The 129,992-nt window shown below is 33.2% G+C and overlaps 6 protein-coding genes, 1 long non-coding RNA gene and 1 pseudogene across 13 annotated transcripts; 1 reads left to right on the forward strand and 7 right to left on the reverse strand.

Annotated features, from left to right (window-relative positions):
* Positions 1–49,156: 49,156 nt before the first annotated feature.
* LOC18613146 (transcription factor MYB14) lies at positions 49,157–50,860 on the reverse strand. The gene is made up of 3 exons (XM_007050242.3): positions 50,622–50,860; positions 50,334–50,463; positions 49,157–49,737 (listed from the first exon to the last, which is right to left on the reverse strand). The coding sequence occupies exons 1-3, from the start codon at positions 50,752–50,754 to the stop codon at positions 49,194–49,196; spliced, it is 807 nt and encodes a 268-aa protein (XP_007050304.2). The 5' UTR covers positions 50,755–50,860; the 3' UTR covers positions 49,157–49,193.
* Positions 50,861–64,436: 13,576 nt separating this feature from the next.
* RUS2 (root UVB sensitive protein (Protein of unknown function, DUF647)) lies at positions 64,437–67,245 on the reverse strand. 2 transcript variants are annotated; one of them, XM_018127121.2, is made up of 10 exons: positions 67,097–67,245; positions 66,876–67,007; positions 66,630–66,718; positions 66,456–66,540; positions 66,194–66,253; positions 66,012–66,105; positions 65,810–65,907; positions 65,462–65,641; positions 65,153–65,275; positions 64,437–65,068 (listed from the first exon to the last, which is right to left on the reverse strand). In XM_018127121.2, the coding sequence occupies exons 1-10, from the start codon at positions 67,106–67,108 to the stop codon at positions 64,643–64,645; spliced, it is 1,299 nt and encodes a 432-aa protein (XP_017982610.2). In that variant the 5' UTR covers positions 67,109–67,245; the 3' UTR covers positions 64,437–64,642. The 2 variants fall into 2 exon arrangements, with proteins under 2 accessions (XP_017982610.2, XP_088664528.1); XM_088808402.1 differs by having other exon boundaries at positions 64,437–65,275.
* A 538-nt stretch (positions 67,246–67,783) lies between these two features.
* Positions 67,784–70,352, reverse strand: LOC108663400 (uncharacterized). Of its 2 annotated transcripts, none has more exons than XM_018127127.2 (7): positions 70,196–70,352; positions 70,015–70,109; positions 69,832–69,932; positions 69,433–69,502; positions 68,485–68,512; positions 68,345–68,405; positions 67,784–68,182 (listed from the first exon to the last, which is right to left on the reverse strand). In XM_018127127.2, the coding sequence occupies exons 1-7, from the start codon at positions 70,206–70,208 to the stop codon at positions 68,083–68,085; spliced, it is 468 nt and encodes a 155-aa protein (XP_017982616.1). In that variant the 5' UTR covers positions 70,209–70,352; the 3' UTR covers positions 67,784–68,082. The 2 variants fall into 2 exon arrangements, with proteins under 2 accessions (XP_017982616.1, XP_017982614.1); XM_018127125.2 differs by having other exon boundaries at positions 68,345–68,408.
* Positions 70,353–71,356: 1,004 nt separating this feature from the next.
* Positions 71,357–73,761, forward strand: ADF6 (actin depolymerizing factor 6). 3 transcript variants are annotated; one of them, XM_018127133.2, is made up of 3 exons: positions 71,357–71,496; positions 72,240–72,505; positions 73,321–73,761. In XM_018127133.2, the coding sequence occupies exons 2-3, from the start codon at positions 72,258–72,260 to the stop codon at positions 73,469–73,471; spliced, it is 399 nt and encodes a 132-aa protein (XP_017982622.1). In that variant the 5' UTR covers positions 71,357–71,496; positions 72,240–72,257; the 3' UTR covers positions 73,472–73,761. The 3 variants fall into 3 exon arrangements, with proteins under 3 accessions (XP_017982622.1, XP_017982621.1, XP_007050307.1); XM_018127132.2 differs by having other exon boundaries at positions 71,438–71,635; positions 72,020–72,505; XM_007050245.3 differs by having other exon boundaries at positions 71,439–71,635.
* Positions 73,762–77,570: 3,809 nt separating this feature from the next.
* On the reverse strand, positions 77,571–81,299 carry LOC18613151 (inorganic phosphate transporter 1-4). Of its 3 annotated transcripts, none has more exons than XM_088808399.1 (2): positions 81,281–81,299; positions 77,571–79,411 (listed from the first exon to the last, which is right to left on the reverse strand). In XM_088808399.1, exon 2 carries the CDS (start codon positions 79,361–79,363, stop codon positions 77,744–77,746), a length of 1,620 nt encoding a protein of 539 aa, XP_088664525.1. In that variant the 5' UTR covers positions 79,364–79,411; positions 81,281–81,299; the 3' UTR covers positions 77,571–77,743. The 3 variants fall into 3 exon arrangements, with proteins under 3 accessions (XP_088664525.1, XP_017977305.2, XP_088664518.1); XM_018121816.2 differs by lacking the exon at positions 81,281–81,299 and adding an exon at positions 81,021–81,231; XM_088808392.1 differs by lacking the exon at positions 81,281–81,299 and adding an exon at positions 81,107–81,212.
* Positions 81,300–89,663: 8,364 nt separating this feature from the next.
* LOC18613152 (ethylene-response factor C3 pseudogene) lies at positions 89,664–90,887 on the reverse strand (annotated as a pseudogene).
* A 4,378-nt stretch (positions 90,888–95,265) lies between these two features.
* On the reverse strand, positions 95,266–97,149 carry LOC148764743 (uncharacterized). The gene is made up of 3 exons (XR_016024255.1): positions 97,043–97,149; positions 96,328–96,407; positions 95,266–95,457 (listed from the first exon to the last, which is right to left on the reverse strand). It is a non-coding gene; the product is annotated as an uncharacterized LOC148764743 (long non-coding RNA).
* Positions 97,150–103,029: 5,880 nt separating this feature from the next.
* LOC18613155 (ethylene-response factor C3-like) lies at positions 103,030–104,051 on the reverse strand. The gene has a single exon (XM_018115406.2). The coding sequence runs from the start codon at positions 103,955–103,957 to the stop codon at positions 103,265–103,267; it is 693 nt and encodes a 230-aa protein (XP_017970895.2). The 5' UTR covers positions 103,958–104,051; the 3' UTR covers positions 103,030–103,264.
* Between the last annotated feature and the right edge of the window lie 25,941 nt (positions 104,052–129,992).

Consider the following 129,992-nt stretch of genomic DNA (forward strand, 5'->3'; position numbering starts at 1 on the left):
AGTAAGGAAACTTAACATTTACTAGTCTTTAAGAATTGTCAATGCTTTATCTTGACAATACAATGACTAGGAACAATTTTAGGAGCATGGTTTTGATGCATAGTGATATCATAATTGTAACAACTTTACAATTCTCTTACAAGGCCTTTATGTTCCATGGGATTCATCCAATTAGTACTTAATAACTCCTTATTATTGCACTAACATGAAGGAAAGATTCTATCACATATAATTATGTGATTAAGTATACAATAAATGATAATATATATTTCTTGACCAATCCAATTGGCTCGAGGGCATATACCAATAATCTCCCACTTGCACTTGAGTCAATTGCTAACGTATCCAATATCAAACTCTTTCGCTTAGCGATTGTGTCTCTATTAGAACAACTCACATTGAAATATTTGGGAATATGTTAATTTATATGTTTGACAATCTCCATGGTCATAATTGAAATGCTAATTTAAATCATAACGAGACCTTAATTTCATTATTATGGCCCTTATTGTTACTTTAACAACTTGAAATCATTTATTGATTTATTATACCAATGATCCAAATATCTCTCCTTTTGTAGTCTAAACAAAAGGATTTGTATCCGATTGTAGATATAATTGTGTTGCTAGTCTTTGTTTTGGAGCCATTCTAATATAACTGCTCAATCGTAACTTTTGTCAATTTAGCATTTAGGATTCTCTCTATGTTAAACTTCTTTAATGTGTCATCTTAAAATCTTTTGTTGAAATCCCTTTTAGGCTTTAACTCTTTAGTCTTATTTTATTTTTGTTAGATTGGTAAATGCATCTTATACATTTTTAATGAGTAACTTATCTTACTCCTACTAACCTTATGATGTGTACAAATATGTTTAACTTATTCAATGTATTCAACTACTTTGAATTTATTCCATTGAATAAAGATTATTAACCAATCATTCATGTTGGATCATTTAGTAGACTCATCTTATATGATTAGTGCATCAATATGTATCCTACTAATCGTTTGTATTTAACGGATGAATCATATATGCATATTTATGCATCCAATTAAATCAATCTTTGTCAATAGATCTTATCTATTGAATTTCATAATTTCATGACCTTTGACCTTTAAAGTGTCATTAGCTCCCAATATTTCTATCATGCATAGAAACCTTGCCAAGTTAATTTATTTACTGTCCTTTGAGGTGTTATATCTATAACTTTTATGTATACTTATATAAAATAAGTCATTTGTCATTGGTTATTGAATGTAATCCTCTCAAAGGTTAATTCATGTGATTAACTGGGTTTGGAATGCTTTGTGATTAATGTTTTATGAATTACATATGATAATCAATTGTTATTTAGTTCTAAGCAATCTTAATTTACATTTTTTATCTCAATAAGAATGCTCCTTAATTACATGTGTTTATAATCGTATTACAAATTCATTGCGTTAGGACTCAATTTTATCTAAGTCATCTCATTAATTTCCTTTTGATTCATAATAAAAGAAAAAAAAAGATCTTACAATGACGTTATGACTTAGCATTGAATATTATGTATGCAAGGCTATACTTAAAGATAAATAATTTAGAACAATTTCAAAATAAAATGAGATGTAATGTAAATATAAACATATAAGCTAAGCATCTCGTGCTAGCAACATATAAATTTATGTTTCTCAAACATAAAATAAAATATTCGGCCATAGGTCCAAAACCAGAATATCTCATCTTGGCAATCATATCCTGAAAACATTCAATGTTATAAAATTATTTATTGTTCCACAATTTAATCTAAGCCGACAAGCTTGATCACCATCAACTAAGGTTGTCGCCTTCATGGTCTTGTTCTTCATTGTTCCTTGTTATTAGTTCCTTCAATATGTCCTACATATAAGAACAAAAATTTTTCCAACAAAATCTATGGTTGGAAAAGATCAAAATTTTCTCAAAGTTTACTTAAGCCGATAATGTCTTTTATCGAAAAAAAAACTTCCATCGATAATGATTAAACAATTATGGACAAAAAAATTTGTTGGTAATACTCAACAACTCCGTTGATAATAATTTTTAATTCTATTAAATTTCATAAAATTAATTGTTAATTTTCATAAAAAATACATTGATGGTTAGTGAAAGTCATTACTAAAAATAGTCTTTATTGATGGAATATTCCATCGATAATTCTTGAAAGTCCATTGGTAAAATAGTCAGGGAAGTCGTTGTTAGTAATGCTATTTCGTCGGTACTATATTGACGATATATTCTGTTGACAATGATATTCCTTTGTTGGTAAAGATTTTGTAGGCAAATTTTCAACGGATTTGTCGACGAAACACCAATCAAAAGGCGACAAAGTAGGCATTTTTAAATTTTATGCAATTCGTCGATAAATGAGACAAATTTTGTTGATAATTTATTTCGCAAAAAATATTGATGAGTTTGTCATTATTGAGATTCAATTTCGTCCATAATGAAGTAAAAAATCATCGATATTGATTTCAATCTCGTCTGTGAATTTCGTCGAAAATACGAAGATATTTTTTTAAAAAATGAAATTGATTGATATTTTGGTCCGTTATTGTAATTTCAATTAAGTTAGGAGTCATTGGTAAGATAAAATAAAAAATAAAAAGTTTTGATTTAATAAAAACATATTCTAATATCATATAAAAGATACAAATATATTATAAATAAATAATACAAATAGTTTATAACTTTCTAAAATGATTGTATATATTGTGTGAATCCTAAAAGCTAAACGTGCCATCATTGTTCGATGCAAAATTTTCGGTATTAGATGGACCTGTTTGCTTTGATGATTAACTGAAGGTGTTTCCTTTGACGTATTACAACAACTATGCAATAGTGATGCAGCTGGCATCTCGCTTGTGCCAAATTCGTAGAATGGAGGTCTTGACTGTAGTGACACCTCGCTTCAGCGTCTCTACGTCCTTATTAGTGTCTGGCTAGCCCGCAAACTCGGACGTTGGAGCACCCATGCTAACTGCATCAAGTAATGATGCAGCTCGCACTCCTGCGCCAAATTCGTAAACATGGGTGCGGGTGGTCTGCACCCCTCCAAAGGCTTGAGACAATGCTTGCAGATCAAAGTCCAGTTGAGGCAAGGAGCATTCACCATGCTTCTTGATAACGTAGAAGCATAGATTTCCTTAAAAAAATTGGAATTAATTAACTTCATCAGTTTTTGAAATAAAATAAATATCGATATGAAATAATAATTGAATTGAATAAAATATAAATATTTAAAATAGATAAGAACGAACTTTTTACTTACATTTATAATCTTTGACATGTTATCTACAAAATCACTACAGCCCGCTAGTTGCTTGTAGGTGTGGTTGAAAAAATCGAAGAATGTCACCAGTCAGTCTATTGCCTCTGACTGCAACAATTGAAATAACATCATCATCAAATGAAATACACAGAACCAGTCACAATAATAATATCAGCATCATCAAGCCACAATCGTAAAAACCAAAGCATCAAAACAAATACACGATAAATAAACAATAATAATATCAACATCATCAAACCATAATTGTAAAAACTGAATCATAAAAATAAATACACAATAACGATCACTATTCAATGCCATTGTAAGGAAAGAATAACACTTTCTGTTTGCATGTATAAGAAAAGGTTCAAAACCTTATGTGAGTTCTATAATGCTTCCTTCCTTCTCTATCAAATGGTTCACCTTGGGCTTCTACGATCGATTCCATCAATTCTCAGTGGCCCACACATTATCAAAAAAGTCATTCAAACTTCAGTCGTGATCCATGGTCTAAACTTCCCTTTCATTGGAGGGTGTTATTTACATCGACTTGGTCCATAGTTATTCTGTGCTCACCCCATAACAAATCTTTCAAGTGGTCTTTATAAATTTTTTCCCAATTTTTTAGACCATTGAAGCATTTGTATAGGCCCACGTAAAAATATCCTTCAAGAACACATTATGTATTAAAGTAAATAAAGTATAATAAATCGATATGGTCATTACAATTAATACTTTGAATAAGTTCCTTCACATCGTTTGGAACTTGCCTCCGAGTAGGCGGCGGACCACTAAAGTGACTCTTTAATATTGTTGTTATTGTCGTAGTCACTCCAATCTTTGCACAAGTATTGTAACATAATGAATTGAATCATGAGATAGTACAAAGTATAAATAATTAATATTTGTAATTGTTGGATGACTGTAAAATTACTTCTCTCTAAAACGAGTCAAGGATAATCGATGCTCTACATTGGTTAGAGTCAGTACTCCAACAATAGGCCCTTTAACCCTCAACCTCATTACTAAATAAGATGCATCGTCTCCTTTATTGACGGTTGAAGATTTACCGACGATAGAATCGTAACAACGTAATTGGCACTTCAATTGGTGGATTAATAGAAGATGCACATTTGTACTCAATTGATGTACCAGAGCCACCTGTAGACATTTATCCCCCAAATAAAAAAAAATATATTAATAAAAAATAAATAAAAAAATAAAATAATATGATATAAATTAAAAAAAAAACAGAGAAGGGAAAAGATTGAATGTTTGCTCCGCCTCCCTCCCCAGTCAACTCCTTTCAGGCTTGATCACCCTATGGCTTTCTAATTATCACCACCTGCAACAGTCATTTAATACCCCTTGGAGCAGTCGGATTTGGGGGAAAGAGGTCACCTCCGGCTGCCACCCCAAAGTCTCCTTTTGCCAGGAGTCTTGTGATTTTACTTCTGGGATTGTCCAAAAATTTGGAGAACCCGGCTTTATAAAACTATTAAAACTCATACATAAAGAGGGGCCGAAGGGATTGCAAAAAAAGGGGATCCAAGAACAAAAAATCCTATTTTTCAATCCAAAAAACAACAGCAACCAAAAGCCCTATTTACTATCAGCAGAATACCCTAGCCACAATGAGAAACTAAATCAAGAAATCACAAAAAAAAAAAAAAGAAAGAGAGAAACAAAAATATGAAAAATGCAATATGGGTTGGCGGTAGGGAAAGTGTCGATTTCCTTCTAGGTTAGGGTAGTTTAAGGGTTGGCTTTTGGGCTTTGAGAGGGAGAGGGGTAGGTGAGTTTTCGAAGAAGGCAACCGACTCTCAACCGGTCGATGTTCGGAGGAAACGGAAGACAGGGCTTTGGGTGTGATAGGCCGGCGGTGGTGTTTTGCTCGGTAAAGAGAAGTTTGAGGGAGAAAGGGGAAAGTCGAAAAAGAAAGAGAGAGAGACGGAAGGAAGAATCACTTGCTAAGGAAGAAAGAGAGAGAGAGAGAGAGAGAGAGAGAGAGAGAGAGAGAAAGGAGAGTTGTCGAAAAGAGATAGAGAGAGAGAGAGAAATGAGAGTTGTCGAAAAGAAAGAGAGGAGGAGGGAAGAAACGTAGACTGATGGGAGAGAAACAGTCGACTAGAGAGAGAAAGGAAAGGTGAAAATGACAGAAGGAGAAGTAAAAAAGGGTTTTTATACCTAGAGTTAAGACTTAAAAAATGGCGTCGTTTTGGGTAAAAGGGGGATTGGTCGAAGCAGTGTGTTTTGGAGGATTTCAGGTTGCCAAACAAGCACCCCGATCGGTGCATTTTTGGCGCACCATTTTGAATAAAAATTTTGATAAAATTTTGTTTATCAAATCATACTGCTAATGGGATATCCATTCGGAACCGAGAAGTCACAATTCTGAATAAATTTCCCTAGGTTAGAGATTTTGATTAAGACCTCACCAGTACGATGAAAGGGTCTTAATTTTAAATTTCGATGTTTTTAATTTTAAATAAATAAAAATTATATATACTTGATTACCAATTAGTCAAAATATAAAAACAAAAAAAATAAGGAAATGATGATAGCCATAAATATGGTAATAGTAATAATAAATACAAAAAAAGGATGGATAAAATATACACATGAAGATATAAAAGAATATAGGATTATATAAGACAATGAGATTCATGATGATAAATAACTAACAAAAAATCAAAATTCAAAAAATAATAATAAATTCACCATAGTGGTGAATATGGCTAAAATATAAAGGCAACTACATATAATCATAAAAAAAAATTTATAAGAAGATAAAAGAAAACCATGGTTAGTCAAAAAGAAAATAGGTTAGGTTAATAAAGAATGAGAAAGAAGTTTGGTAAAAAAATATATGCAACAAAATATTTGGTTTAAGAATATGATTTTTGGGGAAGTTTATGTAGTAAGATAAATAAGTGTTCACATAGCAAAATACATAACGAAATAAATATGGTTATATAGGAACAATAAGTAAATATAAAATATTCGTTAATGGTATATATGCATACAGGAGGAAATAATAAAATTTTTAAAGATAAGAAACAAATATTAGAATTTATGAGTGCATCACGCATCATTGTTGTATTGTTAAATGTCATAGTATATAGACAAATTCTATATATGAGTATAAGCCTCAATGATGGGACTTTCCGAGGGAGTTTGCGAAGGCGAGTTTTTTTGAAAAATTTTCTAAGTGAAAAGATACTTCCGAATCCCACCAGTATGATGAGAGGGTTCGGAGAATATCTTTAATAAAAGGCCTCTGCTCACAATAGGCTTGCATTCATGAAAAACATTATTTTTACTTGCTAACGACTACCCCGATAATAGAATTTACTCGTTAAACTTGCAAGAGAGAGTTTCCAAGTATTGCCTTAGGTGAGAGAATATCCCCGGATCCCACCAATATGATGGGCGGATTCAGGAGGTATGCTCAATAAAAGGTTTTGTTTGGTATTACTCAAATTCTTTGCCATGCATTTCATAATCACATCATGAGCACGTCATACTTGTAAAACCAAATGGAATATTTTAATTTGTTAATAAAATAAAGATAAATAAAATAAATAATAATTAAGGGAACATAAGAATAAAATTAATGGGTAAGGATAATATATGATTAAATATTATCCTTTGTGGAACGGGTTTTATAAGGATGCTAATCCTTCCCTGTGCGTAACTGTACTCCCGAACCCAACTCTAAATAAAATACTTAGACTAGTTTGTTGTTCTTTAGATGGACCTAAAGTCGATTTAGAACTCCGTCGAATAGAACTGTCACGACCCGGTACTCCCCTCAAGCCCGTGACCACCACCGCAGTGTCCTGATCGACACTCATTACCCGAAATGTCAATCGGAACCCCGCAAGGCTTTAATATCAGTTTCTCATTTCCACTGTGAGTAACCGTTGCCAAATATCATGTTCTAAAAGATTTTAAGCTATTTCCAACTTAAATCAATAAAAAAAATAATTTCTATCTTACAGGGGCATTTTGGTCTTTTTTTCAAAAATCTCGAAACCAGCTAAAAATGTAGTATGCAAGTGAAAAACACATATTTAATAATAAAAAATAAGTTTAGATATCTAAAACATTCATTTAAAGTGAAATTATAACTATTTAAATATAATAAAATATTCAATAAAATATTCTATTTTCTTATAAAACAATATTTATAGAGTTGCCGGTAAATAATTTTTGTAGCGTAAAAGCTAAATAAATTCATACATACTGTAATACAGATAACCAAAGTATAAAATTTAATTTACAGGGACACTTGGGCCCACGAACGACCAAAAGTATCAAAAGTGGTAAACCTACAGTTTTTGAGGATGCAAGTCCAACTGTAGCCCTCAACAAAGTGAGCTATCTACCGACTATTCTGAGTCTGAAATGGATGGAAAGGAAGGTGGTGAGATTATATAATCCTAGTGAGTAAACAAATATCATCTAAAATATCTAAAACTGAGTAAATGGAGAGAAATAAAATAGATTAGCATAAAAATGATTCTCAGCATTTCGAACTCATTTTAATAAGATAAAATAATTAATTTCACCAAAATAAACAACGAGGCTTATGATTTCCTGAAAAGTTTGGCTCGTGCCAAAATCATTCTCATACTCAGTTATCAAGGATACCTTGGCCGAGGGCTATCCCAACCGAGTCTGCCAAGGCTGTTAAAAAGTTATGTACGAATAAATCATGTTTTTATTTTGAAAACATAGCCGTTCCTTGGTGTTGACTGAGTTCACCCTCACGTGGTGGTTTGGCGTGAAGTGAACTCTAAAGTTTTAATCTCAGGAGTTATCCAACCGTGCCTCTCATATTGAGGTATGAATATAATAGGGTTACCGTGCCCCTCTAATAGGTTGGTCCACAGAACCCATCTACTGCAGCGACCAATTTATAACCCACCAATTCAATAAAATTCAACAGCATGACATGGCAATTATTTTATTTTACAGCCTCTTAAGGTAAATCAACATTTCATACTTTTTCAGCACATTTACTAAATCCAGCCACTCATGCCCACATTATCATAAGTCATTCCATTCAACCATAATTTACAACACAACAATTAGTCTCCAATTACTCCATTTTCAAAACCATCATTCAATTTCAAGACAATTTTATAAAATCATTTCATTTAATCACATTTTGCTTATAAAACATAAAGATTTACCATTTAAACTCATTTTCCATAAAATCACAAAAACGAATTAAAATTGACTTCAAATAATCAAAATGATAGTAAGGTTACTCACTGTAATGGAAATCGAGTTCCGAGTACTCCGATTCTTGATCCTCAGGTACTATCTCTTTTCTTTTGCGAGAATGCTCACCACCTAGACTTAATGCACAATAAGCCATTTACTACATTTGTACTAAATTGTTATAAAACCAATTCAGGCTTTATACTAATGCATGAAATGGGATGTAAATTGTTCGAATTATCGTCCAAACACGGTGGTCTACACAAATTCAATTGTGTACCTAAATAAAATGGTATTGGCCTAATTCGATCTATCACTTAATTAATTGGCCAATATGTCCAATTCAACTCCAATAATTCCATTTTTCTCCCAATACTTCAAATCACCAAACACAAATTAAATAATTTGAAATATGGCAAAATCATCCTCACATTTTCTCTTGGAAAATTCGGCCATGGTGGGTGCATCAATACTATGATTTTTCCTACCTGATTTTCTCACCGTAAGTCATCATTTCCTAACCAATTCACTTGAAATAAAATCAAATCCACCATCCACACTCTACATGGAAAATTCAACCAATGATGGGTGATGGGAGAAAATGAATTTTTCTTGTTTGTTTTTCATGCTACACATCACTAACTAACTAAAAACGCTAGAATATATTGAAATCTAACCAAATCAAGCATCAAAACTCCTCCCCCCATGTCCGGCCAGCAAGGGTATCCTCATGCAAACTTGATTCTAAACCATGGAAAATGAAAAAAAAATGCATAGGAAAGGTAGATCACAAGCTAGAATTGAAAAATCTTACCTTTTGTCACTTGATTCTTTGAATTTTCACACTTTTCTCTTGAATTTTTCCACCTATGGTTTTGTTCTTCTTCTTTTCTTCCCTTTTCTTCCTTTGGCTGGCCAAGAGAAATGAGTTGGGAGGGTTATGGGCTAATTTTTAAAGCCAAATAATAAATGGATGAAAATTTGACACATGTCAACATTCCATTGGCCCATGTGTCATACTTACCCATTAAGCAATCTCTCTCCACCATTTAAATTTTCTCAATTATCCATAATAATAATGGGTGAAATTCATGTGCTGGACAAGTGTTGGGTGGTGTAAAATTACAATTTTACCCTTAGGGTGGCAAAATGACTATTTTGCCCTTATGCTCAAAAAATGCCGGAATTAAAATTTTTCACTTCTCCAAATGATCAATCTTAGTCAAAAATTTTATCCAACACTCACATCTTAACCTCGGGTAGCAAAATGATCATTTTGCCCCTAGGTCATGAAAATTCTTAAAATCTCTATTTGGACTAGTTCGAGGCTTTATTCAACTTAATTATACCATTTGGTACATTACTGTCCTTTAACGATTTTCGAAGTACCCAAGTAAGCAAACATGCATTCTTATGTAGGAATGGCATAATAAACATATTGTAGAGCTGGGCTTGACAAGAACAATTTAATAAGTGGCCAATCGCACCTAGGCAAAAAAGATTGGTGGCGACTCCTTAAACCATCCACGTCTAGTGGTTGGGTTCCCGGACTCGCGTGTCACGACACCACCAACGGTCTAGTGGATGTCAACATCGAAGATGGTGGAATTGGATGTTGATTCGTAGAGTTGGATGAAATAGTAGATTGGCCTCGAACCTGGGAATGCTTACCTCTAACCATATTTGTTGAACTGAAAAAAAAAATATAAATATACGTATGTCAAAAGCAGTGTTCAGTATGCGATACATAATTTTAAACTATAGATAGAAAACATAATGCATAATCATCAAAATAATATATTAAATGAAATTCGTAAAAACATCATGATCACGTTAAAATTTAACAAAGACCATTACATTAATAATCATTAAACAATATAAATATCACAACTATATAACATACATTAAATTTACCATCATTCATCATTGAACAAAATAATTCTACTTATACTTTACATTTGTAAAAACATCAATTGTCTTCCATCATCATTTTAAACAACAAACACATTTTCTTCAATCTCATATTCATCATCATCACTTTCATTTTCATTGTTTTTATATTCATCTTGCTCTGTCTCTTCGTCTTCTTCTTAAACTCCTTTTTCATCTTTTTCATCATCTATATCATTTTCTTCTTCCTAAAAAAAAGTATTAACCTTTTCATAATCACCACTAACAAGTATTGTATTATTATAAAGAATTTTCGAAGGAGTAACATTTCTTGTAAGATACATTTCATCTTCTTGATACATCCCTTTTATCAAATTGATTGTCATGTTTCCATCTCCATGACTAGTAGGAATGATAAATCCACTTCTTACCTTTTAGCAAAAACAAATGGTTCATTATTAGCAAGAATTAAGTTGTGCTTGATTTCAATTACCTCAAGAATGAAATCAGTTTTAACACTTTTTTTCAACGTTAAACTAATGACATTTGAACAAACAACCTTGTTGTTAAAACCATATTATTCCAACTCAATGATATCGCAACAACCTGTAAAAGTCATAACTGTAATTGTTATAACAACTTCCTTTGATGTAGACTCCACTATTCATTGTTTTACGATATGCTTCCTAGTCAAATGTATGAAACTTGAATCTGGTGACAAAGTAACCTTTGTAACACCTCACGATATGCGTAAGACTGTAAAACATCTTGACGATACGAGAACCAAGTTCATCCTAATGTTCGGTGACCTACGAAAGTGTCATGCAAAAATCATTTGAATCGTTGATTAAGAATATTCAAAATTGACTTGTTTAAAACCTTAACTTACATATTTTCTAAACCAACGAGGAAATGTTGTGTCGAATACTTTCTCCAATTCCTCATTGGATATATTAAATATATCACTTTTCACAACTTCATCAAAGATCCTATCCTTGGTGTAACAAGTTAGATGCGTACTATATGCAATTTTTATTTACAACTTAGAATAATACTTACTCAATGCATGGTAATATCTCATCGCAATTCATTAATAAATATAGTTTCGAATCATAGTACTCATCCTCCTCTAAAAATCGAGATTTATCTTGTTGACCTACAAGTCGGTCAAGATGGGTTAAAATCGAAAGACGATTCATTGCTTCCATGTCTCCCCCATCATTATTTCATGGCACCTAGTTTAATCTTGTTGGCAAAGGGGATTTGAAATACATCAAGGCAAATGATGAAATTTCCATGATTATATATGCTTTGCATATGAATCTTTCAACAGATGCTCAATTTTTTACTTTCTTCTTAAGATAATGCAAAAACCTAAATAACAAAATGGAATTAATAATATACTAATGGAAATGAATTATTTTTTTGTTAAACATTTTAAATTTAAAAGATCTTGAAGCACAATACCTTTCAAAGACATACATTTATCGATTTCAATAAGTCCACCAACCTTAGTCTTGTAAGTGAATAAAAAATGCTCTATAGAGTAAAAAATCTAAGAGGAAATATTTTTTTAAAGTTTGTATGTAGTTTCCACATTGTTTCCTTCCAATGCCTTTATATAATCAACATGTAATTTGGTTGAACACAAATTTCGAAAGAAATGAGAAACCTCAAAAATTACGAAGAAATAAAGTTACAAATCATGTTGTATAAAGAAATTAGAAGCAATTGTTATATTATAATATGGTAGTCATGACTTCTCATCCCATAACATTTGCAATCGCCCTCATTAACACATTGAGCTATGTTAAAGGCGAAACCATCATGAAGTCTTAACTATTTCTCCCATGCACACATTTTTTTTTTTTTTTGCTCTTAACTCAAAAGGTAAAGGGTTTTCAGTTTATATATTTTTTCATTATTCACAATCAAATGTAATTCTGGTTGTTTGTAATACACATTCAAATCTTGTCGAGCCTTGATATTGTATTTCATCTTTCCCTTAGCATACATTATCATGTTGAATATATATTCAAGTACATTACTCTCAATATGCATCACATCCAAATTGTGACGAATGAAATTTGTATACCATAAAGGTAACTCCCAAAATATGTTATTTCTCACCTAATTATGATTTTGATTAAAACTAGCAAGCTTGTATCCGTTAACTTTTGTGCCACACGTGATTTTAGGAGTTAAATCCAATTGTTTCAAAATCTCTTCACTAGATAACACTACAAAAAAATAAGCCATTATTGACAAAAAACTTTCATCGGTATGTTATATTATCGATGAACAAATTGACTGATATTTCCATTAGTATTCAATAAAAAATATTACGATCGATAATGACCAATTCATTGGTGATGAAATATTCCATTGGTAAGTTACCAACCAAATACTTCGTTTGTAAGTTGCCAATCGAATATTCTATCGATAATTTCATCGACAAAGGTTCCAATTTGTCAATTAGTTCCTCGTCAGTAATGGGAGAATTTTGTTAGTAATTTCCATTTGTAATAGTACTGACAAATTAAGATCTGTTGGTAATTATCGACGTCATTATTCTATTGATAATTTTATTGGTAAATACCGATGGATAGTCAACGAAGTCTACTTTCAAGTCCACTGGCAGTATCTATGGGCAATGGCTTCAAATTAGTTAGTATTTCGTCAGTATTGTGAATGAACTTTGTTAATAAAGAATGAATTTCATTAGTAATTTTGTTAGTAATTGATGAATTTTGTCAATAATGGATGAATTTCATCAGTAATAACTACAGAATTGATTTTTTTTAGATATTAAATTGTCTTATTCATAATGAAAGTATTATATGATGCTGTTATTGATAATAGAAAACCTATATGCATATAAAAAAAATATGAAAATGTAATACAAATCATAATTAAAAAAAATATCCAATGTAAACATTTGATAATAATATAAATAAGTATCTAATACAAAGCTCACTCAAGGGATGGAGGTGGTTGCTGTTATGTTGGATGCAGCGAACTTGATTGTTGTGATGAGGATGACTTAGAGGTGTCTAAAGGTAGTAACCTTGCTACAATGGCCTTCAATAAGTTATTAATTTTGCCCATCGACATCATCAAGGTATAGATGTTATTAACTAATTGTTAATGTTGTTACTAACTAATTGTCGATATCTTTTGGGCTTAGTTGCAGGAGGCAGAGGAAGTCGTGCAGTGTCAAGACCATAAGCAAACTCAGACATTGCAATTGGAGCTAAAAGTCTCGAATCGAGGACTTTGGTGCAAAATTTGTAGACGTGGCTTCGAGTATTGTTGGGCCCTCCAATGACCTCAGTCATGCCTTAGGATCAAACTTCAACTAAGTCGATAACTCCTCACCGTGCTTGTGCGATAAAGCCAAAGTGTGTGATTTTTACAAATAGAGAAGCAATTAAAATTATTGAGTTATTTAATCGGTAAGCAACATATATATAAAATATATATAAACACACATATTACTACTTAGTATCCTTCTGTTGCTTATAAGTGCGTTCAAAGAGCTCGAAGAATGTCACTTGGCATTACTTTTTGCTCGAATTGTAATCATAAAAGGAGAATAAGAATAAGAAAACACATTTTTTCATAGTATTAAAATTATTAACAACATAAAGAATTATATTATTAAAGTGAATGATTTTTGTAGTATTAAAATAAAACCACGTACCATCTTCTTCTAATGTCGAGTAAAAAGTAAGGAACAGCTTGTATGTTTTGCAATGTTGCCATCTTTCTTTGTTAGGCGGTTCTACTTGGCCTTACGTGAGTGTGATTGCCACTCAGGCGTGGACCATATGTTATCAACTAGCTAGTGTGAAACCCTGTACCTAGATAAAAGTTAAAATTGTAACCTAACTTTGTGAACTGGTGATTTAAAGTTTCTAAACGTGTTATAGTAGCATTTTAACTTGGAAATTCGTATTTTTATTAACCATATAAGTATATTTTGGAGTTATAGTCTTTTTGGATTAAAAAGGATTAATTTTGGACTTAAAACAAGCATTTTGGAGTGTATTTATCGATACATGTTCATTATATATTGATAGATCAACTTAAAAAACCCAAAAATTTCAAACTAATGAAAATCTATTAATAGATGTTCCTATCTGTCAATAGATTGTCAAATCTATTAGTAGATAAGCCCGATCTATCAATAGATGACGTTCAAACTGAAAAAAATGGGTATTTTGGTCTTTTCAACCTTATTTTAAAAGCCTTAAAATGTTCAACTTTTCCTCATTTGGTAAAAATGAGGTTTTTAGCTAGAAACATAGCTACCCCTTTACTTTTATGCTCTCAACTTCATTTTCTTATATCAAAGGATTTTGAAGAGTTTAAGTCATCCTCAAGATTGGTTTTCCATCCTAAGTGCTTTGGAAGGTAAATAATCATTTTTTAACGAATTAATTTCAAGTTTAGATTTTTAGAAATTTTATAAAGTTGCTAAAATTCATTTTAATCTTGAAATTTAGGTTTTTAACTTGGTTTTAAGGTTTTTAAGCTCACCAGGGTAAAGTTGCTTTAACTCTAGCTTATATTTGATTTAAATCCTTTAGTTAGAAGTTAGATTAGATGCTAGATTTTGGATTAATCATTGTCAAAAAATTTTGAGTAATTATTTGATGACTATTAGCTTAGAAGAATCCAAGTATTAATGTTGGAAAGTTCATGATATGTGTTGTTGACAAAGTTCAAGTTGTTGGAAGGCCAAATGTTTGACGAAAATCCTTGAAAGGCAAGGCATTCTTCACTGAGGTAGGTGGACATGACATTTTTAATTATTTTGATATAATTAAGCATGTCTATCCTTTTCCTTGAATATAAATGAGTTTTGATTACATTTGTGTGGTGAACAATGTTTTCAAGGATGTTTTTGAAAACTATAAATTAGCTATATGAAGTCTACTATATAGTATTTGAAAATGGGGAACAAGCCTTTTAATGTGTTTATATCTCAACATCTCATTTGTGAATAATTAATGTGTGATGGATGAATTTTAAAGGATGCACGAGAAATGTTTTCTCTTTATTGATGGCATGGTATTTTTTGGTCAATTATTATGAATGTTGTCATGATTGTTTGACTAAGGACTGTAATGTTTAAACTATGTTTATTGATTATTTGATTTATTTCTTTGGATATTATTCACAATATGTTGAATTTTGTATTGTGATTGTTGGAGCTTGTTGGTATGAAGACTTGTAGCTAGTGGCAGGGAATAGTAGCCATTGTGCACAATGAGAGGCAACTTGAGCCAGTTGAGAATTTCTCAAGACTCGCTGGATTTGGTAGCTAACGAAGTATTACCTTTTTTATTGAATAGTTATCGGTCATAGAATAACAGACTATTCGATTCTAGTGTGATGACACTAAGTGGTGTAGTTGTGCTTGGTTGAGCTCCATTTTGATTGAATGAATGTATAATGTGGTGATTGAGACCAAGTTAATATCGAATAAATGTCGAATGTGGTGATTTAGAGTAAATTGTTATTGAATTCATGATTAGATTGATGGATTACGTCATAACCATTGTTTACATGTTGAGTACTTGTTAGTTATTTGTCCATAGAGGAATTATAGACTTGTTTGAGGTCCTAAGGATGAGTTTTAGGCTGAATTTTTGCTCGTTGTAGCTTACCTATCGATACTTGTTCATGATGAATCAATTGATGCAACACAAAACCTTCAGAATTGCATTCAATTTTCTATTTATTGATAGATGCAGTAAATCTATTAGTAGATGAAGCTATCTATCAATAGAGAAGCATAATCTATCGATAGATTGGGTTTATTTTTGAACCAAAATGGTTTCAAAAGCTTTTCTAAATAGAAATGTGTTTATATTTCAACTAAATCTTTGATAACCTTAAATTTTGTTTCAATCACTTTTGAAATGATGTTTAATCAGACTTTTGATGTGATTTCCAACTTTTAAATATTCTTTTAAAATTTTATGAATTGTTTTACCAATAATGCTTTATAAAAGGAAAAAATATACCATCCGTGTACCGTATGAAATTTATTAATTTTGGGAAAAGGTATGCATTTCTTGATGTCGTTTGAAAGATAATGGAATCAAAAATGAAGGAATTGGTCGGGCATCAACCAAGTGATTGTTGACACGTTTGGTAAGCAGGATTGTCAAGAAAAGACATTGGACAAGCAAGAGTCGGTTTGTATTAATGCATGAAAAGGTGGGCTTTGCAGATATTGATTTATCATCTATTTGCATATTTTCTACAAGTGTATTGTTTTAAATAATTTTCCCCATTGGTTGTTCCCTTTGCCTGTATCTGCTTACAAAGTCTTTGTGACTCACGTTATTACCCCTTATATTTCTTTTCAGATCATAGAGTAAATAGCTTGGCTTGTTGTCCATTTGGGAGGAGCAATTTTTTACTGTTGGTCTAATAAGTGATCGTCATGGCATCCAGTAGACATTAGCCCTTTCATTTGTGTCGTACTCCGCTGATCGAGTTTTTCTTTATATTTTAGACCATTATGGATTTATGACTTCGTTATTTCATGTAATAATTATACTTTGAATGTTTTGCCACAAGATGGCTTGTGGGTTGTATTCACCACAGGATGACTAACGCCCAAACGTAAGTTTATTTGATTATGCAATGTAAGCTTGTGAGTGTGTTGGATGATTAGTATATCGATATATAATTAATCATGGTTACGTTGCAATGCATGTGCATGTATGGTTTTATTTATTGTTTAGGCTTGCATAGGTAAATAGGGTAATTCCCATCAATACCTTTGCGTTGATCATGAACCTGGAAATAGTGGTGACAGCCGATCCCATGCCTTAGTAGTAATCCAGGGTTGTGCCTTACCCTTCATCAATAAGAGATCCATGAGCATGCCGTCTGCGTCCATCTTGGCCTTGTTACATTCATTCGCTAATGGATCCTTGAGGCGGTCGTTGCAAATCTTCTCCCACATGGATTGAACCTCCATTAAATCTGCAGTAGCCCATTTATAATATGTTACCTCAAATTTACAATAAATATACACTAATATTATATCCTTATGTTATCTCAAATTTACACCACATATTATACTTCTGAGGAATATGCCTCCATGTCGAATAAGGTTCACTGAGGTTACTCTTGATAATCTACCTAATCGTCGGAGTAATGCTAATGTCACGACCCGGAACCTCCCTCAAGCGTATGACAATCGCCGCGACGTCCCGATTGACACTTATTATCTGGAATGCCAACCGAAACCCTGCAAGGCTTACATATCAGTTTCTTTCCTTTTCTGTGAGCAATTGTTGTTAAATATCAAGTTTTTAGAGAATATACACTATTTTAGATAAAAAACAATCAAAATAAAATTTTCGCCACACAAGGATATTTTGGTCATTTTTTCTCAAAAATTTCGAAACTAGCTAAAACATAATATACAAGTACAAAACACATAATTCATATTCAAAATGAGTTTAAAAGTCTAAAATCTTCATTTAAAACGAAATTACGGATATTTGAATATAATAAGAAAACAAAAGAAATATTAAGAGAAATATTCTATTTTCTTATAAAACAATATTTATAGAGTTATACGTGAATAATTTTTATAGCGTAAAAGCTAAATAAATTTATACATACTGAAATACAGTAAGCCAAAATATTTAATTTAATTTACAATAACAAGAGGGCCCCCGAATAAACAAAAGTAAAGAGGACTGTGAACCTACGGTTTGGAAAATGCAGATCCAATGGTAGTCCTCGATGAGATCAGCTATCTACAGTCTATACTGAACCTGAAATGGGTGGAAAGGAGGGTGGTGAGATTATAAAATCCCAATGAGTAAACAGACATTATCATAAATATCTAAAGGCGAGTAAAATGGAGGCAAGTTTAAACAACAAATTTCAACCAATTTCATAATGTTTTCAATTTATTTCTTAAACCATAAAATATTTGTAATTTACCAAAACAGTTGTTAAGGCTTATGTCTTTTATTAAAACAAGGCTCAAGCCAAAACTAATCCTCGGGGATACCTTGGCCGAGGCATCTAACCGAGTTCGCCAAGGTTGTTATAACATTTACATGTGAAACACATTTTTATTTTTAAAACGAGCCGATCCTTGACGTTGGCCGAGTTACACATTCACGTGGGGGTTCGACGTGAAGTGAGCTCTAATACTACCTCGGGAGTTACCCTCCTCGCTTCTACAACTGGAGTAACTATATAACCAGATTTACCGTGCCCCTCTAATAGGCAGTCCACGGAAACCCGTCACTGCAGTGACTAACCCACCAATTTTAATAAAATTTTGACAGTATAACGTAGCTTTTATTTATTTATCCAGCCTGCATAGTAAAAACAGCTTACATAAATTTCCCAATGCACTTACAAAATATAGCCACATATACTTATCTCATAAGCCATTCATAGGAAAATATATAATTTTCAAGACAATTAACAGCCTTCAATTACTCAATTTCATAATCAACTCAATATATCTTTATTTGTCACATTTATTTGTAAAACATCAAAAATCTCGTTTTAATCTCGTTTTTATTTCATAAAATACATAAAGAGCATTTCAAAATAAACTCTAGATAATTTACAATAATAATAAGTTTACTCATAGTTTGTACAAACTAAAAGCTTTCTAAGCGCCTCGATCACTACTCGCCGGGTACGACTTCTTTGCCTTTTCCGGAAGGCTCTCCTCCTAGACACATTGCAAAAATTTACACAATTCATCACATTAATGCTAAATCACTATATATTTGACTTAAATCCTATACTAATGCATGGTATGAAATGCAATAGCCAAAAATGGCTTAAATGCGGTATTAACCTATTTTTGGTACTTTACCCGATAAATTGCTAACGCGCTCCATTTTAGCTCTAAATTGTCCCATTTTCTCTCCAACATTTCTAACCATTAATTATCAGCCAATATCCCTCTAAAATCACCAAAATCAGCTCACTTTCTTTCTTGGAAAATTCGGCCAAAAATGAGATATTAACTCGGTTAATTTTCTACTTTGTTTTTTATCACATTTAACCAATTTTCATAATTTTCTCCTCATTTCTCTTAGAATAAAAATCAGATCATCATCATTGTACCTCATTGCAGATTCAGCCAAGGGTGCGTATTGTGAAAATTTAATGCCTTCTTGCCCAATTTAATTTCTAAACACATTTAACTAACTAAAACTATCAATTTAACTAAAAATCAAAACCTAAAAATTTCAATTTCTCTCCCCTAGAATTTCGTCCAGCCCTTGATATCACTTTTTGATCTCTCTCCTCAAGCATGCTAAATGGAAATAAAGGCATAGAAAAGGTAGAAATCAAGCTAAAATCGAAAAATCTTACCGTTAGACGCGTAAACGGGCGAAAAATTCGAATTCCCCTTTGAATTTTCTTGTTTCTCTTTGGTTTTTCTTTTTTTCTTCCTTTCCTCTCTATTTCCTCTCTTGTTCTTCCTTATGGCCGGCCAACACTTAAAATGGGGTTTAAATGGGCTGACTTTTCATTGAAATAATATTATTTTATTAAAAAATACCACGTGTCACTTTCCCAAATTTTCACCATACACTTGTCCCACATATCCATAGCTTAGATAAAATTCTCAGACTTATCCAAAGTCTCGGTGGAGTAATTTTTGAAATTTACACTTTTACCCCCGTAAAAGTAAAATATTACATTTTTGCCTAAAAAATTGAAAAATTGCCCATAGACATATTTTTCATCCCTTATACTCATAACATTCTCCAATTTGTCAAATTTGATCGAAATTCTCTCAAAATGTCAAATTTTGTCTGTAGGTTGTAAAATTACGATTTTGCCCCTACACTCCAGAAATCACCAGAATTAAACTTTTTCACTTCCTATCATTAAATTATACTCCAAATAGTTAATCTTGGTCAAAAACTTCACTCCATGATCAAATTATTATCTTAGGTGGCAAAATGACGATTTTGCCCCTAAACATCCAAATTTTCAATTTTACCCCAAATGAACCCTCAAACTCCGAACAATCATTTTTTTTAGTCATTCCTGGACTATGAAATATTATATTTCATCATACAATTTCTATTTGAACTAGTTCGAGGTTATATCAACTCAAGTGTACCGTTAGGTACGATACCGGGTTTTGTCTTTTCTTAGGTGCTTTCCTAGCATAATAACATGCTACTCAGTGCATGTATGTCATGACATGTGTTTATAGGGTCAGGTTTTATAGCTAATCTCCTCAAAAGTACTACAAAATAGACTTATTGTTAGTAAAACGCATAAATTAATTAACTAAATTGACTACATATAATTAATGATATAAATTGAAGTAAGGGAAATTACTTTCTTTTGAGAGGATGCAAAAGCATTCGTTAGTCCGAATAAGTCGAAGTTGGCAAATCAAGACTGAACCCTCGACCTCTATCCTACGACATGTTGTTGGATACAATATTAGCATCTAGAGTGGGGATTTCGATTGGAGTAGTCGGAATCAGCGTCTGTACCTTGGGTTGTACCTGAGTATCTATCGCTGGAGTGAAACTCGGTAGTTTTGGGCAAAGAAGTGGCATAGGAGGTTAAGCAACCGAAGGGTAGCACTACTGGCTTGTCCTTTATAGCCATCATGCATTTTCTTTTTCAGCTTAACCATGTCTATCCAATAAGAAGAAAAATTGTACAACTGTTAGTATAAACATAAAAAAAATATACATATAAACATTAATTTAACTGTGAATAAATAAATATATGACATGATAAATATAATGAATGACCTTCATACAGTTTTAATGTTAAAGTGCAAAAAATACATTCATACATTTTTTTTTACAAAACAAAAAAATTCATCAATCATCATCTGAAGAAGCAAACTCATTTTCTTCATTCTCATCTTCGTCATCATCAATTTCATTTTCATCTTCTTTGTTTGATTCTTCCTCTTTCTCATTGTATTTTCCTTTAGCTTCATCATCTTTTTCATCATGTTCAACATCCATAAACAATATTAACCTCTTCATATTCACCACTGGTAAGAATTTGATTATTGTCCATGTCGATTAAAGTATGATCAAATCGTAAATTGAAAGAAACTTCATCTTTTTGATACACCCCTTCGTTAAGGTCAATCATTTTCTTATCACTTTGCTTATTATTCATAATGGGAAATTGACTTTGAGCCTTTGCTTTGAACATTGTCCACCAATCACGATGATTTCTTTTGATTGGCAATTACTCCATTTATTCAAAAAAATCAAGGGGGGGGGGGGGGGGGGATCTTTTTGAATTTACAAATGGTTTCTACGATTTTTCCTCCCCATACATTTATGTTCGGTTGCATATAAAGCATCAAAGAAATGTGAGATCTCAACAATTGCACCCCAAATAGCATGAGGAACCATATCAAGCAAGGCAATTGGGAGCAAACATTGCAGGAAAACATGAAAATCATAACTTTTCATGCCATAAAATTTGCATTCCTACTCATTCACACACTTTGCTACTTTAGAGGTGAAACCATCTAGTAGTAGTAACTATTTCGTCCAAGCACACACAACTTTCCGTTGCTCCAAAGTCAAAGTGTATGAGACATTTAGTTTAAAAAGTTTACCAGTATTTGCAATTAAGTGCTATTCTAACCACTTGCAACATACCTCTAAATCACGACGAGCATTGATATTGTCTTTCGTTTTTCCCAAAACATCCATCATCATGTTGAATATATTGTTAAATACATTACACTCAATATGCATCACATCCAAGTTCTCATCAGCCAATACAATAACTCACAAAATATGCTTTTTTAGCCCAATTATGGGTTTGATCGAAGCTTGGTAGCTTTTGGTCATCCACATTCATCCAACACATGATATCGAAATTGACTCTAATCATTCCAAGATCTCAACATTAGATAACCGAGGAATTAGAGGGTCCTGTTCAACATGTTTCTTAAATTTATCTTTTTGGTGACGAAAGTATGATTTTTCAGCAAGAATTGCGGATGACAATAAAAAAACAAAGCTTCCTCTTGTACTCAAAAAAGAAACTCTTTCCATGTTCCATGTAATATGGACATGATAAACATCCATGAATGCTTCACTTAGACAACATACCATATGCAGGGAAGTCATTACTGGTTCATAGGAGTGCTGCTCGTAGAATAAAATTTTGGCAAGTAAAGGCATCATATGTGACCACCCCTTCGTCTCATAAAACTTTTAACTCATCTATCAGAGGCCGAAGGAACACATCAATGTTTTGTCTGGGACTTATCTTCCCTAGGATGACCATACTAAGAAAGATGTATGATTATTTCATACACATCCATGGAGGTCTAATGGACTGAAACCATTTGAACATAAATCGAGCTTGATGCTGTGAGGCTCAAAGACAAAAGATTGATGGGTGAGATTAAAATGTTGCCAAGCCTCACCATCAACAAGATGCTTAAGCACTTCATAATTAGATTGGTGTGTGGCATGTCATGTCATGTGTTTTGTGATTTGGCCTGATATATATAGCATCTAAAATCTCGATGTTAAAGGAAAGTATCGCAAAATCTTATAAGGAAATTATTCTCCTTTTCTTCTCTTGATTTATTCGATTTGTACCAACGATAACCACAACATGGGCAGTAAGACAACTCAAAATATTTGTTATAAAACATGCAATTATTCTTACATGCATGAATTTTCTGATAGTCGAGCCCAAGTTCTTTCAGCTGTGTCTTCATTCTACAGAAGTTTTTTAGTAATGATTCATCCGATGGCAACATCTCCTTCACTAGATGCATTAGACAATTAAATCATATGCCTTACTCATGTAAAACTTTGACTTCACATTCAGTAATTGCGACAAAACTGATAATTTCGTGTGCTTATTGCTTCTGATCCATAAAGTTGCATTAACATCATTTAACAACGAAAAAAAATATGCAGCGTTTAGATTTGGATCTTTAGGAAAACCGATTCCTCTCGGGTCTTATTGTTGAACTGAAACTCCGATCATAAAGCATCTATAACCATTTCAGCATATAGATTTTCTACTATGACTTCATTAACAACTTTATTCTGCTTACCAACAAAATGTGTCAACTTGATTAGGCGACATGGAATGATTCACCTTATGCATCCCATATTGTGTACGCACCGATAAACCTTTCACAAAATAAGTTGTCCTTAACCTTTTTGGCAACAAAGAACTTGTTATTCATACACTGAGGGTAATGACATCTGATCTTATTCTCAATCACATATCTTAGTTAATTGAACGTAAATGAAATAAATTCATCTACGCCATTCACAAATTTTGTTCTAAGAAATCTACTTGAATTCACTTGGGAATACATCCAACTCTTATCTCTTTCTATTCTGAGAAAAATATTATAATGAACAAATGATGTTGTCTGTTAGCAAATGTTAACACAAACATTAATCGAAAACAAAATCAAACATAAATACAAGAATTAATTGATTCTATAATATAATTAATTACTTAAACTAAATAAGATATTATATACTATTATGAATTTAATTAATTGCTTAATTACTTATAACACATTACATTACTAAATTAATTAAATTATTTAGTCAACTTATAATCCTAAACCTTAATAATTAATTTAAATATTTTTTAAACTAAAGAATGTTACTAATTTAATTAATTGCTTAATAACTAAAACATTTTTCAATTCAAGTAATCATATTATTTAAATAATTTATTGAATGCCAAATTAATTGAAATAATTAAATAATTTTATTAAATTTATTAATTTAATTAATTGTCTAATTACTAATACATGATTTTTTAATTATTTAAATTGTGTAATTAATTCCATTAAACCTTAATTAATTTAAAAATACTAACATATTATATTCTATTGTTAATTTAATTAATTGCTTAATTAGTAATAGATGATTCTTTTTAATTAGTAAATTTATGTAAGTAATTCCCTCATACCTTAATTATTTAAAATAAATAAATATTATATGTTATTATTAATTTAATTAATTGTTTAATTACTTATAACACATTACATTACTAAATTAACTAAATTATTTATTTAACTCATTACTAGCACCTTAATAATCAATTTAAATATTTTTTAAATTAGACAATATTACTAATTTAATTAATTGCTTAATAGCTAAAACATTTATTCAATTCAAGTAGTCCAATTATTTAATTAATTTAATGAAACCTTAATTAATTTAAATATTTTTAAAATTAAAAAATATTACTAATTTAATTAATTGCTTAATAACTAAAATAGTTTTTCAAGTCAAGTAGTTAAAATTTTTTATTAATTTAATAAAATCTTAATTAATTTAAATATTTCTTCAATTTTACTAATTTAACTAATTTAACTAATTGCTTATTTAACTAAATTATTTAGTTAACTCATTAACACCTTCACTAATTTAAATATTTTTTAATGTTAATAATTTTACTAAAATACCTAATTGCTTAATTACTAAAACAGTGTTTGCGTATGATAATTAGTTAAATTATTTCATTAATTTATTAAAATCTTAATTAATTTAAATAATTACTAATTTTATTATATATACTAAATTAATTAAACTTTCAAAATACTATTGTGAAAGCTGAAGAAAGCACATACAATACCAACAAATTACACACATAATACTAACAAATTACATACAAAATATCAATTGCTAAGGAAAAATCCTATTGTCAACAAAATACATCTCAATAACAAATTAAACACATTACCATGAAGTGATATTTCCATCACAATTAATGAAAATATGAATATCTGATTACAACAACAACATTTTCATCGCAATCAAGATATAAGAAATCTGAAATCAAAATGCTAAATGTAAAAATCCCATGGCAGAAATGAAGCTTACCTTCTAGGCTTCAAAACTACCACCAGTTGGAGTAAAATTGTCATGACCCGGTACTCCCCTCAAGCCCGTGACAACCGTTGCGACATCCCAATCGACACTCATTACCCAGAATGTCAACCGAAACCCCGCAAGGCTTTAATATCAGCTTATCATTTTTCCTGTGAGTAACTGTTGCCAAATACCACGTTCTAAAAGATTTTAAACTGTTTCCAACTTAAAACAAACAAAATAATAATTTTCGTCTCACAAGAGTATTTTGGTCATTTTTCTTTGAAAATTTTGAAACCAGCTGAATTGTAATATACAAGTATAAAACATATAATTCGAAATCAAAAATACATTTGGATGTCTAAAACATTTATTTAAAATGAAACTATGACTATTAAAAGAAAATAAAAATATAGAATAAAATATTCAATTTTCTAATAAAACAATATTTTTAGAACACTGTGTAAATAATTTTTACAGCGTAAAAGCAAAATAAATTCAAAAATGCTGTAATACAGATAACCAAACTATAAAATTTAATTTACAGTGAAACGTGGGCCCACGAATGACTAAAAGTATTTAAAGAAATGAACCTACAGTTTTTGGATGTGGCAAGTCCAACTATAGTCTTCGCCGATATCAATTATCTATAATCTATTTTGAGCCTGAAATGGGTGGAAAAGAGGGTGGTGAGATTATAAAATCTCAGTGAGTAAACAAATACCATTTAAAATATCTAAAGACGAGTAAAATGAGACTATTAAAACATTTCATCAAACTGTAATTTATCACCTTTCAACTTATTTCAACCAAATGAAATCAATTTATTTAAATCAAGTAATCAATATGGCTTATGAGTTTCTTAAAAGCTTGGCTCATGCCAAAAATTATTATCGTACTCGGTTATCAGGGATACCTTAGCCGAGGGCTATCCGAAACCGACTCCGCCAAGGCTATTAAAAGTTATGTACGCATAAAACATGTTTTCATTTTGAAAATATAGTCGTTCCTTGACGTTGGCCGAGTTCCCCCTCATGTGGTGGTTTAGCGTGAAGTGAACTCTAAAGTCATACCTCGAGAGTTACCCTACTCACCTCTCCAACCGAGGTAAAATATAACAAGATTCTGTGCCCCTCTAATAGTCTAGTCCACAGAACCCAGCCCACTGCAGCAGGTCAAACCCACCATAGAATAAAATTTTGACAGCATGACAGGGCTAATATATTACTACCCAACCTGCAAGGGTAAAATAAAGCAATTCATACAATTCATAAAATACAGCCTAGCCAGTCATGCCAACACAATAATAATATAACGTAAGCCATCAATTTCCAATCATAAATTTACAACATACTGATGGTCTCCAATTACTCTATCTTCAAAATCGTTATTTCGTTTCAAGACAATTTATAAAATCTTTTCATTTAAACACATTTTTGTTTATAAAACCTAAAATTTGCCATTTAACTCATTTTCATAAAATTTCACCAAAACCGAGTTAAAACATACTTTAGATACTTAAAATGATGATAAGGTTACTCACAGTACTAGGAGTTCGATATACTCCTATTCTCGATCTTCGAGCACAATCTCTTTACCCTTGTTAATGGGCTTACCACCTATTCATCATATGTGACACGAATTTCAATAAATTCTGTCAATTTATCATAAACTATTTCAGGCTCTCTAAATCTAAATGAATGCATGCGATGGGATGCAAAATGTCTTATTAATCACTTAAATATGATATTCGACCTAAGTCACACTATACTCGGCCTAATCGGCTAAAATCTCCAATTTAACTCCAAATCAATTCTTCTCACTTTCTACACTCCAATTATACCTAAATTACCTTAGTGACTGTGAATGAGATTCAATTTATCAGTCTCGGGTCAATAATCACACATGTCTATACATTGAGCAAAAATTCAGATTTTCACATCAAAATTTCCCATTGAATTTCTAGCCTCACCAAACATCAAATATCACCAAAATATCATGAAATATCATCAATTTCAGCCTCAATATTCTCCCTAGAAAATTCGGCCTCTTATGGGTAATGGGAGAAAATGAATTTTTTTCTTGTTGTTTTGTTTCTAAATATGTTAAACTAACTAAAAACACTAACATAACTTAGAATCAAATCAATCTAACTTCATTCTCTCTTCATACCCATTTGGTCAGCCATGAATTCACCATGAAAACATGAAATTTAATCATGGAAAATAAGGAGAAATGCATGGGAAAGGTAGATCACAAGTCAAAATCAAGAAATTTTACCTTTGATTGCTTGATTCCTTGAAATCTCACACTTTTTCTTCAATTTTTCCACCTAGGTTTTGTGTTTTTCCTTTCCTCTCTTTGTTCTTACTATGGCCAGCCACATGAAGAGAAAATGGGATAAATATGGGCTGATTTTTATGGAAAATAATAAAATATCGTTACTTGACACATGTCACATGCTTATTAGTCCATTTTTCTTTTTTTTTTATACTTTAATAATTATGCTTTTATTCTCCACGACATGATTAGTCAAAGGTCAAAATGAGGATAAGGGAAGACCATGTGCAGGAAAAGTGTCCTGGTGGTGAAAAATTACAATTTTGCCCTTGGGACGGTAAAATTACCATTTTACCCTTATGCTCTAAAAAATACCGAGATCACCATTTTTCACTTCTCAACCTCAAATCATACTCCAATAAGTCAAATATGATCAAAATCTTTAAAAAAATTTTCATTTTGTCCTCGAGTGGCAAAATTACCATTTTACCCCTAGATAGTGAAATTTTCGGTTTGACTCCAAATTGATTCTCGAACCCCGAATCACCATTCTAAGTCATTCTGAGACTTTAAAATTTTCAATTTCACCATAAAATCTCTATTTGATCTAGTTCGAGGCTTAAATCAACTTTGTTGTACCTCTAAGTACAATATCGACTTTTGTAAATTTTTCGAGACTCTTCTAGCATGCAAACATGTTATCCATCACATGTATGTCTTGACAAGTATTTTATAAGGTCGGGCTTTACAAAAATGGGCACCAAAACTAGTGAAATCTAATGATTGGAGCTTCAACAGAAATGAACGATAGCAGCTCTGCAAGGAAAAGGAAATCGATTAACAGCCCAAGGTTAAGCAACAAGAGGAAAGGCGGAGGGGCTGGGTTAGATAGGTGAATGGCCAGAAGGGTGAAAGGGTGGATGAGGGGTGGTGCAGTAAGGCGGCAAGCACAAGGAAGGGAAGGAGAGAGATGAGAGAGAGGAAAAGAGAATTGAGAGAAATAGGGAGAAAGATGGGCGCCCTGATAATTTTAATTAAACTCACTGACAGATTACTTATAGAATTTTTTGTTAGTAAATTTTTTTAAAATACAGACTGAAATTCTATCGGTAAATTCATCGATAAACTTTCTACCTTTTTAAATTGATTTACTAATGAAATTGTTGTCGATAATTTAGTCGATAAACTTACCACCTTTTAAAACTAGAATACTGATAAAATTTTCTTCGGTAATTCAGTCAGCACTTTGACAACATTACCTATAAGGTATTCCATCAGTACGTTGGTCGGTGAATTCTGTTGGGGAAGCCATTACTGATGGGTTTGTTCTGTTTGTAAACTTCGTGCCATTTGCTAAAGTTTCGCACCATCATTTTTACTAACAGAATATTGACAAAATTTATTCGATCAGTAAGTATGGTAGTCTAATTTTGTTAGTAATTTGTCATTAATTACCGATGAATTTCACTGACAGAATCAATTTCATCGATAATAGTCAATTTTTTTGTAGTGTAAGCATGCAATTGGAGAGTCTTGTTCAACACATTTTTTAAATTTATCTCTTTGTTGACAAAAAGGATGATTTATTTGCAAAAATTGACAGTGACAATAAAAAAGCAAGGATTCTTCCTGTGCTCCCATATGAAAGACTATACATGTTCCATGCAATAAGGATATGATAAATGTTTATTAGTGTTCAAGCAAGACAACATATCATATTTAAAAAAATCATTAATTTCCCATTAAAGTGCTACTCATAAAATAAAATTGCTAAAAACATCATAAGTCACAACATGATTGTCCTACAATACTTTCAACTCATTTATTAAAGGTCTTAAAAAAAAACAACAATGTTTAGTCACAAACTTGTTTTTCCTAGGATGACCATATTAAGAAAGATATATGGCTGCTTCATGCACATTTGTGGAGGTAAGTTGTACACAGTGAATATTACTGACCATACAAAATAAGGTTTAGTAATAGATCCAAAAAGACTGAATCTCACATTGTGAGTTTCTATAACAAAGTACTGATGAGTGGCATGCCATGCCATTTCATGTGTTTTGTGATTTTTACTGACACACAAAGCCTTTGTAATCTTGGTATGAATGGAAGGTAACATAGAATCTTATACGAAATTTTCTTTTTCATTCCTCCATTTTATTTATTTGATTTATGTTGAAGATGACCATGAACTAAACAATAAGACAACTCAGTACTTTCTTTATGAAATAACATGAAATTGAATGTAACAAAGATAATTTAAAAAATACCAATAAAGTAGAAACTAAGGAAAATATAAGTACATATGAAATCAAGGATTATTGATTAAGGTTGAAATAGGCTAAAACACAATTAATTGGTACTGTTCTTTGAACAAATGTCTCGAAGGTGCTAATACCTTCCCCATAAGTAATCGTACTCTCAAACCTAATTCAGTTTGTAGATTGAAACCTATCATTTTTAATGAATTTAAGTCAAGTATAGGATCTCATTAGAAATGAGAGTTTTAACTAGTTGGCCAATCACACATAGACAAAAAAGATTGGTGACGACTTCCACATTTACATCAAGTGGTAAGGATCTCAAATTTGCACGTTACGATAGAGAGAATTTATCAAATGAAAATCACTAAACTAAAACAATGAATTTGGAGGTTAAAGATGAAATGTAGACAAGAAACTCGACCGACTCTTGGTTTGGTGTGTGCGGCTCAATCTAGTGTTTAATTGTAGCATTTACCACTTTAATTGACTTCTCACATCAAGGCCAATATATTAGCATTGAAAAAGTACAAAAAAAAAGGTCACTGACAATGTGGTGTGCGGAATGCATGTGTTGCCTTAAGTAAATTTTACTTTTTAGATGGAAAATATGTTCTAATTGAAAAATATAAGCTCAATTGTGCTTAGGCAACATGTGGGAGCACGTAAAAATGATTTACATGCATCTTTGAATATTTTTAGAATTTTTTAAAAAATTAAAATGGTTTGAAAATGAAAAATCAAACTTCAGGGACTCACTTGCACGTGTGCATTGGTTTTCAAACTGATGGGAGTCTGTGCCACACTTTTGAGAAAGTATCACCTTCCATGATCCAAAGCAATATAATCTTCTCTAAAACTAGTTGTTGGGTCTTAAGCTACCAGTGGCGGATCTAAGATTTTGTATGAGAGGTGTGTTGACTCCATATGTTTTTTATGATAACAAAACATTTCTCATTCATTATTGTCTAACTTCATTATTTAAGTGTACAAGATAAAGTTAATTACCTCAATAAAACTAGTGTTTAAAGGCAAGATCATATAATAGATAGGTTAATCAGTTAGAATGAGAAAAATGAAAGGAGTTAATGAAGATAGAGCTTTTGTAACTGATTAACAAGAAGGTGTAATCAGTTAAGGCATGACTGGGCTACAAGTTTAAGCAAAATAGAAAAATCTTAATCAGTTAGCACTAGGCTTAATTGATTAAAAAGGTGTTGGACAAAGGAAAATAGAGGCATGCTAATTGGTTAAGAAATGGGGTTAATCTGTTAGAGCACAAGACTTGGAAAACCTCCAAGCGTAAAAATTCAAATTTGAAATAAGTCTAACCGTTAAATAGAGCCAAAATAGAGAAATTCAAATTCAAAAATTTTATAACTGATTAGGGCTTGTGTTAATTGGTTAAGGCTGAAGAAAGTGGAGCTCCAATTAGTTAAGAAGAGAGTTATCCAATTCAAAGAAGTCTATAGAAATAGAAAAGCCTAAAGACAGAGATCTCTTAATTGGTTAGAGTTTTCTGTAATCGATTAACACAAAGTACATAGTAGCAAGACAGAGAAGTTGTAATTGGTTAGAGGTGCTTGTAACTAGTTAACCGATCTCTATCTGTCCATTTGAATTTAAAAGACAAAATGACAACTAAAATGATATCGGAGTTGTCTCTAACGGCTAGAATCTGTCCTCAACAGAAAAATCTGACTTCTTAAGTATAAATTGAAGCTTCAACGATCAAAGAAGGTAGATTTAAAAGAAAAAAGAGCTATTTTGAGCAAAAAGCCAAATATCCTTCAACAAAAACACTTGTTTCTCACTCTTATTCCAAAAAAAGTGTTTGATCTTGCTTGTAATCTTTCCAGATTTGTAAAAATCTCTAGTTGTACTTCTTTTTCTTGTTTTTCTTGAGTGTTTAGAGCGTGGGAATCACTCGAAAAAGTCATTGTAAGGGATTAGAGCTTGGGTTAGAAGCTCACCTTACAAAAGCTTGGTAGAAGATGTTAATTCCACTGATATAACGAAGTTGGGTTGAAAATCCTTGATTGGGAGATCAAAGTAATGAATGTAGGTCAAGGGGACCGAACCATTATAAATAGTCTTGTATTGTCCATTTCTCTTTATCCTTCCTTAGTTGTTGTCTTTTAATTTTAGCAAGTTCTAGACCTTTTTTCTTTTAGCTGATTAAGAGCTTTGCAAGCTTTAAAAGGTGATCAGAAAATTTTAAGTGCTATTGACCCCCTATAGCACTCCAACGGGACCAATAAGGTGACTAAAGAGTAATCATACAAGATCATGGATTGGTTCAATGATTCGATTCGGAGCAAAAAATTAATCACTTTTGAAATAAAATTAAATTATAACATAAATTTTCATTAACAATTTAAATATAAGTTTTTAGATTCGCCAATATAAACAGACATAAAGCAAAAAGAAAAATTAACATTAAATTTTCATATCAGGCATCATAAGTTGTGTTCAACGTGCTTTCAAGCTTTCAAATTTATCGATAACTAAATCCATGTCAATAGTTCTAGCAATCTCTTTCTTAATGTAAATGATGAGTGTACTAATATTAAAATTGTAAAAACTAAAGCAAATGTGATTACTAATATAAAGCAAATGTAAAAATTAAAATTAAATTGGGACTGGGGAACTAAAGAAATATTACTTGTGAATTATGATAAATTCATTCTAAATGTTAGGGATTTTAAAATTTGTGTGAGTTAAAAGGTTTTAGTATATTTATTTGGTTTGGAGAGAAAAAAATTGTTTGATTGATTTACAAAAAACAAAGAAATAGGAGAAAGGGATTTCAAATTTGTATGAGTTAAAAGGAAAAAATTGTTTGATTGATTCATGCAAAAAAAAAAAAAAGAATAAGAGAAAGGGTGAAAATTGTGTGCAAAGGGAAAACAAGAAAAAAAAAGGAGATGAAGCAACCCAAGAAAATAAAAGAGATGAAGGTTTAAAAAAAAACTGAAAGGTTTCTATAAAAAAAAAAAAGAAAAAGGGAGCAAAAAGGAAAGAAAGGTTTAAAAAAAACTAAAGGGTTTTATATCAGGGAAAAAAAGAAAGAGAAAAAGGAAAACAAGGAAAAACAAAATGAAAAATAATTTTAAAATTTGGAAAAACCAAGTGCAAAACAAAAAAACTACAAAAAAAAAAAGAGATGAAGCGTTTAAAAAAACCCAAAAATATGAAAGGTTAAAAAAACTGAAGGATATCTATTAGAAGAAAAATAAGGAGAAAATAGAAAAAAATAATTTTAAAATTTGGGCTTTGAAAGGATTGAACTGGGCTTTAAAATTTTGGTTTAGATGACTTACCACTAGTTTTAAAAATTTTATTTAATTTGTTTGGGGTGACAAAACTATTTGTTTTAAATTTTATACACATAAAAACAAAAAAATTTAAAACTGAGGGATGGTGGCCACCACCCCTCTCTTGTCGCCGCTACAAGCAACAAATAACATAATATCATAATTTCCACTCTTAACAAACAATACAATTCAAGCCAACAATAATTATAAGATAATAAATTCAAGCCAATAAATCAAAAGTAAATATAAATTGACAAATATAGCAAATATCAATGAAAAAATAAAAAAACACCAAATATATGTGAAAAGCCTTCCGATGTAGAAAAAGGTCATGGAAAAACCGATAAAATTAACTATACAAGAAATAAGCAAATTTAAAAAGTTCAATATTTTAAACTTGTTATCAAAAACTTAAGATTAACAACAATTGAGATAATACAATGAAATTAACTTTTTAGAGACCACCAAATCTACCCCTAAAGAAATCCAATTAAATGAGATTATCTCTCCCTTGCTGTCTCCATGGAGCAACATAATCTCTTTTTTTTCTTCACCTAGTTACACGCAACTCTCACATGAAGCTTTTTGCTATATTCAGCTACAAAAAATGAGAAGAAAAAACCTTTACAGCAAGTTTGATATGGGGAATGGCTATGCTATTCTAGCTATTCCCCATTTATTCCTAGCTATTAGTTATAACTTTGTTTGGTTAGTAGTTCAACAAGTAATAACAATTCTTGAGTAATACTTATTCTTTAAAATCGGTAGAGACTTCTCTTTAACTAAACTTGACCCTCCCCCTAGTATTATCGATTCCATGTCTCATGGAATAGTTGTTAAAATTGTTATGACTAAATTACCCCTCTTAGATTTAGAACCTATCCATATGAAATATATTTTTCTCTCTCTCTTCCTCTTTTCCCTCTTTCTTTCAATTGCATGGTTCTCTTCCACGGTTTCTAGCTCCGCTAGTAGCACTGCCTCTCTCATCCACCTTTCTAGCTACATTATACTCTTTCATAGTCCAGGGGCTTGCTTATTGTGCTCTTGTTTTTTATTGAAAGTGGAAATAACCCAAGTGTTGAATTATTTTATATTTGAAGTGATTTGATTCTAACTTGTGTATTTCTTAATTTTTTGTTTGTGGGTCAAGTTTGTTCTCCTTTATTTCTTTCATTCATTGTCAATATTATAGATTATGCTTAGTGGCTGTGATTTGGGTAAATTTTTTTTACTCTTAGATTAATAAAAAATTAGATATAAAATGAAAATTAAAGAGATAAGTAAAAGAAGAAGAAGTAGGCAAACTTAAATCTTAGTTTCTTTTTTCTATTATGTTTTTCCTCTAAGATTTTTTTTTTTTTAGTTTTGTTTTGTAGGGGTTTGTGTATTTGAAAGAGAGAAGGGAGAGAACGTTTCTTTGTTAGAAGAAGGCTTATTGATTTGGGTTAGTTTTGTAATTCTTTAAGCTAGAAGTTGTTTTAGTAATGCTAAAGGTAATAGTAATGGTATCTAAGTGTAGCTAGAGAAGCATGAGCTGCCCAATACTTGTATCTGCACACTTCTACCTCTTTTGTTGTTGCTTAATAGAAAAATCAGTCACTTCAAGAAACACATTCTTCGTATCCTTCTTATTCATTGGAAAGGATAGATTATATGTTAAGTTAGTTTGTTATGGTTCATGAAAGCTTGAGGTGGGATGATGGAAGGTCTTGTTGTGCTTGACAAAAGTTTAGAGGAGCTGTTGGGTAGTAGTTTATTGCTTTCTTTTTGCATCCCAAAAAGGAAGAAATGGAAACGATTTTGTCTTCATAATTACAAGACATAGGCATCAACTCTAATGCCGGAGATTACCATACTTATTGATTTGGGTTAGTTTTGGTGTATATTTAGTACTGATATACTCAACAAGTGAGAAATTTTTTCTTATAATGCTAGGTTAAAATGAACCGTTATTTTTCTTTTCATTATCGTTGTATTTGGAATCATGCTTATAAATGCATGAATAATAGTGAATGTATATACATTTTCATTAATGGAAGAAAGTAAGTGGTAACTTTTGACTTATGCAATTTTTTGCTATATGCATGAATTTCCTTTGCTTCTGTTAGCAGGAACATAAATACATGAATTATTTCCTTTTCTCTGCCTATCTCTCTAACTTAGACGCACCACCTTTCACAATTAAAAACAATTATGATTAAGAAAAAAAAATAGATACATGAATTCCCTTTAACAAACTTAGGCAAAGTATGTTGGAGGTTTATTTTTTAGTGGCTTTTCCTGGGCAGGTTGTCAACATGATTTTGAGATGATAGGCTGATAATGGCATAGCATCTTAAAATCATGTGCTTTTTTTGTATCCAGGGAACTTATCCCTGTTTTCTATGAATGAAATTGTCAAACCCTGTTTTATAAAATAATTACGACGTCATTTACATGCTCAATAGAATGTTTGCATGTTTAGGAAGTTCGAAGAATAGTTAAAAGACGATATTGCCCCTAATGGTACCATTAAGTCGATTAAGCCTCGAATTAGTTTAAATAGGAATTCAGAGGTGAAATGTGTTTGTGTGTGTGACTATTAGAGTGGTATCAGAGCATGTTTTAAAGATCAAAGATTTTGATTTTAAAGCTTTGGATTTTAAAGTTTTTGGTTTTAAAGTTATTTTAAGAAATCCACACTGACACTGCGTGGCCCAAGTTAAGTTAAGTTAAGTCAGGTTAGGTAGAATAGAATACATGCATCTGTATATAAAATTTGGAGTTGTTTAGACTTGTTTTGGTTTTTCTTATAGATCTTATGGGAGCTATAGGAACTCCTATTCCCAGTAATTCACTTCCTTGTTAATGTCATGCAAAGGTCATAAGTAGGGCCGTTGTTCGGGTTTAAGATGCCACCCGTGCCACGAGCCAGTGTTGGAAAGATCTTAAAACGAATGCTCCTAATGAAAGATTAATGAAATGATATATCCCTTCGATTATGGATGGAGAAATTTGGAATTGGACAAATAGGCCGTGATAATTTATTCATTTGGTGGAGTGTACAAATTAAGCATTGAGGTAAGAGTAAATTCATACATATGTGCATGAAGATAAGAACACTATGTTAATTAAGCGTGTTATGCCCATATAAAAGTGGTGTTGATTTCAATTAAGCGATTGTGAGATTTTAAAAATTGATTGGATTATTATAGTTCATAGATATAAGCACGTGAACTAACTCGAGAGTGAGTACTAATGATTACTATAATTGATATGTGGTCATGAAGTAAGAAGTTAGTAAACAAATCTGCTCTAAGGATAAGCTTGAAGTTTGTTATGTATAGTAAGGAGGAGCCAAGGGACTAAAGGACTAGATGTGGAATTGACAGCTTGAGGTTAAATGACTTGGAAATGTCGAATCTAGTCTAAGTGCCATATGAAGTTTTATAATTGAGATTGATATACGAATTACTTTAAAGATCAATTTAAAAGTTTATTTGGTTCAAAGTGTGGCCTATAATACGAATGATCAGTCTTAAAGGTGATCTCCCTCGAGTAAGGAATTTAGAAAATGTTGATGTTTGGATATACTCTAAGAGAGAGAACTTCTGCATCTTAAGTTTAGAACAACTTTGATCTTATGATTGCAAAGGCAAGGTGTAATAACTAAGTAAATTATTCACTTAATAAATGTGATTGATTATTGATGAATAAAATCAAGATCTTGATGTTTAGTGGTATACAATTTGATAATTATGTATTTAAGGGTTATTTGGAGACAATTTCTTCATCAAATTTGCACTAAATGCTATGGTACAGGCATATCAATGTTAATATGAAAATGTATCCAGGAATAATCTTAACATATCACCAAAGGAGAATTAAACATGTTGAAGTTAATGTTCTAATAGTGTGCATATGATAGAAAGCTAGTTTGTAAGTTGTAGTTTTCATGAAATATATAAGGATTATCAATATATGGACATACACTTGGAGTTGTAATTTACAAGTTTGGAGTATTTAAGATATGATTAAATGGAATTAGCATTAGTTAAGGTACGTGAATCTTCTAATTAAATTTTGTGGAGTATACATGATGGTAGAATAGAGGAACAGAGTGTCATGATACTATATGGTGAAGTTACTATACAATATGGAAAAAGTATTCTAAAGTGGGATTTATTGACTGATGATAAGTGATGTGCAATCTGAGATACATGTAGCTATGAATAACTTTGGAGATCTTTGCTTAAGCAAACTCGCACTAAATGTTATGGTAAAGATATATGAATGTTAGTGGCAAAATAAAGACATTAAATCAATGTTCTGATCGCGTACTTGTGATAGAAAGTTAGTATTGCTAATTGTGGTATAGACTCAAAGGGAAGCCACACGATTGTGAATAATTGAGGTAATAGCTTTAAAGGTAAAAGAGTTGCTGGGATAAAGTGAAATCAAATAGTTGCAATGCCACAGTACTGACTCTCAAACGTTGTAGCGTTAAGAACCCCTAATGGCTAGCAAGCATTAGTAAATTGAGAGTGGCATGAAGATGAAACTTACGAGTTGAGGAATGGTCATTGGTTTTTATGCTAAGCTTTGTTGTTTGGAATCTTAAATGCATTGGGGAGGTATTAAGATAAAGATGATGAGTGAAATTGTAAAGTTTCTTTATTGCCTTGTATATTGGCATGTAAGAGAAAGAAAAGTTAGAGAGTTTTTGAGATGGTTACATAAAACTAAATTAACATGGGGAGTGTTAAGATGAATAATATGATGACTGAAGTCAAATCTTAAGAAATAAGGAAAATAAGAGATTAAGTCTTGTTAAAGACTAATGAGGAAGCGAACGAAAGGTTAGATGAATGTATGAGATACTGATAAGAGATGTCAATACCAAGTGAGAAAAAATGTAAATAAAGATTTCAATAATGATATAGCAAATGAGTTGAAAGGCTGTGTTGTCAAGGTGGCGAATCCTCTGGCAAGGGCAAAGAAATCGCACCCAAGGAGTAATAGTTGGAGTACCCGAATTTAGTTTTCGGAAACTGTGAGTAAACTTATTATCGTCTTAATTATCTAGAGTAGTTTTATACAATTGTGTGATTTTATGGAAAATGGGTTTAAATGGTAAATTACTATGTTTTAAGAGAAATTGTGATTTTATAAAATAATTTTATAAATTTTCTAGAAAATCGAATACTGGTTTTGAAAATAGAGTAATTGGAGATTGCCTGCTTGTGTTGTAAATTTATGGTTTTAAATTGAATGGCTTATGACAATAAATGAGCATGAATGGCTAAACTGATTTTGGTGTTAGAATTATTTATACTGTGTATTTAGCCTTGAGAGGCTAGGTTGCGATAAATTGCTATGTCATGCAGAAAAAGATTTTATAAATCAGGTCGTAGATAAAAGATTAGCTACTGCAGTGGTGGGGGGTTCCGTGGGCTAGCCTATTAGAGGGGCACGGTAAACTCCTTTATATTCTCACCTCGGTCGTAGAGGCGTGTAAGGTATCTCCTGAGGTGGGCTTTTTGAGTGCACTTCACGTGGACCATCGCATGAGAGTGAGACTCAGCCAACGCCAAAGAACGGCTATGCTTCAAAATAAAAATATGATTTATGCGAAATATGAATTTTTAACAACCTTGCAGGCTCGGTTGGATACCCCTGGTCCAAGTGTCACTGAGTACAGGATTTGGCATGAGCCAAGTTTTGAGTAATTCACAAGCCATATTGATTATTTGGTTGAAATGAATATTCGTGATGTGAAAAATTTGCTGAAGTTAATTATTTTTTAATTGTCTCCATTTACTCGCCTTTAGATAGTTTAGATGGTGTCTGTTTACTCACTGAGATTTTATAATCTCACCATCCTCAATTCTCCACATTTCAGGTTCTGGATAGCCGGTAGATAGCTTATTGCATCAACGACTTCAGTTAGCCTTGCATTGTCAAAATTATAGGTTCACAGACTCACATCTTATTGGTTAGTTGAGGGCCCACGTGTCATTGTAAAAATAATTTTATACTTTAGTTATCTGATTTAAAATATGTATGAACATATTTAGCTTTTACACCATGTTTTTGGCGAGTTTCGGTATTATCGAGAAAAATAACGAAAATGCCCCTGTGAGCCAAAAAATAATATTTTATTATTTTGATTTGGAAACGACTTATGATTTCTTGAAATGCAAGATTTAATAACTGTCGCTCACTAGGGAGATGCAAAAGCTGATGCTAAGCCTTGCGGGGTTTCGAACAGCATTCAGGGTAATGAGTGCCTATCGGGACGTCGCGACGGTTGTCACTAGCCCAATGGGAGTTCCGGGTCGGGACAGAAATCCATTAACTTAAAAAAAAAAACTTAAGCAAAGTAATTAGTCAGTTACAAAGAGAAATAAAAATATATGAAAGATACTATACTCTATTTATGCCTTCTAATTATATGCTTATGGGGCTGAAATGTGCTCCTGAGGTCACTTACCCATACCCAAGTCCATTTTTTGACTGAGGTTGTTGTTGTTGAGCAGTCAATGATCTAAAATATCAGTTATATTTTCAAAGCTTAAACACTGATTTTGCTGTGAAGGTTCAAGGACAGAAAGCTAATAGGAAAAACAAAGTTTCAACTTAATCTTCAATTGATCTTAATCTTCAATATCTTGAACCCATGCCAAATCTTTGGGTATAAGAGTTTCAACTTTCAAAATATTAGTTTACAAGAAAAAGTCTTTAGAATGTTAAATCTCATAAAAACACTTTTAGCTAGTTAAATTGTCTTTATAAATGCTAGAAAAAAGTTCAATTTTTTTTAAAAAAATTTTATTAAAGAGGGATCAAGGTATAATCATTACTCATAATTATTGTGCAACCTTATAACTATAATATAAAATTTTTAAAAAAATACTAACTGTGCGTACGTGCTTATTGGCACGAGTTAAGGTGATATTTAAATATATTATGATAAAAATCAAGTGAGGTTGATTATACAAATTAATAGAATAATTAAATTAATGAATGCAATAATCAACATATATATTAACTCTAAAAGACCCACCCAAGCCATAATTTATTCTTATCCCTACACTTGTCCTTCATCCCAACCAGCTTACATCCAACATGCTCAATAAAGCATATTGCTCACCTCATTTAAAAAGATATTTGTTAAAAACTCTTTGTTCACCTGATTCACACTCATTTTGTAGATTTCATAGATTTCAACCTCTTAATTGAATTTTAATTTAATTTAGAGCTTGTAACGTTGTAATTGAAATTGTCATAATCCTTGAATTATACTATAAATACAAATTGAATAAGGAAAAAATTTAGGGTAAAGGGTTTTCAAAATAAGATTTCAATTAAGGAAGGTAAAGGGCTTTTGGGAAAGTTAGTTGAAATTAAATCTATTATTTTAGGGTGTTGATGCAAAGATACATACAACATGGTCATAAATTAATAATGTTTATTTATTTATTTTGTTTTATTTTCTTACTTTTTATATGCCATATGGCTTTAATATTTTTTGTACGTAATAAAATAGATTAGAATATTATTTTTTGCAGTCATGGTTCGTTTGTGTTTGAGAAAAGATGTTGAACGATGAAAAAGGCTACTAGCTATGTTTAAATTTTATACAGTGATTTGTTGTGTTGTTGGTCTGTTCTTGGACTTTATTGTCTGCAACATCGACTTTATGTACTTATACGCCAAGAGTAAGATCTTATACATTAGATTTTATTGCAAATCGAGACTATGTGAAGTGGCTTGTGTATGATAATGATGTTTCATGTATTTCACAAATTAGGATGAATAGACAAGCCTTTTTTAAATTATGTGAAATGTTAGAAAGTATTGGAGGGTTGAAGTCAACAAAGAACATGGTTGTAAATGAGCAAGTAGCAATATTCCTACATATTATTGCTCATCATGTTAAGAATCGAGTAATTAGTTTAAATTTTAAAAGGCTGGGTGAGACAATTAATCGACACTTTCATAATGTTTTAAATGCAGTGCTGAAATTGCAAGAACATTTGTTTAGAAAACTTGAGCCCATTCCAACAAACTCAATAGACAATTGGTGGGAGTGGTTTAAGGTAGATTATTGATCTAATTAGCTTTGTAACTATATATACAAGACATTAATAGGTTTACTTATAAGTAATTCATTACATTGGATTTGTAGAATTGTTTAGGTGCTTCAGATGGGACATACATAAGGGTTAAGGTGCCAAGTGTAGATAAACCTAAATATCACACTCGTAAAGGGGATATTGCAACAAATATGTTAGGTGTATGTACACCTGACATGCAATTTGTCTTTATTCTTCCTGGTTGTGAAGGGTCTATAGCTGATGGTAGAGTTTTTCTAGATGCACTAAGGAGAAGGAATGGACTTAAAGTGCCTCATGGTAAGCTTTCCTATGATAATAAGAAGGTATTTCAAATTATGTACTATATGATTATTCTAATTAAATAAATAAATAACTTATTTAGTTTGTTTTATATAGGTTGTTACTACCTAGTTGATGCAAGCTATACAAATTGTGAGGGCTTTCTTACACCTTTTAAGGGTTAATGATATCATTTGAATGAATGACGTCAAGGCCATGAACCAACCAATTCTGAAGAATTTTTTAATATGAAATATGTAGCTGCTCGCAATGTTATAGAGAGGTGTTTTTGGTTGTTGAAAATGAGGTTGGGTATCCTTAGGAGTCCATCATTTTATCCGATTAGGATACATAATCAGATTATTATAGCTTATTGTTGGCTTCATAATTTTATTAAAAGAGAGATGATTTTTTATCTTATTGAAGTTGATTTAAGGGAATATATTGAAACCAACACAATAGTTGAGGAGGATTTTATAAGTATTATTGATCCTATTGATATTTGGAGCAATTTGATAATAGAATTAGCAAATTAAATGTTTAATGAATGGCAAGCATCTAGGCAAAATGATGATTAACATTTGTTAGGCATATTGTTAATTGAAGAATTGTTTTAGTGTTTCTTTTCTTTGTCAGTACAAGTTGTGCTTTTTCTAATTTGTTCTTAATGTCTTAATGTTTTGTCAATTATTGTTGTTAATTATTGTTTATATTGTACTTTTTATCCTGTAAATAAAGTTTGACAAGTTTTAATATCTTATTGAATATATCTCTTTATCTTTTATTTTTTTAACATTATAATTAATTTTTTATAATAAAATATTTAGTGTATGGTAAAAAACGATATCTGCATCTTCAGCCCTGGCTTCTTAAAGTTCAAAGGAAACCAAAAGAAAAATGGAATTATGATGAAGATGTTGCACTTATTTCATCTTTGACTGATTTGCACAATATAGGAATATACAATGCTGACACTGGTTTTAGAGGGGGTTATTTAATAAAACTTGAAAATATGGTTGTAACAAAATTACCAAATGCAAACTTGAAGGTGAAGCCCCATATAGAGTCTAGAATAAAGACTTTGAAAAAAGAATGGACTATTATATATGATATGCTGTAAGGGACACATACTAGTGGATTTGGGTGGGATGATCAAAAGAACATGGTTGTTACTGATGATCCTGTATGGGAATCTTACATACAGGTAAGTTTTTGGTTTGAACTTATTTAAGTATTTTCATGTTAGTTTTTTAATAATAATATAACTAATTGTCATCTTTTTTTTTTTTTGTTATTAAAGTCACAAGGAGGTTGCCTTTTTTAGAAAAAAGAGTTTTCCTTTCTTCGATGAGCTTAGTCTTATTTATGTAAGAGATCGTGCAACAGGAAAATATGCACAAACTGCAGCAGATATCCTCGAAGAAATGCAAGAATGTAATGATACAATAAATGAGGAAACAAAAGGTGAAAATCTAGTTGGATATAGTTTCGACGATGAGGATTTCTCCAATATTCAACCTCAAACATCAGCTCCTATAAGTGAAACTACTTCAGCAAGGAAGAGGAAAAGGCCAAATGAGACAGGTGATCCCATTACATCCGAATCAATTATTACTACTACCACGATATTGGGTGAAAACATAAAAGAGGCTAGAATTGAGTTCAACAAGAGTGTTGGGCCACAGGTGAACATCCAACAAAAGGCTTAAGAGTTAGATGGGATTTTAAGTCAAGTAGAGGGATTGACAATGAGGGAAAGGGTTCTTGCTTCAATTAAACTTCCTGAATCTCCAACTCTTATGTTTGTGTTTTTCAGTATTGCTCCTGATTGAAGACTTGAATGGCTGAGGACATTTCTTGCTGACCATTGAGCTTGGATGGCGTTAAAAATTTTTGTGAAGGTAAGTTCCTGATATTGTAACTTTTTGCCATTTGTGGTTGATGTTGATACTAATTATGAAGTTTATTAACAAGTTTGAACCTTTTTGAGTTGACCGTTGTATTGCTGGTTGCATAATGATGATGTTATTGTAGCTACTTTATTGGTTTTATGCATGTAGTAGGTTAGTGTGATGAATATTCATCCATTACTTTCAAGGTCAGTGTATTTTTGTAAACTAGACCTTGGCTTTTGATTATATGTATTAATATTGATAACTCTATAATATAGAGTTATTTGGACTTAATTTTGATAGTAATTTAGTTTAGTTCTTGTAGTAATGAATAAAAATTAGTAGATTTTATTTAATTATTTTAAATTAGTTAATTTAGGTGAGTCAATCTAATCATAGTTAATTTTGTGCTTAATTTGGTGTCAATATGGTTAAGATAGGTTGTTATTGATTTATTTGTGCTTTGGTGGGTATTGATGAAAAAAGAATTTTAGTGAAAGAAGAAAAGCAATTTCAAGGTGCACACTTGCACTGCACATGTTTTGATATATTGGCCATAACTTTCTTTACAGAGTTCCAAATAAAGCGATTCTTGAACCATTGGAAAGATAGAAAAAAAGCTACAACTTTCATGTTTATACGTTACTCAGTTCAGCTTGGAAGATGGTTAAAAATCTTGTCGAAGTTGATGCATTGCAGCAGTCTTAGAGCAATTACGATTTCTGTTAATTAATTAAGCAAAGTTGCGACCCACATAGTCTGATGAGAAAATCCCAACTGGAATTGATTTCTTTCTTCACCCAACTTGGTCTAACTTCAAAGCCTATAAAAATAATTTTTTTGGGGACTTAAAAAGAGAATAAGAGAACAAAACACTAGATTGAAAGCTGAGAGTCTAGCCTAAAGTCATTAAAGCTGAGAAGATTTTGAAGGATTCAAGAAAAGTTGGAAGATTAAGATTATAATTCTTGAGTTTTATCTTTTTTATTATTCTTTTATTTTCTTAGTTTGTTTTTATTGTTTAAACTTTATTTGATGATGATGTGTGACTTTATTGGGAACTAATTCATTAATCTAATATTATGATTGAACTCAATATGTAGTCTGAATTATTTATCTCTCTTTTGATTATGCTTGGTAGATTTAAGTCGTTTATTTTATTTGGTTCTTAATGCTTCTAATTGCCTGATCACCAATTAGATTGAATTGGAAACCTATGTTAAACCTTGACGAAGGAGATTTAGGTAGACCTTGAATAAAATAACGTATAATCGAATACACTTAGTTTATTAGATGATTTGATTTGCACATAGGGTAGACGTACACCTATAAGCCATATGTAGCCAAAATTAAAGCACAAACTTAATGAATCTTTCTTCAATTTAATTTGCATAGACATATAGTAAATTAATAGGGAGAGGTATTTTTATAAGAAACTCGATAGAAACTTGTAAATAATTTAGGACTCTATGTTAGCAACTTAATCCATTAAACTAAGTTGAGAGAGAGAGATAATAATCAGATGAAGTATTATGAGACATCATAATCTTAGGTTTGGTAGTTAAGTGAGTTTTATTTACTATTTAATTTTAGTTTTAGTTTATTAGTTTTAATTTTTTTTTATTTTAATTGTTTGGATAAAATTAGTGTGTTATAATTTTAGTAATTAACAGTAAGAATTAAAACAATTCTCTGTGGAAAAGATACTCTGTTCATTACTATATTACTTGTTAATGATATGTGTACTTGCGTGAGAAATCAACGACAAATATTCTCATCTAAAAGGTATTTATAGTATGACAAAGCTCTTTCATTCTCTATTTCTTTCCATGCTAATATGCAATAGTTATGCTTGTAAATTGTCATTTTATTGCCAAAGATGGAATGCTTATCTAAATCGAAAGACACATTATTTCTTTCTTTGGCATTTATGTTTCCTCAGCACTACATGCTTAGTTCAAAGAAATGATTTTCTTTTTTTTTTTAAAGGTAATATGATTTTCTATTTAATATATCACAAGACATAACTTCTTTTCTTTTAGAAAAAAATGGAAGACCATCTTTCTAATTTCAAAGATATGATTTTCTATTTAATATAAAAAAACATGATTTTCTATTTCCACTAGTTTTTTCATTTTTTTCCCAAATATTTATTCTCCAATATTTTGTCTAAACAATATTTTAAAAATGATTCATAATATGTGAAGAATTGACTAAAAATAAACATCTATACACAAAATTTAATTGATTATGATGGATAAATATAATGCAATTAAATTATATTTTAGAATAATTATCCATTTATAAAAATATGTGAGTAAATTATAATTATTTTTAGCATTTGGAATAAAATATAAATATGTGATAAAATATAATTATGATGAATAATTGTCTTTTGAGATAAATATGTATTTAAATTATAATAAAGATAATTTTGTTTTTTTTATGAAAATAAATGTTAATATAATAAAGATTATTTTTGTCTTTTTATAACTATTCCTTTCTTATTTCAATTTTATTTTTACTAACCAAATACTGCAATAAGTTATAATAGTATTTCTTGCTCTATTCTATTTATTATACCAAATAAAATAATAACTATTCTATTATATTTTTATTTTATTTTATTCTAACAAAATAATTATTTTATTCTATTTTTATTTATTTCGCAAACCAAACTTCTTATTAATATCTTGCAAAATCATAGCCATTGGATGTGGCTATGTCTCGTAATCATTGGCCATTTAAAATCACGAAACCAAGTCTCTTCACGTGAGCCAATTAAAATGCATGGAGTTGAAGCCATACAGCCACATGCCCATCACAAACACCAATAAGACAAGTAAAGCATATGTCATACTACAATGATTTTTTATATTTTTCCAACATAAAATTTGTGTACTAAAAAATTATTTTATTATACGTCATTGTAGGATGGAACCCATTTAAGTACTATTATGGGGAAAAGTAGCAGAAACCAAAAGTCATTTACTTGAAGACATGAAAGAAATTAAGGTCAATTGTTGCAATTTCAAAATGTTAGAGGAAATACTCATCAAGATGCTTAATCTATTTTTTTTAACTTTTCTTTGATCTGGATCCAAACTTACTCAAATTTTGATAATATATATTTCTCTTTCTTCATATCTCTCTTTTTTAAAAAATAAATAAAGAAATTACTATATTAGTATCAGTAATTTATTTCATATTGCAGGTGCTTATCTACTAATTAAACACATTAATATTTTCATCCACTATAATATTTAATGCCACATAGGTGAAAAAACAATTTTAACATTTAATGCTATTTAATCATTATTTTTTGAATACTAATAAAAAATAATATGTTTAATTTTGTAGGTCAGGTTGTGTTACATGTTTGAAATATTATTATTAAAAATAAATAAAAAACTGATTGATTTACACGTCCTATTCACTATGCAAGAAATAGTTGTAATCTTTTATATTATATGTATAATCTAGACATTAGAAACATAAAAAATCTGGCACTCTGCACATTCAACACTCAACAGAAACCGGTTTATGAGCTGTCAATTATACTGTCTTATTCTCATTAATGAGAAGCATGTGAATCTTACAGAGCTAATAACTTGTTATGTTCTTATTTCGAGTGAGGGTTTGTAAATTGTACCCCCAGAAATTATCTTGTTAAGCCCAAAAGACAAAAGGGAAAACCTCTTGCAAAAATACAGTGAATAATATCTCAATCATGGGGTTGGTTTTTTTTTTTTTGGAATTTTATATTCACTTACATTACCAAAATGCGGCCCATTTCAGTGATGTTGAATCCACAACAGATCAGGCATGGGCGTTCAGCCGTTTACTCAACTAATTTAGCAAGCTAAAGGCATCTTATCTTTCAGTATTCCTCCAATATCAACCAATCAGGATAAGCTGATAAAATGTAGGTAGTGTCTCGTTTTCATCAGTTCTTTGATTGATTATAGAGATTTTCACATGTATCGTGCTCAAAACGCTTTGTAAAACAGTTGGGCCCATGTGGTTTCTGACCCTAGAAAGATAAGGAGTGTTGAAGTTCTTTATAACCAATTCATCATATGATTACTGAGTATCTCAATTCTCAAGGTTTCTGGAGGACTTGCAACAGTTTAGCCACCTTTAGCGACAACATTGATGGAAACCGCCCAGCCCCGAGTTGAATTGTTCATTTCTTTTTCTCTGAATCCTCTTATTCAATTTGATATGAGTGAATCTTTTCCCCTTAATTGCCACATATCATTTTCATTACCAATTCATTCACTTAGGAATACCAACCAGTTGATGTCATGAATTTGGCTTCACTTTATGTGATAGATGCGTCTCTCATTTTGGACTTGTCTGCTTCATCGCTTTGGAAAAGGTTGTGTTCTTACAAGTAAATAGCATGGGCTGCTCACATCACATGTATCACGTTTAAATGGTCTGTCTGCGAGAAGTGAAGTACTTTACGTACCTTCGGGGGTTTTTTATTTGCTTATCTTTTATAACACGAGAAAAATATTACTACCATCATTAAAATTCAATTTATCAAATTCCTTGAGAATCTAAGCTTAGCATAGACTTCAATTGGACGATTTCTCATTTAGAGTTTAAAACAAAAATGAAAGTGCAGGGTTAAATTTGAAAAGTGTTTTGTGTGTCAAAAGGCTTAATTATATCTGCTTTTTATATGGTTTATTTCGGCTTAATTATATATATCTGCACGCCTGAATAGATGGAATATGTATTGAATATTTTCTATAATTTACTCAAACTTAAACTCTATAATAATGACCATTATAAAATTTAAAGCATTGGTACTGCCTGTTTCTACATGTTGCTCTCTCTCTCCCATACCCCAATCGAGTGTTTGAGTAAATAATCTCTGTAGGAAAACCAGTATACAATGATTACGTTGAGAAAAGTTTTCTTTAATCTGTTTTTATAATATATTTTGAAGACTCCAAATCTGATACGAAATCCGTTGCCTGCTAATGAACGATTTGGTGGAGCCTGTTGATAAATATAAAAATCATTTATTATTTGTGTGTGTGTGAGAGAAGAGATCATTAACTAGCCAGCCGTTTTCAAATTGATGTCTAGTGGCCATTTTAAAAATGCCTGTTGCTCTTTCTTGTTTGGTGGCAACATCATACTTTGCTGAAATCTTTGGCGATATAAATCTTACTAACCAGCAAGAAAATCAATATTGAGTACAAGTTGTGAATTAATTTGTTTTTTAAGAGAATAATTCAGTGTTGTAATCTTGCATGTTTTCCAGGTTGCAAGATGAGCTTTTCGGCCTGCAATTATTACCCATAATTTAAGGAATGTAATCATGCAAAATTTTATTCCATCTTGAAAGCTTTCATGGAAGCAAGCATTTTAATGAACTCAAGTATTGGACTTCACAGCTGATCAAGACACTTCTTTTTCGGGTATGAAAGTATGAAAAGATTACAAAAGTATTGCCAGCCAGTCTTGACAAATACACACATTGACATTGTAGTTTTTTCTCATTTACAAGCATGCAAATTGGTTATCAATGCTGCCAAAATTATTTTGCTTGCAAGACTAATTTTCATGTTTTGACAGTTTCAAGATCGTTGAACAATACTGCTTTCATTTATACTGGTCAACAGGCTGCAAAATTATTATTTATTTTTGTTTTTATCTTCATTTCCTATCTGAAAAATGAGGTTAAAATTTGAACAAAAAAAGAAAAAAGTTACAACTAAAGTGATGGATAAATTGATTATTACTACTCAAATTTCTGGTTGTTCTGGTAAATCCCCAGCTCTAGTGAAGAGATTATACCAAAAATCCATGTTAGTATCACTAACATACAGATTTGAACCATAGTCATTGACTGGTTCAAATGTTGCAAGTGGGGAGATTGGAAGGTACTGAGGTTGAAGGTCAGAACCAACCACTTGAAAATCGCTGGCCATGCTTGAATTATCAGCCGACAATACCTCTGACCAGAAGTTCTCATCGATTTCAGAGAAATCTTGATGCGTTTCAATCTTCATGCACATGTTACTATTGTTTTCGCTTGTCGTTACTGTGGAAACCTCGCTGCTCGATTCTGGTGGGGAAACTGGCCTGCATCCGGGGCTATCAGTTACAGGGCTTAGAAAATTCACGGGTTCTTGTTCTTTTTTGATGTCTTTGGATGAATCAATGCCTTGTCGCTTGTTGTCATTGGAGCCATGGTTCTGCTTCAGTCTCTTCTTCAAGTGGGTGTGCCATACGTTTTTAATTTCATTGTCTGTTCGTCCCGGTAATCTCGCCGCGATTGCCGACCATCTGAAAAAGCAAACAAAAACAGAAGGAGAATCAGAATCTGCTTAGCCTATGCAGTAAACAATGTGGTGGTCTTGCTTTGCACAGTAATTTTTAAATGAATAAATGATGAAATGACTTTGTCTTTCAGCGGCACAAGGAGAAAAGTTACGTGCACTAACCAAAGTGCTAATCTTGTTTGATATTAGTGTTATTATTAATTTTTTTTTTTAATGTTTGAAACGTGTTCATAATAAGCATAGCGACAATTCACAGCAAGGAATCTTCTCAGTCCCACATGTTTCTATGATTATATTTATAACCTAGTTGAAATTAAAAATGGTTATCAAACCAATGTGCTCTAATAGTAAACAGCATATTCCAATATCTAAATCAAACTAATGAAAAGAACTAGAAACTATTGGAAAGGATCAATGGATATCTGATTTCACTGCTCCATACCATACCTTAATTGATCTTTCATATATCAGAATGAGTTGAATCGATCCCTACTACATATTTTGGTTTTGGCTTATGCTTTGTTTAATTATGCTAATTAAGCCGAAGGCTGAGAGAGAAATATAAGTTTCTGGGAACAGAGAAATTCAATCAATACGCACCTATTACCAAGCATTTCATGTAAGTTGATTATGGTATCCTCTTCCTCCCTGGTGAAATTCCCTCGTTTGATGTCTGGCCTCAAGTAGTTTGTCCAACGAAGTCTGCAACTCTTTCCACACCTCAATAAACCTGGAAAAAGGAAGAAGAACAGAGAAGAGCAAAAGATCAACACCAGTGCTACTAAATTACACGCATTTCTAAGATTTGATCATAAGCTCGCTCGATGCACATCTTGAAACAAATCAAGATTCTTAAAATTTGATGCAATTTTATTAACAAGTAATTACCAGCTTGTTTTGGGAGTGCTCGCCAGTTGCCATGACCGTAGAGTTTAATGTAATTGATGAGAATCTGATCTTCTTCAGGGGTCCAAGGACCTTTCTTCAACCCCATTTTCTCACAGCATGGAGCTCTCACCATCGTTCTCTCTCTCAAAGCTGAACAAACTCGGCTGCCTTTGTTAGCTCTGTTTGGAGATGCGAAGAACTGATAAGCTCAAAATACTAATAGTATTTATAGGGTTTTATAAATATTTACAGCATCGAGAGTTGAGACAAAAACTCCAAAGCAAAAGTTGGGCTGTACAATAATTTTATTTCACATTTATCAACATTAAAGGCATTTAGGAGCCCACAGGTTCTAGGAAGTCTCCTTCTCGTTCATCTCACTCCCTTATCCAAGTGTATGGTGATGGTGATGGTGATGGTCGAGTGGTCAAATGAAACGTGGGGGATATAATTTGTTTGAATGGAATGATTTATGTTCACAAGTGCATGTTCATGCATTTCAGCTCAACTCCAATTATTCAACTTTGAATTGAGTATAGGAGTGCCTATACATTTTGCTAGCAACTGTTTTCATTTTGTGACGTCACAAGTTTATTAGCACGCAAGTAGATTTTGGTGTTTGACTTGGTCAAAACTGAACCACTCAAACCCAGTTCAGTACAGCACATCTCCTATTTAAAAATAGGAGGAGGCAAATTAAAGGCAACTACATATCTCCATCTTTTCCCCTAATTCCTCTGCCTAAGCTTTAATTGACCTTATCTCTTCTGTTTTGCTGTGGAGCTATATATTGTTATTGTTTTACCATTAAGAAAAAATAATCAAGAAACATAGTTGTTGAAGATAGTAATCCCAAAATGTTTATTTGTTACTTACAATTAGTATTATCATTTCCTAGTTCATATGAGAGTCCCGTCAGATCGGTTAGGGCTATGCATGATGATAGTCATAAACGTTATTATTATGCTTGAGGGGGTACTCTAATGGTTGGAGTTTCAACTTTCAATTTGAAAATTCGAGGTTTGAATTTTGAAAAAGAGAACCCAAATTTTGTCCGAAAACCAATAAGTTTTCACATGTATAAAATGAAAAAAGAAACAAAAACAAAAATAAAACCTTAATCTTCTTCCCCAAAATCCGAACAAGAAATCTTTAAATTGAAGCTCCACGCTTTAACCATCAACTTTCCATTTAATATATTTTATCATCTTTTATATATATATATATTCAAATGCCTTTCTTGAATGTATGGTATCATAAGTAGATTTATTCTTCTTGTTTTTACATATAGATGATTCATATGTCTGGTTACAGATTAATGCTAAACCTTTATTTTCAAAGGTGTTACATATAGATGATTATGAGCTGTCATATATGGTGTTTAGAGAATAATTTTTGGGCTTTCACATGGTGGACAAGTATCTCTTCCATTCCTGTAATTACAAGCTCCGTCTAATTTAAAACTTAATAAATTTCAAAAATGAAATACTAGATCTAATTTTTACATGATCGTTGATTTATTATTTTTAACTGTCACATATAACCAATGCCTAAGAAATTTACTGAACTTTATTTTTTTTTTCCCAAACGAATATTCAAGAGAGGAAAATGTTTTCTTTCTTTGCGATGCTTAATTAGAATCTATATATCTTAAATAAGGGATATTTCAGATATTTAAATATAATAAGAGTTTCTCCATCTGTTGCCAATTGGATTTAAGTTGGATGCTCATCTTAAAATTTAGGATAAAATACATTGACCCTCTCAAATTTTAGCTATAATTACATATGAATCTAATAGTTTTCAAAATAAACACTTCGTCCCAAACGTACAAACGGCATTAATACCTAAATATGAAATGTCTAAAACATCTTTATTCTTTTTTCACTCTTTTCCTTTCTTTCAGATCTGCCGGTGATACTTGCTGACCTCGACCAGCCACCCTAAGGAAGCACCAGATCGATACTCCCTATTGCTCTCCTAGGGGAGCAATATGATGGATATTCCTAGGGAGCACCAGATCGGTGCCCCTTAAGGGAGCGCAATCTAGTCAGATTTAACGCTCTCCGACTAGATCTAACTGCAAGGTGGTCGATTGGTAAGAGGTAGGGTAGAGTTGTTTTTTTTTTTTTTTTGAAAAATTATAGTTTGGTAATTTTTAAAATTAATGAAAGGTCAAATTATTTTTTAATATTGTCATGCTATCAAATTAACGAAAATATTAATGGTTGACTAATGGCTGGACTTATGTATCCAACGGAAGATATTCTTTTGAGGCAAACTGTGCATTTTGAAACTAACAAAATTACGTGGAATTATGACTCAAACTTAAGGGTGTTACTATATTTTACCTTAAAATTTAACATGCTATCAAACTAGCAACTACCTATTCATTGGTTCTTTTGTTGATTCATACCATGTGATAGGTAAATTGATTATATCTTGAACATATAAATATAACAAAAGTCTCTCCACTTATCATCAATTGATTTTAGGTTGGATATTGATTTTAAAAATTCAACAAAATGTATTTTGTTTGGATGAATTTGGTGTATATAAACAATAAAGAACACTTGAGTACTTAACTAATTAGTTGATGCATAATTTTCCTATCTAAAGAACAAAATTTGAATCTTCCTTCTCTCGATTAAAAAAAACCACAAAAATAATTGGTTTATGCGAAAACTTGAGGGGTCAAGAAAAGCAGCTAGTGCTGTTCTCATGCCTGGGACAAACACGTTACTTTACAAATGTTTTTTACAGCTAATCAAAATTCTTTCTGAAATCGTATGAGATAATAAAAATAAGTCAAAAGCAAAAGACTTGCGTCATATAATACAGTTTAGCAGTTGACTACTCTTACCCTACATCAATTAAGTGTAACAAAATGTAATTTAATCTGTAAAGCTGACATTTAACATAGCCAAATGTCACATTAAGTCACTTAATTGGAAAATTGCTTTATTTGATTAAGAGGTAAAATATCCATCTCAGTCAAAATTTTTAAACAAAAAATCCGTAAACAAAGTTATCAAAATAAATTAAGACTCTTGGGTGATATTTTTTGCTATTTGTTATATTCTTTCTTTTTTAAATAATAAATAGAAAGTAAAATGCAAGAAGTAAAAAAATTAATGAATAGAAAACAAACCAATCAACCGGAACTTAAATTAGGGTATGTTTGATAATTCAATTTTAAAAATTACTTCACGGAAGATATTCAATGAAAAAGTGTTAAAAATTAATCTTAAGTAGTTAACAGTTAATTAATGTATTAACTCAATTTTATTTAAAGAAAAAGTTATTATTTAATTACATTAATCTTATATTCTTTTTTTTCCTTTTGCACAAAAGTTTAATAAAATATCTAGTCAATATTTAACTTTTAATAGCGTACCTTACATTTTATATCATAAATTCAATACTTAAAATTTTCAGAAAAATTCAGACCTTAATTTTTCTGCGTTGAATTTTTAAGTTTATCAAACAACACTTTAGTTTTATTTCGGATATGTTCTAATTAATTATGTAAAGAATTTAAAAAATTACCACAAACTATGTGACATTTAGATTTAGTAACATGAACTTTATGCAGTGTTCCAAGGTATTGCAAAATGTAATACACACTTCGGCTGCAAAATGTAGTTTGTAACACCTATTGTAGTATAACTTTCAAAAAAAAAACACCTATTGTAGTATAAGATCTTTTATGATGCAAAAAGTGATTGCAATTTTATGTTTACTATTGTTATTGCTGGGACATTAATGTGGTTTCTAATATCCTATTGCACCATAATATCATAATTATGTGCTGTGAAAGAGATAAACTTTGCGATCTAATAAAACTTGCTCCAAAAAGATAAATTTCTTGTAGTGAAAGCAACAGCATATTACGGGAATTTAGTGCATCATTAGCCAAGAAAGTCAAATACAAGTTGGATAGAAAGGCAAACGGAGAAAGTAGCTTTGGCTTCTATATTTATACAATTCTCTACCTAGTTCAGATTTGTTATCATGAGTAGATTTTAAAAGAAGTTGGAGAATTTTCCAACTTTTATATATATATATATATATATATATTTGTGACAAACTCTTTTGTGTTAGTTCAATGCCTTTAGCATAATTTGAGAATTACCTAAATTCTTAATTATGATTCCAGCTGTTATGTTTGAGTAAAAAAAGTCTGCTATTGAGAATTTTCTGTCAAAAGGAATGAGAAAGTGCTAATTAATTTATAGGTCAGTCTACTTAAATAATTATTATTAAAAAGAAGATAATTAAAAGCGTCCAAATTTTCTTCAATTGATGTCACTAATTAATTAGGTAAAAAGTCGCTTATTTTTGTCTCTCGAATTCCCACTCTGGATAGTAAAGCCAAACTTGACCAACTTTCGAACTTTCAACTTTCAACTCCATAGAATCTACGCTAGCCTCCTTTTGCGGAACTATTCTTTAATTGATAATTGAAGAGGTAAATTAAGGTATATATATTATTTTCTTTTTCCATGGAATTACATAAGCAATATTGTTGTATACACTGTTGAATTCAAGTTTTCTGTACTATAAAATTAAGCATAAAGTTGGTGTTAAAATTTGTAATAATCCTTGCATGCAAAGAAAAAAAGACCCTGCTAATTTAAATGCATTTCTGTTGGGAATTATCCATATTAAAATGCTTCGAAAATCGTGGAATCAAAAATCAAATCTATTTTATACAATTCAAATGCTGACTTGAATGGAGCAAAATTTCAAGGATTGCAAACGTGGGCAGTGCTAAATCACTAATATGTAGTAATATTGAAAACCAAACCACAGATATGTATTAATTTTCTATGCATGAGGTTGCACATTAGAATTCAATAAACATGCAAGAGACAAAAATTTTCCAATCTTTTCTTGAGAGAGAATGTCACACAAAAATTAAGGCAGAATGGTCATAAAGGAAACTTTTGCTTGACTCACAAGGGAAATAATTAGTAGATCAAGTCCCCAGCTTTTTATCTTCATCGTGGAGGAGTATATATTTTATTTGGGTAACCTTTACCCGATTGAATGTATTAAGACATAAAACTGACTGATTTTGTTTAGCCCGCCATAATCGAAACATTGACAAGATCATCACCTTCTTTACCGTGGGGTAAAGCATGCTTCAATTTTTTATATCAAACCTTTTTGAAGGGGACTGATCCAGCCCTACAAGTTCCTAACCTGATTGAACACTTTTTCATGGGTCAAGAAAAAGCAAAGTCGATCTGTAATATTTGAGGTTACCGACACTATCTCGCTAGATACGGTTTCTATGAAGATCTCGACATGCATGCTTCAAACAATATGGCATTTCCATTTTCAAGTGTTTGCTTTACTCGTCTCCCTTTTTATATGGTCAAACTCCACAGTACATTGCTAGCTCAATCTTTGTACTTTCATCCAAAACCCTCTTTACGCATGCATGCGCTAGTTTTATATATAATGGAATCCATGATGACAATGGATACTACAGTATACCAGAATTTCTTCTTTTTTAAAGACAAGGAGTATTATTGTAGCAATAAGGTCTCATTATGGTGACTTATAGTTGGCATAGCCATAAAGAGGCTTGCAGAGCATAAGAATCCTAGAGAGCTGGAGTCAGCAGAAGCATCAGTAATGGGGAGACCTGATGAGGTTGATGGACTCCATACAAGCGCATACAACTTTGTATCCCTAGCTTGCCTTATACAAGCCAGAGACATTACAACCCAATACTCAGCATCAAATTCAGCACAAAGTGCTAAAAAACAAAAATAGTGGGAACACTGTATAATAGAACATTGCATAGGACAGCTTTAATAAAAGTCAGCCCCATTATTGTCTTCAAAGTAGGCTTTGCAATTAGAAGCTCAGGACGCCTGCTTTTGCTAGACCATTCGTCATTGTGTTCGCCTCATGCAAGATATGGTTGAAGGATATCCTTGTGATGCTATGCATAAACCTCAGTTGCATTAGAAATATTTTTCATACTCCATGGGACCTTTAGGTGATCATTTGCCCATTGAATAGAATTAGAGGAATCACTCTTTATCTTCAAGTGATGTGTTGTGGCCCACAAGGAGGATAGAAAGAAACTGACGCCTTCCAGAATGGCATGAAATTCTGCATAATTTGAATCTTCAATGCCAATGTGATTGGAGAAGGTACCTCTTATGTAGGCAAGATGATCTCTAAGCACTCCCACAATGTCGTAGGGGCCATGCTTCCCTTTGGAAGCTCTATCAATGTTTAGTTTGAGGGAGCCTTGGGGTGGAGAAAAAAGTGACAGGGGCATCCTTGTTGGAGCCCCCTCTGAGTCGAGAATTGAGTAGTAGGTGTATGGTTGATCAACACTGAGATACAGGCAATTGCAATGTATTATTGTATCCACCCTTTCCATTTGGAGCTAAATCCTATGAGTTGCATGGTATAGTTCAAGTAGCTCCAATCTATGCTGCCGAATGCTTTTTCAAAATCAACTTTAAATAGGAGGCTACACTCTTTATTCTTTTTTAGAGAGTTGATTAATTCGTTTTCAATCAATGTGCTGTCTAAGATTTGTCTTCCTTTTATAAAGAAAAACTGGTTTTCTCCTACAACAAAGTTGATGATTGTCTTGAGTCTTCTATCAAGGACTTTCGCTAAGATTTTGTAGGCACTACTTATAAGGTTAACAGGTCTAAAGCGGGTTAGTGGTGTAGGTTCACTTATTTTTGGGATCAACATGATAAAGGATGTGTTGATGTTTTGTTGAACTTCCTCAAATTATAAAAATTCCTCATAAAGGATAAGATCTCATTCTTAAAGATAGGCTATAGTTTCTTATGAATTTTCATGTTGAAACCATCAATATTAGCGACTTTGTTTTTGTCACACTGTTGAATAGCATTCCTGTTAAAATGAGCCTTGCAAGCAATTGGATTGGTGAAGGCTTAGATTCAATCATGCAATCATATCATTCATGCTGAATAATTAAAAGTTTTCATGCATCAATAAGACAATGATTATAAGTTTATTAGATGAAGTCCATGAGATTAATATATCTTGCAAGAAAATTGTAAAGTATTACAATTATGAGATCCCTATGAATTAAAGTATAATTTCTAAATGTTTTTGGTTGATGTATCATTGAGACTGGACATCAATGATGCTTAGAGACTAGTACATTCTATATTCCTTACTTGAGAAGTAAGTAACCGATCTCATAGATTGAAGTATAGAGATACTTGAAACTAGAATGTGGATGCTTGTGTTTGGAACAAGTTCATTGAATATGACCCGCCATTAGTAATATATTTGGTATCTCACTCTAATGTCTATAAAATACTTCTCATGTATTAATCGTATAAGTACTCCTTAGACTTGAGATACCATATAAGAAGTTGTGTAAGTACTCTTTAGACTTGAGACACCATGTTGTCTTATATGTGGAGTGTTATACTTTGATTTTGTCTCTACAAATCCTACCAAGGATGTCAAGACAGGATGTTGTTGGTTGTAACATGAAACATGTGAAGGCAAATAAATGGTCAATATATGAATTATCACCCCAAGTGATTCAGGAGACATATCTTAATTGTTCTTGGTTGATATTAGCTTATTAAAGTATTTGACCAAAGTGACTTAGAGTTTATGAAAGGAGTTTCATAAGTTTCTGTAAAGCTAATAATCTAATTGCAAGAACGAATAAGGAGATCAATTAAAGTAGACATTGCATCATGCTCTTGTCATCTCTACGATATATGATAAGAGAATGAATTATAATGAAAGGCCGATCACTGAAAGATTGAGTCAAATCATTTTGACTCTTCTAATATTTGAGTGGCCATGACGGATTACTAGATCCTATTCTTGGTTTATGAATTTTAGATAGTTAATTTGATTAATGATAAATTTAAAGAGTTTAAATTTATCTAATCTTAAATTTAACTTAAGGATTATATCTTAAGTTTATTGCCAACATGTTAGAAGCCTGATAGGTCATGCACCTAAAAAGAATATTGAAAATAAAATGGGAGAAAGTGATTAAGTAGTACTTAATCAAATTAAAAAGTATAAGCTTCTTAAAGACTTAATTAAATAGTTTAATTAAGTTATAGGATTAATTGGAAATTACTTAAAGGTTATGTAATTGACCTAATTAGGGTTAAATTAATCCAAGGTATAAATACCTTGCTATAACCTCCCAACATAAGAGAAGCCTACAAACTTGAAAAACACTCTTGCCTTATGTGAAATTCCACCTTAAGTAAGAGGATAAATTAAGAAATCCTTAAATGAGCATATAAATTATATATTTTGAGTATTAAACTTAACTTTAACCTTCAAAAGAATTCATTAACACTTTAACTTGTTTGTTGTTTTGAAGCAAAAAACTTTCTAAGTCTGAAAGAAGTCAAAATATGTAATTTTTATATAATAATCTTTTGAAAAAAAATAGCAATAATGATTCTCTTGATTTTTGGATAACAAAAAATAATTTTTTCATAATTTTGAAGTACATTTGTTACAGTAAATGAGAGTCGCAAATTTAATTACTTGGTTACAAGCTATCACAACAATTACTGGTAGGTAAATAGTAATTACTTGGTTAATTAACCCTAAAAACAAGTGGTTAACCACAATTACTTGGCTAACTAATCAACGGTTATACTAACTATCCTAACTAGTGTTTGTATTAATTTATACTAACTCTTAATAAATTTATCCTTAATACATAACAAAACATCTATGATATAAGGAGCAACCAACTAATGGGAAAAAAAAACTTCATTAATGCCGGTTTATTTAAACTCCAGTTTGGCTATTTACTTTACCCATTTGATTTTTCATTTACTTTTTTTTACTTCTTAAAAAATTATTAAAAATGAAGGAATGATTAAGATACAATACATATTCAAATATAATTATTTAATACAAAGTAAAATCATACACTTTATTAGTCTTAATTAAAAGTTAAAATCTTACAACTTTAACTTTTTCAAAATATTACTATTACTTTTATATAATTATAATATTTTGGAAAAATAACAAAATCGAATCTTAATCACTGTATTTTAAATTATTGTATAGCTTCAAAAAAAAAAGAATTATTTTGTTTAATCATGGAGTACGTCTGCCTTCGTGTCATTTGTTCTTTTTCTTCTTTCCAAGTGCAAAGTTTGTCGCTTTTTATAGACACAAGCGTGCGACTTTTATTTTGTAAGTGAGAAAGGTGATATATGCACGTGGATAAACATAGCCTCCCCGAATAATTCTTAAATGACATTTGCTTTAAAAACCTTTCGCCACCTCTTCTTTTGTGAATACAACAAAATAAATTTAGGACATGATATAGTGGTCCAAGTTGAAAGCCAAGGGGGGCAGGAGGGGGGAATAGATAGAAAAGCCTAAAAAGTTTAAAGTTAATACGCTAATTACCCAAATTAATGGTGAAATACTTACTATATTCTAATTAATTGCAAACCATTTAGAACAAAATGAGTGCTAAATTTGGCTGCATTTAATGTTTAAAATAGTTGTTAAATTATTTAAAATTTTGTAAACAAATTTTTATTTTTTTGTTATCTTTAATCAAATTTTTATATTTTTATTTTAAGTTAAATAAATATTTGTAACTACAATTGATTAGTTGTTATTAATTAAAATATCATTTGTTATTTTACATTCACGTGACATTGACGTAAAGAGTGAAAATAATATAATTATATTATCATATCACATCAACATGTCATATTATCATTATTATAATATATGAATATATCACATCAGTACCACACGACATAAAATGATAAATATTATTTTGATTAGTAATAATTACTCAACTATTAGTCATTAAAATTTATTATGTGCGTGTGAATCTTTTTAACTTTTTGTATATTGACCACAACTATTGCACAACTGATATGACAAACAAAGAACTTTAAATACATTAAGTGAAATTATGCACACAAATGCAGCTTGACAAGTGTGTTCAAAAGATATTTGAATTGCACCTTTTTGTCTTGAAGGCAAAAGGTTTTCCAATACTCTTAATTAAGTTGTATTTAATAGTTACTTTAATTACTTTCTTGTTTCCAAAGTTAAAAGTTGTAATAATTAAAGAAAAATCCGTTTGAAAATCATTAATATGTATATAGAACCCTAAAAGGATTCAAGTTAGAAGGATGTGCAGGTGATCATCAGCTGCATCCCACAGGATATTATTCTCTTTAACGGTCAAAATGATGACCTATGAGATTTTGAGAAAGAAGAAACAAAATAGTATTCTAAAGAATGGGACAGCCAAGGTCGCAAATGTACACCTAAAAGCTAATGGCCGGTGTTTTACTTATTTGTCATTTTCCATCTATTCCACTTTTAACACACTTAACGGCACGTCTGGTTCACATAATAAATAAAAATAAAATAAAATAATTATTTTTTAAAAATAAATTTAAATATCCAATAATACTAATAGAAATTAATAAAGAATGGCATTATAAGGAGTTTTCTTTCAAAATATTTTTGGTTTCTAATTAGGCCACTTTGCTGATGTCATATCTAATTTTAAAAAAATTTTATTTAGATTTTAAATATTTTTATAAGCACGTAGATATTGTCACATAACAGAATAATTGACATGAATATATATCATTTGATTAAAGATATAGTAACATGAAACATCAAGTCAAGGGTCCATCATCTTTCAATGATTGAATAATTAAAAGAATAACATGAGATCAAAAATATTATTTTTTCAAAATTAGATTATCAAAATAAAAATTATTAAAAATTAAGTGATCTAAAACTCAATTAACATTTTAATTAAACAGCTTTGATGCCAAATCAGACTAAAATAGCGTTCTTGTCTTACCAGAGCCGCCCGCCAAGTATCTCTCTTTTCTTGTTCTCTATTTTTAATTATTTTTCAATAAAATTAGACATTTCTTAAATCTTAGGACGTACACGATTCAATAATATCTTAGCAAGTCTCGGTCTCGTCCTCGTCTGAAAGTTGTGATTTAGGAGCGCTTGGTTTTTTGTTATGGGGATGGGCATTTCCCAACTAAGTAATTAATTCAGATAACCTTGCATACAAAACACCCAATGACGTAATTGAGTAATACAGAAAGGATGAAGCCCTTCCCTTTTATTTGAAATTTGTGTCTCTCAATTGAATATGCTTGAACTTTGCATCTCCAAGTTGTAGATAGAAACCCTTCACATTTTAATTATCATGGAAGAGAACGGATTGATAGACATCCCATAAAATGAATTAATGGCAGTTGCCTTTTTGAAATAGTTGAGGTCGGCGCTGAATAAAGTTGAACCAGCCGCTATTGCTACAGTCTTTTTCGGGTATAATTTCATTGTATTAAAACAAGGTTATATTTGCAGCATGAGGGAATGTCTGGGAGGGTACTATGATAGGAAGGAAATAAATAATATGAAAAAGTTCAAGTGTCTGGAAATGGTCGTGGTTACCACCAGGCAATGTTAGTGGAAGCCCTCCATTGAGGGCTTTCTTGGGTCACATCCTTTTGGGCGCAAGATATGGCTGTCCAATTTCTGTCCCTTTGAGAATTCGGTATTCATATATACCATAGAAATTAGAGCAGAAATATATGTTTGGCCTTGTTTTTATAGGAGTAGCTAAATCTGATTATCCAATCATTTTGTCTATGAGGTTTATCGATGATACATCAATTTCGTACATGAAAAAGATGTAAATTAAATTTTAGATATTCAAAATTGTTGAAGGACAGTGAATGGTGTTGGGAAATGAGTTGTTTTATCAGTTTGAACTTTGATGGATGCGCTTGTGGTAGGCTTTGGTGAGGAGAGGATAAGTCGAAGGTCAAGGGTTAAGAGTGTGACTTTTGTGCTCGTGATTGTTACGAGCACTTGGAATAGTGACATTGGCACAGCAGAAACAGGGAATATATGAAAAGAAAACTTGGGATAATCAAGTTAAACGTGAGGCAGGCAGGCATATATGAAAGAGACTCGGTCTTTCATTCTCCCACTACCTCAGCTCGGCTGCAATTTTCAAAGTGGCCCACGGATTATATACGTTGACTCCAATCCAATAATTTTCAACTCACTCTTGAAAGTTTTATAGCAGATATTAATGAGATTGGAAATTAAGACCTTAGCCTTCTATGAGGGGACAATATTTATACATCATTTTTCCTTTTGTAGTGGTACATTTAACAAGTTAGAGTTACACACTACATGATTCAATTCTTTCTGTCTCCTCTTTAAAGTTTTCCAACCATCACAACACGAAACGTATATCATTAATTGATAGCAAAGAAAGATATTGAATTTCTAAATTCAATTTGTACTAAGGTTTCTTATAGTTGCTTCGTGTTCCCTTATGGTTTGCTTTGAATTAGGGCCAAACTTCAACAGTTTTGATGTCATTACATATGCAGATTAGATTATCCGAGTTCTGTTCCTTTATAGCTTTGTATGTCGACAGCTAGCTAGCTAATCAGGCGACCTCCTTATTCTCTGTTCAACACCTTAATTTCTGCAAGAAAGTTGCACAGGCTTGATGCAGGGATGATTTTTTCTGGACACAGTCTCACAAATTAAAAGAAGAAAAAAAACAAAGAACAATTCTATCTGTGGGCAAAGTTTTCTTCGTTTGTCCGATTCTTTTGTATCCCATCAGAACTTTTAAATGGCAGATTATTCTTCTGATCCTGATGAAACCTGTAAATCTTGCATTTAACGAAAGCTGACGAACGAGGAAACAAACAAAAAACAAAGAAATTTGGATCACTGGGTGTGGGTTGGCTACATGTTGTAGCAGTCAGGGGAAGAGGCTGCTGCATTGATGCATGCATGGTATGACTTTCCAGGAAAATTCTGTGCAGAAAGTAACACTTAAATCAAGCAGGGAATTCAAGTTGTAATAGAAGATTGCTACTTAAAAAGTTCATTTTATTTGACAGAATGAGATTTGAATACGATGGTAACAACGAAATCGTGCCAGCCGTCAGAAATTTATATAAAAGAAAAAAAAAAAAGGCAAAAGGCATGCCGATTTTCTGTAGGAGGATGGCTGCTGTCTTTGATAAATAAATCAATACTAGCAGTCTTTTAATTCCTCCTTTTGTTTGCTTTGTTGGATGGCCTTGAGCCCTAGATGAATCTTGTGTGTGTGTTGTTTTTTTGTTTTGGCAAAATAATTGTCTACGTTTCTGTTTAATAATGAACAGAAAAGAAAAGTCAAACACAATAAGATGAACTATGCCGATTTTTTTTTTTTAAAGGTAAATACACTAATTTCATTATTCACATAAATTTTACAAAAATCTACTCTTGTGTGGTAGAAGAAACCAAGACATACAGGACCCACAGCTTCCTGTCCAAGCCAAGGCCGCATGAACCACCATGAAAACATGAAAAACAAAAATCAGGCTGCCCAGTGGATGAGACCACCTTCATGGGTATCTACAAGCTCCCTGTTAAAACCAAAAAGATCCAGAGACCACCATAGCGTCATCACACAGCCACCCAACTCCATTTGCCTGTAGGTTGTCATTTTGTTTCGGAAACTGAGTACTATGCCGAATACTACATAGCAGCCATCACATGAACCGATTTCAGACAGTATGTTTTAGAAAAGCAATAAAAAGGCCAAGTACTGAAATTCAGCTAACTTTGTTGCAATCATATGTTGCAAATCTTAATGACTTTAGATTGCACTATACACCACCCCCACCACCATGTTTCTCCTCAAGCAGTTAGTTCATGTTGTTAAAGTACCATCCGTATGGGGCCAAAATATATTACTAATGGAGGTAGATCCGATTAACATTCAAAAAGTAATAGTGATCATTTTCCCTGTATGTTTCATTCAACAATTCTAATCCAATCTACACGCAACTTACAAGTACATCACTACCTCATTAAAACAAATGCAATCCTCTTTCTAAAATACAAAAAAAAAATGGCCTTGACCTCTTTTCTTGTTCAATTTCAATAATGAATATCTCGTGTTTTGATGCGTTTCACTATTAAAATACAAAACGGCTTCCTGTTCCATCAAGAAAACGATCAGTATGCCAACCTTTAGCCTGCAGCTCAGACAAAAACGGAGTGAACATAGTATTCATCCTGTCATAAGCATCTTGCAAGACACTACCAATTGGCTCATTTAGGGACTTCTCCATGCGTGCAGCAAATGCAGCAACTAGCCACCCTCTTAGTGCATCTTCCGCAGTAGCATTATGCTCTAACAACATGTCACACCATTTATTTCCATGACTCAAAACAAACTTCTCTTCAGGGAACATTTCTTTCCATTCATTAAGTTTTGAAGGCTTGACGACCTTGTGCAATGCCCTTCCTACTTTCACATTCCCGGCATCTTCAATTAGTCTCCCTGGAAATAGGAGATCTTCGCGATATCTGAGATCAGCAGGACCAGATACCTTTCCGGTCTGAGTTGCATTCAATTGAAAAATCAGACAGATGAAAAACCAAGCAGGCATGAAAGTATTTAGCTCAAACCATATAAAACAAACCTTTAGAAAATCTGCGACAATCATGGCAGTCCTTTGAGGATTCAATGTATTAACCGGAGCAGCTCTCATTTCTTCAACGACACTATACACATGTATGATGGAAAGAAGAGGTCCAACAACCAACTGCAATTTTTATGATTTCAGCAATTCGAAATTGCCAGGAATACTAATGTAATGTAAAAGCTCTTTGAAGGATAAAGAGTAGAAAGGATTAGCAAGCACATCCCAATGTTGTTATAGCCTTCTCTTGCACCAATACCATTATTAAAATAAATGACTGAAATCAGAAAGTTATTAGAGTCTTAATACCTTCCCTTGCATCGATGAACAAAGAGTAGCTGCCAACTGAATCCCAACTCCTATTCCAACAACATTGAAAAGTGTTGATATGGCCTCTCCTTTAGCAAATAGGTCACTAAGATTCCCTTCTTTGGCAAATGAAGAATATATTGGTAATCTAGTCGCCCTTGCAGCAACCACTGCCATTCCCTTGACATAGAGAAGTGAAATTCAACAAAGGAGCACTGATTGGGGAAAGGGTAGTATTTAGCATGTAATGGTGATGCTTTTAAACAAAACCAGAAAGGCAAAATTTTGAAGTAAATGCAAACGATGTGGGTCAAGAGAAAAGCAAATTAACCAGGAAAATGATTATACCTTTGCAAAATTACCCAGTCCTGCTACTTCAAGAAAAAGATGAGGACACAAAGGTGAAAGAACTTCCAACCCAGTACCCAAATCATAGAGCACATCAGCTGCAACATTAAAAGCTTCTTCCTTTAGAAGATTCGATACGCTATGGGTAGCATGAAGTGAAGGTTAGTTGACATTCAGCAAAAAGTAAAATAAGAATACAAACCCAAAATTCTCCAACGTTTTGGCTCTGAGTCCATCCTTGCACCCAAATTACTACATATGAGCTTTCCCATATGCTGCATTCCGTCTTTCAATATCTGCTCATCAACAAAACAAACTACTTCTTACCAAAGTAGCCTTGGACCCCATATTCAGAATGGATTCTTCAAAAAAGTAAAAGCTTACCCAACTAACTGCAGTTGCCTGTGCGGGGGTAGGCCGCAAACCTGCAGCAAATAACAGTGACTGCAAAGGAGTGAGAATGTATGGAAATGACCTCATATATTACGCTAATTGTCACATTAAAAAATATTCACATTTATGAATACACAACTCTTCCCCTTCCCCTGTTTTTTTCTTCTATTTTTTCTTAAAAGATATAATTTAGGCAATGTATATAAACTACCGTTACTACAATTTGCAGAATCTGTAGGGATCAGAAGGAGACCTGAGTTGACAAAACGGATAATGCTGCACTGGACAAGTGTTGTAATGCCCGAAATTGAGTGTATCTAAGGTAACCCTCGTTCACACTGTACAAACCAAACACCAACAGTAATTATAAGTTCTCAGGCTAGTTCCAATCTCATATATTTAACGACTAGGAATATAGAACTTTTACCTATATGGATACCCTGAGGGGAAAAACTTATTCAGGAAAGATTCAACCACTCTATGGTATACTGGTCTTGAATCATTAACCACCTTCACCTATACCAAAAGAAAAGAAATTTACGAAAAAGCCCAAAAGAAGCATCTGCAAGCAACGCCATTGATTTCCAGTGATAACACAAAAGAGAGTAAAATTCGCAGACCAAGTAAATGTAAAATTGTCTGAATGGAAATTGAAATTTTAAGATATACTCACAGAGAGGTAGCCGTCGGGTTCAAATTCGTAACGACGAGTGACGGAATCGGAGGTTTCGAGCCAGTGAACTGGGACTTCGACTTTGGGTGCTTTACCTTCATCTGGCTCCTTCTTTTGCATCTTCAGCTTCTCCTGTTTTATTGTTTTCCAAACCCAAAAGCCAAAGTAATTAAAAGGAAATACACATTTCTTTTTGGAGAAGAGAAGTTTGAAATGATTACCAGTATGTTCATTCGGAACGAAATGAGAATTCCTTTAACTAGAGCGGGAGCGGCGGGAGGAAGGGGATAAGAGAGATATTCACGGCGCGAGAGTCGGGGAAAGTCAGAGCAGAGAAATCGGAAGAGGGAGGGAGCTACCTAGGACGAACTCAGTTTTTTTTAATCTGTGGCTTACTGTTTGAGAACGACGCCGTTTCATTTTCATGGGCTTTTGATTTAGCCCATGCCTTGAACCCACATGCCTCTTTTAACTAGACCCGACCCAAATGTCTAATTGGCGGTGGGCCATGTCAAGCAGAGTGGATTTTCGAGCCCATTGAACTCTCATTACGGTTAAGCTGAAATTCTGTGATTCAAGGAATTATGATCAAAACCCACCATTCTTTTCCAAACCAGTCTAGATTGAAAATTTTGGTTCATTTGGCACTTTATTTCTACTCCAATGTCAGCTTCCAAACACAATTCCTTACTCACCCTGAACTGTTTTAACCTTCAAGTTTAGGTTAAGTACACAATTCATTTAGATAAAATCATTTATAATTTGGAAAAGGGACAATATAGATATTATGTAGAGGAACAGAAGGTCTTGTTCACTTCGGAAAATCATTCCTTGATTTGTGCCCCATCCCCTTCTCCTCAAAACAAAAAAAAAAAGGTAAAAAATGATGTATAAATCCAAAGAAAATACTAGAATCTTTGCTAAATATGCTGATTAATATCAAAAAGAGAAAACTTGTTGCCTGAACCTGCCCAGAAGCTTCAACTGTAAAGGTTCATGTACACTGCCATTGAACATTTTGACCATAGGTACTCCTGATTCAGTTTTAGCATATATGAGATATGATAAACCATTTTTTGTTTGGTAAAGTACAAAATCCTGTATATAACCTCTTCCATCACCAGTTGTTTTGAGACAAAAACAATCTAAGAGCAGACAGTAAAGCTCGTAGGAAGGCCAAGAACTATTTCATTAGATACAAGTGGCTTCACAATGTCACATCAGGATCATCATCATAGTCAAAATCTGGTTCACTAGAATGTCTCATTCTCTTCGCCTCTCTAGCTCTTCCCTTCTTTGGTTTTCCTCTGTAAACAATTCACACATAAGTTATATATTGTTAGTGTTTTAGAGTTTTAAAGAATTTGCAGGACTATATCATCCTTAGTTGTTGTTTTCAAGCATTTTAGATCTAGGTGATGTTTGCAAAATAATAATTAACAATGAGGAAAATAAGTTAATGCCCTTACTGTCCATTAGCAAAATAACCTCCACCCTTGGGCCGACCAGGACCATAATCTGATTTCCCATCTGCTAAACACAAAGGAATAACAAACAATAAAAATCAAGAAAGGAAAACTGTCGATGCATCTGCATACTATAGGCTCACCATCTCGACCAGCTGCAATCTCTTCAGCCTGACCAAATAAACAACAGCAGAAGAAAAATCAGTTGGAAAAACCTCCAAGTGAGAAAAATGAAGTTGTGAGACAATTCTTTTTTCTCCATCCAATTACTTTGAAGTTAATGAACATTAGCTGCAGTGAAGATAAAACAATTATTTTACTGAAGGTTTCATCTTTTATTAAGTCCATGAAAAGTATTCCCATATATGGGTAGTGCTGATATCGTTAGATCTCCATCACTATTAAATAAAGAGGCACTATGCTTAGGAAGTGCAACAGGAGCTGTATTTTGATGATGGCCTAAAGATCACATCCTTTTGAAGTTCCATTTTGGAAACACTTATAAGGATGAAGAATGGCCAGCAATGCTTTAATTTTGAAGAGTATGGTTGAGGAGCACGACAAAAGGCTTTGGCCTATAAGGGCATGTTAAATTTGATACTTTTATTTGCAGCAATAGCAACACAATTCTCCATAAAGTTACATTTAGTTCATGAGCTTCTGTGTAGATACTAGAATGGTTGTCATGCAATCTCTCTCCGAGTATGCAATTGAATGCAAAACAATATAAGTCCCTGGTGAAATGAGTATAAGAAAAAGAAAAGGAAAACACACTCCTTCCCCAAAAAGAGAACAACGGAAAAAATGTGATAGAATAAGGAGCAAACTAATCTCATCCATGTTCTAACATCTTCATGGTTGCACGTGCTTCATTATTCACATGCAACACTACCTAAAAGAATCATGATTAAACATTGCCTATACTTCAGTTGTAGCAAGACACATCGTCAAGTGGGTATTGGCTTTGTGCAAGCATTTGAAGAAACCAATCTCATACTTCACTTCATTGCACATGGACAAGAGGTAGATATACAGCAAACAAGAAAAGAAGAAGGGGAAAACAGAGGGAAATTTAATTTAAGAATACGCACTGCAGGTGAAGTGACCGAAGATAATGAGAATAGCCTATCTTCAGGCTGGAACTTCCTGGACCGCTTCAAGCTGCAAGATAAGTTCAATATATATGCTCATATACAATAATTAATTGCATAAGACAAGTTTGCAGATCTGGAACTAGTTAATGCATGTACAGAATATTTTTCCCTCCGTTTAGAATTGAATTATTCTAGAGGAATGTCAGACTATGACTTAAGGCTCTTATCAACCCTCTTGGATTTACTTGTTATTTATTTAAGCGAAGAACTCATCTAATGTAATGAGAAACTACTATAACATTACATAGGCAGAAGAATAAACAATAAAATCAATAAGCGAAAAACCCAAAAAAAAAAAAAAAGGAAGGGAAACGTATTAAAACAGGCACTTCGTACAGTGCAGTGTTCTTAGATGAAGAGAGGAACCCCTCAAAACCTTTCAAAACGTTGCCGCATTGGCTTGGATCCTGTAAATAACTTGTCTCCATGTCATACACCTGCATTTATACTCCACCAATATTAATCGAATTTGAATAAAAATTGGGGTAAAAAAAAAAGAGAAGAAAAAGATGAAAATACTTGTCTTTCGATGTTTCGAAGCTCTTCTTGAAGCTTGGCTCTTTTACTAAGCAGAGAAGGCAGCACCACTGAAGGGGTTGATGATCCTCTTTGACCTAAAAGAAAGTTCCAATTCAATCTCTGTTTTTCTCTCTAAGAAAAAGGCAATGGAAAAAAAAAAAAGTGTGATCATGACGGCTACCATCGTGATCCATGCTTTCGCGCGAAAAACTTGGAGATTATTAGAACCATAAAAGCTGAAGGAGGGAATTCCCCCAAATCTTGATTATGAAACCTTTTGTCGGATCCCCTTTCCGAGATTTAAACGTTGAAATTGCCCGTTTTCAAAAGGTCCGAATTGTCTACATCAGTTGTCAGTACGATCCAGATCTTCCAGGGAAGAGGACATCGCCATTTCGGTCGTGAGCAAAATGGGCCCATAACCTAAAGAAGTTTGGGCTGGATGGACAGAGTTGGGCTTCGGAAAATGGCAATAGGCTTTTTCTTTATTGTTTATGGAAAAAACAGGATACGCGGCGAGTAGGAGAAGAAGTTGAATGGATAAGGATGATGATCTGGCGGGAGGCGCATGGACGGCAGAGATTTGCGTATTCTGGTTCGTTGGAAGGTCAAAATGAAAAAGTAACTTTTGAGGAGATTCCCTGTCAGGTTCGTCTAATCAATAAAGCTTGCAAAATTGGAAGCTTTACTCGTACGCACCGCCCCACCTTCCTTTTCTATTTTTTATTTATTTATTGTCTTCTACTCCTTTTTATTTTCCGAAGAAACCTATGTCATTTTCAATTTTCTTTGTCAAGTATCTTACACTTTTTTTCGATTGTTTTCCTTCTAAAGTATTATTAGATTTGTTTTTCTTAATTGAAAAAGGGGATTTTAATTTTATTATTTAGATAAAAAATTAAATGTTTGAGTATAAAATATTATTACATTGTTATTAGTGGAGCCAATAGGCATTTTGTAATCCAGTATTTTTACTATCAATTCAATTAAGTAAGAATTAGATATTTTATAATTAAATTTGAATAAAATTCATATAATATTATTTATTATGAGTTCAAATAAAATTTAGATGATAATTTTAAAATATTTATAAAATTCAAATATTTTATTCAATGATAAAATTTGAGTTAAAATATATATATATATATATATATAAATAACCAATATTTTGTGGATTGATATTTTTTACTATTAAAATTAATTTTTATATAAATCATTAAATAGTATTTTGCAAAACATACATAATACAGAACCAAATCCTAGCTTTTTGTGAGCAAAGGCAATGCCCTGAGAATTGGAATCTTTTCTTTTTGCATCAAACAATAACTTTAACTAAATTTCTGTGCCTCACCTCACAAAAATGAAAAAGCCAAAGATAGCATTTAATTATCCTTGTCCTGTTTCTGAAGTAGAAGATATATCATATACGATGCATGTGTTTTTGTTCTTGTGAACCGACCATTTTTTCCCCCTAGTCTTACTGTAAGTCCCACCTCTCTCTTTCATTTATCTCTGCCTCTCCTGTTGTTACTAAACCAGGCCTGCTCTTCATTTCCTCCTTACTTTTGTATTTTATTCCGAACTTCCTTTTGCTGCGATGTCGTTTAGAGGACTCAGTCGGGTATCTCTCTTTCCATTGCCTTCCCATTCTTTCTTCTTTGGTTTTCTAAATTCCTTTTGATTTGTCTAAAACTCTTTAATTTGCTACTTCTTAGGCTGATTTCTGTCCTAACCAGGAACAAGAATATGTTTAGCTCAAGGGTTTTTATTTTGCTTCCTGTTCAAAAGAAAACATTCGGTGCTAGATATGATTTGATGTGCAAGTAAAAACAGCCAAGCAAAAGGCCTTTTTTTCCTTCTCTCCTTCTGATGAATCAGCTTGACAGCTTCAATAATTGATGTACTGCTTTGGATCCTGAGGCTATCCTTGATATTCTTGGGGGCCAAACAGAGCTTATTATTTCTTTTTAACTTGAGTTTCTTCAATTGCATGTCCTATGTGCAGTTTGGTTTCCACAGAATTCTGGATTACTTCAATTGGTTCAATCTGGGCTTCAGAATTTGGCACTGTTTGTTGGAGATGACTACTTACTCAACAAGTTTAATTTCCAAAATTAATGAACTTACAAACCCACTTATGATCATCTCTTGAAAATATGAAAATTTCAATAGCTTTGATTAGTTTTTAATATAATAAATGTATGACAATCTGCTTCTGTTTCCAGCCAAACGCTACATCAGGCATGGGCGTTGCTGATCACAGCAAGGATACTTTTTTGGAACTGAAAAGGAAGAAAGTTTACCGCTATGTGATTTTTAAAATCGATGAGAAGAAAAGGGAGGTTGTGGTTGAGAAAACCGGTGGACCTGTTGAGAGCTACGATGACTTCACTGCATCTCTGCCTGAGAATGATTGCCGATATGCTGTCTATGACTTTGATTTTGTTACTTCTGAGAATTGTCAAAAGAGCAAGATTTTTTTCATTGCATGGTTAGTTCTTACTTTTTGGCCTTTAATTGTCTTTATATTGCGATTTAACATATTTGATAGGAGTTATTACTTGCTGGTTGACAGCTAGTTAACTAAGACACCTTATCTAGCTATTCATCTCAAGTGCCAAATTTCATTTGTTTATGGCATTTTAGCATAAATATGGTGGCTGGGCTTTGACCTCCAAGAAGATGTGGGATACCTATTACTTGTTAATACTTCAGTTTGAGAGACGTTTATAACTATATTTGTCTGTCAGAATTACTTTTCAAATGCCCTTGCCTGCTACTATATTATCCATTACCTTCATGCAGGTTATGCTTCAGAGTAGTCTGATACTTTTTTCATTTTTTCAGATGATGCATATATCCGTATGGTACCCCTTTTATGTTCTTTATGCATATTAAAGGACCTTTAAAGGTTTATGTGTATTGGCCAATTTGGTTGCCCTGCAGCTAGAAAGGAATTTAAAGGAATAATAGGCGAGGCCTGTGTACTTTCCATGGCAGCATTTATGAAAGAATGCCGCTGAAGGAGATAAAATGCGTACCATTATTTTGCTTGATTTAGATTTACGTAACAATAATTAGAAATCTTGTTTTGCTGTCTTAGTTTTATACCTTGTCGGCAAGAAAGTTTCTCTTTGGAGCCTTTGGTTTCACTAGGGATAAAAAATGGCCCTTTTTCGTGTCATTTATGTACATGGCATCATTATTATTGTAACTTATGTAGCTGTGGCACTCCTCTCACATTTATCAGGTTAAAGAAGTTGCCCATCAGATCTTCTTACCTAACAATCAGGTTTTGTTGATCAGGTCCCCTTCATCCTCTCGAATCCGTGCAAAGATGCTTTATGCCACTTCAAAAGACAGGTTTAGAAGGGAACTGGATGGGATCCACTATGAGATTCAGGCTACTGACGCTACAGAGATGGATCTTGAAGTTTTAAGGGATCGTGCTCACTGAACACTCTGCAGTTTAGCTGTTTCATTTGAGGAATTTCCTTCTTCGCTTTGCCGAGTCTGAAATGAGTCCTCCTTGCTTCATAAAGCTATGTGCAGAACCTTTTTGTGCATGTCTAATCCTTGAATAACCAGAATCTGGTGAAGCTGATATGAAGCTCTGGGCTAATACTATCTGGTTGCTGTTAATTCTGGTTCTTTACTGTTTTATTGCTCTCAACGAAGAAAGTAAGTCATGGATATTTGGAAACTCTGAAACTATTTGCAGATATATTGGTATGTCTAATTGTTGTACTTTTTGCTTCCCTATCCAATGCATTTCGTGTTCCAGTGTTTGGATGTGGAGTCCGAACACCAAAGTGAAACAGAAGTTAGCCGGGAGGCTTATCTAGGTTGAATCAAAGCGAAAGCCTTTTGCTGTAAAAATTAAGGGGCATCGCTCTAGAATGCATCAAGAAAGCCAAGATAGTGCAGGAATATTTGCTGGGCTGAATAAAACATTGAAATTCAATGGCTATGCCAATTCGGCTGTTCACAAGCTTCCTTGATTTGTAGCCATATTGATTGATCTAATGAAGAATAAAATAGGAAATGACCGAACCCACTAAAATTGCACGTTCACCCTTGAGGAAGGTTCCTTGCATCTCCCTTAATATGTCTTATAATGATCCTAACCCTAACACGGAAACCCAACGAGCTCAGCATGCATTTCCTCAAGCTTCCAGATGCCACTGCTACATTCGTACTGTGGACCCAACATTTGCCAGCGGAACATTTGTTCAAGTAGGTTCAAACTTTCCAACAAAAGCAGAATGAATCTGTGCGAATTGAGAAGGAAGAATGGAAGATGGTAAAACAGCGAAGAAGAAATGCAGAGGAAAAGAAGATGATTAATCGGAAGAGCTTCTTATCACCGTCAATGAAGCATATGTTAGATTTTCTACTAAAATCAAAATGTGCACTTGCATTATTTATTTTTGTTTTTTATAAAAATTAAGTTAAGATAATTTAATATTAATAAAGAGACAATATTATAATTCACAATATAATCTAATAAAGTGGGTTCGATTTCAATATTAAATGTGAACTTAAAAGTGTAAGCATGCCAGGAAACTCTAAGTCCTATGTAAAAAGGAAAGATTAGGTCCTTCTATCTAAGACAACATTAACATCTCACCTATTGGAGAGTTACAAAGAAAAGAAAGAAGAAGGTTTTAATGTACTGAATACCTGTAATCACTCTTATCAGTATTATTTTCGTTATTAAACTATATATTAGAAATCAAGTTCGCTTTGTGTTCTAAATTTTTGCTATGATAGATCTTAGATTAGTATAAATTTATTTGTATATAAAATCTATCAATTAGTTTCAGAGCCTAACTCAAAATCTATCAATTATTGTGAAAAAATCATAATGGGTAATGGGTACAAAATTCAAAATTTTGCTCTAATTTATCTTGATTTATGATGTTTTGATTTGTTTTAATGAATAAGTGTTGTAAAACAAAGTCTTAAACGAGGTTTGGAATGATCAATTTCATGAAAAGCACTTGAAAACTCAACAACTAGAGGAAAATTGGCATAAAAGACCCGAATGGGTCAAAGTTGACCCAATTGGGTCGAATCTGATCCAACTAGAGGTTGAAGATTTAAATAGTTAGGCAACAAAGTCGACTCTCAAATTTAGCATGTGGGGGCGTGTAGGGGTCCATTAGGCCCATATATTGAAAAAATGTTATAGTGCACCTTTATTTGCTCAACTCTGCATTTTGTGTTATTTTTTAAAATTTTTAATACATGTTTAATATTGATTTATTTTTATGTACATTTAATTAATTATTATTGATATTTTGGTGAGATATTTCTACAATTCATGTAACAGAAAAATAATATTTATATGTTTAAGTTAAATGGTAACATGTACTCTCTTCATATATTTGTGTGTTTTATACATTGTTGGGATAAAGTTACAAAGTGCAAATTTATAACAAAAACCATATAAAATGGTATTTTTTTAATTTTTAAATGCAATAAGTTTATTTGGTGACATAAATGAAGGTTTAAAGACTAAATATCTCATAAGATTATGTCACATGCGTAGGTATGATTTTAGAGTATAATGCTCCATATTGATTATGTTAATGATAAAGTAAATAAAATCATACCATGAAGTTTATATGGGTAATATAAAGTAATATCTTGTTATGGGGGAAGTTTCATTTATGTTAGTTGATTCGTAGCCACTAAAGTGACCAATTGAATAGTGTTGTGAAATTATCATGCTCACATGTTTTAGGGATGTTTATAGTTTTAGTGTACATGCATTTACCTAAAGGTGCTGTTTCTACATTAAAATTGGAGAGTAGCGTATAAAAACATGTGTGTGGGGATTGGTTAACTCTAAATAATTTATTCACCTAAAAGTGATAAGTTACAAAATTCGTTATATTCTCATGACCATTTTTATTTGAAAAAGGTTAATATAATTATGTCATGCATTCAACTTAAAAGTGCTTACATGATGATATGCCTGAACCTTTTGAATATATTCATATATGGTTTTAGAGTATTTTGATTACCTTGCCACTCCTTCCACCATCGGCAACCTTTAAACCCCCTTCTCTTCCTCTTTTCCTTTTTTTTTTATCCTTTTACTGATTGTTTGTCTATGTTTTCTTCTCTTTTTTTTTCTAATTTTTATTTTTTCTTTTCATTTTGGATTTTTTTTTTGCTTCCCTCTCTTTTTGGTTTGCGTGTGTTTATTTGGGCTTAATGGGCTTGTAGCTTCAAAAGCCCAAAAGGCTAAATTTTGAGTTATGATTGGATTATCTTCAGGCTTCTAAAGGCGAAAAGAGTCCAATTAGAATTGGGCTCAAATCCGATAATAAATATTTTTTTTTTTAAAAAAAAGCAAAAGTCAATTTAGACTTAAATGGATGGTGCCTACACTTTTTACTCTCTCCATTCTTGACTTGGTCATCTTTTAATAAGTTTGAGAATTGAAAGTACCTTCCGTCCAAGCCATCAGGACCGTCCAGCATGGAATAGGTGAATTGTACTTTTATATTTGGATAAAGCTATGCACACCCCTTGACAATTTAAATCATGTGATTCAATTGTAGATCTGATCTAAAGGTAGATGCTTCAGAGAAGAGCAAATGAAAAACTACATGAAATTAAGGCATGCAGCATAGCCTTGCATTGCACCCCTTTTTGCCTAATGTCAAAGTTGGCAATAATTGAATCACCGATCAGTAATATTTCAATATTTTTTATGTTTGAATGACCTACTTTTTTTTTTATAATTGTTATCATCATTGTCATTTTAAATGAATTCTTAATACGGAGATATACTTGGAAATGGGTTCCCATAAAGTGCTCAACTTGAGCTTTATTTGCTTGGAAAAATATGAATGGTTTGTATCATTTTTGGCATTACATTCTTCGGTTTGCGGACTCTGAATTTAGTCCTCATTGTTTCATTTAGCTATGTGCAGAACCTTTTTCTGACACAAAAGCAACCAAAGGTACCTGCACAAAGAATCAAGCAAGGTGTTAAAGTCCAACTGCTGCTTTCACTCATTTGTGTGAATGTCAAACATTGTAACCAAAGTCAAGCAACAAATAAAGCTATCAAAGAAGACTTTGAATCAAAGGAAGCAATAATGTCTTCCATTGTTAATAGAGCCATACTTTCTAAAGTCTTGTCGTGCGAACTTAGGCAAGCTAAATAAGTATCCATGGTCCCCTAAATAATTTTCCTCGACAAGATTCAAGGGTAGAAGTCAATGCATTGGAATGGGCTTGTGATACTGTTGAGCACCTAACCCTTGTTATACTAATCTGGTTGAAGAAATTGAAAACACTAGCATTCAAATGTGGCTAATTTTGTTTGACCTCAATGACCCCAACACTTTATCTACACACCACGTGTATCAAATGACTGATAAATGTTAGAGGCAATAACTCTTACGCAAACGAATATGCATGAGCCAAGGCAAAATGGAACCTGACTTCTTGGTTCAATTTTGATGGCCGCTGACGAGCCACAGTCCATAGGGCACTTGTTGATTTATAACTAATGAAAAGAGACAATCATGGAATTCTCTTTGTACCCCATAACTTTATGGTACAGAATAAAAAATTAAGGTTACTAGAATAAGGTACATGTTAAGGGAAAATAGTGAAAAGTAAATCTGACATCAGACTATAATCGAATTAAAAGGGCTTTACAACAGTTCAACTTATTACTCAGGAACTGGTTTATCGATCCAACTTAAGCAACTGGAACTGTCCTGTGGTTATGAGATGATAGCTCTGCCTCTACCTCTGCTCCATTATCCTCGTTCTCACCTGACATCTCTTCTAAAGATTTTCCTTTCGATTCTGGCACCAAGAACGTGAACAAGAAGCCCAAGGCATTGATTGCACCTAATACAAGGAGTGAATTCTTCACCCCAATACCTGCAGGATACCCTGCATCTGCCTTGGCCTTATCCTTATTCTGTGCCAAATACAAGAACCCAAATGCACCAACAATAGCACCAAGCTTTCCTGATGCTGCTGATATACCATGACAAGTGGACCTTAACCTTGCTGGGAAAATCTCAGCTGGTACAACAAATGTGGTGGCATTAGGTCCGAAATTTGCAAAGAAAAAAGTCAAGGAGTACATAACAACAAACCCAATTCGGTTGTCTTTATGGGTCCAGTGATCGTAAGGGATAGCCAGTGCAAACATAAACACTGTCATGAAGAAGAAGCCCATTAGTTGGATGGAAAATCTTCCAATCTTATCAATGAAAGCCACTGTGAACCAGTAGCCTGGAACAGTGCTGCATAGAGCAATAAGTGTTTGTGCCCTTGCAATTCTAAAAACTTCATCAAGGGCATTCATGGTCTTTGCAGCAGGAATCCAACCAATTGCACTAAAGATGTCCTTTTGGAACAAATTTTGGCTGTAGAATGCAATGTCAAGCAAGAACCAAGTGGTGGTTGTTCCAAGCAAGTGAAATCCATGACGTTTAGCAAACTCTTTAGAGAACAAACCAAATTTGGATCTCTCTCGATCTAGTTGCTCTATCTTTTGTGGTTCTGCCTCAATGTCCATCTGCAAGACCTTTGACATATCAGATGCAGCCTGCTTTGCATTTTTAGCGACAAGGGCAGTGTAACGGGCAGTTTCAGGCATCTTCATCCTCCAATAGTAGGTAAGAGCAGCAGGGAGTGCTCCAACCATCAAAATAATACGCCAAACGTAGTCTGCTTGTGGAACGGTGGAGCCAAGTGCATCAACCTCATAAGGTGGAGCATCAAACCTGGCCTTGAATGCAGAGGATATAATAATTGCAAAAATACCGCCTGCTAAAATTCCAAAACCTTGCATTGCAAACACCGCAGCTATAAAGGCTCCACGAGTCTTCTTGTTAGCATATTCAGACATGATGGTGGCAGAAAGTGGATAATCACCACCAATGCCAAAGCCAAGCCAAAACCGAAAGAAGCAAAGGGTCGCCATGACAGATTTAGGGGTATGGCCAAAAGAGAGACCTGATGCAATAGAGCATATGACCATGAGCATAAGAGTCATACCATAGACCTTCTTTCGGCCTAGCTTATCACCAAGCCAACCAAAGAAGAGTTGTCCTGCTAGTGTTCCGCAAAATGCTACTCCATTGACAGCAGCTGATACATTGGGAGGCAAAGTTCCAGGCTTTTCTGCGCCATCAATATGGTAGTATATGCGGCCAAGTAATTTGGTGACAAGTGATATGCAAAAGAGATCATATGCATCAGTGAAGAAGCCCATCCCAGCGATGATGATTGCGGTGAAATGGTACCATTGTGTTTTGGCTACATCAAGGGCATTAAGCACCTGTAATTGTCCCTCTGCCATAGCTACCTAGCTCACTTACAAGCTTTTTTATCTGCTCTCTCTCTTTCTCTGCAAAGATGAAACAGAAAACGGGGTTACAATCGAAACAAAGAAAGTACCTATAAATAAGAATCAAGATCAGTTCCCACATCAAACTTCCAAGTTTTCTTTCTAACTTCAAACCTACTTTTTTGACTTTTTTAGCCAAATAATTTATTAATTCTACATCCTAATGTTAGGTCAATGCTCCCGCTAATAGTAAGTTTCAAGCAAAATACCATATTAACCTTCAAAGTTCCAAGTCAAACTAATTGGGTACTAAAACGGAGACAAAAACAATAATACTAAACGAAAGCAATGCCTTCTTTTGTGCAGACTGAATAGGCAGCAACATTTTTTTCTTAACTAATTTAATTAGGACCATGGTGACTAAGAGAAAGATATCAGTAATGACTATATGTGTTAAAAAAAACTTGTCATCTATTTATTGGATTGTGTTAGATGATCGAATCATTCCTGTTGTTTTTCTACAGTTGGTAAGCTGAGAACATAGTTTGATTAAGTCAAGAAAAATGGTAACTCCAACTGCTCCTCCTTGTCTAACCATTTTGTACAACTCCAAATGTTAGTCAGCCTAGTGTGGGGCTACATGATACTAATGGAAATGAATGAAACAGATAAAGCTGGACCTTATACATGCTCCATGTCCAAGGCTATTCCAATGTGAAAATGTACTTTAAGAAAAGGCTTCTAGCAAGGCAAAAGCCACCATTATTGGGAGAAAAAAAGCAAGGAAAAGGACAAAGGAGAATTCCATAAAGTCAAAAAGAGAACAAATCACATTCACACCATGTCATTACTTCAACCACTTACATAAACAGGGGAAACCATACCCTTTATTAATTAGAAGATTAAATGGCACTTCCAACCTCTAGATATAAATGTTTCCTCCTATATTTAAATGTGTGGAAAGTAAATACATTTCTAGTTAGAGAAGGAAATAAAGAGAAGTGCCCATGAAAATTTGAAGAATATATATTATTGTAAACAGACTATCAAAACATCTCATATGAAAATGATCCAGATCTTTAAATTAAGAACAATTCTTATGAGCAAAAGTAAGGAGTGATGATAATGAATTTCTATCTTAACTTTTGACCAAAATTGTGGAGAAATAGGAACACCCTCATCACTACCTATTTATTTTCATTCTTGTAAAAAAAGATCTACAATTACCAAAATAGAACCAATTATATAACCATGACTAAAATGTTATTTGGAAACAGTGACAAAAGAACAATCCATCAATTTCTAGCCAGGATCATAAAAGCTTGATAGTGCACAAAGATAATATACTAAAAAAGATTTTGTTCGGTCAACGGAGTAACATTTTTAAAAGCAACATGAAATGTGATATACTATATCAATAAACAACCGTGATCAAAGTGATCTTGGATCCATTAGTCAGGTTAATAATTTCTGGACCCATTTGCATCTGAACCAAAACAATCAGACAAAAAGAGATTACATAAATATAAAAAGAAAACCCAGATGACCAAAAAGCTATTCATTATCGTCATTAACAAACAACATCTGCCATTTGCATGCATGAAGAACTTTATCATACCCTTGAAAAAAAAACTGAAAGAAACAACAATATCACTGAAAGAATACGTACGAGACAAAAGAATAAAAACAACACAGAATCCTGGAGAGAGAAAGAGGGGATGTTAAAGATTGTAAAGGGAAGTTTCTGAAACTAACATATTTCTTTAAAGTGTTTGTGTTTTTTTCTCGAAGGAATGAAAGTGAAAGAAAATGAGATTAGAATAAGAAAGACAAAATAAAAGAAGAAAAGAAGATTTGGGAGATGGGAATTTGGTTGATGCAAGGAAGTGAAAGGGCAAGCAGGAGTATTTATATGCAACAAGGTCTTACCAACAATCCCCAAATATGCTAAATGCCCACCAGTATATTCCTTCTCCACCTCTTTTTGATATATTCATTCATTCAACCCCCCACTCTCTTTTACGACGTTGTTTCTTATTAGATTGTCTAAAACAAGCAAAGGAAAGATTAAGAATAGATGGTCGACAACTGGGTCCAAGGTAGATTTGTTTGTTTCCTTGAAACAACTACTCCAAAGTCAAACCAATTGTGAAAGCCGTGTGTGCATGTGTGAATGGGTTGGATGGTTCATGAATCCACTAATTACTCACAATTCCATTGAACCTCATGCTTTTTATGGTAAACAACAACTTAAATGGTACATATCTCTTTTTCTTATCTATTGAGACATAATAAGGATGGTTCTCCTAGACTACTTTATTTCCAACTCATTAACTTATTAATCCAAATATCTCTTGATTTATATCCATTGAAAACCATACCTTATTTGCACTCTTGTCAAGTATGAATTCATAAAGAGTTCATATTTTTTTATTAACCAAGTTCATACCTATTTGATCAAGAGCCTTGACTCAGGGCAAATAAAATGATAATATTGTCAACATATATGTTTTTTTTTTTGGGAAAAAAGTTTATGAGTTGAAATTATGGGAAAATAATTATATCTACATTAAATTAAATAAAAGTTAAAGATCAATAGGCTGTGATAGCATACATTATTAATTCTTGCAAAATGCTCAACAAGTTTTAATTTTTTTAGTTTGATCTGTTTCAATTTTTTCGCTTTTATTGTGAAACCACACAAACACACATATGACTAGGTCTGTAACATATACACATGTACAGTGTGTGCACACCATCATGATTAGGCCACCTATTTTAACTTCTATTATCATAATTTTGAATTCAAAGTAAATTTCACTTGTGACTTGAACATATGTGCAAATCTTTATAAGTTACATTTCGCGTTAAAAATGTCAAAAATGACAACTGTAACAAATCAAATCAGAAACATTAATGCTGTAATTAAGGTAAAAGATTTAAATGTCAATAATAGTTAAACATGTTAATTAACAAAATGATAATCTCTCATATACTTAAGAAGCATATGCCTCCTTTCTATTGTTTGAATCTATAGGGAAAAAAAAAGGGCTAAATGTCATTGTTCTTTATAAGTTGAATTAGAGTTTGGAGGAAAAGGCTATTCTCTCTCTACCATATTTCTCTCAACATACTTCCCAAATAATATGAAATTTCTCTCTTTGTTTGGTTTCATAAGTATTTACTAAAAATATTATATAGGTGCAAGTAAAAATAAGTAAACGTAGCGTCAGATGCTTGTACTTGTAATGCAAACAAAAAGCTCTCGTATTTGGGTTTTACTTTCTCATAATACGCTTTGGGGGCTCACTTTGGCGGAAACACATGAGCACCTTCCTCTGATGTGTGGTTTTCAGCACTAAGCATTGATATGAAACACATATGAATTAGGTTTCTTCGTTTTTTGTCTTTTCCCCAAGTTGAAGTCAACTAGTCCAGCTTACCAATTTAATTTCACATCGACGACTCAACTTTTCAAAACATTTGATGACTTGATGGATGCCAATTGGCAACGTTAATCATAAGAGTCCATGACGATTTCATTGACTAGACCCCTTAGTAACCTTATGCCCCACCTAGGCATGGCCTCCCCAATTTGGTTGGGGATGTTGACTTGGGTGTCCTTAATCTTAGAAGAAAGCCTTACACTTTGATGAATTGAACATCAAAAGGTTTTTTCTTTTCATTAATTTTTCCTATTGAATAGAAGGAATAACCAAATTTGTTTAAATAAGGAATCTTATTATTTGAACCAATCTAATTAAGATATTTTATATTATATGATCTTTGACCCACAATTTATAGTTTATTAACAAAACTTATAGTATATGTCTCTGGCAGGCTATGGCCATGGCCTGAAGTCATGTTGTTATGATTGAGATGGCAACAGGGTGGAGGATACTTTTTAGTCATCCCATTCTTGACTTGGTCATCTTTTTTTTTCTTTTTTGAAAAGTAACTTGATCATCTTTTAATAATTTTGAGAATTGAAAGTAGCTTCGTCCCAAGCCATCAGGATCATCCAGCATGGAATAGGTGAATTGAATTTTCATATTTGGATAAAGCTATGCGCACCCTTGACCATTAACATCATGTGATTCAATTGTGGATCTGATCTAAAGGCAGATGCTTCAGAGAAAAGCAAATGAAAAACTACATGAAATTAAGGCATGCAGCATAGCCTTGCATTGCAACCCCACTTGGCTAGTGTCAAAGTTGGCAATCATTGAATCAACGATTAGTAATATTTTAATTTTTTCTGATGTTTGAATGATCTAAGGAAACATACTTTTTTTTAAAAAAAATTATTATCATCATTGTCATTTTAAAGTGAATTCTTAATACGAAAAAACACCCATTAAACATTTCAAATCACAATCAAGTTTACAATTTCTCATTATCATGAGTTTTTTCATTCTAATTGAACTACAATTTTTTTTTTCTTATCATTATCAATATTCTTTCATCATTTATAACAAATTCAAGTAAAAATCCAAACTTCATAAATACCCAAAGCAAATTAATCAAAACCCAAACGTAATAATCAATTTATATGTTGATTTGAGTAGCAAACTTTGAAAAAAAAAAAGGAAAAAGAAGTTCATTGAACCTTTAGAATAAGAATTATACTCAAAATATTGAAACATATATGAGAAAAGCACTTACTATTCATACACTCTTCTTCACTAATTGAAGCCTTTTCATTTGTACACCTACAAACGAATAAAACCAATACAATACTAACTAAACTAAAAACAATTTAACATAAAACTAAAATAAAACAATTTAAATTAAAACAACCCAACATAATTTAAAACTAAATTAAGAAAAATAATTAAAAATATCTAATTTTGAACCTATATCTCAAAAACTTAACTAATTTCATTATCAAAATATAACTAAATAACTCTATAAAATAAAGTTATCAATGTGCCATTAATAGGAATAAAAATGATAATAGTCGAGATATAAGAGTTGATCCACTAATACCATTTATCACCAAACTCTATTTTTTTTAAAAACTAAATCAAAAAATTCTCAAAAACTATTATCAAATACCTTTTCAAAATCCACCTTAAAAAGCCCCTTCTCTCTTATTCTTTGTCACGAGGGCAACCATTTCATGAGATCAATCATTACGGAACTGAATAAAACAGAGAATTCTATGGCGACAAACTTTAAAAAGTGAACAATGTTGGTCAGAAAAGGACAGCGCCACAATGTTAAAATTCCTTGTCAATGTGAGGCAGAAAATGGAAGTTGCATTGTCGATCGTTTAGCGTTGAAAGTCCAATGCTCAGGGGCGGGCTCCTCGTCGTCATTAATGTGTCATCCGCTCCGTTAATTTATTAATTTTAAATTACAGGAAAGAATAATTATTTGGGAGAGGGAGGATTCGTTTCAATAGAGAAAGTGAAAGCGAAAAAACACCGGGACATGGTTTGTGCGTTAATTAGTGCCATGACAGGTGTCCTAATTAATTAATTCTAAATTCTAAGGAGTAGTAATCAACTGCAAAAACTTGAGCAACTTTCACCCCACTCCCCACTATGGCGTTGGCAATTTGCAGCCATGTGCATTGCATAATAAAATATTTGGTATTACTGGTTCAACTCCATTCTCGATGGCCATGGTTTAAAGATGAGCTTCCTTGATATTTCTTATCGTTCATTTCTTTCCTATTTCTTATCTGAAGAAATATCTGGCTGATCGATGGCCGGATTGTTTTTGCCAAACTGTGTGTGTGTGTGTGTGTGTTTTATGCTTGGCCCTAAAGGCTAGTGGGGAACATGATAAAAAGATAATATGCAACTTAAGTCATTGAACGACCATAACTGTAGTACCTCACTATCTGCATCACCTTTGTTTTTTTCTTTAAATTTCCATTTTGAACAGCTAGCCCAAAAGACGAAGAAACACTTGGAAATGGGTTCCCATAAAGAGCTCAACTTAAGCTTTATGTGCTCGGAAAATTAAGCATCAATGGTCTATATGCTTTGGCACCGACCGTCTTTTAACTGTGGTGGTTCTTGCGTTTAGACTTGCTAAATCATAAATCAAATTCATATGATAAATGAAAACCAAAAAGCTATTAATGTAATACTATGCTAATTCAGAAAAGAGTAAAAGCTAGTTTGAAAGGATTGTTATTTTAACTATTATTATATATTATTAGAGGAGCTTTCAAACTCAACAAGAGGGTTTATTGAATTGCCACATATCCGTTTAATAATTTTGTTAATTTTTAAATTTCTTTCATTATAGTTTAATGAACGTGTTATAATGATCACTTGGATTTTAAAATTAATTTTCACCATTGGTATATAAGATGATTTTTTACAAGGGATTGATTTTTTTAGGAACATATGAAAGTTGTCATATTCCTTCGCTTCATTACCTTGTAAATTAGTTACATAGAATATAAAATAATGTAAAGTAGGTGGCAAATTGCTATGAAATGATATTAGTAGTTTTAATTAATTAAAAGCTCCATGTTTACCATCTAACTTTTTATAAATCAATCTAGCTAGATAGGTCCCGCCACTATCCTTAGTTTGTTAAAAAAGAAACTGAGAAATGAATATATATATATATATATGGAGCATTTTGAACTTAAAAAGGTTGTGGAGTGTCTCCTTTGCTTGCCTATTCAATTATCAAGTTAGAGGGATGACCCATTTGCTAGCTCCTGTTCCTTGGTCAAACCAATGAATTAGTATCACCTACTATTTATTTTGCAGCATATATAGGACCACTTTTCTCAACAGAGTATAGAAATTTGACAAAGTATTCAAGCTCTTGATAAAGTAGTAAAAATATCAAACTGGATCAGTCCCCGAACATGTTGCTTTGCAAAGGGTTCCCCTTGGGAGGATAACATGTCGAATTAATTATATATTATCCTGATAACAAATTTTGCCTTTTTCCCCTTGAATGCCGGCCCAGTGCCCCTGATTGTATAGGTGCTGCACATTACAAAATCATTAACCAATTGAACAACTAGGTCTGTGTGGTTTAGCTTCCAATACTAGTTAAGCAATGTTCATGGAGGAAACGTACATGCAATATAGCGACATTTTCCTTGGCACACATCTTGAAGATAAGAATCTATCTTCTTTCTCATGTGGATTATATATGGATCACTAATGAAAGGCTCCTTCACAAGCACTCTCCATCTGCTTTGGATATTTTCAATTTATCTGGCTCAACATTTTAGTTTATAACAGAAAAAAATCTTCTTGCCCTGACTCAATGTTTGAGGAAAGTTGTCAACTCAACTGCTTGTGAAAATGTTCCTAAACCGCTTATGAGTTATGACAGGAGCTCATATGGGACATTCTATGTTCATTGGTTTGTCTAGGTTTTTTCCTTTTTCTTTTTTCATACTTGTTGCATATTGAACACTTGGAATCAATCGATGTACTTGTGACAGGTTCTTCCTGCTTCTTTCGATGAATCCAAGTTTAGATTGATGTTGAGGAGAGAGGAGACATAGGTACATAACGCAGCGCAAGTAATTTGGGATCAATTTGTAATATGGTTGCCTGTTTATTGCCTTTGAGAAATACTGTTTTCCAAGAAAGACATGTTGGGGTTTAGATGTGAAAAACCGATTGTTAAGTGGACCTCGATAGTCTATGTAAAGACGTTTTGGACTTCCACAGAGTTAGTGATGGAGGCCTGGGATTTTCTAGCTGGTCCACTTGTTGATTTTGGGTCATACGTGAAGTTTTCATGGGCTGGGGAACAATTGGACTTTCCGATAGGAGTGTCTGTGAGAGGATATTGATGAAAGAGAGACTAAACAAAAATCTACCCTGTAATTATTATATTCTACGTTTGGGTCACAATTTATTTATTTTAAAAATATTATATTATTTATTTTTTTATTTAATGGTAAGTGCATGCATCTTCTCATTCTAAGTTTTAATCTTCCCACTAAAAACATAATAATGGATTCACGAAATATCTATATTTTCTCAAATTTTTTTAATTAGTTGAAATCATAATACTTTTAAGAAAATATATAAAAAATAAAAATGGGATCTAAACGTTTTAAATTTAATTGCAACTAAATCATTTTTTCCATGTTTCCTTTTTCTCATCTCTTTTCTTTTGTCCCTTATTTTTTTCCCCGACAAAGCATTATTGTCTATTTTTATTTTATTATTTCATAAGGAACATATCACTTACAATTATTGTTACTATTTACTACAATCTTTAATATAATTCAAATAATTAAGATCAAATAAAAAAAGATTTATATAAAATAAGTAATGAAGTTTTCACACATGAAAATCTCTCATTTCGTTTAATTTTCAATTTATAGTTCATTCACTTAACAAATTAACTAAGTTATTGATTTTAATTACTAATATGATAAAAATAAATAAAATGAAAAGGGTTAAATATTAATCAATCTATTTCTGCGTCTTCGTTTGATTTTTAATATTACTTTATTCTAGTTTCCCATACGTTTACGATTTCGCTTTCTTTTCACAGGTTTCATTAATTTTTTTTTTTGTTAATTTGTTTGCTTTGGACTCCCTCAATTATTGTTTGTTGTATAAAAATTTATGGGTACCAATTGTCGGATGAAAATTTTGTTAAAGATGTTGCTTAAAATATGTTAGAATATTGATGGGAACATATGAGTGGTCTATGAAACTGAATACAGGAACAATTTTTTTATGAGATCTTTATAGTAGTAGTTGTAACAGTTTCTATTCACACGAATTAGTTAGGGGAGTGCTTTAATAATTTTGACCATATTTCGGTTGCTCTATATTCTTTTATCTAAAAATATTAACCTTAGATTTTTTCTTTTTTCATCTCAAGCTTGTAAATTTCACTAAGTCACACAGCTATCCGAGTTCAAAAGATAGAATCGTCATTGACCCAACTGTTTATACTGTTGAATAAGTGTTAGTAGCAAAATAGCTTTCAAATTCCAAGTTTTAGACATAGCTAGCTTCCACATCAGAAAAATATTATGATGTGATTTGATTTTTGTTCTAATCCAGATTCACAGGACTGTAGTATCACAGTAAGCTGGCCACGTGTTCATTTCCAGGCCAGCGTCCCATTTTGTATGCACCACCTCAACCAATTTGCTTTCTTTTCAGATAGCTAATTAAATTTAGAAAGCGCCACCTCGCATAAAAATAGCTGCTCAAGAAGCAACTTAGTCAAGCGCAAGAAAGGCACAAGGGAAGAAATGAATCAATGCTAACTTGACAGATAGACAGTTTTGATTGACAATTGAAGGGACACATTAATTTTGATCATGTTGTTTCGCTATATTCGGAAGAAGATGCTAACATTCCAACTCCCTTTTATTTAAAAATGATGAGTATGTATTTTTATTTCTAGGCAGGTGAATTAATTGTGATCAATAAATCTGTTGGAAAATTAGAATGGAGCATGGGCTGTGGAATTAACTCATGGGTCAAACCGAACTCCTTTTTTGATTTGTCTCCATCTCCACCGTTTCCCTGACACGTTCCACTTCTTTCTATTACGCAAGTCGCCATCCCGTTGAGATTTGACGCTGGTGGGGATCAACACAGGCAAAAAAAGTTATCGAAAATATACAGTTCGTGGGTTCAGTTGACAGTTCTAACTCCAGGAAAAAAAGATATCCATGTTTGAAGATATATGATGATAGCAGTAGGGTGGGTTAGCACATAATTGGCAGCACTTCCCTAGTTTAATTTGCTTCATCGCTTTTAATCTTAACGACTTGACTCCAAAGCAAAGAGACATACTACAATACACGACTACCGTTAAACGTTTCTGTGCTTTCACTGAACAAAAACGAGAGGTTCTTGCTCATAGAAAAGAAAAAGATGAGGTGACGGACTACCTTGACTAGCAGCAAGCTTGACATTAGCAAGGTGCCACGTTTGAACTTTGAACTTTGAACTTTGAAATGTGGGGGTGGCTTCTCTTATATTAATGAGTAACAATTATGACCAAAGTCCTCTTTCCAAATGTTTGTTTGACTGGATCTCTTTTGTCCATAACTTAGGATCAAAATTATTATCTCTATTTAAGTGAAATGTGCATGGGTGTAATATAATGAGTCATTTTGAATTAATTAGCAACGTTTCTAGTGTCTTAAATAAATTATGTTTATAGTGACCTCTATTAGATCAATTGGCATTTTAGTAGTTTTCACTCTATTAATAAGGTATGATGTTCCCCTGCATCTAAATATATTAAGCCAATTATTATATAATAGTATATCCTAATTACAAGTAATAGTAATTTGCTATGAAGAGAAAAGTAAAATCCAGTAGTACCCAGTCCGAATCAAAGTTGGCTAATTATGAAGGAGAATCAAATAGACTCAACTTAGCATTCCAATAGATACCAGCGCCAGTAATAAGCTTCTCATCAGGATTGGAATGAAATAAGAGAAACATTCAAGTTTTATCCACCAACACTGCGTCGCACCTGCTGGAGAAAAAAGCCAGCACTGGAGTGATCTGTTTCTTTCTTTTTTCTTCATCTTCTTCTTCTTCTTCTTCTCAATCAAATTTGCTTCATCCCCCACCGAAAAAAAAAAAAAAACTCGATAGAATGACAAATCTGTGACTGCCTCTACCTTGGTAATTATTGCATAAATAAGGAGAAAAGAAATAACAAATCATGGTGGTAAGCAAGGCAGGCATACGATACCAGACATTGTTGCAAATGACAGATTTAACAAGCTAATTTTTCTTTTACCAAGAGCTAGTAATTTGAGATGAGCTCAAAAGTTCCTCCAAATATTCAGATCCTAAATCTTCTAAGACGACCACATTCTTTGCTTGTGACTGCTTCTTTTTATTTTTCCTAGCCATTGACTTTCTTTGTACATAATTCCTCTGCTTTAGTTCTACTGCCGGTGAGGCACCATCCTTGCAGTAGTAATTCATGTTCCGAAGCGATTCCCGGACTCTTTCAACAGGAAAGTTGAGCACAGCCTTGGGCCCTTGTGTCGATAAGGCTGCTTGATCATAAGCTAAAGCAGCTGCCTCTGCGCTGTCAAATGTTCCAAGCCAAACCCGAATGCCATGCCTTGTTGAATCCCTAATCTCCGCCGCGTATTTTCCCCAAGGTCGCTTCCTTACCCCTCTGTATGATTTTTCCCCCTTGGGTTGTTGTTGCTCTTCTCGTTTCTTGGCACTGGAAACTACATGTTCTTCGTCGATAATTAATCCACAGGAAGAGATTGATGATTCTCTTGACCCATGATGATAAAGAGTAGTATCTTGGGGAGGCAACTCTTTGGAGTCTATAATGTCAAATGAAAGGAAATCTTGGTCGAGGAAAAGCTCATTATTGGGTGAGAAAGATTCTAACAAATCTTGCCCATATTCTAGCTGGAACTCTGAATTCAGGCTTTCAAGGAAGGAAGAATCCATATCTTGGAGGGATACGCTGATCATGAAGTTGCTAGTGCTGGCTGTGTGAGTTGGTTTAGTTTTTGGCTACAGCAGATGTGTATTGGTTTAAAGGACAACCTCCAGTGAAGCACGTTAATATTTGAATATATACTGACAGACAGGCTGCTTCATAAATATTTGAATATTTCTTCACTAATAACCGGGTTGAACCCTAGCTTTTAGACGCTGTCTACTATACAATTTAGAGTCGGGTGACTTGAGTTGGATTACTTTCAGGACTGAGTTACTTTAAATCGAATGAAATTTGAATTATTATTGAAATCAAGTCATTTTATATTTCATTATTTAAGTTTGATATTCGAGTTATTTACATTTCAATCAATTAGAGATTATAACTTTTTCAAATTCAAATCAAATTGAATTTGAACGAATTATTTAGATTCATATACTTTTGAATTAGTTATTCTAATTGTCTAAGTTCAGGTTATTCTGAATTTGAGTTAATTTAATTTGAATCAAATTTAAGTCATTTTATGTTTTAAATTGAAAAAAATTTGAATTGTTAAATATTTCTAATGAAATTGGATTGGGTTGGATTAGAATTTGGCCAAATCCAATGAATTTTGCGCGTTAGAGTAAATTGATAAATTTTTTTGTATACAATTAAATTATGATTGTGATACATTTTATTTAGAACTTTAGTACCTCACATCTATTTTTAAGTGAAAATTCAACCCTCTTCTTTTTAAAGCCTCGGGCATGTGATCAAGAGTATATAGCAAATCATTAAAGTGATGAGCACGTATAGCTAACCGGTCAACATTTTCGTTATCATGAGAAGCTAATCAGCAAATTAAGACAAAAAAAATCCTTAATATGATAAGATGATCGATGTGATGGTACATATATATAGAAATACTATCACTTTTTTTTTAACAATATGTTGCGTTGGGAAAAATATTAATTTGTTCGATATTATAGACAGTAGTACAACTTATGAAGTGAGGGAATCCAAATTTGAAATCTTTTATAAAAGTCAAATGTGAATGCATTAAATCATGAGGTTGAATAGGATAAAACGAATAATACTTTACAAATTGGTGTAGACCATGACATGAGTTGGTATCAGAGTCGATCTAAGGTATTAGTAATATACCACTAAGGATAATAGGCCTTAGGAGGGTGGAGGATGTCATGGTCATAGAGTGGAGCTATGAATTTTACATCGATTGTGTATTAGACTGAGATTGGGCATTCAAGTGTACACATTATCTTCAAGTTATGAGACACCTTTTATAGGATAAAATTGTGGGACCTAATATGTCAAAGAGAACAATACCATTTAAGTGTTCTCAATATATTTAAAGAAATCAACAAGAGGACTGCTAATGAAACTAGTACATTTGGATCCCATTTGGGTGCTATTTTCTTGCTACACAACCACACTAAGATCCATTGTCGATAAGATCACTCGTACTTGTAATTATGGATCAATCCTATGTCAATACGTGGCATAATGACTGTCATAATTTAATATTTGATGTTTTTGTTGGACAAAATCATTAATACATTGTCTCTAAGGGTTAAATATTTTTTTTAAATTGTGGCCACAACAAGGGAATGATAATGTTTATGATAGTCAGGCACTTGTTGAAAACGATAATATCAAGGGAAATGAAGATTTAATTTCTAGTCTGTATAGAAGGACAGGTGCATCAAAGAAAGGCAAACGAAAAATGATTTTAGATGCAAGTCAGAAGCAGGTGGCCTTAAAGAAATCTAAACTGGGAAGAGATTTACTTGATCAAACGACGGTGCAGAGTGGTCTTTTTGACCAGCACCGCCTAGATAAATGAGGCTTTTATGTTGGAACTGTCGAGGGCTCGGAAACCCTCAAACAATTCAACTCCTTCTCGATTACTTGAGAAGCAAAAATCCCGACATTGTTTTTCTAATGGCAACTAAGAAAAGCAATGTAAAAATGCAGTGAATAAGAGTATCAATGGGTATGGAAAATTGTTTAACAGTTGATGAAGGTCGATTAGGTGGCCTTGCATTACTTTTGAGGAAGGAAATTGATTTGTCAATTAAGTCTTATTCAAGAAACCATATTGATGTTGTTGTGATTTTTTTGAAAAGATAATGGAGGGTGACAGGTTTTTATGGGAGTTCATCTGTAAGTGGAAAGCAAGAAGCATGGAACCTATTGAGGCTTCTTCATGGGCAATATAACATGCCATGGCTTTGTATGGGGGATTTTAGTGAAGTTTTTTATGCTAGTGAAAAGGAGGGAGGTATTGAACGTAATGAAGTTCGAATGAGAGACTTTCGAAATGTTTGTGCTGATTGAGGATTTCATGAGTTAAGGTTTGTGGGTCCCAAGTTTACTTGGTGGAATAATAGGGATGAAGGTGAACTCATAAGATGCAAATTGGACCAAGTTTTTAGTAATTCAGATTGGAGTGTAATATTTAATAGAGCAATGGTCTTCAATGATGTGATTGGAGCGTCTGATCATGCCATGCAACGTATTGAATTAATTCACCACAAGCGTATGTTTTGGAAAAGAAGATGGCACTTTGAATCGGCTTGGATTAATGATAGTAGGTGTGAGAGAATAGTATCAACTGAAATGGAAAGGTGCGATGGCAACATTGGCAACTTTCTACACCAACTGTCTTCTACAAAACAAAAATTGGGGCATCAAAATCCAAATCCAATAAAAGAAATTCAAGTGCAGATTCAGAAGAAAAAAAAGGAGTTACAAGCAGCCCATGAAGTGGATGGTCGATTTATTAGAGCTAAGCTGATACAAAGAGAGCTTCATGAGATGTTAAAGATTGAGGAATTGATGTGGAAGCAACGATCATGAGTTGAATGGCTTAAGGATGGGGATAAGAACACTAAGTTCTTTCATCGTTGGGCCTTTGAACATCGAAAAAAAAAATACTATCTGGGCTTTTAAAAAAGATAGTGGTGAATGGGCGGAATCGCAAGAGGAGTTGGAAGATGAGGCTTGTGACTTTTTCACAAAATTATTTTCTTCATCAAGACCAACGTTAATTGAGCATGTGCTTACTGCTATTCATCCAAAGGTCTTTGAGGATATGAATATTGAGTTAAATGCTGATATTACCGTCGAAGAAGTTAGAGCAGCATTATTCCAGATGCACCCCACAAAAGCCCCTAGTCTTGATGGATTGCCTGCTTTGTTTTTCCAGAAATATTGGTATAAGATGAGTAAGTTTGTTCACCGATTTGTAGTTGAATTCTTGGAAGGTTCCTTCCCTTTTCAAGATATCAATCACACTCTGATTGTGCTCATTCCAAAGATTGCCCAAGTTGAACAAATTTTTCAGTTTCGACCCATCAACTTATGTAATGTGCTCTACAAGATAACTTCAAAAGTTCGCACCAATAGAATTAAGCCTATTTTGAATCAAGTGATCGCTGATAATCAGAGCGCCTTTGTTCCTGGGAGATTAATTTCAGACAATATTATTGTGGCACATGAAATAATTCATCACTTGCATAATAAAAGACAAGGATCAATGGGTAAATTTGCATTGAAATTGGATATGAGTAAAGCATACGATAGAGTTGAATGGGTGTTTGTGCAGGAAATAATGAAGAAGATGGGGTTTAACAATCTATTTGTGGATAAGGTGATGAATGCTTGACTTCTGTGTCCTACTCGGTGTTGATCAATGGCGTCCAGCAAAGGAAATTTTTTCCTTCTCGTGGACTTCGTCAAGGTGACCCTTTATCCCCATATTTATTTGTGATTATCTCTGAGGCCCTATCAAGATTCTTAGTAATGGCTAAAGCCTCCAAGGATATTTCGGGCATTGAAATTTGTAGAGGAAGTCCGAATGTGACTCATTTACTTTTTACGGATGATTGCATGCTGTTTGGGAAAGTTAAAGGTTAGAGCTGATGGCTTTAAAAAACATTTTTGAGAAGTATGAATTAGCCTTTGGCCAAAAAATTAATTTTGATAAATCAGTGATTCTTATTTAGTAAAAACACTTCTGGAGTGGAAAAAGAGATGGCTTGTCAATTGCTGGGCATCATAAATGAACAATGGAAAGGTTTTTGTCATGACTCGAGACTCCCCATCGGGCCCATGACAACAACCACGAAACCTCGACAAACATTCTTCACCCCGAATGTCGATTGAAACCTCGCAAGGCTCTCGTATTAGCTTTCGCACTTCCTCGGTGAGCAATAGTTATCAAATATCAAAATTCAAGGGATTACAAATCATTTCCAAATCAGAACATAACATTTTGTTTTCTGGCTCATAGGGGCATTTTCGTCATTTTATTTTAAAAATCTCAAAACTTGCTAAAAATGTAGTAGGTAAGCAGAAAATATATATTTAATGATTTAAAAACAAATTAAGTATCTAAAACGTTCATTTGAAGTAAAAATTTGACCATTTAAATATAATAAAAATATTCAATAAAATAAACTATTTTCTTGTAAAATAATTTTCATAAAACTATCGGTACATAATTCTTATAGCGTAAATGTTAATTATATTCATATATACTATAAAGCAAATAACCAAAGCATAAAATTTCTTTTACAATGACACGTGGGCCCACCTCTAACCAAAATGCATCGGAAGCTGGAAACCTCTAGCTTTTACCGATTCGAGTCCAAATGAAAGTCCTTGTCAAAGTCAGCTAACTATGAAATTCCCTGAGCCTGAAATGTGAGAAAATGAGGGTGGTGAGATTATAAAATCCCAGTGAGTAAACAGATACCATCTAAACTATCTAAAATCGAGTAAATGGAGACAAATGAAATAAGTCATCATACTGTAATTTCATTACCTTTCAACTCATTTCAACCGAATAAAATCAATCCATATAAATCGAGTAATCAACTTGGCTTATGAATTTCTTAAAACTTTGGCTGGTGCCAAAACTCACACTCGGTGATACCTTGCGCAGGGCATCCAACCGAGTCCGCCAAGGCTGTTAAAATTTTTGTATACACTTAAAATATATTTTTAGTTTGAGAAAAATACAGCCGTTCTTTGGCGTTGGCTGAGTTTCCCTTTACGTGGTGGCTTGGCGTGAAGTGAACCCTAAGTTTTACCCTAGGAGATACCCTACGCGCTTCTCCGTTCGAGGTAAGAATATAATGGAGTTTACCGTGCCCCTCTAATAGGCTGGTCCACGGAACCCCCTCTACAGTAAATAATTAATATATAATCCATCAATCAATAAAATTCATTCTAGCATGACATGATAATTTATCGCAACCTAGCCTCTCAAGGCTGAATACACAGTATAAATAATTCTAACACCAAAATCAGTTTAGCCATTCATGCTCATTTATTATCATAAGCCATTCAATTCAAAACCATAAATTTGCAACACAAACTAGCAGTCTCCAATTACTCTATTTTCAAAATCAATATTCGATTTTTCAGAAAATTTATAAAATCATTTTATAAAATTACAATTTTTCTTAAAACATAGCAATTTACCATTTAAACCCATTTTCCATAAAATCACACAATTGTATAAAACTACTCTAGATAATTGAGACGATAATAAGTTCACTCACTGTTCTAGGAGTCGATGTACTCCTAATCCCAGTCTCCAAGCACAATCTCTGTACTTTTACTAGTGTACTTTGCTCACCACCTATCCACAATGTACAATACATAATTCACCACATCAATACTTGACTATTATAAAATCAATTCAGGCTTGGTATATATGCATGATATGATATACAACTTATCCGACTACCGCTTAAATGCGGTGTTGACCTAATTCGACCTATTATCTTCAATTTAACTCCAAATCAATTCTTTTCACTTTCTACACTCCAATTATAACTAAATTACCTCCATGATTGTGAATGAGATTCAATTTATCAGTCTCGGTAGTAAATTACGAAAATACCCTTAGTGGGTAAAAATCGTATTTTTACTCCGAAAATTTTCATTATTTTTTTAGGCTCATAATTCATCATTTCTTAACCAATTCTCCTAAAATGAAAATCAAATTTATCCTCACTCAACACATGATAAATTCGCCCATTAATGATTGTGGGAGAAAATAAATTCTTTTCTTGTTGTTTTGTTTCTAAATATGATAAACTAACTTAAAACACTAACATAACTTAAAATCAAATTAATCTAACTACTTTCTCTCTCCTAACCCATTTTTCAGAATTGAATTCATCATAATAACTCAATATTCAACCATGAAAATCAAGAACAAAAGCATGGGTAAGCTAGGTATCAAGGAGAACTAAAGAAATTCTAACTTACCTAGCTTGTTTCCTTGATTTCTTCACTTTTTCTTTGAATTTTCCACCTAGGTTTTCTTGTTTATTCCTTTGTTCTTCCTCTCTTTCTCTCTCTTCCTTGCTTGGCCGGCCATATGAAGAAAATGGACTGATTTTATACCTTTTTAATAAGAAACAATAAAATAATAAAGGTATGACACATGTCATTTTCTTATTGGTCCATTTTTAAAATTTTAAAATTTTAATCCTTTTTATCTCCACCACACAATTAGTCAATGGTCAAAATGAGGATAAAGAAAGACCATGTGCTGGAAAAATGTCCTGGTGGTGGAAAATTACAATTTTGCCCCTAGGGTGGGAAAATTACCATTTTACCATTTTACTCCAAATTATACCGAAATTAAAATTTTTCACTTCTAAACCTCAAATCTTACTCCAATAAGTTAAATTATACTCCAATAAGTCAAATGAGGCCAAAAAAATCTTTTCTAAAATTCTCATTTTGTCCCCAGGTGGCAAATGACCATTTTGCCCATGAATAGCGAAAATTCCGATTTGACTCCAAATTGATCTTCAAACTCCGAATCACCATATTAAACCATTCTGGGACTTTAAAATTCTTAATTTCATCATAAATTCTCCATTTGATCTAGTTCGAGGCTTAAATCAACTTTATTGTACCTCTAGGTACAATACCGACTTTTGTAAATTTTTCGAGACTCTCCTAGCATGCAAACATGCTATTCATCATATGTATGTCATGATAAATATTTTTATAGAGTCGGGCTTGTCATCTTCTCCCCGACTTGGATCAACCATATGATCCTTCTTCATGACTGATTTCGATATCCGGCTAAATATTAATATGTTAATATTATTTCATTAATAAAATATTATTTTATTCTAAAAATTTTATCTTCTCTCCTTGGTACCCAAAATACCTTATTATGCCTCACTTGACTTCCAAATCGCCTTTTATCTCACAAATTCTCCTTCGATAAAATTATTATTATTTTATTATTATTTTTTCACTTGCGAAATATTTTATCCTAAACTACTTCTTTCGTCTTTTATCACTTTTAAACATTTTAATTGACCTCAATTTGCATTCGATCAACTTTATTTATCATCATATCAAAGTATGGGGTATTTCAGTTTTTATCTTGGAATGCCATTAATCAGTGGAGGGTCAAAGAGACAAATATTTAGTTATGTGAAGGAAAAAGTAACAAAAAGAGTTCTGAGCTGGAAAAATAAATTCTTGTCAGCTGCTGGTCGAGAAACGCTGATTAAGGTTGTAGCCCAAGCAGTGCCTAACTATGTTATGAGCTGTTTTAAACTCTCAGAGGCCATTTGCAAAGATATAGATTCTGTGATAGCAAGGTTCTGGTAGAATGGGGATGATTCAAAACGTAAGGTTCATTGGAAGAGTTGGAAGTCGTTGTGTCTTTCTAAATTCTCTGGAGGTTTGGGATTTAGAGATACTAGTTGCTTTAATTTAGCATTGATGGCAAAACAAGGGTGGAGACTACAAATGCAGCAGCCAACTCTTGCTTTTAAAATTCTTAAAGCAAGATATTTTCCAAGGGTTAATTTTATGGATGCCCTTGTTGGGTCTAACCCCAATTACCTATGGAGAAGCATCAGAGAAAGTCAACAAATTCTTAAAAAAGGCTTAGTATGGAGAGTTGGCAATGGCAATGATATTCGGGTTTTGGAGGACTCTTGGATCCCATATGAAACGCCTCGGGCTGCAATGGCATATGAGGAAAATGTAAGTAACTCAATGATGGTGTCTGAACTTATAGATGCAGGAGGTGGGAAGTGGGATGAAGCAAAAGTTATGCAGTGTTTTCCTCCTTATGAGAGTAATTTAATTTTGTCTATCCCTCTCAATGTGAGGCTTCCTGTTGATAGACAGGTGTGGGCTGTTTGTAAGCATGGAAAATATACGGTTAAGTCTGGTTATCACTTGATTTCGTCTCTCTTGGATGAATCTCAATCTGCCTGTTCGTCCAGCTCTCTTGATGGATTTTGGAAGGAAATTTGGAAGCTCTCAATTCCGCGAAAAATTATCTTCTTTCTGTGGAAAGCATTAAAAGGTACTCTTCCAACCAAGAAAGCATTATGCTAGAGGAAAATTAATGTGGACAGTACTTGTGTTTTCTGCCGGGAGGATGAAGAAACTGATTTTCATATTTTATGCTGCTGTCAATTTGCGAGAGCAACGTGGTTATCTTCAAAATGGGGTTTTAGGGACATAGGAGCTCATTCTACCTCTGTTTTTGATTGGATTTTCCAGGTAAGTAATAATCTTGGCCCTGAAGATGTTGGAGAAATTGCTTGCATTTTGTGGGCTATTTGGAAAGCAAGAAATTTAAGGATCTTCGGCAACCAGATTTTGAATCCTGTTCAGGCACTTGAGTTGGGTCTTGACATGAAAAATCAATATCTGATGGCTATGGAGGTTAGTGCTGCAGAGATTCGAATAGTGGAGAGAGAAAATAGAGGCTTTCGTTCAAGTGGACTGACCCTACATTCAGATGCAGCAGTGGACCATGTCGATGGATCTTTGAGAGTAGGTGCTGGATTTATTATAAGAAGACCGAATGGTGATTTTCTTTGCGCTGCTGGAAAGAAAATATAGTATTGTGCAAGTGTGGAGGAAGCTGAGTTGAGGGCTTTGGTTTGGGCGTTGAGTTTTTGTGTTAAAAAACAAATTACGATTGCTGATATTTATCTGGACAGCCAAGTAGTTACGGGATGAATTAAAAAGCAATAATTTTCTGGAGCTTTGGGACATCTTATTGAGGATTGTGCAATTTTAATGGAAAGGATAAATTGTCAAGCCATTGATTTCTGCCCAAGAGAGTCAAACAGGACAGCACATTCAATTGCCCAGATTGGTAAAAAGAATGATGGATGAGATGATAGAATGGAAGAACTCTTTACACCTACCAGTGTTGATTCAAGAAGCTGTTGATATTGATAGAGATCTTTTTATAAGATATGAAGGGCAATTTGAATTTGATTATGAGATTATCCTATCCCATGGTTGATGAGTACTCTTTTTTCTTTATTTTTGATTTGTCCCTCTGGGTTTACTAAGATAAGGTTTTTAACGAGGCTCAATTCCATGGGGTGAATAACAATTGGGTTGGGATGTCTGTTTTCTTTGATCGAATATTGTTAGTGTGTATATTTTTTTGTCAATCAATTTTAATGAAATGAATTTTCAATCCAAAAAAAAAAATTTAGAGTCTTGTTTTTCTAAAGTGTTTTCTTAAAATCAAAATAAACTCCAATTAATATTTCCCAAATAGGAGAATGTTAAAATTTTTTTTTTGTGGGCTATTATTAATTGATAATTTTGGTTTAATAAAATAAACTAATAATTAAGTCAAAGTGTGAAAGACTATTTAATATTAAAGTAATCAGTTAATGATGGACTTTGCATGTATCAATGTGATTTGGCGATTGTGTAGGTTTTAACTTAATAAATCTTTAATGGGAGGCTTCCAAGGTTTATATATATTTCTCTTTCCTTTCAAGTACAGCATCTATTCATTGTGAATCGTCATAAATAAAAGAGAATAGCGGAGAGAAAGTCTTATCCTCAATTAGACCTCAACGACTAAATAAATTTGTTATTCCGTTACGAGTAATGATTACTTCAATGACCCAAATAGATATGTAGTAATAGTAAATAATTTAGTGTTTTAATCTTTATACATGAATTCAGGATTTAAATTAAAGATTTATCAACTCAGTATTGGTTCTAAACTTTTCACCTTGACATGTTGTTTAACCATAAGCAATAGTTAAATATGTGAAGGATCCGATAGATGGCGCAAACCTCACTTGATATTTCAGGTGATTTTGGATATCAAATTGATTAATTCATAATGCTTTTCTATTTTACTTAAGAAAGAAAAGAAGATAAATCGTAAAGAAACGAACATGTGCCTGATCATTTTATGAAAACGACAGCTAGTGTGTCGTGGTGGTTTGATTTCTAAATTCAACCTAAGGCAAATGTTAAGGGAGGAGTTGCGGTTGCTTATGATATACTTGCTCTAAAATATTATTCTTTGAAATTCCTGCAATTGTCTGTTTCTGACTGCGGAAAAATAACAAATGGGAAGTGGTTCTTCAGTTTCCTTTCCTTATATTATAGTAGTTTCTTTATTTGTTGATGCTAGGTTTTGGCAGCTGTCGTATTGGGTTCTCACTAACTGATTTATGTCGCAGAATCAGTGGCAAATTGTTTGCCCGATTCATTCAGAATCAATATAGAAATGCAGGAAAAGGAAAGAAAACATTATATTCATTGCAGAATCAGGGCAACTAAGATGGCATTGGAAACGACATGTTGTGGAAGGACTAACCATCGGACGACAAAGTATCAAGTAAATTAACCTTGTGGAGATTCGACCGAGGGCTCTTAAGTTTAGGTTTTGAAAGGAATGTGAACTTAGGGGCCAAATCTAAATTGAAGTATAAAAGCAAAAAGTGTCTGCCCAGCCCCGCCTCCGCCATATGATCCCCCCCTTACTCAAAACAGGGAGGCTGGGATGTTATCATGGACGAGTGTTATTTTCAACTTTTTCCTGTTTTCTCGTATAATCAAGTACGATTATTAAGGGTTCATGCGTGTTAATTTAGAACTCGCACGGCAAAAAAAAGTTTCGTCATCTGATTAGACTTTTGACACCCCCATTCACTACTCCAAGACCCGTTTGCTACAAGCAAGATTTGTCAATTGGCCAGCTTGCCTCAATTGCCTGTCCAACCTTTGTTTTTTCTTTTGTAATTTTTTCTGGCCAAGAATTTGCTGTCCAACAAGCATAGGGCTAAAAATTAATTTGTTGACTCCCAGGGTGAGGTTAGGAAGAACTGAATGTCCTTTTATAGCTGTTTACATGATATCTAAACGTAAATTTGGATTTGATTTCGGATAAAAACACTTAAATTTCCCACAATTAATTGAGGGAAACGCAAGCTTCATATTATAATGACGACAGCTAATACGTCGTGGTCGTTTCATTTCAAAATCGAGCAATTGGTGGTGGAGCAGTGTCCTTGCGTCGTTTCCCATGTACAAGCTGATCACATGAATTCTCCGAAATGAATTTGTCTCTATCTGATTAGAAAATTAAATGAAATAAAATAGTAATGGGGAAAGAGGGTTCGGTTATGGGGGTTGAAAAACAAGCTTAGATTCTTCCTTTACATTTTATAACAATTTGTTTATAACAAACTGGTATTGTTCCGTTGGGTTTCTTACAAACAGCTAAGAGAAAGTGGACGATTAGAGAAAGCATTGTGTTGCAGCACCAGTGGCAAATTGCTTGCTGATGTCTTCGTTATTTAGAAATGCTAATGATACTCCACGGAATCTATTTTTAATTTTATTAATTTCGGATAAATTTCATTGACAAGTGCTTGTTTGTGTCTATCGGAAAAGGCAGACGTTAATAGAAATAAATAATGCAAATTGTGCTAATTACAAGTTTTCTTCTTTCCCTTTTTCTCCTTGTTCTGCAAAATTCCTTTCCTACTGAAATCTTGCACAGCTCTCTTCCCCGCTTCCCCCCCAACACCACTTCTTATGATATAAATCGTAGAGTGATTTTTTAAAAGAGAAATTGAACCTTTTGCAACTCAAAATTGTGAAATCCAATGCCAATGAGGCATTATTCCACAGATCTACTAGTTTATAGAACACTGTTAGTAGAAGTAGCATATTTTAACCGCTGTTTACTTAGATATTGTAAAACCCAATGTGAAAGTTGGATTTCAACGGATCTAGTAGCTTTCATTCAACTTTGTAATCCACATAAAATATCTCATTGGCCTTGTTTTTTTAATCTGAATCCCCCCAAATGGAATTCTTTTGGGTTTTTGCAAGCCTAGTCCACAATCCTTAAACAATATAAAGTCGGCCATAAAGCGGAAAGCACTCGAAATCTTGCCCCCATAGTTTTAGAATGCAATAATTGAGGCAGATAACATAAAGGTGAAGTTTTTACATTTTCCATCATTTTCAAGTTTCAACTTTACAAAAAAAAACCAAAATCAGATAAGATGAACTATGGAACAAGATTCAACAGCCCTCTAATCAGCCCCCCAAGAAAAGTCGGACAGCTCCGAGATTCAAATGAAATCAAGAAAACAACAAGAATGAAATGGAATAAAAAAATTGCAAGGAACAGCCCCTGCCCCCTGCCTCATGGCAAGAATTTTACCTAGGAGCAGCCGTTTCACATGAACTTAGAAGTTGCTCCAAGTAGTCGGCCCCCAAATCCTCCAACACCACCAAATTTTGCTGTTGCCTTGCGGCCTCGTTTTGTTTGCTTTTCTTGTTCTTTGACCTTTTCCTAAGGGAGTGCCTCTTCTTCAGAGCCACAACAGGAGAGCAACCATCCTCGCATCGATACTTGATGTCCTGAAGCGATTCCCGGACGACTTCTATTGGGAAATTGAGAGTAGCCAATGACCCTCTCATTGAAAATGCTGCTTGGTCATAAGCTAAAGCAGCTGCTTCAGCGCTGTCAAATGTTCCTAGCCAAACCCTGACACCATTTCTGGTTGAATCTCTAATCTCAGCTGCATATTTTCCCCATGGCCTCTTCCTGACCCCTCGATAAGTTTTGTCTTTCTTGGGCTCCTCCTGTTTAGCGTCTGAAGTAACTTCTTCCTCCTTTAGCCCATCGGTGGAGTTGGACTCTGAGGATTCTTTAGGCCCTTGAGCCAACAAATCCATCCAAAGCATTTCTTCAGAGTCGTTGAAGTTGAAAGCAATGGAATTGTGGTGGAGAAGGAGGTCATCCCAGCAAGAAAAGGGCTCTGGCGAGCCAGACGATGATTCGGGGGAGAATTCTGGAGTCGAGTATTGAAAGAAACAGGAATCCATATCTGGTGTGAGATTATTCATAGCTGTATGGGTATGCTTTAGATTTTGCCCAGCGTGTTCTTTTCTTCTCTCAGTGCCCACTGACAACTCTGTTTTGGTCTAACAGCATTTCAAGTACCTAAACCCTCTATATACCAGAATTGAAGGGCAGATTTGATCGAGAAAATATTTTTAAACCACACATTAAAATATTCATATTACAAGAGCAATTACGCACGTTAGTCAAATGACGCACGGCGGCGGGGTTGGACCCAAAATTACATAACATCTGATGTATATTGCTTTGTCACCATACTGAACTTCGGCTTCTTTCCTTTTTTTGGCTCACGTGGCAGCCACTTGTCACTTTAATTGGCAGCGAATTTTCTTCCTCTTTATTAGGACGAGCTTTGAACATAGAATACAGTTGGAGACCACCTATTCGAAATTTCTAGTTAATGAATTAAACCAAAGAGAATTTTTTGTTTTAGAAATATAAAAGAGATATTATTTATACAAGACTCGCCATTGATCTCATATACATTCAAATATTACATCAACTTACTAATAGAGTATTAGTTAAACTTCATTTAATATAAATATTTAAATATTTGACTCATTAATTGATGTATAATTTTTTTTAAAAAAAAAGTGAGGTACGTATTTCTTTTTTTTTTAATTTAAAAAATAAAAAACTCCACTTGATATAAGATCAAATGATTTTTTATTTTTAAATACCAAATATTCTTATTTTTTATATTTCAAATTGGGTTTTCAGTTTTTTATTTTTAAAAAATTAAAAATATTGTATATCAATATTATAACAGAATTTGAATTTATAATTTGAAATACATAAAAAATCAAAGTTTTTGTGAAAATATTCATAAAAATCAAAGTTTTTGTGAAAATATTCATAAAAATCAAAGAAAAATAAAAATTAAGACAAATTGAGTATTTACTATCTTAAAATATTTTAAATGGACGGTAATCAAAACTTAAAATTCAAATTCTTTTGCGAATTTATATTATGTAAAATCTAAAAAGCTCATTCAAAACACTTCTAAAGGTTTTTCTTATTTCAAAATGATGTTTTTAACTCTTTGACTAACAATGATCAACAATTAAAAGAATTAGATCTAATACTACATAAATATTTTAAGATATAAATACCTTTTATATTATTTTTTGATTTAAGTATATTCTCTTTTTTAAAAAATCTACTTATTGTTTCTTCCAAAATCTTAATAAAAAAATAAAAAAAAATTGTTTTGAAGCCTTGGAAATTTGAAGCTGTATCTGCTTTAAAAAACCATAAACTTCTCTCTTTAGGTAAAGTTTATTGTTATCAAACTTTTTATTTCCCTTACAGTTTGAGATTTTTTTTATTTGAAAAGAATGTATTAAAAGTAAATTTTTACTTCAATTATGGATATTTCAAATTTAATGGTATCGGGTCTAGAGATTTTTTTTTTATTTGTGATTACTAATTTTGTTGAAAAGTTTTTGTCCAAAATTTGTTCTTTGAGACTAGGGTTTAGGGTGATTTAAAAATATTTTGATTCCATTACTATATATAAACAGTTTTAAGTTTTTTACTTCTCAGTCAAATATTGAATTTTATTAAGTATCAAAATGAGACAAACTACCACATTCATAAATCCCGTTCTAGAATTTTATTAAGTTCTAAGGTTTTTCTTCTCATTCAAATATTGAATTTTATTAAATATCAGAGTGAATTTTATTAAGTTTTGAAAGAGAAAATGAGTAGATTTTTTTAAGAGGGCATTTGTGTCCTAAACTATTTGTGTACTATTAGGTATGATTTTTGTTAACTGTTGACTAATCGTGTTAACAGTTAAAGAGACAAAAAACATCATTTTAAAATAAGAAGCACTAAAATGTCCATTTGATGTTTTAAGAAAGCTTTTTGAGTTTTACCCAATTCATCTTTATATACTAAACAAACAAACAAATAAACAAATAATATCAAAGGATTGGTGTTATTTTACCTGCTATAATTTGTTAATGAAAGGTCTATTTTTGGAAATTTATTAATGAAGAGCAACAAAAGTTTCTAAAAAAAAAAAGATCAATAATTTAATATACACTCATAACATATGGGCATTATATTCCCTATTGAGTCAGTCATAACCATGTTTGAACCAAAAAATTTGACCAAATAGCATAACTTGTGCTCTTTAAGGGACTCCTGAATCATACATGGAAAAGGTAAATATTTAGCTTTGGACAGTTCATCACAAGCCTTTCCTTGTGTCCTTACTACCTTGCCAATGTACTAGATTGCTTAGTTTGAAAAGTCTCTAATACATTACATGCTATGAAAACATCCATGGCTGCAAATATCCTTGGCCTAAAGGTATTACTATATTTTTAATTTTGTTCATTTTAAAATAAAAAGTAACAAAATTCATTGAAATTTATGTCACTTACACTAAAAATTTTTTTTATAAATATTTCAATTTCATTACTTTTTTTTTAAAAATCAACAAAATTAAAAATATAATGACAAAATTCAAAAAAATTAATATATATAATATAGTGACTAATTTAATCATAATTCCTAAAATAACTACCAGACAAAGGCAGTTTTTTTGGCAAATCAAAACACAAACATGCCATTAAATCAATAATAGCCCCATATCTACCTCTAAATCAATGATTTATTTATTTGTTTTTTTTTTTGCCACATATACAGTGAAAAGCATTTGTCATACCAAACAAAAATTTCATCCTCTTTCATATTTTCACAAACAGAAACAAAATTTAATGCAGTTAATCAAATAACTAATTTGATGTAATTTCTCAATTAATTAGCAGAAATTTCAAAAATTGATCTCACCTAAACCATTCCCTTTTTTTTTTTTTTCTTTATTGCAAATTTTAAGTCATTCTCTATGCAATCAAATAATTTAGGGAGGAAAATGAGAAGTGTATCAATCTAAACATGAGTTCAGTTGAATTAGAACCAGATAATCTGTTTTCATAAGATGTGGTACTTATTGCGAAAACAAAAATGTACTGAATAATGGGGTTAATAGGGTACGAGAATTGATGTGAGAGGGGAGGCAAGGTGGTCAAGTGTTTAAATCAGTTGGGCAAGCTTAGGCAATCATCCACCTCTAATTTCTGTCAACAACAACAACATCGAAAACGATCAAAACATTGAAAAGGATGTGCTTACATATCATCATGGAAGAAATGTTTAAAACTAAAAAAATAACAAGTCATGGATGCAACTTACTTGCTTTCCAGCTTGGTCTACATTCAGGCCCTCTCTATGTACCTTAAAAGCTTTCTTAGCAGATTCAATCTCTCCGAGAAGTTTCGGATAAAATTGGTTGAATTTTGGCAAGTCCTCCCAAAAGGGAATGAAGAGACTGCTAGATGCTCCACTTTGATTGAGACGCCTCTTTACTCCTTTTTTTCTTTAAATTAATCAAGTTTTTCTTTGTGGTGTTCCCACTAATTAAGATCTATATATGCAATCATTTCGTAAATTCATCATTCATTATTTAATTAATGGAAAAAAATGCTCAGATGAAGCTAGGGTAAACTTTGGGTTGACTTTTCTTGCACAACTTTCTTTTTTTAATTCCTAAGAAAAACACATTACATGTTGAAAATTATTGAGTGAAAAAAAAAATTAAAAATGAGTGTTCGCCAGTTCAGAGGTGAACCTAACAGTGTGAAAACTTCACTTTATAAATTTCCTCGTATAAGATAAATTTAAACTAAACTTTTCCACTTTAATTGTGTCCACTTGTGATTCTCTTCTTCTCTCTCAAAATTTCTCTTAGTAATCAAAACTCAATACTTTTTCTTTGAATTAAAAAAAAAGGGATTTGAATCTTACTCTTTAGACAGAAATATCATCCACCAATTAACGAGTCAAATATTCGGATGTCTTAACTAAATATCTTTGTATAGTTACAAAGTTGCAAAAATTTTAGGGTCAATTTTAACATTTTTATTGCTTGAGCCAAGGTTTAAAAATCATAAATATGATAAAAAAATCTATTTTGTGATTTATTCAAAAAATATAATAATATTTTTTAGAGTATATAGTTGAATAGAATGACGACACGATATTGTTACATAATAAAAATATATCAAATAAAATAATTTTAGCATCAAAAAAATTATTACATGTAATTTTGTAAATTAAAAAAGTGACAAGTGTAATAACTTAACCACATTTCTTTTTAAGCAAAGTTTCGTATTCAAATCTTCTCCCTCCTCATTTATATATATAAAAAAAGAGAGTAAATTACATTTATAGTCTCTAAAATTTGGATGACAAATCATTTTGATCTCTACAGTTTCTATTGTGTCTTCGTTGATGACACGTGTTTGACACATGACTATTGACACATAAAAATTAGATTATGTGGATTTTTTATTCATATAGAGTGTGACGAATGCTTAATTATGTGCTTATTTGACAATGGAGGTGAATATTTTTCCTTTTTCCCAATTCATGCTCGTTACATGGCATATGACATGACTTGAAGATGTGGCCACCTCAATTGACAGGTGGACAAAACCCCATGTGACATTAGGTTTGACTACTATCAATTTTATATTATGATTTAAGGATTTGTATGGTTATAATAAAAAGATAGAGATTTTTTTAAGTATAAATAAAAGATATGAACTTTTCGATAAAATAAAATACGAGCACCAAATTTAATGAAAATATGAAAAGGAAAATTATTTCATTATAATGTTAAAATTATATAATTAATAAGTTACTTTTTAAAGTATACAAATGAAAATGGTACGTAGCTCACATTTTAATGATCATATATATATATATATATATATATATAAGATTTGTATTTGATACATTAACAGTATATAGTTTCTATATACTGTCACCTCATTAAAATGTGTCACTTCATTAATGAGTTAAAATAAAAACTTTTACAGATAAAAATTAAATATTAAAAATTTATAATGATTAATTAAATAAAAAATAAAATATTTTCACTTTTCATTTTCTCTCAACCGTTCTTTTTCTTTTTCTCCACTTTTCTATTTCTCTCTAACTCCATCATCTTCTTTTTTTTTCTTCTTCTTCCATAATTTTTATTCTTTAGAGATTGAGGAAACAAGATTCAAATAAATAAATCTTATTAGTATAATTTTATTTAGTCAAACAATTTTGCTTCTTAATAACAAATTAAGCCCAAAATTGTTCTTTTTCCACAGACATTAGGTTTTTTTTTTTCTTAAAATTCTCTCATAAATCTCCAAATTCCTATAAAAACTAAAATTCTTTTCAAGTGTTACTTTACCATTTTACTAAAATCCAAAATGCTAATAAATTTAAACCTGAGATGTTAAACTAAATCACATGTTTTATGATATTTAAACCAAAATCATTCTTCATATGATATGTTATATAAATATTTTAATTTTTAATTAAACCCTACGTTTTCAAGATTTTAAATGAAAATCAGTCATATTTGATGGAACTAACCATTTTACAAAGGTTTCAAAATAAACTATTTGAGTGAAAGTGAATTTCCCTTTGCAACACCACAAGAAAGGAAAGTGGAATATGGTTTTTAAGAAAAGAACGATTTTTGGCTTAATCCTGTTAATTAGAAGCAAAATTATTAACTTAATAAAATTTTGCTTATAAGATTTATATATTTAAATCTTGTTTTCTCGTTTTTTAAGATATGTTTTCTCAATCTCTTTTATGGTTTTGAAAAATAAAAAAATTTAAAAATTGCTCTTAAAGTTGTAGAATTTTACAAAACTTAATTTTAATGGAAGAAGAGCAGAAGAAGATGAAGGGGTTGGAGAGAGATAATGGAAGAAGAGGAGAAGAAAATGAAGTTGGAGAGAGATAAAATATGAGAACAAGAAAAAAAAAATCACTGAGATAGATAGAAAAGTGAAAATATTTTTTTATTTAATTAATCATTATAAATTTTTTAATATTTTATTTTTAATCTCTAAAAATTTTTTATTTTTGCTCATTAATGAAATGTCACATTTTGGTGAGCTGATAATGTATAAAAACTATACACTATCAGTATATCAAATATTAATATATATATATATATATATATATATGTATATATGTAATTTTGTTTTGGCTTTGTCACGTGACAAGGGTCTGGTGACAAGGTCAAGATGAACAGTGGTGCCCACCGTATCCACACTCGGTCATGCGTAATTTGACCACTTTTTTTTATGCAAGCACTAATTTTAGGCTCGACAATTCCAGGATTCATCGTACATGGTCACTTCCTAGATTACTCATAATAATTTTTTAATTATCGTCATTTCTTTATTAAGCCCTCGTTCATGACTGGATCCTACATGCTTCAAACTTTTGACAAATCTCATCATTTTACCATCTGCCGTTGCCGTCGCTGTCTCCGGGGACCGATGGTCAGCCATATGGTAGCTATCGGGTCTTAATGAAATCACTTTCGGTACAACATAAATTATTCAAAGATAATCTAAGATGATTATCTTGACTAATTTGTTAACTAGAAATTGCGTAGTTTTTGATTAGTTTAACATCAACTTGCGTTTGAATAGTTAAAGATGGGTCTAGCAGAGCAATTTATAGCATCCCCTTTTTTAATGTCGTACCTATATATATTAAGAGAGATGCCATGCCGGCTTTCCTAGTTCGGGGGGGTGGGTGACTTCATTGCTTTGCTGTCCCACAAAATAAAATAGAGATTAAATTATAATTATTAGCGTTACTAAAGACCAAAAGGAGGAGACAAATGAATTGAGACCAATGTTAGGGAGAGAATTAACCTAGCTAATGAGCGGGAAGAAGTTACAGGGGAGAAAATTTATTAAGGTAGTGAAATGAGTGCTACTTTCGGTTTTCATGGGCCAGTAAAATTTCAGTGGTGAAGAAGATGGCAACTTGATGGTGATGTAACAGCAAGTAAATGGCCATGGGGCCATTTTCTTTCGGGCAAGGTGCATGAACCATTGTTCTTAGCTCAGTTGAACAAGGTGCCTGGGAGCGTAGCTAATGAATCCATTCAAACAAAAAAGATTATGCAGACGTATAATTAAACGTGCTAGATTCTGACATTAATTACTTTATAATTTTTTTTATATTCTTGGAAATTTGGCAATGGTATATTCTATTGAGCTTACATGACCACATGAAATGTTTCATCCCCTCTTCATATATCTTTATCTTAATGCAGCTGCTAGCTGCTACAGTAAAGAACAGTGGGCTCAATATATATATATATATATATATATATATAATTTTAGTTTAATCCTATGCTCTGATTTATGTAAAACAATTAATAATCAGGGTACATAAAAAAATGAGTTAATATTACTTTCTTTTCATGAGTATATATGCCCGAAGCTTATGGAAATGCTGAGATTTAAGCTCAAAATGTACATATTCCAGCACGTGAATTTGCAACTATATATTCCTTATTTCAATAACGTTGAAGTTTTCAAAGATTAATGAATCCAATGTATGCATTCCCTAAAGAAGAATCTAAGTTTGGTCGTGGGGCTGATCAGGTTGAACAAGTTTCTATTTTATTGTCTTGGATTGATCCACATTTTCATCTCTAGTTGACGGTATATTCCATCTGGCCAAACTATTATACGTTACTGCTTCCCACGTGACTTAACCTCAGGTGAGCAGGTGCATGAATCTGTTCATCCTTCGGTATCCACTTTTTGAGAGAATTGTATAATAAAAACTATAAAGGGGGAGCTATTTAATGCATGTTGCTTCATAATTCAACACATAATCATAATGTTACAACTTTTTGCAACTTTGTCCTTACTTATATTCTTTGAAAACTTTAGGCATTCAAAACCTTATATTTTCCATATTAAGATGGATAACCACCTCCTCCTTGCACTATACAACTGTAAAGGCTCTTCTTACATGCTTATCATAACATTTATCACAAGTTATTTCAATAAAAAAAATGACGGCTACTAGGAATTTAATTGTGAAATTTATTACCAATATCTTTCTATGTAGGAGATAGATCAACATAATTAATTAATTAATTAAGTAATTACAAAGTGTTAAATAAGATGAACTAGAATACTTTGTCTATGATTGAAAAAGCTAGGAAAGTTAATGAGAAAATTGTGAGAAATGACCTTCGTAGTAAAATGACCGTCTTTATAATATTAACTGTTTTTAGTTAATTTTTGATAAGACTTGACAAGAATACCCTTTAATCCAATTAATCCAAATGAAGGCGCGTCTGAGTTTCTTTCTTTCCGCTCTCTTGGCATTCAGCTTAAAATTTCAAAATTAAATCTCGATTTAGATTTAGCTATCCCTCCGTCCAGCTCTCCAACGCCATCGAGGTCTATATCGGCAGCCAACTTTCTCACGATCCCAAAGTGCAGAGATGACATCAAGGTATTTGTTATGGGTTCTTGCGTTTATTTAGGGTTATTCATAAAATGAAAAAGTTGATGGGTAAATTACATGAGTTTGGAAACTTAAATCTGGCTGAGGGTAGCGAAATCAATCAATTTATAGGCGATGCGTGAATATTTGTTAGGCATTGAGTCACTGGATATTAGGATGTGTGACTGGATATTAGGAATCGTAACCTGTTTATTTGGCATTAGGTACCTGAATATTTGTTGAGCATTGTGTGAGTTCTTTATAGGCATTACGTGACTGAATATATGTTGAGCGTTGCGTGACAGTTACTACGTGACTGAATATTACCTGACTAAATATTTGTTGAGCATTGCATTAGTTCTTTATAGGCATTACGTGACTGAATATTTGTTAGCGTTGCGTGACAGGCATTACGTGAATTAATATTACGTGACTGAATATTTGTTGAGTATTGCGTGACCTATTTGTAGTCATTGCATGACTTTAGCTACCTAATGCTGAAGGTGATTCTCTATTGATTATCTTCAATAACCTAATAAGCTCTAATGTAATTCTTGAAGTTTATATATAATTTCAGACTTGTATAGTAGCAATAGTATTAGATTTTGGTTGGTCGACCATGATGCCTAAATTAAAAAAAAAAAAAGAGAAAAGAGGTAACATTAAAATCCTTGTTGATTAGTGAAAAAGAGAGAAAACCTTGAAGTTGCATTTTATTAAGAATTTCTTGAAAAATAATGTTTGGCCTGGCTTTTGCTTTTAAGAGGTAGATAAGATGAAAGTGCAGGCCGAACAGGTACTTAATAACCAATTCAGCCCCCCTTCATTGCATTGATATGGTTGTAGAAAACGAAGAGTCAACTTTCATGCCTATAAATAAAGGGAACCATTAACCATTTGAATCAAATTCAATTATCTTAATCAATCTCATATAATTGAAAAATGACCTCCAAAGATCCAAGAGTCGAGAAGGGGAAAGAGGCAACCTCCAAAGAGGAGGAGGTGCCTTTGAGTGTGAGGGACTAATTACACATATTCTTGAGTGTGAAGGACCAGTTGCACATATTCCAGTAGAAGATTCAAATCCTCATCAACAACTTGATGCAAAGGACTTTTGACCTGGAGGTTGCCATCTTGAGCAACGAAAAGATTGTCGTCGAGATAGAGTTCAAAGTAGATGAACTTATGAAGAAATGAACTACGGTTCATTTTTTTGTATCATCTCCTTGTATTTTCGGAGTGGTTTTTTTAATAAAATTTGAATAAAATTTATAACAATTTTTATTTTCATTGAGCACATATTTCGTTGAGTTATTTTCTTCGTTTAAGTTATATTATGTTGAATAACTTCGTGAGTGGATGTTAGGCATTGGGTGACTTATTATTAGGTATTGGGAGAGTGGGTGATACGCGGTGCGTGAATTGTGCTATGCATATCTTCTGTTGAGACATTGCATGAGTGGTTTGTATGTATATGGAATAGAGTACCTATGGTGACGTGTTGTTATGTATTGCGTGAAGTTAGGCCAGTACGTGACTATTTAAGTTGGCATAACGTGAGTGGATATTAGGTATCGATTGACTTATTATTAGGTATTGCGAGACTGGTGGTGCGTAACTAGTGCAATTCACCTTTTGTTTAGAGGCTTATTATTCATTGGGTGACTTATTCTTAGGTGTTGCAAGCTTGGCGGTGCGTGACTGACTTGTGCAATTCATGTGTTGCTTTGAGGTTATTGTTCAGTAGTTTTTTAAGCAGTGCGTGACTGGTTTTTATATATTGCGTCACCTGTTGTAGCTAGAGTGGTGGCACGTGACTTATGCAATTCATGTGTTGTTTTGAGGCTTTTGTTCAATAGTTTTTTAGGCTTGCGTGACTGGTTTTTATATATTGCGTTACTTGTTGTAGTGTGAGTGGTGGCGCATGACTTGTGCAATCCATATGTTGTTTAGGGGCTTTTGTTAAGTAGTTTTTAAGGTTACGTGACCGATTTTTATATATTGCGTGACCTGTTGTTATGTATTGCGATAGTGGTTGCACGTGACTTGTGCAATTCATGTGTTATTTAGAGGTTTTTGTTCAGTAGTTTTTTAGGATTGCGTTACTGGTTTTTATGTATTACGTGACCTGTTGTTATATATTGCGAGAGCGGTGGCGCGTGACTTGTGCAATTCTCCTTTTGTTTAGGGGCGTTTGTTCACTAGTTATTAGGCATTGCAATAATGTGTATTAGACATTGCGACACTTAATTTCTGTTAAATTTCAACGGCCAGCCAAATGTGACTTAGGCATTGCATAAGTGGTTTCTATTCATTAAGGGGCTATTTTTGATAAATTGACTGATTGTGACATTTATTTTCTGTTAAATTTCAGTAGTCTGTCAAATGTGAAGCTTATGATTACATACGGTGATTATTGGGTCGATGACACTTACAAGGGTAGTGAGACACGAGTGAGGGGTGTTGGGAGTGATTTGTCATTTTTGAGACTCGTGAAGTTGGTTAAAGAGGTTGTTGGGGTCAACTCACATAATGAAATCGAGCTACATGCATCGCTCAGCCATGCCACAGGGGTTTTATGCGCAGTTATCAAGGATGATGAAGATGTAGTGAGTATTTTGCGAGATGAGAGGGCAGTTGTTGTGTTTGTGACAGTTAAGGCAGGAAATGCAAACAATATTCCACATGAGTACGGTATCCAACATAGTAATCAACAAGAACAGAATGTTAATTATTTTGACATACCATACCATGCATTTCCTAACAAACAACCATGGCAATCATGTTTGATGTATCCTTATGAGTTTCAGCAGCCCGATGCACACATGAGGTGTTTGCAAATGATGTCTGCACAATTTCAATCGGAATGTGCATCGAACAAAATACTCGGTACTTTGCAACAAACACAATTGTCGCTCGAAAATGCATTGGGTCCATTGTCATTAGCAAACAACATTGTGATGGTTGTGAGTGATGACGATGCATCTGATCAGATTGAAGATGATGTTTAAGAGGACGATACGACAGATCAAAACCGTGAGTTACGTTATGACTATGAAGATGATTACGTTGGCGGACATGAAGACTGTTCATAGGACGATAGGGTTGAGCAGACCGACATTCCTTATTGCAATCATGTAGATAGCGATAGAGGTCATACCACAACTGTTGTGTTAAAAGAGGTTGAGTTGGACGACCATTGCAGAACCATTAAATTAGAAGATGTTGAGGGTGACCTTATTTACGAGAACACCATCGCACTTGAGAACGACATTCGTTCGCCTGATGACAGTGATGAAGAGAGGGTAAATATAGGGGTATCTCATCAATGGATTATTCCCGGGCTAGATATGATATCCTTCCAAACAGTTGGGAGTGAGGAATCCGGATCAATGGATGACCACTTATATCGTGGAAAAGTGTTTCTATCGAAGGCTGAATTGAAACGAGCTTTAAGCATGTTGGCACTAAAAGAGCATTTTGAGTTTAGAGTTAAAAAGTCATGCCACGTTCGTTTTGAGGTTGGTTGTAAGGATAAGGCATGCAAGTTTGCTTTGCGTGCAACGAAGTTACCTGAGGGAGAATATTGGCAAGTTCGGACGTTGCATAAGGTACACAAGCGTATTGTCGATGGTTTGCGATATGGGTACCGAACTGCAAGCGCAAGGCTAATTGGTGAGCTTATCTCAAGCAGGGTGCAAGGAAATTGTGTAACCCCATCGAGACCAAAGGAAATAATGGAAGAGATGAATCGCAAGTGGGGATTGCAATGCCTATATGGTAAGGCCTGGCAAGCGAACGAGTACGCGAAAAGTCTTGTGTTCGGTCTGCCGGAAGAGTCATTTCAAATCGTCCCCTCTTATTTCCATATGTTGGAATGTGAAAATTTCGATATTGTGACGTGTGTCACTATTGATGGGGAACAACGATTCAAATATTGTTTTTAGGCATTCGGGTCATGTATTCGGGGTTTAGTGCTGTAATACGGCCTGTAGTCGCTATCAATGCCACATATCTGAAAGGTAGATTCAAGGGTATTCTGTTTGTGGTGGTATGCAAAGATGCAGATGAGCAGATATATCCACTAGCATTTGGCATTGGCCACGTCGAAGATGAAGAGTCTTGGTCGTGGTTTCTTAACCAATTGCGTCGTGTGATTGGTTGTCCTGAAAATGCAATGTTCATTTCTGATTAGCATTTTGGCATTAAGAATGCAGTTGAGAAAGTGTACAAGGACGCTCATCACGATCTATGCAATTACCATTTAGGGAAAAATGTTAAAAATAGGTTCAAGCGCGAAAATGTTGCAGCGATTTTCACCATGGCCGCCAACTGCTATAGGGTCGCCGATTTTGACAGACATATGAATCAGCTGAAATAGCTTTGCAAACCTACTTATGACATCCTTATGAGATTAGGCCCTGAGAGATAGGCACGTGCACTGTCACCAGTAAGGCGATACAAGCTAATGAAATCTAACACTGCGGAGTGTATTAACTCCTGCCTAAGGCATGCAAGAAAAATGCCAATAACGGTCTTGATCGAGTGTATCAGATGCATGTTTCAACGTTGGTTCCATGACCGGCACAATGAGGCATTGAATTTGACCATGCCCCTTAGCCCTTGGGCTACCGATTTGTTGAACAGACGGTTCAATTAAGCATGTCACTTTTTCATACAAGCAATCGATCGGGTGGAGTTTCAAGTTATAGGTTGGAGTAAGGACAGAGTCGTGAACCTCTCCACCAAGGAGTGTTCATGCGGTGAGTTCTAGTCCGATCTACTCCCCTGCACGCATGCCATGGCGGCAATAAGGTATGAGCAATCATGTTTTGTTATATTGTGCATGGTGAATTGAATTTTTACATTGTTCACCATTTGTGATTTCATTGCCTTGGCAGTAAGTGCAAACGTGCAGCCGTTGAATTCTGCTCAGACTATTACAAGACTCGATCTTGGGTAGAGGGATATGCGGTTCCCATTCGCCTGATTGGGCATCCCAATGAGTGGGACATCCCCGATGACGTGCAACAAATTGTCGTTTTGCCACCAAGTTGGCGAGGTCAAGCGGGAAGACCTAGGAGGAAAAGGATTCCATCAGTTGGGGAAGGCAGCGGACTACGTAAATGTTCACAATGCAAGAGCTATGGTCATAATAGACAAAATTACAAGAGTCTGTTTGCATCTCTACCGACAAATGGGGAAACATCATCTGTTCAGCCGACGGCTCCACGAATTTGACCCAAGGCATGTGCAATTTGTAGACAACCTAAGCACAGTCGAAACCGCTATCCAATGTGGACTACAAACTCTGATAACGTTATCAGTGTCGTACGTGAAGATAGTGGCCTTTCAGATGTCAATTGTTAGGGATTGTTTCGAAGTTGCCATTGATATTTGCATTGAATAATACTATTTCAACTTGAGTTTGACAGAGTTTGAATGAAAAGTAAGATACACAAGATGTTGATATTTGTGAGAAAGACCTTATGCTAGTTATGGAGGTTTGAAAAAGTGTACCAAAGCATGAGAATTGAAGTTACTTTGAGAAAGTTATGGATGTTTCAAGGGATGGCTTCCATGCAATATGGAAAACGTTTATTGAGGAAGAAGGATGGGAAGAAGAAGATGAAGTTGCTGAAAGTGAGGAGAAAGTGCTAAAAAAAATTAGATATTTTTTCTATAGTTGACTACAGTTCCCATTATTTACGAAATGCCATTGCATAGTTGGATCATCAAATTCCAATTACAGTACTTAGCCCATTTGTTGGATCATCAAATTCATTGTACTCCTTAATAATTTGAATTTCATTGTAAACCATTGAATAAAGCACAAAATATTTCATTCAATAATATTTGCGTGATTGATTAGGCATCCTGCTTCATATTTTTGAAGAGAAAATTATGTTCTGCTCATACTAATAGTTGTTCTTTAGATGATGCAACTTCCATCTACAAGTATAAAACATAATATAGAAACGATATACTAACAAATATATAGAATACAATAGTTAATTAAATATTAAAGAAGAAACATAACTTATCTAATTAAGAACAAATACAAATATGTCTCAATCAACATAAATTTGAGTTATTACAAATAAAGCATACAATTTGTTGAACCAAAGAAAAAATTAAGTTTCATTTCTAGAAGCTATCCAATCATTCCACATTTCTTGTGCCAAGTTATTTCTCCAAGTAGTCCATTCATTTGATGTCTCAATGCATTGGATCGTATCTGCATTTTCCATCGCTTTTTAATTAGGATTGCACTGCAATAAGCAGGAGTCAAACCCGAGACCAATAATGCAAGCGTGACTAAGCAGGACTCTTTTCTTGCACCCTAAAATCTTAAAAAAAATTACAATGGTTTCCTACTATCAAGACCAAATTTACCTTAAACAAAAAAAGAATAAATGGGAGGTCAAATCTAAAAAAAAAAGCCATGAAAAGAGTACAAATTCAAATTCAGGGTTAAAATGAGGTTTTTTGGGGTCAAAATGGCAGTAAATAGCCTTCGGCGTTTTGTTAACGCTTAGATCTCAAAAAGTTACACGGATTCAAAAAAAATCACGCAATGCGTTAACAAAAACTAGCAACGCAATGCCTACCAACTACTCACGCAATGCCTTAACAGAAACCAGTCACGCAATGACTTATCAAAAACTAGTCACGCAATGTCCAAAGTAAGTCTCGCAATGTCTAAGGTAAGTTACGCAATGGCTCATGTTGAAGATTAGCCTAGAAATCCAACCTCGCTTGCCGATCAAGGGCCAAATTGTTTCAGTGGTAAACCTTAAAATATAAATATGAAGAAAACCCAAATTAATAGAAAAAAGTCAGATTAAAGAATACAAGAAGAAGATAAAAAAAAAAGAAAAGAAAAAGAAGAATGGGAGATTTCAACCCACAATTTCATATTATGGAGAAGCAGAGGTAGAAGAAGGAGGAGTGACTTTAGCAAAATAGTTAGAAGCAGCAAACCCTCAACCCTAAAAACGATGCTTTGCTTCGAATTGTGAGTTAATTTTTTAAAAGGGGATGGGTAAAAACGTCCTTAAAGACATGAAAGAGTACAATGTAATGTGATTGCATTGGTTTTGGAATGCAATCACATTACATCCATTGGCTGTAACGTAATGACATCACATCCCTTATACCAAACGTACCCTTAATGTCGACTGTTGTAATAAAAAAACAGAAAAGGCATAAGACAGCTTCCAACCGTTTTTTTCATATTTCAGTGTTCCCAATATCTATTGATAGCTGCAGTTTCATATTCCAACCGTTTCAAACTTAGTTTAAGGGTGAAGGGAAGTTGAGCCACCAAAGTTGAACCGTCTTGCACTGTCTTAAGCAATAGCTGCATCTTCGAGCACACCCAATGTCCATGACAATGGCGACCAAAGTATGGGTGATGATGAATACTCTCACTTACGATCAAGGAAGAAATGGAAACTAGCTCTTCAACTACCTGCCGCATCAATTGTTTTTTCAATTGAACCAGGTAATGATCTGTGCTCTCCCTTACGGTTTAGGGACATATCACATGGTGGTAGGAATTGGGTACTAGAGAATGCCATGATATCATGTGGGAAAGTGGTAGATTAGGAAAGCTTAAAGGAAAACATATACCTTGAGGGTGACATATCTTTGTTTTTCAACATGGGTAAACTTAAAGGTCTAAGTACCTTTCCATATTTTGATTATAGCCCGACTCTTGTTAGGAAATTTTACTCCAGCATTCGCCGGAGTGAAAATAAATTTGAAAATCCTAAAGATTTTGACCCAGATGTTTTGCACATGTTTTTGGGAGGAATAGAGTTTACAATCACTCTATTTGATATTGGGAAGCTCTTGAAAATGGAGTATAGACACGAAATATACAAACCTCCACCATCATATGACCCGTCCCTCATGTGGGCCCAAGTGACAGGTAGAAGAGAACAATACACCACAGAGTCATGTTCTGCTCATCGTTTGAATTCTGCACCAGATAGGCTGGTACAAAATTTTATCGCGTCCATATTACAAGGAATGCTCAGTCGATTAAGACATGTTAACGCTGAGGATCTGTGGATGATGGAAACAATTGGAAGTGAGTTTGGCGTGAATATTGCAGAATATATGATCACGAGAATGAGATAAGTTGCCATGCGAGAAGAGATGACCTTTTCATACGGGAACATCATATCGGCTCTAGTTAAGAAGAAAGGGATATGGAGCAATAGGTATCTAGATGATTGGACCAGTCGCAAGCCTCGTAATCTATCATTTCGATGGCTGGTGAAAAGGGGATATGACTTGAGTCTTGATGAGCCATCGAACTCTGTCAAAGGCAGCCTAGTTCATCTTACCCATGATACTCCATCTAAACAACCGTCTAGAGTTCCTGTTTCCAATGATGTGATGTATAATATGCTTATAAGGATTGATGAGAAGCTCAGTAATCAAACTACTACAATACAAGCATTGGAATTGAGGATACAGAATGTTGAGAATCTTCTAATGCAAAGAACAGATACAACTATTTGGGCAGCAAAAGCGCGGCAGAATTGACTGTCCTCAGATGAGTTTCTTTGACATTAACTTTAGAGAAAAAGGAAGTCAATTGTCATTGGTTCTGGCTGAGTCAAACATACGAGATGAACATTCATATTTGAGAGTTGTGGGTTAACTAGATTATGAAAACTGTAGTTTGTATTTCATAATTCACTTGTGGTATTTTGTTTTCTTTAACTCGATATTTTGTTATGATGGTGCTTGGGGTTGAGTTATGGTTTGATATTGTCCATGGTAATTGGCTTACCCTTATTCGAAGAACATGACATAAAATAAGTGAGTCACGCGATGCAAAATCAACTAGTGATGCAATCCCATATCATCAACTCACGCGATTCAATAAGAATTCACCCCGCCACTCCATTTATACTACAAAAACGACTCCATATCAACTAGTAACGTAATTCCATAATACCCAGTCACGCGATTTCATTTTCTACTCACGCGATTTTAAAATAAACACTTACGGCATTCTACAAAAAAGTCATGTCACGTGTTTTTATATTAACTAGTAACGTCACTCCATATTTACTACTAACGGGAGTCAATATCTAATACTCACACGATTCCCAATCTTAACGGTTCACACTATCCATATTTACTACTCACACGATTCCAAGTGGATTTGTAACGTGATTCCATATTAACAACTGACATGATTCAGAATTTAGAACTTGCATGACTCCATAACAAATACTCCCGCGAATCAATATCAACTAGTGATTCGATTCCATCCACACCATTCATGCTATTCAATAGCAACTTCTTACAACTCTATGTCACGTAATGCAATTCAACATGTCTTATAGGCAATAAAGTAAAGTCACGTAAAGGGGAGTTAGCATATGCAAACGATTGATGTTTAGCTTGGCTTTTGCTTTTAAGAGGTAGATAAGATCAAAGGGCATGCCGAACAGGTACTTAATAACCAATTCATTTCCCCTTCATTGAACTGACATGGTTGTAGAAAACAAAGAGTCAGCATTTATGCTTATAAATAAAGGGAACCATTAACCATTTGAATCAAATTCAATTATCTTAATCAATCTCAGATAATTGAAAAATGACCTCCAAAGATCCAAGAGTCGAAAAGGGGAAATAGGTAGCCTCCGAAGAGGAGGAAGTGCCTTTGAGTTTGAGGGACTAGTTGCACATATTCTAGCAGAAAAGCAAATCTAAAACACAAGATGTCTTTCTGAAAGTGGATGGAACTTGTATGCAAGAGCAAACTGAATGGTCTGATTGAGGAATGAAAAGTAAGATACATAAGATGTCCATATGGAAGAGAAAACCTTCAAGTCCAATGGTGGGGCTGGTGGAACTAGTTGGGGAACAATGGAGGTCCAAAACAACTGAACATGGGACTTAAAGGTTTTCTCTTCCATATGGACATCTTGTGTATCGTACTTTTCATTCCTCAACCAGACAGTTTAGTTTGCTCTTTCATACAAGTTTCATCCACTTTCAGAGCAGCTATCGATATATTCATAAGCTATCGATACTCAGGCAAGTCCAAAACAACTGAACGTTAATTGAACAGAAGGATGGGAAGAAGATGAAGAAGAAGCTACTGGAAGTGAGGAGAAAGTGCTGGAAAAAATTTGATATTTGTATAGTTCACTACAGTTCTCCTTGTGTAAAAAAATGCCATTGCATAGTTGGATCATAAAATTCCAGTTAGAGTACTTAGTTCATTTGTTGGATCATCAAATTCATTGTACTATTTCATAATTTGTTTTTCTTTGTAAACGATTAAATAAAGCACGAAATATTTAATTTAATAATATTTGCATGATTGATTTTGGCATCCTGCTTAATATTTTTGCCCAAAAAATGATGTATAATAATAGTAATAGTTGTTCTTAATGTCGACCGTTGTAATCAAAAAACATAAAGGGCATAAGATAGCTTCCAATCGTTTCGTTCATAACATGTGCTTTAACTTTCATCTGGTTGAAGGTTTAGGCTGTTCAACTCGATATTTTGTTATGATTCTAAATGGGGTTGAGTTGTGGTTTGATATTATCGATGATAATTGGCTTACCCTTATTCGAAGAACAAGACACATAATAGGTGAGTAACGAGATGCAAGTGCAACTAGTCACGCGATTCAATAATAATTAGTAACACCACTCCATATATACAACTCACGCGAGTCCATATCAAATGGTAACGCAATTCCATAATATCCAGTCACGCGACTCCCTTTCTCTACTCACACGATTTTATAATTCATACTCACGCCATTCGATAACAACTCGTAACGCCACTCCACATATTACTCACGCGAGTCAATATAAACTAGTGATGCGATTCCAAAAAAAAGTCATGTCACGCGCTTCCATATTAACTAGTAACGCCACTCCATATTTACTACCAACGGAGTCGATATCAAATACTCATGTGACTCTAAATCTTAACGGTTGATGAGATCCATATTTACTGCTGACACGACTCCAAGTGGATTAGTGACGGGATTCCACATTAACAACTGACGTGATTAAAAATTTAGTACTCGCGTGACTCCATAACAAATACTCCCGCGAATCAATATCAACTGGTGACGCAATTCCATCCACACCATTCACGTAATTCAATAGCAACTGCTTACCACCCTATGTCACGTAATGCAATTCAACATGTCATATAGGCTATAAAGTAAAAACGCGAACGGGGGTTGGCATATGCAATCGAATGAACGCTGTCATGTAAATTGTGTAAAATACTAACAGACTTTACGATATGAATAAGAAAAAAACAATGTTGTTCTTATTGGACCCGTATGCTTATCACATGAATGAATACAAAGACTAATATGTAAATGATACAACAAAGAATAATATGGAAATGATACAGAATAATGTTAATGTTAATTACAGAATAAATAAGAATAAATAAATTAAAAAATTTAACAACTTGAGCAATTGGCAAAAATCTCAAAGGCAAACTTTGTTCGTATGCCCTCTATGGCGTTTGCCTTCAGCGTTTGATAGTCTAAGCCGATCAACGACTGCAACGCGGCTATAACCCAATCTTTGCAACTGTGCGAATCTTTTTGCATTGGGGTCTTCTCATTGAACCTATATTTCATCCGCGACAAAGGTCACTTTTGACAATGCGAACTGACAAAGTACCCCGCCTGGTGGCATATAATGGGAAACAATGATGTTAGTGGACTCATTTGCTTATCACGCAAGCCAGAATTCAATGCATCTTTTCGACCGTATGATGAGTCCACTAACATCATAGTCTATTTCACCAAGTTAACGTGCACTAGCACCCAGTGGTCGTCGAAAATGCACGGTACGACAATTACGTCAACCTCATGCCATGGCAAACCCCATGGAGGTCTCCCACCCCTAGCATACTCAAGCAGCTTGTTTGGCATAACCGCCTTACTCGGCTTGAATGTTTTCTCGGTGGGCGAAGACTGCATTTTTTCGCTCAATTGGAGCACAATAAGTTGTCAATTACGTTATGCACAATAGTTAGATGTAATTAAGTAACCCTAAATCCCATACATTTGAATAATTACAACTCAGTAAAATATAAGATACTTACATAGAATGTGGTGTTATTGATCAATATTTTCTGCTTGTAGTGTTGTGGATGGTGCTCGCGCGTCCGCTTACGCAACACACTGATGCATGCATCAATCTATTAGGTGTCCATCAACTCTGTCGGCATCTCCAATCGCCAAAAAAAATCAGGGCCCTCCTACCCTTCGATGCCCAGAATGTTAACCCTGCAAATTTAAAATAGAGTTATATTAAAATTATAGTATTGCGGACTGTTTAATAAATATCCTAGAACCGTTAACCCTAATATGGTCTACTGTTTTCATTTTACCTCACTTCATCATTTTTCAAGAAGGACTCATATCTGTCCTTCAAATTGTCCTTCGCTTTGAGTTGGACTAATACCTGGTTAACGTACGGGCTTCGAAGGTATTTGCTGGCCAAGATCACACGTGCATCTTCGAGCTTAGGTCGAGGTGGAGCCTTAGCAGAAGGTTTGATCTCACCATGTGAGGGGGCCTTTGCTGGAGTTGGGACAAGAGTAGGACGCGCAGAAGTTGTAGTTCCACTACTCGCAGGATGAGGTACCTTTTCAACCTCAGACGGAGGAGGTGGAGCCTCGGGAGAAGGTGTGGGCTGAGAATGCTGGGCTGCCTCTACCGGAGAATGGATAGGCGCAGGATCATATATAATCGGGTTACCGAAAGGTGAGATTCGAATCTAAATGATTAAAAAAAATCAAACACATTAGAATAGTGTATACATCATACATGTCATAACTTATGCGATGAATAACATAAAACCTCATACCTCAAAACGGTCTATCAGTTGATCAACAATCCGATCCTCCAGCCCTTGCAGTGAGTGATGGATATGTTCATGAGTGACTGCGTCTGCATCGCCCGCTAGATCTGCAACTGCATTGATTGTTGGATCTCCAATTGCATTGACTGCATCTGCATCTGCATCACCCGCTGGATCTCCAACTGCACTGACTGTTGGATCTCCAACTGCATTGACTGCATCTGCATCTGCATATTCGTCTCCAAGGACTGGAGGTCTTTTTTCCACTATGTTCGCATCTTTTGCAGCTTTCCTTTAATACTCGTAGTCATTTGTGGACGCAGCGCCCAGTTGCACAGCTCAACATGAGGGGCAGCACCTGAAGCATGAGGAGGGGTAGCAGCAGGAGTAGCAGCAGTAGGAGATGCACTATAAAGAGCTGCACCAGGAGAATGAGGTGCCTCAGCAGCACCTCGCTCGGAATGGACCTCCTCGTCCGTGGTGCGTCTCCGCTTAACGGCTAGTCGTATTGGACTTTTTCCTTTGCGGTTCATTATTTTCCTCCTTTGCTATGAACCGAATTCTGGCCGACCTTCCAACTTCCATAATGGAATGTATTGTTGCCCCTTAGAGATATTGACCTCAATGTTCGCCCAGTATACGGTCAACATCTCTTCTGTCGTTGGCTCTAACGTTCTCACTGCCCACAACTGCACCAAAACATACATTGCCATTAGGTATAACCCTTGCTACCCTATGACAATCAAAATAAAAATTAATAAAATAAAAAAAATATGGTTTTTTTACTCACCTTGCCCTCTCTCTCCAAACTTGCAATATTGGTGTGGAAGCTTGAAGGTCTCTCGTCACATTGCCATTTAAGCATTCTTGGCCAAACCTGTCCGGACTACCGTTGCCTTCCGAACAAGCTTCTGATTTCAAGTATTACTTCCAATGCCCAAAACTGCACATTAATTACCTCATAAATTCTTATGCGAAAAGAATAATGATAATGATAAACATTAGGCTATGGCAGACTACCTAAAATGCCCATATGAATCTGTAGAGGTGGTAGTGCTTCTTCTCTGCTTCACCCGCAGCAGGAGGTTCGAAACCTCTCAGTAGGTAATCCACAATCAGACTCCACACATATGTGCCCCATGAGAATACATTCCACTCGTCGATGTTCTCGACCAGGGACAACAACCATGGAACCACAAATCGTCTGTAGTCTTGACAGAATAAAACATTCGTCGCGATCAAGATGAGGGCCATCTTGCTCGCGTCTCCTTCCTGCTCGAAACTGCCATCCCTTCAACGTATCTAAAACCTATTGGATCTTCACCTCCTTCCTTGGTCCCCAATATCTTAGGTGAATTCCTCCGGGAAGGGCCTCGTACCGATTGACAATGAGGGCCGGTAGGGGACCAAACTTCAGTCTTGTGACCAGACAGAACTCCCTCTTAGAAAAGTGGGCCTTCGTTTTCCCTATTGCGAACCATGACTCTGCCTCCGTGGCGTCAAGTTCGTTGATTCTGCGCAGCATTAGATTGTGCACTAGACTGGCGCAGAATAAACCCATGTCTGCTTCGACATCCATCATGTGCCCGAAGCATGTTCTCTTAAAGTTTTTCAGCTCGTTCACTTGACACAACATCTCACGTATCACGTGCAGATGCAACCACTTACATTGGATGTTAATGCCCGCATTGAACCCCCACCGATGCCTCGACACACAAAGCAAGGACTCCATGTTTTCCTGCTCTGTTCCTGTGCTAGCCATCTGTAAGATAAAACAAATAACATTCCCATTTTAGTCATGTCAATACCATCATTGTAGATTAACAAAAAAAACTAGAGGAATTTCTGAAAAATGACTTTCCTCATAAGCTCACTTAAAAAATAACCCTAACAATATTTTTTACTGTTTTTAGACATCTTTGAAACAGAATAATTAATCCAAGTGTTGAGTATGGATTATTAAGTAAATCAACATATACACATTAAAGTATTATAGTTGATCCAAAATAATACAGAATGAACCCATGCAGATAAATTTCATGCAGTTATGACACTCGTGCAATTTCCTACAACAATAGTCACGCAATGCCTAATCAATTAGTCACGTAATTATTAACATTAAATCACGCAATGATTTATAAACAAGTCACTCAATTCTAAGAACAACTAATCGAGTCACGCACACACTAACTGACGCCATGCCTGAACAATATTCACACAATAACATAGAAACCAGTCACGCAATGACCTATCAATCAGTCACGCTAAGTGGAACCCTTTTTCAATCACGCAACCCCAACGTGACCCCATGCCAAAATCCACTCACGCAAAAGGTGCCAACCACCTAAGCACGCCCTCATGCAACATTTAAACCCTCAACTGAATTCCTAACAAATACATATCAACCAGTCACGCATGGCCGGTCACCTTTCCACCCCTAAATACCAACAATACCACCTTCATGTTTATATTCAAAAATTTCAAACAACAAAAATATCAATATGAACGTGCAACATGTATAAGTTTATGCTCAAAAACCTTAACCCTAAATACGAACAATAACCATTCTGTCAAAAACCTCCACATGGTTCAAAATAAAATAAATAAATTTATAAAAAAATATTATACTTTTCTCAGCATAATGTCAACTTTCTCACACTGCTCAATATGTGAACTACCATTGTGCGAATAATAACCACTCCAAAAGGCTCCAACCACTGCCAAAATGCTCGGAAGTTGAACTGTCGAGGAATGATTTTACAGACTTGCTTCTAAGGATATGTACGATCTCTCGATGAAAATCGAAGAGTTGTGGTCCACATAAAGGACATACTTGACCCGTTAATAGGTTTCGGGTTGAGAAGCGGAGCCTAGCGAATGGGTCGATTTCATTAAGGACAATTTTATCTATTTTTTTTTCTCTTGGCTAAAAATAATTAAAATTATAAAAAGAACCATTCTAAAAAATGCCTTATCCTTAAGACCCATTTATGAAAAACACTCAAAGTTAATTATATACGAGGCATCTACACCATGTCCAATCCTTCCACGTACGTTGTCTTTTGCTTCTTTTAGTTAAAGATAGGGTGCTTTTTAGCCTCATTATTCATCTACTGAATAAATACACCCCGGTTATATTAATTAATTTTTTACATACAAATTCAATTCATAAAAAATTAAGCGCATGCGTTCTGCCATCTTCTTTTCTTCTCGGTCCTTGTCTTCTACTTCTAGGCATTTTTGGTCATTAAATTCCTCTTCTTCTAGTTAATTTATAAACAGTTAATCAATGCAGCGTTAGTACATAAAAAAAAAAGAAAAAATATTTGTTAATGATTTTCTCTACATCTAAGTTATTATTTTAGTATAATATTTTAAAAAATTCCTAAACTGTTTAAGAGAATTCAAATAACTCATTATTTTTATATTAAGTTTAATCAAGCCTATGTACTTTTGGAAGGCTTGAGACTTTCCGTGACATGCTTGGAAGAGAACATTAATATAATTAAAATTGATTTTTTTTTTAAAAAAAAACTATTATACTTTTATTTTGAATCAAATATATCTTTATGAATAACGGTTCTAACATCCATTAATAAAAACGTCACTTATCATTTTATATTCACATGGAGTTGACGTGTAGAATGAAAAATTTCATGTAATTATGTCATCATACCACATCAGAGTGTCACGTCACCCTCTACTATAATATATCAGCATATCACATTAACACAACATGATATAAAATTAGAAGCGACGTTTCGACTAACAACTTTTAGTCAACCGTTAAGTATAAAGAACTATTTGATTCAAATTAAAAATATAATAACGTGATTGAAAATAATAAAAAATAAAAAATTATTATATTTTTTATAAATAATTAAAACAATTTCTTAGATATTATGCCAATTACTGTCCATTTATAAACGTAATTAGGCATGTATACCAATACCATGAACCATCTTCGTCATTGTCTTCTTCTACTTTTAGTTAAATCTATGATTAAAAACGAGTAGCTGTATAATTGTATTCTATAAGTAAGCTCCAATATTTATCAAAAAAAGGTATGCATAAAGACATGCCATTCTCTCATCTTCTTCGCTGTAGCCTTCCCAATTCTTTGGTCTAAATTTGTTGAGCCTAATTAATTAAAATATCATTCACTTTATATATAACTAAAAACAATTGACTAAACAATATTTACATAAAATTAATTAAGCGCCAATGCAACACCAAAAAGTGAATAATCCATCAATGTAGCCGTTTGCAAGAATCGGTCGTATATAGCAAAGACAAATAATTAAGATGGTAATGGGATTCCTTTTATCTTCTTAATTTCGTTTTTATTTGTTCCTTTCCAATATGATGGATCCCAGCAAAATTCGTGAGAGGTTTGAAAGTTTTAAGTTCTTCGTCAAATGTCGAAACAGACTATTATCTGAGAAAAAATCACAATTAATTAATTGGAAAAGTATTGCTTATGTAGATAAGCTGCTGCATTATTTTGTTAAGTTTTGACTCACTTTAATGGAAAGTTTTTAAAGGTTTGGGTGTGGGGACGACAGAATCTAGAATGGTCCCAGGCTATGTCACCCAGAAAGGAATATGGTCTAAATGCATTGCACAACTGCTTTGAGCAGGTAAAACAATATAAAAATGAATTAATTAATTCCTTAATAATATTTAGTGACAAAGAAAACAAGTAATTATTTGATCATTTTGGAATGAAAAGTACTGAGCATTACCTAGACGGCTTCATTTTATCCTTCTCTATTGTCTAGGG

This window comes from Theobroma cacao, chromosome 1, assembly GCF_053813885.1.
Source record: "Theobroma cacao isolate CCN51 chromosome 1, ASM5381388v1, whole genome shotgun sequence".
NCBI lineage: Eukaryota > Viridiplantae > Streptophyta > Magnoliopsida > Malvales > Malvaceae > Theobroma > Theobroma cacao.

What these genes read in the sequence shown, in the direction of transcription:
- LOC18613151 (XM_088808399.1), bottom strand. Translation starts at nt 79,363, where the DNA reads ATGGCAGAGGGACAATTACAGGTGCTTAATGCCCTTGATGTAGCCAAA.
- LOC18613155 (XM_018115406.2), bottom strand. Translation starts at nt 103,957, where the DNA reads ATGAATAATCTCACACCAGATATGGATTCCTGTTTCTTTCAATACTCG.
- LOC18613146 (XM_007050242.3), bottom strand. Translation starts at nt 50,754, where the DNA reads ATGGTGAGAGCTCCATGCTGTGAGAAAATGGGGTTGAAGAAAGGTCCT. An exon ending in AGCACTCCCAAAACAAGCTG is followed by an intron (nt 50,464 to 50,621) that starts GTAATTACTTGT and finishes TCCTTTTTCCAG; the next exon opens with GTTTATTGAGGTGTGGAAAG. An exon ending in CATGAAATGCTTGGTAATAG is followed by an intron (nt 49,738 to 50,333) that starts GTGCGTATTGAT and finishes TTGCTTTTTCAG; the next exon opens with ATGGTCGGCAATCGCGGCGA.
- ADF6 (XM_018127132.2), top strand. Translation starts at nt 72,216, where the DNA reads ATGACAATCTGCTTCTGTTTCCAGCCAAACGCTACATCAGGCATGGGC. An exon ending in AAGATTTTTTTCATTGCATG is followed by an intron (nt 72,506 to 73,320) that starts GTTAGTTCTTAC and finishes TTTGTTGATCAG; the next exon opens with GTCCCCTTCATCCTCTCGAA.
- LOC108663400 (XM_018127125.2), bottom strand. An exon ending in GATTGCAGCTGGTCGAGATG is followed by an intron (nt 68,409 to 68,484) that starts GTGAGCCTATAG and finishes CTTTGTGTTTAG; the next exon opens with CAGATGGGAAATCAGATTAT. An exon ending in GGTTATTTTGCTAATGGACA is followed by an intron (nt 68,183 to 68,344) that starts GTAAGGGCATTA and finishes AATTGTTTACAG; the next exon opens with AGGAAAACCAAAGAAGGGAA.
- RUS2 (XM_088808402.1), bottom strand. An exon ending in TATCCGTTTTGTCAACTCAG is followed by an intron (nt 66,254 to 66,455) that starts GTCTCCTTCTGA and finishes ACTCCTTTGCAG; the next exon opens with TCACTGTTATTTGCTGCAGG. An exon ending in GACTGGGTAATTTTGCAAAG is followed by an intron (nt 65,642 to 65,809) that starts GTATAATCATTT and finishes CTCTATGTCAAG; the next exon opens with GGAATGGCAGTGGTTGCTGC.